The sequence below is a fragment of the Curcuma longa genome, chromosome 20, assembly GCF_044706935.1.
Source record: "Curcuma longa cultivar G26 ecotype Majalengka, Jawa Barat chromosome 20, ITB_CL_G26_1.1, whole genome shotgun sequence".
In the NCBI taxonomy this organism is placed as follows: domain Eukaryota; kingdom Viridiplantae; phylum Streptophyta; class Magnoliopsida; order Zingiberales; family Zingiberaceae; genus Curcuma; species Curcuma longa.
In genome coordinates this window covers 6,170,232-6,312,852 of record NC_133880.1, presented here as the reverse complement: position 1 = coordinate 6,312,852, position 142,621 = coordinate 6,170,232, and the positions used below count along the sequence as shown (strand labels likewise).

Genomic DNA, 142,621 nt, shown 5'->3' with positions numbered 1-142,621 from the left:
GCAATTGTAATTGATAAACTTTGGCAAAATAATTATCTGGGCTTTGTCTGGGATTTGTATGTCATCATCTTCCTTAATTTCATCCTCAAGTCTAAAAAACTCACCATCACATATGTAGTCTGCAAGCTCATGAAAAATAGCATGGAGAATGAACTCGCCATCCTTTCTCGTTAGAGCATGATCAAATACCATTGAATAAAATGAAATTGTTGGTAAACTATAATTTAGCACATAATACATAAGGTTCTAAAATTACCATCACATAATTGTCCTTCCCAGCTTGCTGACTCAACTTAACCTATTATGACTAGATTGACCCAACACATTTGATTGGATAGGCTTGATGGGCCCATGTTCCGTTTGGACCAACTGACTTGATTGATTTGCCTAACCCACTTCGAATTGACTAACATGACCTGCGGATCCAAACTGATCGACCCAATCATTTGGTTGAATTGGATCATCCAATCTGTTGACCCACCAAGCTCGATTGATTAGCTTAGCTCGACTAGCTGATGTGATTTGATTGGCTCACTCATTATGCTTAGCTCACTCAACTTGACTTGCCTAACATGATTGACCCACCAACCTTGCTTGACTAGTTTAGCTCAACTAACTCGTGCGGTCAACTCAACTAACTCGTGTGGTCATATTAATTAGCTGACCTACATGTCTAGCTAGTTTAACTTGACTCCCTTCATGACTGATTTATTTGGATCAATTAGCTCATTCCTGATCAATTAAACTTAAAATCAACCTGGTTAGATCGTGCATCTTGATTTGAAGATTTGTTAGTTCAATAAAAATTTATTATTTAAAAGTAGAATATATAATTAATAATTATTCCAAAGAAATAGATATTTTAAAATATAAATATCACAGGAACCAAACACAATTTTAAATTAGAGCATGATCAAATACCATTGAATAAAATGAAATTGTCGGAAACTATAATTTAGCACACAATACATTTATTGGAATCAAGATAAACACAATGACATGGAAGTACAGTAGAGTTTCTCCACAGAGATGGGGTTTCTGTATTCGGTATCATCACTTCAGCTGCTTCTACTTAATAAAAACTTCTTCAGAAGAAAATCCCTTTCGACTACTTTGTTTTTTCTTTGAGAACTTCGCTGTCATCTTTAGAAAACTTCAGGGGTTTAAGAACAGATGGATCTCTTGATTCCCTAGATGAATGCTCTGGATCAATTGATTTAAATGAGTGACTTGATTCACCAGTTTTAAGCTTTTGAATTGCTCTTCTTAGCTCCTTCAGATTCCGAAGCTGTCTTAAACCAACAAATCGATTATCAGATAACCAAGCAGGAAGCTCTTGAATTGATTCCTTCGTTATTGTGTTTATAGGTAATTCCAAGTATCGAAGATGTCTCAAACCACCAATTGCATCAGGCAATTTCCCAGTTGGAAGCACAGAGATCATCAGCAGCCTCAAGCCTATCAAATTTCGCAACACCTCTTCTAGCAATCCCATAAAGTTTGTCTTGTGTTCTTCTGAGGATAGCTCTCCACAGATGACAAGACTACGCAAGTGCGTCTTCTCTTGCAATACTTGATAAACTTTGACAAAATTATCTGCTGTAACATACACATGTCGGGCTTTGTCTGGGATTTGTACGACATCTTCTTCCTTAATTTCATCTTCAAGTCTAAAAAATTCACCATCACATATGTAGTCTGCAAGCTCATGAAAAATAGCATGGAGTATGAACTCGGCCATCCTTTCTTGCTGAACTCACAAAAAAGGATTCGGCTGTCAAGATCTTGAATATTACTTCTACGTGAATCAAGTCCAATGGCTTTCCATATCCCAAACAACTGATTTTCTTTAAATGGATAATTCTTGGGAAATAAAGCACAAGCAAGATAACATTGCCTCAGATTTCCGGGGAGTTGTTCATACCTGCGTCTCAGCGCTGATATAATGTTACTTTCTGTTGGATCAATTATGCCCAAATTGCTACGAGAGATTGTCCTCCAATGATCTTTATTTGGCTTTGAGTACTTCAGCTGACGCCCTATCATCACAGCAGTTAAGGGATTGCCTCCAAACTTTTCGGCAATTTCTCCACATATATTTTCTAATTCTGGATATTTGTTGCGATGTCTGTCACCAAGTGCACATTCCTTGAACAATTCCACATACTCTTCCTTTTCCAACCCATCCAATTTCACACTCAATAGCACAGTGTGTGGTTCTCCAACGAAAGGCAGATTCAAATTGGGTAGTAACTATTACTCTGCTACCCACTTTTGCCTCATACACATAATTGAGAAAGTGGAACCATCCCGCCAGGGGCTGCCCATAAGCGCCAGGTTGTCCAGAACGATCAGCACCTTCTTGTCTGTTATTTCTGTTTTCATGGTCCCCATAATGCTATCAAACTTGATGATCCACTGATTTTGTGAAGGTTGCTCGGTTGGTCGACGGAGGCAGATTCTGACCTTTGAAGTGTAAGCCACCAGTCGTCACCAGGATCGTTGCCCATGTAAATCCATGCTCTGACATCGAATTCAGCTTCTACTTGTGCACTGTTATAAACGGCCCGGGCAAGATCCGTCTTCCCTATTCCCACCGGGCCTGTGATGCTGATCAATATAGGCGACTCCTTTGATTCTCCTTCTGCTTTGTGAAGTAACGCCTCTAGTATTTTCGCCTTCTCCACAGCTCGTCCTTTCAACTCCCTAACTTTGTAAGGCAACGTGGGGAGTTCCGAACTGGTGACCTGTTGCTTCTCCAATCTGCTGTAGATTTGTTCGAATTCCTCCATCCCCTCCATAAGATCCTTAATTTCACGGAAGAGACCAGTGGCTGCATCGATGACCTCCGGCAACTTTTCCATCGCTTTCATAAAAATTAGCATCTGTTCATCAAATGCTGAAAGATCATCACCTTGTGGTTTGTCGCTGGGCAATACAATAAAATCCAAGTCGTCGAGTACGTCCTCCGTCATGTAGAAGAAATCCTTATAGCGCCATAACCAGTCTTGCAGGAATTTGTTGCTGATCTTCTTGTGGAGCTTGTTGATTCTTAAGATCGTGTCATGTCGAAGAATTCCACGTAGTCGAACCAGTTCAGCAACTGCAATATGAACCTTCGAGTCGTGGTGCTGCCGCAGGCTATAGAGGACATCATTTATTCTCTCGATAAGCATTCCCGCAAGGTCTCTTGCGATTTCGGTTTGTGGAGTCTCAGTGAACAAGGGGGGCATGCCTGTTTTGCTTTTCTGAGCTAAAAATAAAAGTCAGAAGAAGGCAGAGGAAGATGATAAATTTTGCCTACTATAAATTCTACAAGTGTTGATAAGTAGTACGAGAGTGATAGCCACTCAAATTGTAAATTGCAAAAAAAAAATCTTCTGTTTAACAAATTTATTTTGTAATCTTAAATAATTACAATTTAAATAAATCTGATTATACAAGTCAATTCTAATTTGGTAACTAATATAATATTTTAAAACAGACTCCCGTTACTAAAGAAACGGGTTCTCGTATAATTTAAAATAATTACAATTTTAAATAAATTTAATAAGACGACCGGAAAATATAAAAAAGACCGTCTTTTATTATTTATATCGTTAGCTAATAAAATTATTCAAATAATATCTCACTTCATAATCTAATATTTAAAATATTTTTTTAATATTTCATTTTAGAACAATTTCGACCAAAGCCTACGACACTTAAGGCCGTCAAACAGAACCAATTGGCTACAGTAAATCAAAGTTGAAATGATTACTAGTTTGGTTTGATTTTTTTTTATGAGGTCGAGTTTAATTTGTTTAAATATTATCGAATTCTTAATTAAGCTTGTTTGATTATTTTTTTTAAAAAAATTTTAAATTTATTTGGTTAGTTATTGAATTTGATAATCTTTGTTCATTTTAAAAATCTTTTTTTATTTAACACATTGATAAAAATTTTATTGATAAATATAATTTATGAACATTGCTCACTAATATTGTCTATGAATATTAACGAGTTGAATATATATGTATTCAAACTTATTCGTTTAATTTAACAAATTGTTCAAGTTTGTCCATTTAATTAATCTTATACTTATATGTATTGAACGAATATAAATAAGTATTTATCAAATTGAACATTAAATTTGTCCATCAATATTTGATTCATTTACTAGTAATCTAAAATTAATCAAAATGGCTCTAAGATATATAACGTAACTTTGGTTAAATTTGTTCTGGAGTAATAATGTTCACGCCTTAAGTCAAAGCTATTATGGTTTTTTTAACAATATAGTAAAAGACTGTTCCTTTGATTTTTTTATAATTAAATAACATACAATTTTAATTTAATAATTTAGTAGAAGCTAGACATATTCAAACGGCGCATTTTGTTTTGGAATTTACTAAAGTATGCATTTATTTTTTAAAATGCCCTTCCATCCAACCTGTTTCATCTATTTTATTGTTATTGTCTGTTAAACAGTTCACAAACTACTATTCTAATTGGTCATTAAGTTCTTTTGCAAAAGTGTTTGACAAGTCTACGTATTGTAAAATGTTATCTAAATTGATTAATAGCCATATATTAAACAATTTTAGTTAAAAATGTTTTATAATTCTATAAAGGTTAAAATAGCAGTATGGGAAACTAAATGATTCTTAGACGAGCTCAATCAGAAAGTAACAAAAGGATTAACTAGTGTTTTCTACATGCATGATAGAACAGACAACAGGAAAATTATAGTTACATAACATCACAACCAAATAGGAAAGCATAGAACAGACACTAATAGATGCGCGAAGCATAGAGTAAGACAACACCCAACTAAATGAGAAACATATATAGCGAAGTAGCTGACTCAGGTGGTGCGCCATAGAGCAGTACTTATTTACTTCAGCAGCAACAGCAGTACTAGATCAGATGGTTGCATCTACAATGTTGGCAGAGCTGCAGTTCAGTTTGATCAATTCATCAATGTCTTTGGCCACCAACAAATACTTAGAATTCCACCTTTTTAATTTGTATTTGCTCCAAAATGAATCGGATAGCTTGGGCAATGTCGGTTGATTGCTTGGGAACTCAAGGTACCGAAGATATTTTACTTTGCCAACTGTTTTTGGTAAATTCTGTGGAAGCACGGAAAGCACCAAGAATCTCAGGGATTTCAAATTGTTTAGCACTATCTCAAGAGATTTCATATAGGATTTTTCATAACAAGGGGTCTGATAAATCACCATCAATTACAAGACTACGCAATTTTGCATTCCTCCTCAAAGCTTCTGAAGCATTGGCAAAATTATCAACTGAAATATAAACATGGCGAGCTTCTTCTGGGATTTTGATACTCTCACTTTCCATGTTTTGCTCTTCGAGTCTAAAAAATTCTCCATCTGATATGTATTCTGCAAGTTCATGTAGCACAGGATGAAATACGTACTTATCATTTGTTCTTGTTGTATCTATGAAAAATGACCTTTCTGAAAAATCATCAACATAGTTTGCTGTTGTAGATCTAGAATACACAAAGCCCATACCTATCCAAATCAAATTCAATTGGTGTTTCTCAAACTGATAATTCCTTGGAAACAAAGCACAAGAAAGATAACATTGCTTAAGACGCTGAGGTAGTTGTTCGTAACATAATCCAAGAATTGATATAATATCGCCATCCCTTCGATCGGCTATGCAAAATTTATTATGCAAAATTAAGTTCCAACTTTCTTGATCTAAAGAACACTTTAACTGATGACCAACTTCTACTTCAACCAAGGGCAAGCACCCAAACCTTTCAGATATACTATGGCCTACATCATCCAAAACTGAGTGAATGTGTCAATTGACCGAACACTTTAATATTCCTATAAATTATATCCCTTATGGATAAATCATTAATGAAGAAGTTTTATTTCTTTCCGACTTTTCTTCTCTCTAATTCAGTTATCTTTCTTTACATCATCCACTATGTCAATTGCGTTGGCCACCTTCATGACACTATCGTAGGCGTCGCGGCACCATTAAGGCCTATGCCTAGGGCCCCAATTTTATTGGGGCCCATTGTTATTAAAAAAATTTATTTTAATTTTTTTTTTATATCAATCAAATAATGTGTTCATTTCGCGAGATCATGATGTTTCGATTTTCGCAGGGTCACATCACGCCTGTATGACTACGCATGAGAATTTGATGTCATTTCATGCATTTGATGCACTGCTCACGCCTACATACATGAGAAGTTGCTACATGCATAAGAATCAATACAGGACTGAATTGATGCATCATTCTAAAAATAATATCTTAATAAAGTCTTATTTACATTCAATAATATCTTTAAAAAGATTAAATAATCTAATAATTTTATCAATTGAAAAAATTTTATTAACAAAATTTAAATATAAAAATTTAATTAATAATTTTACATCTCAAAAGTAAGAAAATTAAATTTTATATAAAAATATATTTTTAAATTAATAGTTAGAAAATTAAATTTTATATAAAAAATTATTTTTAAATTAATATTTTTATGACTTGAATGGAAAAAGATGAGAAAAAATTTTATATTAAAAAAAATGTATTAAAGGTCTAAAAAAATTTTAGCCTAGGGTCTCACGAAACCTTGAGACAGCCCTGCGACCCCACGGTGCAGCGGCTGCAGGAGGCTGTCAGTTTCTGAGCCGCACCAAGAAAGGCCCCACACTTTGATCCTTACACAAATCAAAAGTACATGGATTGCAATAACACTTACAGGTGCAGCAAATGCCAGGAATATAGTGAGTTATTCCATCTTATCCTCAGTTCTTTCAAAACCAAAATAAGCTGCTGTTTCATGTTCAGATTCTACAGGGTCCACAATTGTCATTGCACTCGAATTATATGAAAAAGTTGTTCAAAAGACGCTTCTCGTAGTGTTCAATGATGACTTTCGTGTCCCCATTGGGCATAACTGGACTGATAACCATGTGGCCCCATGGGTTGGCACGGATAATTTCTACAGGCATGATACTGTCAATCTGTCTAGGATCGTGGTCAAGGATTTATCCCCTTCTAGATAGAAGGAGTCAATGATTTTACGCCAAATATATGTCCCGGATTGGGCCTTTCTTTGCCACTGTGGATAACTGCACGATCACGCTGCGTTAGCCAAGGGCCATATACATATGCATGGAGACCTTCTACCTGATCGAGCCAAAACTTGGCTTCTCATCGCAGCTATGGAGACTGTTCCAAACACCGCTCCTTCACTGATTTTGACCTGGTCAAAATTCTGCAACTGGGTTGGGCTGTCCTTCATTTTTATTTTGACTATGGTCAATCTAATTCAGCCCATATATTAACTGTTAACTGGAGGCCCACCTACTGATCCACAATTAAGCGTCTCTTCCACCATAAATTCCAGCCCAAATTCAGCCGGAATTTCAGCCTGCGTGATCCACAATCGGAGGGTATTTTTTCATGTTGCGCGCGGTGGTAGAAAATTAGGCGAAGTGTGTTTCTGTTTTCTAGATGAGAAACATCTAAAAGTAACACGATCAAAGGTAGTCCCAATTAATCAACTGAATCAGAAAGACATCACATTTGTATCTTTTGAGGAAATTTGGAATTTTTTCTTTCTAAATTTAACTGATTTTCTTTTATGTTTATATGTTCCTCGTTGCTCCTCCATAAATCATAATTTGGTATGATGTTTGGTTTGCTGACTACTATATGGATAACATGTCTATAGTCAAACTCCATTGTGATCCGTTGTCAAATACAATTAGTCTAAGCCCAAGGCCCATGGTTTTTTTATTCATTATTGCTATTAATTTTTTAATCTTATTTAATCATACAAGTCGAGTAATGTACGTGTCTCTTTGAAAGCGGAGGAATTTTTTTATATAAAAAATATATAATTATTAAAATAAAAATTATGTACATTAATAACATTGACTTTCTTTCTAATTGACTTTTATAAATTAATTTTTATTACTTCACAGACTCTTCTTAATTAGATTTTAGTCTACATATATTGTTTATACGATAATTAAGTGCCGTAGGTGTTTTTGCATCCATGCCATTGGCACAAAGTCATCATCTATCATATGGTATATTGTATAAATTCATAGGTGAGCGAAGCCTTGGGCAAGGTGAACTAATTAATGTTGATAAAGTCAATTACTAAATTGATTTGATCGGTTTCTATTAACAAGTCATATATATTGACTAACTCAAAATAACGAAGGATCGATATGCATGAAATTAAAAGAGGAACAATTCTTAATTTTATTATAAATAATTCCAACGCGCAATATCTTAATCGAATATATGAGCATTCAAAGTCACGTCATAAATGTAAGCTTTGAGGCTAGCTGGCGTGATTGTTGATGAGAAAGATGAATAATTCATTTGCTATAAATAATCAAGGCATGCAATATCCTATTCAAATTGAACAAGTGCAATATATATTTTAATGGAACTTGAGATACAAGTCAACAATGTAAGCTATGGATTAGATCTAGTGCAATTATAAAGTGAACTTGATTAAGTCAGATTAGTTATTAAATTGATTTGATCAATCTCCATTTTTTTTAAAAAAAAGTTGCGTATAAAGATGCATGAGAAAGAACAATATTTCATTATTATAAATAATTTCAATGAGCAATATCTTATAGTGGAACATCGTGCATGAGAAAAAAACTTGTTGAATGAGTATATAAATAATGTATAGAAATGATGTATTAACAAATGAATTATTTTTCTTTGTTGGTAAGCAATGGATTGATTCTAGTGGAGTTGTTGAAGCAACTAGCTTAATAAATTGAATTGATTAATCTCCATTTAGAAAAACTATATGTCAGCTCAAAATGATGAACTATATATGAGAAAGAAGAATAATATCATTTTTTTATAAATGTTTTCAACTTATTATTTTAATGAAATATATATGCATTCAAACTTAAAATATAACATATAAATAATGTAAGCGATGATGGACTGAGTTAATTGTTGAATGAGCAATTCTGATATATGTACATAAATAAAGCGTAAAGATTAAGATGTATAGAAAATGATGTATCAACAAATACGTTGTTATTATTATTTTTTATATCTATACATGATCTTCTAAGCAAAGCAATAAACTATGTCTAGTGGAGTTGTTGACGCAACTAGTTCAATAATTAAATTGGTTTGAATAGTCTATATTTTAAAAAACTACATATTAATCCAAAATGATGAAATACGCATGAGAAAGAAAAATAATATTATTATTTGTTATAACTAATTAGAATGCATGTATATCATTTTAAAGAAACATACATGTATTCAAATTTACAATGCCTAAAATATAAATTTAAGCAATGAATTGAGTTAATTGTTGAATAATTGACCCACTGACTTGATTGATTTGCGTAACCCACTTTGAATTGACTAACATGACCTGCTGATCCAAACTGATCGACCCAATCATTTGGTTGAATTGGATCATTCAATCTGTTGACCCATCAAACTCGATTGATTAGCTTAGCTCGACTAGCTAGTGGTGTGATTTGATTGGCTAGCTCACTCATTATGCAGTTAGCTCACTCTACTTGACTTGCCTAACATGATTGACTCACCTAATCTAATTGACCCACCAAGTTTGCTTGACTAGTTTAGCTCAACTAACTCGTGCGGTCATATTAGCTCACCTGTCCTCATGTACGTAGCTAGTTCAACTCAACGTACTGGCTCATTCAACCTACTCCTCATGATTTAGATTTATTTGAATCAATTAGACTTAAAATCAACTTGGTTAGATCATGCATCTTGATTTGAAGATTTTGTTAGTTCAATAAAAATTTATTATTTAAAAGTAGAATATATAATTAATAATTATTCCAAAGAAATAGATATTTTAAAATATAAATATCACAGGAACCAAACACAATTTTAAATTAGAGCATGATCAAATACCATTGAATAAAATGAAATTGTCGGAAACTATAATTTAGCACACAATACATTTATTGGAATCAAGATAAACACAATGACATGAAAGTACAGTAGAGTTTCTCCACAGAGATGGGGTGTATCATCACTTCAGCTGCTTCTACTTAATAAAAACTTCTTCAGAAGAAAATCCCTTTCGACTACTTTGTTTTTTCTTTGAGAACTTCGCTGTCATCTTTAGAAAACTTCAGGGGTTTAAGAACAGATGGATCTCTTGATTCCCTAGATGAATGCTCTGGATCAATTGATTTAAATGAGTGACTTGATTCACCAGTTTTAAGCTTTTGAATTGCTCTTCTTAGCTCCTTCAGATTCTGAAGCTGTCTTAAACCAACAAATGGATTATCAGATAACCAAGCAGGAAGCTCTTGAATTGATTCCTTCGTTATTGTGTTTATAGGTAATTCCAAGTATCGAAGATGTCTCAAACCACCAATTGCATCAGGCAATTTCCCAGTTGGAAGCACAGAGATCATCAGCAGCCTCAAGCCTATCAAATTTCGCAACACCTCTTCTAGCAATCCCATAAAGTTTGTCTTGTGTTCTTCTGAGGATAGATCTCCACAGATGACAAGACTACGCAAGTGCGTCTTCTCTTGCAATACTTGATAAACTTTGACAAAATTATCTGCTGTAACATACACATGTCGGGCTTTCTCTGGGATTTGTATGTCATCTTCTTCCTTAATTTCATCCTCAAGTCTAAAAAATTCACCATCACATATGTAGTCTGCAAGCTCATGAAAAATAGCATGGAGTAATGAACTCGCCATCCTTTCTTGCTGAACTCACAAAAAATGGTTCAATGTTCTTCCAATACCGCGAATATAGATCTACGTGAAGAACATCCAATGGCGTTCCATATCCCAAACAATTGCTTTTTTTTTAAAAGGAAAATTCTTGGGAAACAGAGCACAAGCAAGATAACATTGCTTCAGATTCACAGGTAGTTTCTCGTAACTGTGTCTCAACACTGATATAATGTTACTTTCTGTTGGATCAATCATGCCCAAATTGCTACGAGAGATTATCCTCCAGTGATCTTTATTTGGTTGTGACTTCAGGTGACGCCCTATCATCACAGCAGCTAAGGGATTTCCTCCAAACCTTTTAGCTATTTCTCCGACTATATCTTCCAACTCTGGATATTTGTTGCGATTTCTGTCACCGAGTGCGCATTCCTTGAACAATTCCAAATACTCTTCCTCTTCCAACCCATCCAATTCCACACTCAATAGCACAGCAGTGTCTGTCCGTAAATAGTCATGTTCAAATTGGGAAGTCACTATTATTCTGCTACCCACTTTTGCCACATGCTTAACCATGTCCATGTCAGCATAGAACCACTCCGTCAGGTTGTCCAGGACGATCAGCACCTTCTTGCCTGTCATTTCTGTTTTCATGATATCCAAAATGCTATGAACCAGTGATGATCCACTGATTCTGTGAAGTTTGCTTGGTTGGTCGACGGAGTCAGATTCTGACCTTTGAAGTGTAAGCCACCAGTCGTCACCAGGATCTTGCCCATGTAAATCCATGCTCTGACATCGAATTCAGCTTCTACTTGTGCACTGTTATAAACGGCCCGGGCAAGATCCGTCTTCCCTATTCCCACCGGGCCTGTGATGCTGATCAATATAGGCGACTCCTTTGATTCTCCTTCTTCTTTGTGAAGTAACGCCTCTAGTATTTTCGCCTTCTCCACAGCTCGTCCTTTCAACTCCCTAACTTTGTAAGGCAACGTGGGGAGTTCCGAACTGGTGACCTGTTGCTTCTCCAATCTGCTGTAGATTTGTTCGAATTCCTCCATCCCCTCCATAAGATCCTTAATTTCACGGAAGAGACCAGTGGCTGCATCGATGACCTCCGGCAACTTTTCCATCGCTTTCATAAAAATTAGCATCTGTTCATCAAATGCTGAAAGATCATCACCTTGTGGTTTGTCGCTGGGCAATACAATAAAATCCAAGTCGTCGAGTACGTCCTCCGTCATGTAGAAGAAATCCTTATAGCGCCATAACCAGTCTTGCAGGAATTTGTTGCTGATCTTCTTGTGGAGGTTGTTGATTCTTAAGCTCGTGTCATCTAGAAGAATTCCTCGTAGTTGCTCCAGTCCAGCATTTGCAATATGAACCTTCGAGTCCTGGTGCTGCCGCAGGCTCCGGATGACATGAATTCTTATTCTCCCGATAAGCAATTCGCGCAAGGTATCTTGCGATTTCGGTTTGTGGAGTCTCAGTGAACAAGGGCATGCCTGTTTTGCTTTTCTGAGCTAAAAATAAAAGTCAGAAGAAGGCAGAGGAAGATGATAAATTTTGCCTACTACAAATTCTACAAGTGTTTATAAGTAGTACGCACGTGATAGCCACTCAAATTGTAAATTGCAAAAAAAAAAAAAATCTTCTGTTTAACAAATTTATTTAGTAATCTTAAATAATTACAATTTAAATAAATCTGATTATGCAAGTCAATTCTAATTTGGTAACTAATATAAATATTTTAAAACTAACTCCCGTTACTTACTAAAGAAACGGGTTCTCGTATAATTTAAAATAATTATAATTTTAAATAAATTTAATAAGACGGAGAATCAAAAGATCGTCTTTAATTATTTATATCGTTAGCTAATAATCACACTATTCAAATATCGATATCTCACTCATAATCTAATATTTAAAATATTTTTTTTAGTATATCACTTTAAAACAATTTTGACCAAATGGCGCATTTTGTTTTGGAATTTACTAAACCATGCATTTATTTTTTAAAATGCCCCTCCATCCAACCTCTTTCTCTATTTGTTATTGTCTGATAAACAGTTCACTAAATACTATTCTAAGTGGTCATTAAGTTCTTTTGCAAAAATGTTTGACAAGTCTACGTATCGTTAAATGTTATCTAAATTGATTAATAGCCATATATTAAACAATTTTAGTTAAAAATATTTTATAATTCTATAAAGGTTAAAATGAAAATAAACATAGCAGTATGGAAACTAAATGATTCTTAGACGAACTCTTTCAGAAAGTTACAAAAGGATTAACTAGTGTTTTCTACATGCATGATAGAACAGACTACAGGAAAATTATAGTGACCTGACATGACATCACGACCAAATAGGAAAGCATAAAACAGAAACTAATAGATGCGCGAAGCATAGAGTAAGACAACACCCAACTAAATGAGAAACATAGCGAAGTAGCTGACTCAGGTGGTGCGCCATAGAGCAGTACTTTTTTACTTCAGCAGCAGCAGCAGTACTAGATCAGATGGTTGCATCTACAATGTTGGCAGAGCTGCAGTGCAATTTGATCAATTCATCAATATCTTTGGCCACCAACAAATACTTAGAATCCCACCTTTTTAATTTGTAATTGCTCCTAAATGAATCGGATAGTTTGGGTAATGTCTGTTGATTGCTTGGGAACTCAAAGTATCGAAGATATTTCAATTTGCCAACTGTTTTTGATAAATTCTGTGGAAGCACAGAAAGCACCAAGAATCTCAGGAATTTCAAATTTTTTAGTACTCTCTCAAAAGATTTCATGAAGGATTTTTCATTACAGGAGTTTGATAAATCACCATCAATTACAAGCTGCGCAATTTTTCATTCCTTCTCAAAGCTTCTGAAGCCTTGACAAAATTATCAGCTGAAATATAAACATGGCGAGCTTCTTCTGGGATTTTTATACTCTCACTTTCCATGGTTTGCTCTTCTTGTCTAAAAAATTCTCCATCTGATATGTATTCTGCAAGTTCATGTAACACAGGATGGAACACGTACTTATCATTTGTTCTTGTTGTATCTATGAAAAATGACCTTTTTGAGAAATCATCAACATAGTTTCCTGTTGTAGATCCAGAATGCACAAAGCCCATACCTATCCAAATCAAATTCAATTGGTGTTTCTCAAACTGATAATTCCTTGGAAACAAAGCACAAGAAAGATAGCATTGCTTAAGACGCCTAGGTAGTTGTTCGTAACATAATCCAAGAATTGATATAATATCGCCATCCCTTCGATCGGCTATGCAAAATTTATTATACAAAATTGAGTTCCAACCTTCTTGATCCAAAGAACACTTTAACTGACGACCAACCTCTACTGCAACCAATGGCAAGCACCCAAACCTTTAGATATACTACGGCCTACATCATCCAAGACTGAGTGATCATTGCGTGGTCTCTTGTTCCTAAATGCACACTCTTCCAAGACTGGATGATTCTTGTTAAATGCACATTCTTTAAATAATTCCAAGTACTCATCTGGTTGAAGTACATCAAGATTTATTAGCTCTGAGTCTATCATATTTGCTACTCCTTCAAGCTGGGTGGTTACAATAATTTTGCTTCCATCTTTTCCACAGTTAAACAAGGAGCAATATGTTTCCCATTCAGTGAGGAGGTCATCCCACACATCGTCTAACACCATAAAAAACCTTTTGTTCATCATTTTGCTTACAAATTTGTTATGGAAGTCTTCGAAACTAACTGGATCTGAGTTACTGGATACTGAGGTGGACTCGTTGGCTTTGATATAAATGGTGGGCCTATAAGGGTCGCACAACGAGACCCACGCCATGACCTCAAAGTTTTGTTGCACCTCTTGATTGTTGAAGACAAGTTGAGAAAGGATCGTCTTGCCAATGCCTCCTGTGCCAATGATAGACAGAATAGAGAAGTTTGTAGTGGAGTAAGTAGATGATTGATCAGAGAGTAGCCAGTTTTTCAATATGTCTTTCTGAAATGTTCTTCCTTTGATCTGTCTGGGCATGAGATAAGTGGTCCTCCGCCAGGTTGGGATTTCCTGTTGTATCAACTTTTCAGAGTAAACTACTTTATGACCATTCTTATCGTCTATTGCTTCAAATATCTCATGAATATTATTTATCTGTTATTTAACATCAGAGATTAGTGAAAAAGAATTAGCTATACTTGCAGATTTTGAATAATTGAAATTGTATGTATAACTACTGGCCTGATTCTCGTCGATGGAAAACTCACAACTGTAAATGGCATCCTCAGCATCGTAAATAGCATCCTTGAAACGCCGGAACCAGACCTTCGAATAAAGGAAGTCACCCTGTCCCTGCCAGTGGGAAACTCTGACGATTCTTCCAATTTCGACGAATCGCTTTAGAAAAATCAAATTCCGCTCCGCGGTTTTACTCTGCTTCCGACGACGACGAAAGAAGTCCATGAACTCAGTCACAAATTGAGGCGCCACCCATCCTACTACCGTGAGGGTTATCGAAATAGGATCCATTAATTGACCTTGGATCCTGTCCCTAACTAACTTGAGTATAGAGATTGAATATAATAGAAGCAGCTGCAAAAGAGAAAACAACAGAAAGCGATAATTGATTACTGACAGAAAGAAGATAAAAACCCAAAAGTTCTTGAATTTGTTTGCAGAAGAGGATATCGTATTGTCTGCGTTCTCTCACCTTGTCGCCCACAAGAAGGCGTTGACGGCCTCGTTCAAGAGGGATGCAGCTGCTACGAAGGGACTTCTAACAACTACAACCACTTGATTCAATCCCAGCAGTTGCAGTTCACAAACAAAGAGCTGGGAATATATATGTCCGATTACAGCTTCTTCCTGGTGTTTTGTAAGATAGATATTGAACAAGTTATATATATTTATATTTCAATATTTGTCTGTACTAAAGTATGCCGGCTTTTAATTGAGATTAAGCATAAAAGCTATAATTGATAAAAACGATTATTACACATTGTTGCCTTCTATCCTTTACTATGATGAATAAATACACAATTTTCTGAATTAATATACAAATATTAATTAAAATTAAGGGATGTTTGCATTCCACAGTTTGAAATCCACTGGATAATTAATCCTCCAATTTGGGCTTGGGCTAGAATTTGTGGCTGAAGAGAAGTCTTTATTGTGGATGCTTGAATGGGCCTCCAGTTAACAGCCAATCTGGGCTTAACTAGATTTGACTAGTCAAAATCAAATTGAAGGAGCACCAGACGAAGCCCGACATAACTCGTTAAAAATTAGGCCATGTTGGGCAGACTAAATTGGTCCGCAGATCGGATTAGACAGGGGCAATTAGGCCCGAGATCAAATTGGGCATAATCTGAGAATGGATCGTGCCAGAACAGAACCATCATGGATCCAATTGTAAAATTAGAATCCATTTCAACCTCTAAAATTCTTTTTCAGAAAAAAATCTTACATTTTAAATAAAATCGACTATTTTAAAGCATTTTGGTCGACTTAATAAAATCGACTAAGGTAGTTTTCAGCTGCGTCATTAAAAGTGGATCGAATGGTTAAGTCTTCAATATTTAATTTGTAGAGCTACAATGCAGTTTGATCCGCTTATTTACTCTGTTCTATCTACTGTTGATGCAAGAGGCATTGGCAAGGTGACCCTTTCTCAAATTTGTCTTAACAATTACATGGCAATTTCCTCATAATTCGACCAAGAATTCGATATTCCATAAAAATGGAGAGGATATGAAAGGAGTTTTTCAACCTAATTAAATAATTAGATAATCAAGTATATATATATATATATATATATATATATATATATATAGCATCCGGAATAGGAATAGTAATATTTTTATTTGTTTTATTTACGATTAAGTTATAATTCTAAAAAGTTGAGTTATAGTATTAAATACAAAAGAATTTTCAAAATAGAAAAAATTAAATGCTCATAAGATGTGTCAGAATTATTATACTGCACTTCTTATCCAACATATTACGTCAGCAACTAAATTTTATTTGTTTTGAAAGTTTTTTTATACTTAATATTATAATTCAACTCCTAAAAAGACAAAATCCTAAATGACTTAATCCAAAATAAAAAATAAAAATCTTGTGGCCGCACAATTGTGTGTCGCATAGGATATCATGATTATATATATATATATATATATTTTTTTTTATTCCATTGATAATTAATTAAAGAAAAAATTAAGAAAATAAATTCTACTTCTCTTTTTCCTTCTCTTTCTCTACTTCTGCCATGGTAATCTATAAATATTTATTTTATTTTTATAAAATTATAATTTTTTTAAATATAATATTAATTTTAATATATTTTTATTAAATGATGATAATTGAATGGAATGAAAAAATTATTAATATAAAGGGATACGGAAATGAAAACGATAACTCAGATTCAAATCTAATCTATTGTCATCCCTCTCAATATTGAGAGGTGCAACAACAATTTGAAATATTGCATGGTTCTTCCGTTCAAAAATCATATGGCCACCATTTACATCTTACCCAAGGAGTCCACCCCATTTTCTGACATGCCCTGTACTCCTATACCAACCTTCCAACTCCAACTAGGTAAGGGGTGTTGCATTAATATATCAAATTTTTAAGCACCATGAAGAACAAAAGGTTGTTTTTTTACTGCTGTTAGATGATTCCTCGCATGGCAGGAACTTCACTCCCTGTTTAACTGTGGAAAAGAGGGATGTAAACTCATACTTGCAAATAAAACTTTACTGTTCTATAGCAGGATGAGTATTGGGAATTATTTAAAGAATGTGCATTTGAAAACAATCACCCTGTCTCAGAAGATAAGAGGTACGTAGGCCTAAAGATATCTGAGGTTTGCCCTTGGTTGGAGCAGTGCAGGTACGTAGGCCTAAAGATAACTGATGACCAACTTCTACTGCAACCAAGGGCAAGCAACCAAACCTTTCAGATATACTACGGCCTACATCATCCAAGACTGAGCAATTATTGCATGACCTCTCGTTGCCAGATGCACACTCTTCCAAGACTGAGTGATTCTTGCTAAGTGCACATTCTTTAAATAATTCCAAATACTCTTCTGGTTGAAGAACATCAAGATTTATAATTAGCTCTGAGTCTATCCTATTTGCTACTTCTTCAAGCTGGGTGGTTACAATAACTTTGCTTCCATATTTTCCACAGTTAAACAAGGAGCCATATGCTCTCCATTCATTGCAGAGCTTATCCCACGCATCGTCTAACACCATAAAATACCTTTTGTTCATCATTTTGCTTACAAATTTGTTATGGAACTCTTCGAAACCCACTGGATCTGGATCTGAGTTACTGGATACTGAGGTGGACTCGTTGGCTTTGATATAAATGGTGGGCCTATAAGGGTCGCACAACGAGACCCACGCCATGACCTCAAAGTGTTCTTGCACCGCTGGAATGTTGAAGGCAAGTTGAGAAAGGATCGTCTTGCCAATGCCTCCTGTGCCAATGATAGACCGAATAGAGAAGTTTCTACGGGAGTTATCAGATGATTGATCACTGAGTAGCCATTTTTTCAAGTTGTCTATCTGAATTGTTCTTCCTTTGATTTGTATTTCGGGCATGAAATAAGTACTGGTCCTCCGCCAGGTTGGGATTTCCTTTTGTAGCAACTTTTCATAGTAAACTACTTGATGACCATTCTTATCGTATATTGCTTCAAATATCTCAAGAATATTATTTATCTGTTATTTAACATCAGAGATTAGTGAAGAAGAATTAGCTATACATGCAGATTTTGAATAATTGAAATTGTATGTATTACTACTGGCCTGATTCTCGTCGATGGCAAACTTGCAACTGTAAATGGCATCCTCAGCATCGTAAATAGCATCCTTGAAACGCTGGAACCAGACCTTCGAATAAAGGAAGTCACCCTGTTCGGAAACTCTGACGAATGGAAGGGAAACTCTGATGATTCTTCCAATTTCGACGAATTGCTCCAGAAAAAACAATTTCTGCTTCGCGGATTTACTCTTCTTCCGACGATCAGGCAATAAGTTCATCAACTGAGTCACAATTTGAGGCGCCACGTATCCTGCTACCGTGAGGGTTATCGAAACAGGATCCATTAATTGGCCTTGGATCTTGTTTCTAACTAACTTGAGTTTGGATATTGAATAGAAGCAGCTGCAAAAGAGAAAAACAACAGAAAGCGATAATTGATTACTGACAGAAAAAGATAAAAACCCATAAGTTCTTGAATTTGTTTGCAGAAGAGGATATCGTATAATTGTCTGCGTTCTCTCACCTTGTCTCCCACAAGAAGGCGTTGACGGACTCGTTCAAGAGGGATGCAGCTGCTACGAAGGGACTTCTAACAACTACAACCACTTGATTCAATCCCAGCAGTTGCAGTTCACAAACAAAGAGCTGGGAATATATATGTCCGATTACAGCTTCTTCCTGGTGTTTTGTAAGATAGATATTGAACAAGTTATATATATTTATATTTCAATATTTGTCTGTACTAAAGTATGCCAGCTTTTAATTGAGATTAAGCATAAAAGCTATAATTATATATTTATATTTCAATATTTGTGTGTGTATAATTATATATTTTCTTCTCCCTTCTAATATACCATTTAACCTTTTCCCCCCAAAATCACAAAATAAAGTAAACCATAGCCGACATTAATTTGAGGGTTGATAACTATAAGTTGGTCCACTGAGTTAAAAGAATTGAAGACTCACGACTAAAAGACGACGAAGCAATGATAAAAAAAAAAAAATAAAAAAAAAATGACTCAATCAAATCTTGATATGTAAAAATTATTATTACAAATTGTTGCATTCTATCCTGTAATATGACGAATCAATACACAATTTTCTGAATCAATATACAAATATTAATTAAAATTAAGGGATGCTTGCAGTCCACAGTTTGAAATCCATTGGATTTAATTAATTCTCCAATTTGGGCTTGGGCTAGACTTTGTGGCTAAAGAGAAGTCTTTATTGTGGATGCTTGAATGGGCCTCCAGTTAACAGCCAATCTGGGCTTAACTAGATTTGACTAGTCAAAATCAAATTGAAGGAGCACCAGACGGAGCCCAACCCAATTCCAATTTTGGCCAGGTCAAAATCATTCGGCAATCGGGCCAAGCCGCATTGGGTGTGCCCGACATATCTCGTTAAAAATTAGGTCATGTTGGGCAGACTAACTTGGTCCGCAGATCGGATCAAATTGGGCACAACCTGAGAATGGATCGTTCCAGAACAGAACCATCATGGATCCAATTGTAAAATTAGAGTCCATTTCAACCTCTAAAATTCTTTTTCAGAAAAAATCTTGCATTTTAAATAAAATCGACTATTTTAAAGCATTTTGGTCGACTTAATAAAATCGACTAAGGTAGATTTCAGCTGCATCATTAAAAGTGGATCGAATGGTTAAGTCTTCAATATTTAATTTGTAGAGCTACAATGCAGTTTGATCCGCTTATCTACTCTGTTCTATCTACTGTTGATGCAAGAGGCATTGGCAAGGTGACCCTTTCTCAAATTTGTCTTAACAATTACATGGCAATTTCCTCATAATTCGATAAAGAATTCGATATTCCACAAAAATGGAGAGGATATCAAAGGAGTTTTTCAACCTAATTAAATAATTAGATAATCATATATATATATATATAATATGTCCGGAATAGGAATATTTTTATTTTTTATTTACGATTAAGTCATTTAAGATTTTTGAATTATAGTATTAAAAATAAAAGAATTTTTAAAATGGAAAAAATTAAATGCTCATGGGGTGTGTCAGAATTATATATTGCACTCCTTATCAACATATTGCGTGAGCAACTAAATTTTTTTCGTTTTGAAAATTTTTTGATACTTAATATTAAAAAATAACTCCTAAAAAGGCAAAACCCTAAATGACTTAATCCAAAAAATAAAAAAAATAAAAAATAAAAATCTTGTGGCCGCACAATCGTGTACTGTGTGTCGCATAGGATATCATGATTATATATATATATATATATATTATTTTTATTCCATTGATAATTAATTAAAGAAAAAATTAAGAAAAAAATTTTTACTTCTCCTTTTCCTTCTCTTTTTCTACTTCTCCCATCGTAGTATTTATTCTATTTTTATTAAATTATATTTTTTAATATAATATTAGTTTTAATATATTTTTATTAAATGATGATAATTGAATGAAATGAAAAAACTTATTAGTATAGAGGAATACGGAAATGAAAACGATAACTCAGATGCAAATTCAATCTATTGTCATTCATCTCAATATTGAGAGGTGCAACAAGAATTTGAAATATTGCATGGTTCTTCGGTTCAAAAATCATATGGCCACCACTTACATCTTACCCAAGGAGTCCACCCCATTTTCTGGCATGCCCTGTACTTCTGTACCAACCTTCCAACTCCAACTAGTTAAGGGGTGTTGCATTAATATATCAAATTTTTAAGCACCATGAAGAACAAAAGGTGTTTTTTTTACTGCTGTTAGATGATATGTGGGATCGGATGACCTCTTCCTCGCATGGCAGGAACTTCACTCCCTGTTTAACTGTGGAAAAGAGGGATGTAAACTCATACTTGCAAATAAAACTTTACTGTTCTATAGCAGGATGAGTATTGGGAATTATTTAAAGAATGTGCATTTGAAAACAATCACTCTGTCTCAGAAGAGAAGAGGTAGGCCTAAAGATATCTATGAGGTTTGCCCTTGGCTGGAGCAGTGCAGGTTGGATTTGAGTTGAAATATCATACAACTGAAGAATGCTGGGTTTCAATCTCTCCTAATAAGTTTTGCATTACCGATTGAAGGAATGGTGACATTATATCGACGTACTCTACGATTTTGTTTAATTTCAGCAACTACCTGAGTATCGACCTCAAGCAACGTTATCTTTCTTGTGCTTTGTTTCCCAAGAACTATACCTTTGAGAAACACTATATATTTGAATTTGATTTGGATAGGTTTGGGAATTCTTCATTTAGAAAAAGTTCACCATATAAACTACGTCGACGATCTCTTAGAAAGAGCATTTTTCATGAACCAGTAGATAAAGAATAACAAATTTGCGTTCCTTGTAATTGATGGTGATCTATCATCCTCTTATGTGTCTTCCGAGATTCTCTGAAGATGATACTAAAAGATTTAGAGTCTCTGCGATTCTTGGTGCTTTCTGTTCTTCCAGAGAGTTTACTGAAAGCAGCTGGTCATTTGAAACATCTTCAGTACTTTGAATTTCCAAGCAAAGAGCATGCAGGAGTTTCCCAACCTGCCCAATTCATTTAAGGGCAATTACAAACTAAAACGGCTGAAGATCAAAGATGTTTCAAAGTACTTGATGGTGAGAAAGACATGGACCAGTTGATCGAAAAGCAGTGTAGCCCTACAAATGTTGAAGACGCACCATTTGATCCATGGTTGCTGACTACCCTATGGCACACCACCTCAGTCAGCTAACAACTAAAAATTTGATGGATATTCAATGTCTTAAATTCTTAGGTCTTGATATGATTTAGTCATATTGGAGATTTGTTTGAGAAAATTCTGAAATCCATTCCCAAGAGTATATATATAGCTGATAAATCAAAATAAAACCTGGTGCATCTGATGAAAAATCAAGTAACTTAAGTACTTGATAGAAAACTAGAGGTTGTCATCCCTACAATGGAGGATGGCAATTCACCTCTCCAATTGAGGTGGTTGCTTTTGTTCCTCAGAAAATATAATGAGTTACAAATTGTATTTAGTCTATAATGTTTAAAACATGCATATAGCCTCATCTCGAACTTCCCCATCATGATAAGAAGCGAATATAAGCAGGGAACATAAAAGGATAGACTTATGTTTCACTTCACCCATTGTCATCACTATCAATATCGAAAAGCCACTTGCCAAATGTCTGTTGAAATAGGTTACTTCCGATTGTGTTGGGTTTTTCTAATATGAGGGGATCATGCCAAACTAAAGAGGAGGAGGGAAAATCCTAGTTGAAGATAAGGAAATATTCCATGTTGCAAGTAGGCAGAGTTGAGTTTCTTTTGGTTTTCCAACACTAATGTAAGGTAGCACATGTGTAACCGAGCGATGGCATGACATACACCTAATCTTTGTTTTATTTATATTTTTTTAATAAAAAAATAACAATGTGTATGGATGGTGGGTCTATGGTTCTACAACAATTTCATTCTGGCAAAGTTTGGGTTTCATTTGTTTAATTTTCTGTTTTTTTGTTGAAGATGGATTGATTTAAATTGCATGTTCAGTCACTGCTCTATATATACAACCACAAGCTCGAAACATGCATGACCATAGAACGATCCAAAGAAGAGCGAGGAGGAAGAAGAACAAGAGAGCAATCGAGAAGAAGAAGAAGATTCAGGTTTCTGTTGTTCACAAAATGGAGTGCAGAAAGTGTTACTTGGATCTTGTTCTGATCCCCTTGAGCCTTCTCCTCCACATCTCCTACCACATTTGGCTTTGGTACCAAGTCCGATATCGCCCGCTCAGCATCGCCATCGGAATCCACTCCTCCGCCCGGCGCCTTTGGGTCCTTTCCGTCGTCAAAGTAAGCATCGACCGATTTGAGACACCCGATCGAGCAATCGAGTTCATCAGCAATGGATATTAATTGAACGGGAAGAATTGCATTTTGCTGTTGTTTTTAGGAGAACGAGAAGAAGAACATCCTGGCGGTGCAAACCTTCCGGAACTCGATCATGGGCGCGACGCTGATGGCCAGCACCTGCGTCGTCCTCTGCTCCGGCCTCGCTGCCCTCGTCACCACCGTCGAGCGCTCACCGCTGGCGCCGTCAACGACGCTCCAGTACGTCTCCGTCCTCCTCGCCTTCCTCTTCGCCTTCCTCTGCTTCTCCCTCTCCGTCAAGCTCATCAACCAAGTCTGCTTCCTGATCAACACGCCCACCATGGACTCGGAGTTCACCTGCGACGTGTTGAAGAAGGCGTACATGTTCCAGTTGCTGGGCAGCAGAGTGTTCTACGCGGCGTTGACGCTGCTACTGTGGTGTGGATTTTCGGGCCGGTTTTCGTGTTCTCCGCATCCGTCGCCGTCGTCTGCATGTTGCTGAGCGTGGATGTGGTGGATGAGGGAAGAAGAAGAAGGAAGGATGGCAGCGAGGTGGCAGTGATCAGCTGAAGATGGAAGAGGAGATGGGGCATGATGAAAAGGGTACTGTAGTTTAATTTAAGTAATATAAAGGGGCTAATTGAATTTTGTCAGAGATTAATGAGTATTTTTTAATTAATTTTTGTTGAATTAATATATTTATTTTGCTTTTTGAGATGTTATATTTGTTGCATAATTTTGGTTGCAAGTAATTAGTATAACAAAACAAAGGAAAATTTTCATTTCAACCAATGAAGTTTATAACTTTCTTCAAATTTCCTTATAATTTCACCTTTTCAGGATGACAAAAGGTGAAATAAAATATATAAAAATAGAGGTGAAATTTAAAAAAAAAGAGAGAGGTTATTATTTTAGAATTGCAAAAAGGCATTCATAAAAAATAAACAATTATAAGATCAAGCCGAAAAAAAAATTACATTAAATAAAGAAACAGAAGAAAGAGTCAACGGTGGCTCCAGTCTATGCAAATTCTCATAATATCAGGTTTTTAATTTAATTTTTGGTAAATAATATATTATAATTCCACTGTGCCTTGACTCAAATTTTTTCCGCCAAATGGCCTTCGAATCCTCGCCCCGCCGCCGGCTTCGTTCCTTGAATTTATCGTCGCCGATTGTGACCATCCGTCGACCTCTCCGTCCATCTCAACCATGCCGCCTTCTATTTATATCTTGTCTTCTTCCTTTCGCCACCTCCAATTCCCTTCCCCTCTTCGCTTCCCCTTTCGCCAGCCTCCGATGGCGGTGGAGGTCTCCGCCGTCGCGCTCGCCGACCTCCACGCCTCGCGCTCCGGCCTCGCCTCCCTCCTCCGGTCCACCTCCGACGTCGAAACCGCCCTCTCCGACTTCGACGCTCGCCTCTCCTCCCACCTCTATGTTGGTAGAAGAAAGAAGGGAGAAAAAAAACTTTGTACAAGAAGACAAATGAGATGGGAACTACTTTAATTTTTCATTGTGAAATCACGTAGAAACATTACATATTTATAGGCTTGAAAGGATAAGCACTACTCTCAAATACACTGAATCTAGACAATTCTATCAACTTTCCACCTCATCTATTTTATCTCTATTAATTCTTATCTTATCAACTTTTCATCTCATCCATATCGCTACCACATCATTTCTATCCATAATTAATTAAGTTTATTTTTCAACACCCCCTCTTAAACTTAATTTTGTGACTCCAAGTAGATTTCGCTTCTTGATGAAGTCTTCAAATTTAAGTGGCTTGGTAAATATATATCAACAACTTGATCTTGAGACTTTGTGTATTTTACTTGCACTTCTTTCCTTGTGATGCACTCTCTGATATAGTGATCATATCAATATGCTTATTTCTATCATGGAAGATTGGATTCTTTGCTAGTGCCATTGCAAATTTGTTGTCAACTCGAATCTTGGTTGCTTCTTCTTGTGGTAAATTTAGCTCTTTTAATAAATTTCTGAGCCAAATAGTATGACAAACACATGAAGTCGCAGCTATGTACTCTGCTTCACAAGTAGAAAGTGTGACAATAGACTGTTTCTTTGACATCCAAGTGAACGTTGTATCACCCATATAGAACACAAATCCGATGGTACTTTTTCTATCATCCATATCTCCACCCTAATCACTGTCGCTATATCCTTCAAGCTTAAAATTATTAGATGATGAATAAAACAATCCAAAATCTATCGTACCTTTGATATAGCGTAAAATTCTCTTAGTGATTTTTAAAATGGGTGGTAGTTGGAGCCTTCATGTAACGACTAACAAGTCCAATAGCATAAAGAATATCAGGGCGTGTGCAATTGTCAAGTATCATAAGCTTCCAACCAAGCTCTTGAAAAATATTGGGTCAACACTTTCTCTTTCATCATGCTTTGACAATTTTACTCTACATTCTATTGGGGTGTTTATGGGCTTACTGTTATCCATCTTGAACCTTTTTAATATTTCTGTCGCATAACTTTCTTGAGAGATGAAGATTTCGTCTTCCTTTTGATTTACTTCAATGTCAAGATAAATATGTCATACACTCAATATCTGTCGACGCTAGCCTCTCCTCCCACCTCTATGTTGGTAGAAGAAAGAAGGGAGAAAAAAAACTTTGTGCGAGAAGACAAATGAGATGGGAACTACTCTAATTTTTCATTGTGAAATCACGTAGAAATTAATATTACAAATTTATAGGCTTGAAAGGATAAGCACTACTCTTAAATACATTGAATCTAGACAATTCTATCAACTTTCCATCTCATCTATTTTATCTCTATTAATTCTTATTTTATCAACTTTTCATCTCATCAATATCGCTACCACATCATTTCTATCCATAATTAATTAAGTTTATTTTTCAACACTCTCTTCCCCTCTCTTACGTCTCCGACACCGTGTCTCCTCTCCAGTCCCACGCCGTCGCCACCCGCGCTCTCCGCTCCCGCATCGACCGGGCCGTCTCCCCCGCCCTAGCTCTCCTCCGCGCTTTCTCGCTCGTCCGCTCCCTCCAACGCCGCCTCCTCCGCCTCTCCCCTTCCCCTTCGGACCCCGCCACTCTCATCGAATACGTCGACTGCGTTGACCACCTTACACGACGCTGTCGTAGGCGTCGTGGCCTACTGCGACCCCATCGTGCAGCGGCTGCAGGAGGCTGTCGACTTCCTGAGCCGCACCAAGAAAGGCCCCACACTTTGATCCTTACACAAATCAAAAGTACATGGATTGCAATCACACTCACAGGTGCAGCAATGCCAGGAATATAATGAGTTATTCCATCTTATCCGATTTGTTCTTTCAAAACCAAATAAGATGCTGCATGTTTCATGTTCAGATTCTACAGGGTCCTCACAATTGTCATTGCACTCGAATGATTTGGCTGATAACTCTCAAAGGGATACCAACTAACAACCTGTCTAGTGGATCCCAAACAAGGGACCAATCTCAACTTCAACCTCCACAAGGGGTTCAATTGTTGGATAAGCTTTCGAGTAAAGAACCTTCAGAATTTCATCAGAAAATCACAAGGAAGGTAAATCAAATTATCCAAGGCAATGCTCGGCCTTGTCCTTCTTCAAAGAGACAATGCCCGCCCAGGAGTTTATTGCTTAATTAAAGAGTTTAGCAACCCGCATACGTAGCTGCAATAGTGACACATGTGAGTATGCCCGCTGTAAGCCTAGCAGATCAGATCAGGGCTGCTTCGCCATTTTCATTATTGCCGATCGAGCAGCAGATTGTCCTGTATGAGTGCCTCTGTTTGCATGCGCTATTCAATATATGAAAAAGTTGTTCAAAAGACGCTTCTCGTAGTGTTCAATGATGACTTTCGTGCCCCCAGGGAATAACTGGACTGATAACCATGTGGCCCCATGGGTTGGCACGGATAATTTCTACAGGAATGATACTGTCAATCGGTCTAGGATCGAATTCAAGGATTTATCCCCTTCTAGATAGAAGGAGTCAATGATTTTACGCCAAATATATGTCCCGGATTGGGCCTTTCTTTGCCACTGTGGATAACTGCACGATCACGCTGCGTTAGCCAAGGGCCATATATATATACATATGCATGGAGACCTTCTACCTGATCGAGCCAAAACTTGGCTTCTCATCGCAGCTATGGAGACTGTTCCAAACACCGCTCCTTCACTGATTTTGACCTGGTCAAAATTCTGCAACTGGGTTGGGCTGTCCTTCATTTTTATTTTGACTATGGTCAATCTAATTCAGCCCGTATATTAACTGTTAACTGGAGGCCCACCTACTGATCCACAATTAAGCGTCTCTTCCACCATAAATTCCAGCCCAAATTCAGCCGAATTTCAGCCTGCGTGATCCACAATCGGAGGGTATTTTTTCATGTTGCGCGCGGTGGTAGAAAATTAGGCGAAGTTTGTTTCTGTTTTCTAGATGAGAAACATATAAAAGTAACACGATCAAAGGTAGTCCCAATTAATCAACTGAATCAGAAAGACATCACATTTGTATCTTTTGAGGAAATTTGGAATTTTTTTTCTTTCTAAATTTAACTGATTTTCTTTTATGTTTATATGTTCCTCGTTGCTCCTCCATAAATCATAATATGCTATGATGTTTGGTTTGCTGACTACTATATGGATAACATGTCTATAGTCAAACTCCATTGTGATCCGTTGTCAAATACAATTAGTCTAAGCCCAAGGCCCATGGTTTTTTTCGTTCATTATTGCTATTAATTTTTTTAATCTTATTTTTAATCATACAAGTCGAGTAATGTACGTGTCACTTTGAAAGCGGAGGAGATTTTTTTATATAAAAAATATATAATTATTAAAATAAAAATTATGTACATTAATAGCATTGACTTTCTTTCTAATTGACTTTTATAAATTAATTTTTTAACTTCACAGAATCTTCTTAATTAGATTTTAGTCTACATATATTGTTTATACGATAATTAAGTGCCGTAGGTGTTTTTGCATCCATGCCATTGGCACAAGTCATCATCTATATATCATATGGTATGTTGTATAAATTCATAGGCGAGCGAAGCCTTCGAGCAAGGTGAACTAATTAATGTTGTTAAAGTCAATTACTAAATTGACTTGATAGGTTTCTATTAACAACTACCATCATTCTTTGTAAGCGATAGCAAAGTTGAGGAGATGCACTTTATGAAAGCGATAGCAAAGTTGCCGGAGGTCATCGAGACAGCCGCTGGCCTTCTTGATGAAATTAAGCATTTCAAGAAAGAGCTGCAAAAATCAAAACCAGTTTGCAGCAGCTTGGATCAACAGAGAAACACCAGTTCAGGACTGCGCACGTTGCCTTCCAAGGTTAGGGAGTTGAAAGGACGAGCTGTGGAGAAGGCGAAAATACTAGAGGCGCTACTTCACAAAGCAGAAGGAGAATCAAAGGAGTCGCCTGTAATGATCAGCATCACCGGCCCGGTGGGAATAGGGAAGACAGAACTTGCCCGAGCTGTTTATAACAGTGCGCAAGTAGAAGCTGAATTCGATGTCAAAGCATGGATTTACATGGGCAACCATCCTCTTGACGAGTGGTGGCTTACACTTGAAAGGTCAGTATCTGCCTCCGTCTATAAACAAAGCAAAATTCACAGAACCAGTGGATCGTATAGCATTTTGGAAACCATGAAAACAGAAATAACAGGCAAGAAGGTGTTGATCGTCCTGGACAACCTGACGGGGGGCTTCTTCAACGACTTATTTAAGTATGGGGCAAAAGTGGGTAGCAGAATAATAGTGACTTCCCAATTTAGATATGTAGGCAACTCAGATGATTTGCTATTCGATGTGGAATTGGATGGATTGGAAGAGGAAGAGTATTTGGAATTGTTCAAGGAATGCGCACTCGGTGACAGAAATCGCAACAAATATCCAGAGTTGGAAGATATAGTCGGAGAAATAGCTAAAAGATTTGGAGGAAATCCCTTGGCTGCTGTGACAATAGGGCGTCACCTGAAGTGGCACCAAAGTGAAGAGCGCTGGAGGATGATCTCTCGTAGCAGTTTGGGCATAATTGATCCAACAGAAAGTAACATATTATCAGTACTGTTGAGACGCAGTTATGAGCAACTACCATGACATTTAAAGCAAGGTTATCTTGCTTTTGCATTGTTTCCCAAGAATTATCCCTTTGAACAAGGTCAGTTGTTTCGCATATGGAACGCTACTGGTTCATTATGCAATCTTGATATTTTTTCAGAGACATCATTTTTTGTGAGTTCAACCAAAAAGAATAATGGTAAGCTCGTACTCCATGCGACTCCTACGGCACTTAATTCTTTATCAAGTCATTTTTTGTGAGTACGAGCTTACCATTATTCTTTTTGGTTGAACTCACAAAAAATGATGTCTCTGAAAAAATATCAAGATTGCATAATGAACCAGTAGCGTTCCATATGCAAAACAACTGACCTTGTTCAAAGGGATAATTCTTGGGAAACAATGCAAAAGCAAGATAACCTTGCTTTAAATGCCATGGTAGTTGCTCATAACTGCGTCTCAACAGTACTGATAATATGTTACTTTCTGTTGGATCAATTATGCCCAAACTGCTACGAGAGATCATCCTCCAGCGCTCTTCACTTTGGTGCCACTTCAGGTGACGCCCTATTGTCACAGCAGCCAAGGGATTTCCTCCAAATCTTTTAGCTATTTCTCCGACTATATCTTCCAACTCTGGATATTTGTTGCGATTTCTGTCACCGAGTGCGCATTCCTTGAACAATTCCAAATACTCTTCCTCTTCCAATCCATCCAATTCCACATCGAATAGCAAATCATCTGAGTTGCCTACATATCTAAATTGGGAAGTCACTATTATTCTGCTACCCACTTTTGCCCCATACTTAAATAAGTCGTTGAAGAAGCCCCCCGTCAGGTTGTCCAGGACGATCAACACCTTCTTGCCTGTTATTTCTGTTTTCATGGTTTCCAAAATGCTATACGATCCACTGGTTCTGTGAATTTTGCTTTGTTTATAGACGGAGGCAGATACTGACCTTTCAAGTGTAAGCCACCACTCGTCAAGAGGATGGTTGCCCATGTAAATCCATGCTTTGACATCGAATTCAGCTTCTACTTGCGCACTGTTATAAACAGCTCGGGCAAGTTCTGTCTTCCCTATTCCCACCGGGCCGGTGATGCTGATCATTACAAGCGACTCCTTTGATTCTCCTTCTGCTTTGTGAAGTAGCGCCTCTAGTATTTTCGCCTTCTCCACAGCTCGTCCTTTCAACTCCCTAACCTTGGAAGGCAACGTGCGCAGTCCTGAACTGGTGTTTCTCTGTTGATCCAAGCTGCTGCAAACTGGTTTTGATTTTTGCAGCTCTTTCTTGAAATGCTTAATTTCATCAAGAAGGCCAGCGGCTGTCTCGATGACCTCCGGCAACTTTGCTATCGCTTTCATAAAGTGCATCTCCTCAACCTCAAATGCTGATGATTTATCGTTGCCTGCCCAATGAGGGTTACGAAATCTAATAAAATCCAAGTCGTCGAGCACGTTCTCCGTCTTGTAGAAGAAATCCTTAAAGCGCCATAACCAGTCATCCAGGCAGTCGTTGCTGATCTGCTTGTGTTGGTCGTAGATGTGCAACTCCTGGATAAATTGAAGAATATCTGCTAGCTCAATCACTTCAGCTGTTTTTTTATAAACCTCCGGCTCCTGGAACTTCCAAGATCTCCCGATGGCATCAAATGATCTCTTAAGCGATTGCGCAAGGTGGCTTGCGATTTCGGTTTGTGGACTCTCGATCTCCATGACTACTTTGCTCTTCTGAGCTCCAAGTATAAGACAGAAGAAATTAAGCAGGTGAAAGAAAACGATCCGGGCGAGGATGATAGATTTTGCCGATTACAAATTCTATTCCTATAAAAGAATTTATAACAACATAAAAGGCAAGCAAGATTAACTAATACTAGACTGATAGCCATGCAGATTGCGAGAATTGCAAAAATTCTACTCGGAAATCCGACGCTTACCTCAAAATCAGAAGCCCTGCTCTGATCCAGATCTGTTCCCCCCTTCCTCTCGGCCGAACCTCCAACGACCGATCGGCGAGAGACACGGCGGGCGTCGACGTCGGGCAGAAGCTGTGCTTGGCCCGACAAGCGACGGTATCACGGCCACCGCAAGGGCAAAGGCCCGCAAAGAAGAAGGAATCGGCGCACCTAGGGTTTCATGCGGCGTTGGCAGAGAAGAAGGAAAGCGGGAGACGAAGAGATCGGCTTCGGTTCGCCCTTCCTGGTTTTATCGGATTCCTAACGGGTTAACGGGTTTTAAACCCAACCCCGTTAACCCTATATACCAGATATAACCCCTCGCCTGGATCTGCCCATGAGATGATATAATCAATTAAATTTTAATTGAATGCTGGTGAAAATTAAAATTGTATTCAATTAACCACTAATAAATGGGGGTGTTAATAAACTTTTTCTAATAAAATTAAATAAATTTATCTAAAATCTAAATTAGTACCGTCCTCAATAATTTTAAATAATCGATTGAATCCGAAGAGTCAGAGAATATATGTTTACGGTCGAGTCGATTGGACAATTAATTCAATAGTAAATATATTATCAATCGTTTGATAACTAATATAGAAAGTAAAAAGAAATTATTGTTGCACTATATTAATCGGATCACAAGCACTAGTCGATTATATTGATTAAGACAGACAAAAGCAATATATACACTTACGGTAGGATTTCGAAATGTATAAATTGAGGACAGTGGAAAGACAAAATAGGATTGGTCAATCACAGTTAAAGCCTTGTATTTTCTCTATAATCTACTTCTTTATAATTCTTTTATAATCTTGAGATTGTAAGAGGTTGTTCCATCTTTAATAATCGACTAATTAAGATGGAGAAAATTAATCATTTTCTAGGAGCTATTTATTGATGAATCATGATTATATATTTGAAGCATAGAGGTTGTCAAACCATGTTAAATAAATTTATTAATGCTTCATAAAAAAAAATGATAAATCCCAGTCAGTCTCATGGACTCAATCCCTGTGGCCGGTCCGGTCCCACGGAAGTTTCCCACCGACCACGCATACGGCGGTCAATCCAGATGCCCAGCATCCTTTGATTGCGTTCTCCATTTGGAGGAAAATTCCTGCAAATACGCCGTAGCTGGGGATCGAACCGTAGGTCACAACCCGGACCTTTGCACCATTGCTCCGGGGACATTAATGCTTCATAAGCTTGTACTGTGTTTCGTATCCGTTGTACAAATTTTGTATAACCTTACTAACTCAATAGCAAGAATAGATAAAATCTTAGTTGTAGATTTAAAATTACTATTCACTTCTCTAACTCCTCGATCATTCGATACTTAAAATATGATTGTCAATATTCATAGATATAATTCGACAACCAATATTATTAAGTGACCAACAATATTAAATTAGTGATGATATGCTATCGAAAAGGATGAGTGTGTCGAAAATATAAATGAGATATGACCCATCTTATAATACCTTTGTACTAGTAGTTCGAGCCATTAACATGTCAATGAATTGACTAATTAGACATACGACTTGTAGATCAACATCCACAACTATCCACTAATAACAATTATTTGTTGTCTCTGATTGAGATTGATTGTGGGTTGGTGAGTTAACAAGATAGAATAGTAGAGATAGCGAATGTTAAATATCCTCTAGAGACGGAAGACGTCAAAGATACTTGCGATATTTCCACGAGAGTTAAGACGGACATCGAGGGAGTTCAGTGCGACCACTCCGACGCTCAAATTAGAGTAGAGATTTATGAAGAAAACAACAGAATAATCTAGAGAACGAAGAAGAAAGAAAAATTTAATCACCTCCTTTTATTTTATGTGCTTTCGCCATGGTTTATATATTCGCCTAAAAGAGTATTTTCACATCTGCAATCCTGGAAGACCAAATCCTGTTGGGTTGCAAGGGTGCAAACATAGTCCCACATCTAAAACACATAGAAAAGATCATGAGTTTAAAAGGATGAAAAGTATCTCCATTGGCATGAGACCTTTTGGGGAGAGCCCAAGAACAAATCCATGAGGATTTAGGCCCAAAGTGAACAATATTATATCATTATGGAGATGTAGACATCGTTTTGAACCCAACAATTGGTATCAGAGCGAGACCGCTCTTCACTGGACTAACCGTCGAAAGAGCCATGATTTAGATCTAACCATGTGGTTAAACCTTAAACAAAGGAAGTGGGTGCTCCTGTGTCTGAATCAAGAGGACCAGACACCAGGCAGAAAGTTCTAGTTGTGACTAGGCAGGAAGTCGGGTCTGTGGTCCTTTGTTTGAGGGGGGATTGTTGGGTTGCAAGGGTGCAAACATAGTCCCACATCTAAAACACATGGAAAAGATCATAGGTTTAAAAGGATGAAAAGTATCTCCATTGGGATGAAACCTTTTGGGGAGAGCCCAAGAGTAAAGTCATGAGGGCTTAGGCCCAAAGTGGACAATATTATGTCATTGTGGAGATGCAGACATCCTTTTAGATCCAACAATTGGTATCAGAGCATTGTTGGGTTCAAAAGGATTGTTGGGTTCAAAAGGATACATCTCCACAATGACATGATATTGTCCACTTTGTGTAGGATCGAAAACACGCTAGAGGGGGGGTGAATAGCGTGTTTGCACGCTTTTCGATTTTTCGACTAAACTCGAGTGCGGAAGAGGAAGCGAAAAAGCAAGTAGCGAAAATAGAAACTAAGTGCAGAAAGGAAATGACTCGTATGTTTTACTTGGTTCACAGCGCAACGCTGCTACTCCAAGGCCCACGGTCCTTGACCGTTTACTTTGGGCAATCCACTAATTCACTTGCCCCTTTACGGCAGCAAGTGTGTCGAAAAAACTCGTTACAAAACTTAATTACAAAAGATTGCAGAAATTAAATACAAGTTTTGTTACCGAATCTTTGTGCTCGCGTTCGCTCCCCGGAAGTCGAATTCGTCGCCTCGGTGGGTTGGAGAGATGGCTTGGAGAAGGCACAGCACCGACGTCGAGTTTGGAGCGCTTGGGAGTCACGAGAACGAGCAAAAGAGTCGTTGAAAGTGTTGTGCTCGAAGGCTGGTCGCGGGCTTCTTTTATAGTAGGCCTGAGTCGACTCAGATTGCAATCTGGGTCGACTCCAGCAGATGTGGCAGATAAAACTTGATCTTCCTCTTCGCTTATCCCCTCTGAGTCGACTCAAATCTCATTATGGGTCGACTCCAGTCCCAGTGGCGGCAGCGGCGATTAGTTTTGACCCTGAGTCGACTCAAAAGCCCATCTGAGTCGACTCCAGGCTGATTTGGCAGAAAACTCGACGCGCTGACTCCTGACTTCGGCTGACTCAGCTGGAGTCGACTCCAGAACCCATCTGAGTCGACTCCAGACCCGAAAAATCAGTTTTCGACCGGAGTTGAGCATTCGTCGAAGTTTTCTTCCTGCACAAAAGTTAGCTCAAGATATAACATGCAAAGTATCGAGTCGGTTCACCGAACCAACTCCGAGTCTTAACTTCGGATCTCCGGTGAGATCCTGGGTTAGACCGGCGCCTACTGTTCCTCGTAGGAACGCGTCCTCACCCACTCCTCTCGGGAGAATTTACCTGATGCCAACCGAGTCCTCCTGACTCGTTAGACTTGTGCTCGGCTCTGTCGTTGCCCCCCAGGACTTGGAATGCAACTGATCCTCCTGATCAGTCCACTCTTCTGCTGCAACTTGGTCCTCCTGACCAAGTCCAGCCTTCTGCAACTTGGTCCTCCTGACCCAAGTCCAGATCTCTGCCTGGTGCACGTTGACTCTGCCAAGACTTCTTGCCTAGCTGCACTAGGACTTAACCTGTTTCCTGTAAACTCCATTCAACCTGGTTAGTCAAATCACATACTTAACTTGATCCTAGTTCCATAATCAAAACTTAGGTTTGATCTGCTAGTGCTTCCTGCACTAACAATCTCTCCCTTTTTGATTATGGCAACTTAAGGTTTCAAGTTAAGTTATACAATCACATATAAGGCATATTAAGTACAACATGCAAAGAGAGTAAGTATGACAAATGTAGTGCAAGTGTGTTGCTCCCCCTGAATCCTTCACTCTCCATTTTTCAAGTAACTTATGCTTTCCCAAGCTACCCAATTCATTTAGGGCCAATTACAAACTAAAACGGCTGAAGATCAAAGATGTTTCGAAGTACTTGATGGTGAGAAAGACATGGACCAGTTGATCGAAAAGCACTGTATCCCTACAAATGTTGAAGACGCACCATTTGATCCATGGTTGCTGACTGCCCTATGACACACCACCTCAATCAGCTAACAACTAAAAATTTGATGGATATTCAATGTCTTAAATTCTTAGGTCTTGATATATGATCTAGTCATATTGGAGATTTGTTTGAGAAAATTCTGAAATCCATTCACTCGAAGTTGAGAACGTTAGGTGGGCTACAAGTACTTGATAGAAAACTAGAGGTTGTCATATATCCCTACAATGGAGGATGGCAATTCACCTCTCCAATTGAGGTGGTTGCTTTTGTTCCTCAGAAAATATAATGAGTTACAAATTGTATTTAGTCTATAATGTTTAAAACATGCATATAGCCTCATCTCGAACTTCCCCATCATGATAAGAACTTAAGAAGCGATCGAATATAGCGGGGAACTTAAAAGGATAGACTTACGTTTCACTTCACCCATTGTCATCACTATCAATATCGAAAAGCCACTTGCCAAATGTCTGTTGAAATAGGTTACTTCCGATTGTGTTTGGGTTTTCCTAAGTTGAGGGGATCATGCCAAACTAAAGAGGAGGAGGGAAAAACCTAGTTGAGGATAAGGAAATATTCCATGTTGCAAGTAGGCAGAGTTGAGTTTCTTTTGGTTTTCCAACACTAATATAAGGTACATGTAACCGAGCGATGGCATGACATACACCTAATCTTTGTAACAATGTGTATGGATGGTGGGTCTATGGTTCTACAAGAATTTCATTCTGGCAAAGTTTGGGTTTCATTTGTTTAATTTTCTGTTTTTTGTTGAAGATGGATTGATTTAAATTGCATGTTCAGTCACTGCTCTATATATACAACCACAAACTCCAAATATGCATGATCATAGAACGATCCAAAGAAGAGCGAGGAGGAAGAAGAAAGAGAGCAATCGAGAAGAAGAAGAAGATTCAGGTTTCTGTTAATCACAAAATGGAGTGCAGAAAGTGTTACTTGGATCTTGTTCTGATCCCCTTGAGCCTTCTACTCCACATCTCCTACCACATTTGGCTTTGGTACCAAGTCCGATATCGCCCGCTCAGCGTCGCCATCGGAATCCACTCCTCCGCCCGGCGCCTTTGGGTCCTTTCCGTCGTCAAAGTAAGCATCGACCGATCTGAGACACCCGATCGAGAAATCGAGTTCATCAGCAAGGGATATTAATTGATGCATTTTGCTGTTGTTTATAGGAGAACGAGAAGAAGAGCATCCTGGCGGTGCAAACCTTCCGGAACGCGATCATGGGCGCGACGCTGATGGCCAGCACCTGCGTCGTCCTCTGCTCCGGCCTCGCTGCCCTCGTCACCACCGTCGAGCGCTCACCGCTGGCGCCGTCAACGACGCTCCACTACGTCTCCGTCCTCCTCGCCTTCCTCTTCGCCTTCCTCTGCTTCTCCCTCTCCGTCAAGCTCATCAACCAAGTCTGCTTCCTGATCAACACGCCCACCATGGACTCGGAGTTCACCTGCGACGTGTTGAAGAAGGCGTACATGTTCCAGTTGCTGGGCAGCAGAGTGTTCTACGCGGCGTTGACGCTGCTACTGTGGATTTTCGGGCCGGTTTTCGTGTTATCTGCATCCGTCGCCGTCGTCTGCGTGTTGCTGAGCGTGGATGTGGTGGATGAGGGAAGAAGAAGAAGGAAGCAGATGGCAGTGATCAGCTGAAGATGGAAGAGGAGATGGGACATGATGACAAGGCTAATGTAGTTTAATTTAAGTAATATAAAGGGGCTAATTGAATTTTGTCAGAGATTAATGAGTATTTTTTAATTAATATTATTTATATTTGCTTTTTGAGATGTTATATTTGTTGCATAATTTTGGTTGCAAGTAATTAGTATAACAAAACAAAGGAAAATTTTCATTTCAACCAATGAAGTTTATAACTTTCTTCAAATTTCCTTATAATTTCACCTTTTCACCCTAAGATGACAATAAGGTGAAATAAAATATATAAAAATAGAGCGTGAAATTTTTAAAAGAGAGAGGTTATTATTTTAGAATTGCAAAAAGGCATTCATAAAAAATAAAGAATTATAAGATCAAGCCGAAAAAAAATTACATTAAATAAAGAAATTGAAGAAAGAGTCAATAGGTATACAATTTACATGGAAAACACTATAATAAACACTGGTGCCTCCAGTCTATGCAAATTCTCATAATATCAGGTTTTTTATTTAATTTTTGGTAAATAATATTTTATAATTCCGCTGTGCCTTGACTCAAATTTTTTTTCCGCCAAATGGCCTTCGAATCCTCGCCCCGCCGCCGGCTTCGTTCCTTGAAGTTATCGTCGCCGATTGTGACCATCCGTCGACCTCTCCGTCCATCTCAACCATGCCGCCTTCTATTTATATCTTGTCTTCTTCCTTTCGCCACCTCCAATTCCCTTCCCCTCTTCGCTTCCCCTTTCGCCTGCAGCCTCCGATGGCGGTGGAGGTCTCCGCCGTCGCGCTCGCCGACCTCCACGCCTCGCGCTCCGGCCTCGCCTCCCTCCTCCGGTCCACCTCCGACGTCGAAACCGCCCTCTCCGACTTCGACGCTCGCCTCTCCTCCCACCTCTCCGCCCTCTCTTACGTCTCCGACACCGTGTCTCCTCTCCAGTCCCACGCCGTCGCCACCCGCGCTCTCCGCTCCCGCATCGACCGGGCCGTCTCCCCCGCCCTAGCTCTCCTCCGCGCTTTCTCGCTCGTCCGCTCCCTCCAACGCCGCCTCCTCCGCCTCTCCCCTTCCCCTTCCGACCCCGCCACTCTCATCGACTACGTCGACTGCGTTGACCGCCTCCACGACGCTGTCGCAGGCGTCGCGGCCGACTGCGACCCCGCCGTGCAGCGGCTGCAGGAGGCTGTCGAGTTCCTGAGCCGCACCAAGGCCACGGACCGCCTCCGCCTCCGTCGTCTCCAGGAGACGCTCTCCGCTCTCCAGGCGATCTACGCCGACGAGGTCGATGCCCTCCGATACGAGGGTCTCTTGGACGAAGCCCTAGTCCGGCTCCAGGAAGATTACGAATCCCTCCTGCTCCAGCTGAAACACAATGCCCTAGGCGAATCTGACGGCCTCGATCAATTCTCCCAATCTACCGACGGCTCAGATCTCGCCCCTCTCGCCTCGCCTCTCCAGGTCCAGGCCCTCCGGCGAATCTCCCAAACCCTCGCCACCAACGATTGCCTCGACATCGCTATTGACATCTTCGTCAAGGTAATTGATCTTAACGAACCCTAAAAATTCGATCTTTGTAAATTCTCCGACCGCCGGCGGATTAGATAAGGGGTCGGTGGCGGTTGTAGGTGAGATATCGTCGGGCTGCGAAGGCGTTGATGAGGCTAAGCCCAGAGTACCTGCGGACGTACGCGCCGGAGGAGATAGACGCGATGCAGTGGGCGGAGGTGGAGGCGGCGATCACTCTTTGGATCCGGCACCTCGAACTGGCGGTGCAGATACTGTTCGCCGTCGAGAAGCAGCTCTGCCGCGACGTGCTCGGTCCCTTGATGGACGGCGTCGTCTGGCCCGAATGCTTCGCCAAGATCGCCGACCGCATCATGGCCGTTTTCTTCCGCTTCGGCGAGGGCGTCGCCCGGAGCTCCAAGCAGCCGCACAAGCTCTTCAAGCTCCTCGACATGTTCGACGCCTTGTACCGCATCCGGCCACAGTTAGAGTCTAACTTCGACGGTGAGCCGGGCCGCGATATTCGCGCGCGGTTCCGCGAGCTCCAGAAGCTCGTTGTCCATGCGGCCGCCAAGGCATTGTGTGAGTTCGGTCTCCGGATCGAGGGAATGCAGGACGCCGCCGAGCCGTCGCCCGGGGACGGGTCGGTGCCCAAGGTCGTCCGGCACGCCGTTCATTGCCTCAAATGCCTCGCGACCGCCAGGTACGCTGGGCCGATGGAACGAGTGCTCCGAACAGAGCGCAATTGGAGAGAAGACCTGCCGTCCCGTCATCCGGCGGATGACGCCGGCGACGATGGTCTTCTCCGCGACGTGGCCCGCAACATCCTAGAGGCGCTGCAGAGGAACGTGGAGGCGAAGCGGGCCAGGTGCGGGAAAAAGGACCGCGCGCTCCCTCACGTCATGGCTACCAATGCGTACTGGTACGTGCACACGCGGACGCGTGGGACGGAGCTGGCGAAGCTGGTGGGGGAAGAGACGATGAGAGCGACATTCAAAAACGCGGCGGAGCAGGCAGCGTTCGCGTACCAGGAGTCGGCGTGGGGGATGCTCTTGAGGTTGGTGGAGAGGGACGACGCGGCGGCGAAGGCAGAGCAGGGGAGGGCGAGGGCGAGGGCGAGGGCGAGGGCGGAGGAGTTCATGAGGGGATTCGAGGTCAACATGAGGAAGCACCGAAGCCTCTACGTCTTCCGCGACGCCGACCTGAGAAATCAGATTCGGGAGGCGGTGGAGAATACGGTGGTGCCGGCATACGCTGAGTTCTTGCACGCGAACGCGGCGGCGATCCCCGGAAGGGCGTTCCTGCCGCCCGACTCGATCCGTGCACTGATACGGCAGGCGTTCGACGCCGCCGAAGAAGGGGAAGAAGAGGAAGGTAAGAAGCCGAGCTCCGTTCCGAAGGCTGGAGGCGAGAGGATTCCACAGCGGAGGGAACGGATCCGGCGAGAGCAGGAGCAGCCGCCGGAGTTCGGAGGCTCTGGTTCCTTCGGATATTAGCTGAACGACAAAAGCCACGATTTACGACACGAATAATGAGCTACCATTATTATTTTCTTATAGAAAATGAAGAATGCAAATATTACAGAGGAAATCCATCTGTAGAATTTCATATCGAGAGCTTCTTTATCTGTTCGATTCAATAGTGTTTAATCTTGGCCGTTTACAACTAGTTAAAAGAGAGATCGAGCAATTCCAAAGCATTTTTTAGAGTTGTTTTGGCACTCAATTCCTAATTTGGGACTAATTCAAGGACAAAGAAATTTAGGTTCAAATAGAATTTATTTTATTTTAGAATAATTATTAAATTTATCATGAACATTCATTTTAACAAATATATTATATTTTCAATTTCCTAACAAATCTTTTTTTGTAAGTGTTGTTAACTAATATTTTTGAAGCATTGTGATATCTGATAGTGTTTACAACATTTCATTAGATTCTTACATAAATAATCATGTCATATGTTAATAATATTAGCACAATGATAAAATTATTATAGTTCAAAAAAAATAACTTCTTATAAAATATACAAAAGTAAGGCAAAAATCTATTGCTTAGTTGGATCTTGCTAAGAAAGCTTTTGACATGAATTAGCACACCTCAAAAGATTTATTGGAAGTTATCCCAGCAAGATCATCTGATGCTTACTAGGATACATAGATCTATCTCTGCTCGTATAATATCTTATTTTCAGTTTTGTTAGTTAGCAACGCCAGGATGTTTTTTGCTCCCTTTTTTTCGACGATATGAGAGAGTGAGGAGGGAGGAGTTAATTATAAAGTTGTGTACAAGAGGGGATTAAATATTCAATTAAAATTAAATTGAATCTAACTAAATTAATTTAAATCGAATCAAATTGAATTTTTTTAAACTAATCAAATGATCATTGTTCCTGTTGAGATCTGCACTCGGAAGCTTTGACCACCTTATTCCACACCAAGACTCTAAAGGGGAAGATGGAGGAGGGAGCTTGACGGTACCACCTGCACAAAGAAGGGAAGTGAGAGGGAAGGCCAGGAGGGTCCTGGCGCGACCACTCCGATGCTTAAGTCAGTAGGGGAAGGAAAGAGGTGAAAACTGAGAGAAAGGAAGTAGGGAATGTGTGATTGCATACCTCCCTTCGATGACCCACTAACCTTTTATATAGCTGGGTGTTGGGAAGTCACATCGAGAATATGACTAACGTCCCATCGCCGTTATGAATGTGTCAGAGATCGGGGCATGGCCCATACTAATGTCCCATCATTAGTCAGCATTTAAGGGGATCCACTACGCCACTTATCGAAGATTCACTATGATGATATACCGAAATGTCAGGGGAACATTCATAACCTAACGATAGGGGAGTGGTATTTTCAGAGATTTAGAGTGTATTAATGACCTAGGATGCATGCCCGAGCCAAGCAGGACCAACCGAGTAATGAAGAAGGTCTGTGGACCCTATGGGATCGAGCCACCTGACAGGCACCGATAAGAGCATTATCCAAGCCGAGTGGATGGGCCGTGCTGCGACACTCGTATCTTGATAAGATACCAGTCCTGGGGACCCTTACTGGTGACGGAGTAGGAGGGTTCGGCTCGGTCCTTGGAGAGAGTTCGGCTCGGTCATTGGGTCCATAGAACTTGGTTTGGTCCCTTGGTCCGACATCGAGATATCGCACTGGAACCCTTCCACCTGGTTCGTTTAACCAGATCGGACATATACATCCATAACAATCATATTTTCAAATAAAAATCGAATAAATCGAATCGATAAAATATTAATTAATTAATTCAATTAAAAAATAATTTTTTTAAAGTATTATAAAAAATTTATTAATTAAATAAAATTTTATAAGTTCATTGATGATTTTTTTATTAATTCGATTTAATCGAATAAAAATTTTGAAATCAAAATCAAATCATAAAAAAATTATATGGCGTCGCCCGGACTCGAACCGGAGACCTTCAGTGTGTTAGACTGACGTGATAACCAACTACACCACGACACCATGCTTGAAAATAAATTTTTTTTTTATTAATTCAATTTAATTGAATAAAAAATTTTAAAATCAAAATCGAACCGCATCACCCGGACTCAAACTAGAGACCTTTAATATGTTAGGTTGACATGATAAGTAACTACACCACAACACCATGCTTGAGAATAAAATTTTTCATCTTATTGAAAAATATAATTTCCATGATATTTTTCTAGGAACCTAATTACGTGAATGCAGAAGCATCTCACCATTACATTGTAATTTTGGAGGTTAAAATTTATTTTATTTTTTTATATCAGGTATTCAACTTACACCGATTAATCCAAGAGGTGAAGTAACTTTTGACATGATGTCTCAACATTATTAATTGTTCAAATGCGCTATATACATATATTTTAAACCCTAATTATTTAGGAAAAATATCAAACCTCTTGCTATTACATCGTGCTCCAAAAGTCTTTACTTACTTTGTTCCTTGTTTTGTTTATTTTTGTTTGTTTAGGATCTAAACTAACTCTGAAAAAATTTAAATTTTACTTTGTTCCTTAAGTTACTTGTGTTTTGTCTGCTTAAGATGTAAATTAACTTTAAAAAAAAAAAGTTAAGTGGCGTCATCCGGACTTAAACCGAAAACCACAACACCAAATTTAATATTTAAATAATATTTTCATGAGAAATACAGTTTCCATGATATGTCTTCACTCTTGAGGATGTAATTACTTAATAAGAGAGTGCTTACAACAATATTATGATACAAACTTCCCTCTGAAACAAATCAGGATTAGCAATGCAAGAAGCACAAGTTCATCAGAATTTAACCATTTAGGATCAATTTTAGTAATAATTACATCACATGATAAGCCGATAAGAGTATTGTGTAGAGTACAACGAAGGAATACGATTCATATAGCCAACCTCAAATAGTTGCGACTAATAGAACTCGAAAACACTCCTCATCTTCCTCCAAAGATGCCACTGAACACTTGGCTATTACCACCAAGTGATGCTTCCCACTGTATGGAAGCCATCACAATCTGCAATAGGTTTGCAGTGATCTCTCTCATTTCCGGTCGACTGACAGGATCATCACTCAAGCACCACATAGCAATGTGCACCATCTGAATTAGGTTAGAGCCGTGATTCAGAAATAATTATTTGTCATGATCTGAAGAAAAAACACAAAGAAGAAAGACAGAAATTAAGGATGAACTAATTAACCTTGTGAACTTCTTCAGCAGGGTAAGAGTGATTTAGATTTGGATCTATAATCTCCTCAATGGCACTCTCTGGATCTTCTGAGAGGAAAATTCCTTTCATCTAGTGCAAATCACAAGTAAACAGTAACTGCCATTGTTATGCAAGATTGCATTGCTGAATAACATTTGGCACATTTTTCTTTCAGTTCTTTTCTTTCATTGCCATAAACAGCTAAGTTGAAGATAGTCTTACAATTGTGGCCAGTGATCTCATCTTGCTCGGATCCTTTCGATCTGGAGTTAGAGCCCTTAGGCCTGTGACAAGCTCAGACAGCACAACTCCAAAGGCAAACACATCAGATTTGGTGGTCGTTTGCAGCTCCCTAACGGATCTGACAAAAACAAGCTACTAATGTCAAGTTACTGAATATGATCAGTCTATCTATCTATCTATCTATCTATATACGAACTCTGGTGGAAGGTATCCCGGTGTTCCGACCAAACGTGTAACTAAATAGCCTTGTTCTTCCCTGTGTTCCTCCACCAGCTTTGCTAGCCCAAAATCGGCTACCTGTTTGAAGAAGGATAAACCATAACTCAAGACTTATGGAATCTGTACTTTGTATGGTATTGAGTGAAGCTGAACAAAAAGGCTCACCTTTGCTCTTAGTGTGCTATCCAAAAGGATGTTGCTAGTCTTTATATCGCGATGAACACAAGTCGTCTTGGTGTGTTCGTGTATGTACTCGATTCCACATGCTGTATCCAATGCAATCTGTGTTCTTGCAGTCCATGATAGAGGCTGATGGCCTGCTTTGCAGTTCATTAGACTTGGTTTTGGTTGTTACGATAATATGCAAGTGTTTGGCCCTAACCTTTGAGCAATGGATCATGAAGGTGCTCATTCAGTGAGCCATTCTGAACATACTCATAGACCAAGTAAAGGTAGTCCTCTCCTGCTGCATAACCAATGAGTTCGACCTAGCGAAGAGTCGAATGTAGTCAGACAACAAAGAAATTAACACTTGAATTCAAGGTTCTATTTTGTGACATACCACATTTCTGTGATGCACGTTGCATAAAACATTTAGCTCAGCAAGGAACTCCTTGGACTTGCTTGATTTCATCTTTTTAATGGCAGCTTCCTGCACTGATGTAAGTAAACAACTTGTTTTCGTATCGAAATGAAGATGAACTTGAAGATCTATCACCTCATCGGCTAAGATTCCGAAATACACACTGCCGTACCCTCCCTCGCCGATCTTTCTTGATGCTTCGAAACATGCAGTAGCTTGATCGACCTCTTCCAGACTAAATATCACTGGTCTCTCTGGCCTGAATGTTGCAGTTCCTGGAAAATGAAAGTTTTAGAGGTTAAGAACCATGATTAGAGCTTAATTAGCGACATAATTAACGTTAGTAAATATCTTAATACCTTCGCCATTCTTGCAACTAAGAAGCCGACTCTCCAAGGCTGCAATTGTGTTTCTTGTGCTTGCAGTCTTGCTCAAGTTCGCCTTCGATTTCTCGTCGATGGTGTCAGCCGATCGCCTTCTCCGATAGAAGAGTAGTGAGAAGCCGATGAGGATGATCGACAAAAATGATATGGAAATGGCAAGCGCTATGATTGCAACCTTCTGCTTCCCTGATAAATTCCAACGCCACGGAGTTAATTAAATGTTTTGAACCCACACAATGATGCGTTAGGACTCTTCCAAACATGAACTTTCTCCGATGATTTACCTTTGAAGTAATTAGCATGAGCCGCCGCCTCCGGCGCTGCCGCCGAAGAATGTGCACCCCTGGGCACGAACAGAATTTGGCCGGGGCGGAGGGAGTTCGGGTTCTGAATCTCTGCGTTTATCGCCATGATCGAATCCACGTCGGTGTCCAGCAAGTCACCGATGGTTGTCAGCGTGTCGCCGGCCTGCACCGAGTACGACACCACCACCACCTTCTTCTCCTCCTCCTGCTCCTCCTCTTCCGGCCGTCCAACACCCGCAGGGGAGGAGGACGGTGATACTGTCGTTGAAGTTGACACTGGACGGCACGCGCCACGCCAACCCGCTGAACACAATGGCCGTGATGTTGTCGGCGGTGTCGTGGTACTGCACCGTGTAGACGGCGTAGTGGAACAGGGCGGTAAGGTTGGCGGTCGCCGGCCGCCCGCACGCGCAGGGGACCGCGACCAGGTAGTCTTCCTCAGAGCCTTGGGGGAAGGCCTGGATGAGCGAGGCGTTGGCGGCGTACCGATCGGCAACCACCGAGACGTTGAGCCCGCTAGGGCGGACGTAGAGGAAGGCCTCGCAGAGGGGGGAGGCAGAAGGGGCGGCGCAGGTCATTGGCTCGCCATCGCAACTGAGGAAGAAGGAGAGAAAGAGCAGTGCAGCAGCAGCCGGGAGAAGGAGGCAGTCGCCGGCGGCCATCTACGGTCGTCGGAGAAGAAGATGAGCTACTGCAACTCCGTCTCGAGCAGTCGGAGCAGCAAGATTTGATTATAACGGTGTTGCCGCATTGCGACGGTCCCGTTGGATGTCAACGCGACGTCGGAATCAACAAATCGATCCAACTTGGAACGAATCAGATGGGTTTTGACATTGCATTGGGAAGGCCGCCGGCCGGCCGGCGGATATCTAAGCGTAACGCTGCGTCAAAATTTCCACCGAACTCAACGCCAAATTCTAGCATTTTTTTAAGCGGTAATCTTAGCAATTCCACCAAATGTAAACCCTAGCAATCGGCCAAAACCAGGTCGTATGATCATCAAACAAGATCTACTTAATTAAACGAATTGGATTGCAGGGAAAAGTCAACCCGAACTGTCGCTCCTATATATAGCAATAAAATCTAGCAATGGCACGAGTAAGCAACATGGTTCTTCTTGGAGACATAGCTGGACACGAACTCATCCGACGTGGCAGCGTACGTGGCATCATCCACTTGACGTGGCACAAGAATCTTGGTGAGCCCTGCAGCGATTCTCTTCCCCGCCACACTCTCGTAGAACACACCGGCCACTGCAGGCACAAACACATCGCTCTTCGAGCAGATTTGGAAGTCAATGACTCTCTCCAGCCCACTCCCAGTCCCCAGCACTTCCCCCCTCCTCTCCGCCGGCACTAAGTCGTCCTGCAACACCGGAGCAAACAGCAAGGTCAAGGTTCAGATCGATCGTCGAAGACGAATTGAATGAACTTAATTTCTTAATTACCTTCGTATAAGTCCTTGGGAAGTACTCCTTCAATGGACTGAGAGTTTCATCCCACCAAGTCTGAGTTACGTAGACAGTGCTGTCCTTGCCGAAGCCGAGCATTCGCAAGAAATCCACGACCTCCTGCACGTCGTAGCAAGCCTTCTTGCCCGCTTTGCCTTCCTTGCAGCTTTGCTCAGTCCTAATGTCGATGGCGATGAACTGGCTGTGCAGGTTGCGGCTGAGCATTTGCAGCCTCTGGATCATCGTGTCGGCCACTTTGGACACCGCGGGCTTGATTTCCAGACTGCCGAACATGGCTAAGCAGGCAACTGACTCCAGTTCATCGTTGCGGTCTTCCCGCATTCCTACGCTGGCCGAAGGAAAAGAGCTTGCGAGCTTCAAGTAGTTGTTGGCGAGGAAGGCTGGTCGGATTTGCTCGTTGATGAAGTCCTCCGATACGCCGTTGGGGACTCTAATGACAGTCGGCAGTCGAGCGGCTACGCCGGCGGGAAGCTCGCTTGCCACTTTGACGACACCTTCCAGGCTCCGGATGAATTTATCGACATCATATAATTCTTGGAAATTTCTGTAGTAGCGATCAGTTCTGTTAGTAAAAACTGCAAATCTATGAACGCACGATGCTGTGATACACAATCCTTAAAGCCTTTTGAACAACAAATTCTCAGAAGCATTTCAGCAAGCATTCTCAGTGCAGTTCATGAAGAACCTCATTAGCATCAAAATTGAAGATTAGTTGCTCATAGACAAACAACCTATCGAGTATAACTAACAACTTCGATGCATGCTCGATGTTACGATGTAGATGATGCGAAATGGAATACCTCTTTTCACCTGGCTTGCTTCCTCTTATGTCAGGGAGCACCAAAGTGGCTCCCAGATACCTCGCAATGACCACAGCATCAGCCACCTATTTGATCAAACAAAACTCTGAAACACTTTTAGCACAAGATGATCTTTATTTTCAGAAATGATTCTGATCAACTAAAGAATTTGCATGAGCAAAAACAAGAACAAAAACAAAATTAGTAGACCTGTGAGGGATGGTACTCTGGGCCACTCCTCAATGAGAATGTGATGTAGCCATTTGATTGTTCTGCATCCTCTTCTGAACAAATATGATCCATGAGTTAGAACAAATCAAACTATAGGCTTTTTTAAATCATATTTTCATGGCTAAGAAAGATAAGTTTAGGGTTAGGTTGTTTTGAAAGTTTTGGCACAGACCTGAAACTGGCTTTCCCCAGCATGGTTTAAGCGCTTGGGTTCTTGCTGGTTGACGACTAACCCAGGCTAGTGACCTCTCTTCCACTGTGGTAAGATCCACTCGGTGCCTCGCCTGAAGTGCATGGTGTAAAATAGAGAGCAATTTACAAGAGATCATTCAATCAAGAGCTCAATCGAATCCAAAATATCAACACACTTCGATGAGAAGTGAAGAACAAAAGTTCACCTGTTTCATGTTCAGAGAGGATTTTAAGAATATGTTTAAATTTCTCATCTTTAACGTTGTTAGTCTGAGAAGAACACCTTAAAAAGAGTAGAAATACAATACAAAATTCAAAGTCTACCATTCCAATACCAACAAACAATTAAACAGAGCGTAGAAAAGTTGAAGCTTTTCGAAACAACGTCAGGGGAAAAAACATGAAACAGAGGAATCGACGCAGCAGTGTTTGAGAAACGAAAAACAAAATGAAAAACAGAGGAAGCTTGTTTCTGTTTTTCTTTGTTTTTTTTCTGATTTACTATTGTTTTTTTACCTCAATTGTGTCGAAATGATCTCTCTTGATCATATTTCCGAGCATGAGGAACATGGTGATGGTTAAGACACTGGCCAAGATCTGTCTCGGATCCATCGCCACCGGAGTTCTTCTTCTTTGTTCTGCCTCAAGAACAGAGCAAGAACAGAAGAAGAGGAGGAGAAGGAGAGGCGAAGGTGGTGAGGATCGAATTGTGGGAGGAAAAGAGAAAAGGGAAAGTTAATGAGTCATTAAGGTTGATTGACACGTCAGCATGGAAGTTAAAGTTTTCTGTTTTTTTCTCTCTCTTTCTCTTTTTTTTTTTTTTGCTTTTGCTTTTTCTTGCCTCTTTTTGTTTGCTTCCCTTTTTGGATTATTTTGGAATGGCATTTCCATTTGACTTTCCAAATGTAGAAATTACATTTTAGTTTTGCTCATTTTAGTTTAAAAATTAAGTTTTTCATAATTTATTCATTTCATTACTAAATTATTTCATTCACCTCTGACAAATTTAAAGGTGTAAAACGGATAATAAAAATATTTAATACTATCTATAATTAAATTCATTAGGGCAATTAAAAGGGTATTTTTTAATTATTAAAATAGTAAAAAAATACTCTTTTCTAAAAAAATTATAATACTTCACCATATTTTTTTATTTTAAAAATTATTTAAACTTAATTAAAATTATTTTAATATAGTAAAAAAATATTTAAAATTATTGTAGTAACTATTTTTTTGGATAAAAAAATATGATGGAGTGTTGTTTTAGAAAAGTGGTATGCTTTGAAAAAAAGATGATTAGAGGTGTTTTTTTTAAGTTTGCATAATTTATTGGTTTATTATTAAATATGGTGATATTTCCAAGTTAATTTAGAAGTGGAATAAATAATAATTCTAAAATAGATTATAATGAAATAAAATAACTAAAATGTTAAAACTATCATCTAATTACCATATGCAAAATAATAGGTAATTATGTTATTAAGTAATTGATAAATGAATTGCTCATATGAGACAAATATATTTTCATCATTTTTGGAAAATAATAATGGGTAATGTTTAAACTAACAAATATTTAAACTGTTTACTTATTCTACAAATTAGAGAATGGAAAGGACAAACTATTTAGGAAATATGTGCTAGAATGAAAATAAATATAATTTTTTACAGCATATAATTGAAATAAAATAAATGAATGGCATACGTACAATTAATTTGATTTTAAGCATTTTATTTTATTTTAAAAAGAAGACAAATTTTTCTTTAAAGTTTAATTTTGTCTTTAAAGAAAAATATATTAATTATTTTTATTATTTTATCCTTGAAAAAATAGTATTGGTGATCAACATGAACTAAACACATAATTTTCCTATTTCCATAGAATTTCTCTTACTTCCTTTTAATACTCAAATTCAATCAATTATCTATTTTGAAATTATATTTTTCAAGATAGAAAAAAAATATTCAAACGCTCAAACATCTAAAGATACAACCACAATAGCCATAAAATCTTATCCCACTATATAGGATTGACTATTATTAACTAAATTTTTCTTGTCTTCCTTTTACTTGTTTTATATGCACATTTGTCATAGTTTACATCGTTTCACTAGAATATTTATTGGTTGTCTAAGTATATAGTTGTACCATCTTAAACGTATTTTCTCTCAATACGTATAACTCCAACTTTACCTCTAATATTTTTAATTTTTATCCTATCCATCATATTCTCGCATCCACCTTAATATTCATTTATGCAACTTTCATTTATTCATGTGTTTAAGTAATAGTCCAACGTCAAAGCATGTCTAACCGTCATTTTGTAAAATATTCTTTTAAGTCCTAAAGGCACTTTTGATTACAAAGAATATATGACGTTTTTCTCTATTTCAACCATTTCAGTTGTATTTTATGTAAGACATCTCTCTTAATCTCTCTATTCTTTTACAAAAATAATCCTAAATATTTAAAACTTTCAATCATAAATAATTCGTATCTCTTATCTTAACAATTATTTCGTTATATCTAATATTTTTAAATTTAAATTCATATATTTTATTTTACTCTACTAAGTCTAATATATATATATATATATATATATATATATTCATTTTTAATATTTTCTATCAAGATTCAAGTTTAATATTTACTCCTTCAGTGTCTCATATATCAAAATAAAATCATCTGTAAACAACATGCACCACAGTACTGTATCTTAGATGTGTTCAATAAATTTATCCTTTATTAATAGGGACTTAAATTGATCTTGATATATATAATTATATGTTTATAAGAAACGCTTGGTTAATCCCTCGAACATCTAAAGATACCCACATAAATTGTATATGATATAAAATACATATGATAAATATTAAATAAATTTAAGGTTAATGTAATTTTTTTATTTGAAATACACATCCTACTAAATTTAGTACCTCTTGATTTGTTACTACCATATCAACTAATTACATTTTTTTCTATGTCATCTCCTACTATGTTCAAATATCATCTTAACATTAAAATATAATTAATGATGTTGTGGAGACGGTAGGAGCCACGTGATAGGTCCAGGATTCGATCAACATGGACCCCAATCAATCTGACTCAAGACAAAGCTCAAGTCAAGTCAACCTAGCTTACGACAAGCTCAGGTCAAGTTGAATCAGGTCTTTCAAGTTCAACTCAAGTCAATCTAGCATACAGCCAAGTTCAAGCCTAATCAGCCAATTCGCTCCCAAGCTCGGATGCAATAAATAATGACGTCAATTATCAAAAGGTGTGCTCTTTGGTGAAGAGGAAAAAGATATATCCCTTGAAAATCCTAGTCATCTTTTCACTCTCTAGAAATGGTAACAATATCGAGAGGTAGATTATGACATTAGATGTTATTGTTTTCACTTCTTTGCTATCTTATCTCTCCTTCAGGATTTGACTTGAGCCTTAGAGGGGTATCTCCAAGGTTCGTCTTGATTTCACTTCTAACTCTATCCAATTCTATTTTATCAAGAGTCATCAAAAATCTTCACTAGAGTCCTTACATTGCTCAATCCGACAACTGCTAACCCTGGCAACCGTCCTATCTGATATAAGCTGACCCGATAGAAACTGATCTAACAGAAGGCAATCCAAGAGAAACCGACCTAATGCGCATCTAACCTATTAAAAGAGCTCGGCCACGGATACACCGAGGAGTCAGCCGATCTGATGTCAAATTGAATCATATAATATAAATAATATCTTATAATATAAAATCATGAGTCACGTCGACGTACGAAGAGATTAGATCATTGAAGTTCTGCACATAAAATTCCTCAAGATCAAACTTTACTAGAAAAGCTTATACCTCAGTGGATAAATGAAGGGGAAAGAAAGAAGATGCCAATCTTAAATCAGCCACAAGCTAAGTGTTCCAATTAATCTGCATTTTAGTTTGCTAATTAATTTGTTCGGTAGATGTTGATTCACAATAAGATAAAATTATAAATGTAATGTAAGAGCTGGAATGAGCAATATAATGCTATCATTACGACTTGTCCTTTGGAATTTAGATGACTAATTAACATGGAGTTTGCAACTCGATCGCTATACTGAAACATGGTTACAATTATTTGCACGACTGTAGATCTTCGCTTTCGACAGTTATCATTTATGCATGCCTATTGGACTTGCATAAATATATAGATTTTCATCCTGGATTACAATTTACAGACACTATTTGCATGCCTTGACTAAATAAATATCTTCGAAGAGAAACACATGAAACGGGCTACATTTCAACATGAAATTTAATTCAATGGAATTGTGTTTTATGTGACGAGGAGCAGGTGAGAGATTATAAAATTTTGGACTTCAGCTACAATACATGAGAGATTCAGCGACAAACCTATGTCTGCGTTCAGATCATAAAACCTAAAAGATGATACAAACACACACAATGTAAAAAATATGCACCAACTTGCTAAATCGATGCTGATAAACTGAAACTAATGAACTACTGGTTGTTTTGTTTCAACAATAACTAGGGTACACCGGCCAGCATAAGATCCATTAAACTATATAACAGACCTCATATAGTTGGAACCTATGCTATGCTCTTGTTGTAGGATATAGCTGACTGTCACCTGGACCCTCGCCCACGTCCTCTTCCTCTCCTTACCCTAACTGCTGTTCTTTTCTTTGGGTTTCTACTGCTAGGCTGAGCTTCGACAAGGGCACGTTCAATTGACTTCATTGTTGTGCCATTCTGCGATTTAGTGTTGGTATTGTCCATTCTCTGGACAGCTGGTGGATCGACACTCAGAGGCGCATAAGTTGTTATTTCAGGTGTGACTTCACCATTGATACATTGGGTAGAACTCTTGTTTACCAGGCATATAGGTTGTGGATTGTGATTTGACTCTGAGGAGACACTGAAGAAAACAGATCAAGCAATTAGATTAAGAAAATTATGAAGAAGAGAGAGCACCAGGAATGTATTCTCGTCTGGATTTACCCATTGGTGGATAACTCGTTATTTGCCAATCCTTCTGTTCCACGCAGAGGATGAGGAATCATGTTGAGTGGCTGTAACTCTGTCACACACAGTGCATATTGTTTTAAGAAATATTCAATACAATGTGTAGGTACTAAAGCAATCATGCATAAACAAAACCACAATAAAAATGGGGCATCTAAAGTGCAGGAGTAGCATCTTTGGCACAATTTTTTTTTTTTGCCCGACTTAATTCCTTGACATTTTACTGACAATATTGGATAGATACCAATATCTAACATTAACAGTTGATGTAAGTTGTCATCATCACTGCCAGCTACTGAAATAGAAATCCAAGTAATGAAACAGAATGGTATGTGTCAAGGTATTGCCAGATCACAATGCAACAAAAGAATTGAGTACTGAAATTTTAGCTCTAATTTTCTTTTGTATTACTAAAAAAAAGCAGAGAACTTGAAACCTGAATCTAGGTCCAATTCTGTAGAATTATTGGCCTGGACTATCCAAAAAGCAGTTTCAATTGCGCTAGAAGTGTGAAAAATATTCTCGGGATTGGTAGCATCATCGGCATCACTGACATTAAGAAGAAAAAAGATCATGATAGTTAGTGGTCAGTAAAGCATACATAACTAAGTTGTGCTAACAAATCAAACCATAAACCATACACAATCAAGAACTATTGAGTGATTTTGATTATGGCACCATATCAACAATGTCGATAAAAACTCTTGTTTTGATAGAATCAGAAATTTTCATGAAAAGGAGTGAGCACATTTCATGGAACCATTCAACAAGTGGGGTAGGCTTCTTATCGATGATAAAATGTGCACTACCTATTTCCCAATAGATTTTGATTTCACCTGCATTTTGTCAAGGCCGGTTGCAATTCTTAGCTAGCATTCTGCAGCAGCAGAAACAAACGAATTGTCTATTCAATCATCATATAGGTTCTCATTCTACAGATGGCTTGCAAGATTATACCATTGCTCAGTCCCTTTAACTTAACCACCCAAATGAAGAAATCATTACATAACCAGGGTGTCTGCAGAGCAGGTGGTTTCCACCACAATACAATAGAAAATTGTGCTAGTTTATTAGATTTGATTTATCTTTCACATCAGGCTGCAACAATGTAGCTCAACTTGTAAATTTCACTTCCAAGAGATCCTTCAAAGGTTCAGATTTCGAGCCTCGGTACTACTTTTCACACAAAAGAATTCTTAAAGTTTCATATTACCAAATTTGAATCCTATGTCCATCATAACCACTTGAAGAGCTTAAGAGAGCTTACATAGACTAATATGGCCTTAGTCCGTGATAGGAATATACTGAGGTACCTATCACCTTAAAATAGAACACAAAAACTTTATAATGAAACTAGTAAAACTTGAGATGCATGATATAACCACGCATAAACTTACCCATCTGGCATCTCAATAACTTTTTCAATATGAGGCAGGGGGTCTCTGGAATCTCCTGAATTTAAACAAAATTATATATTTATAAATTAAAAGCTGCGACTCGCTGTCCTCGTGGAAAAATAAATGTTTCTTCAACTAAGAAATTACCACCAGGCACCATTGATGTTGAAGCAGAAATAAAAGATTCACGGGGAACATCATTCTCAACAATGCCTTCTTGCCCAGTTAATAAAGGATTGCTGACCTGACAACAGAAGATTTTTATAGTGTCGAATACCACTATTATGTTAAAATATGTAACTATAACACAAGATATGAAACAAGAACAGAGAATACTGAAAACAGGAAAATCAAGTATCATGCTTAGTAAAAACAAAAATAACCTTGTTACCTTATTTGAATCCAAACAAATAGGCAAATTAAGATCAGTAGGTCCATCTGATACAGTGGATTCTATTTTGTTTGGTGGTACCACTGACGTCCTAAGTGTTTTCTTCTGCTCTGAAGTAAAGGTTGTGGGAGTGGATTTATCTGCTAGTGGTTGTGTCATCTGATCGGCATTGAAAGTTCTATCAAAGGAGTAATTAACATCCTTGGAACAATGACCTTCAACATGCTCGGTTAAGGATTTAGCAGGAGCATTGAAATTTTCTGCAGATGGTAAAGAAGATGAAACTTGCATTGTTCTTAAAAAATCATGATTCCCAACTGCTTCTGATGAGATCTTTGAAATTTTTCTTTGAATTAATTCCCGGGAATCAATTTGTTTGAAGGAATAGTTCTCCAACTGACCATCTACCAAACGGGGTTTCTTATTATCAGTATTATCTGGGCTTTTCCGTGACCTCACTGAGAGATACTTTCTCTTAAATTCCTGCACAGGGGCATCATATAGTTGGACAGAAACAAACAAACATCAGTTTGGTATAAGAAACAACAACAATATGTCTTGAATCCAAACTATCTGGGAACATTCTTAAACTGCATAGGTAGAGAAATCTGTGGCATGTAATTGCAACAAAATTTGACTCTAAATAAAATCACATCATCATGTAGTTGTGTTATTCAAAAGGGTCTGTGCCATCAACATAAGCAGTAAATGTGATTATACAGTTGTACATTATCTACTTTCAGTTGTGTAATCACCTATATTCTAATATTTTACCTTGAACGATGGCAAAGAATTGCTATTTGTTGCATGGTTGCTTCTCTCAGGGAAAAGATTCACCCTTCTGTCCATAGTAGATGTTAGAGTACTATTATCAAAGCTTGGAGACTGCCAAGGAGGAAGGTTTTGCATATATGATTTAGCCAAATCCACTGGTGAGACATCACCAGGAAGATCCTGTAGAATGCATGAGCAGAAAGAAACTTCATGATAAGACTCTCATGCCATGAACTGTGAAGATTTATTCAAAGTGAATAGCAACACCTAATTTTTTGGAGGATAAAACAGATTACTCAGACACCTCTATGGAAATGGAGGTTCTTTATTTGTAATAAACATGTCATAAGCATAATGAACTTCCAGACACAAAATTCACAGATATCAAAGGTAAAAATGTGCCCTATACCACACTTATAATTTCTCACACCAGGAGGGATAGAGACATATGTTCTTATGAAAAAAGATTAGTGAATCCAAACCCAAAAAAAGTAAGTGGCAAGATCCATCATGTGATAACCTAGTAAAAGACACTAAAACATAAATACTTGAATAAGGAAACACACTAAACAGTATGAGACATGATTTTTTAAAAATTAAATAAAATAAACAAAAATTTTGACAAGTGGCTGACAACAAAACATTGGCAACACAGGTTGACTAGGCTGGATTGACCCAGGAACAGATGGTTAATCCTGGTCACAACCCAGGGGTGGAGTTTAAAAACATTGGCTTTTAGAGCTGCACCAAGAATGGGAAACAATCAGTGTTTAACTATGTTGGTTTTGAATAGATATGGTAGCAGTGATGAAGAGATAGTAATTCTCATAATTATTTCATGTAAATGAAGAATTAAAAGCAAAGCCAATTGAGAGAGAAGACTGTAAAAGAGAAATGATGCTGCAAAATAGTTTTCAGAAGCTAGTAATTTAAAAGAAAGCCTTACATGATGAAGCATATCAGTATTCAAAGTGCAAGGTCCAAGAGCAGGATCAACTTTGGAGTTCGATGTCAGCTTCTTCTCCTCCAACCATTTCTTGGCTTCCATAACAGCTGGGTTGTGAACATCAGGTGTACTAAAGGCAGGAGTCTTAGGAGAAGGATCACCAGGAGAGAACGGAAATGGTCCAGGTAGATCAGGACTCTGCTTCAAATATAGCCAGGGTCCAGAAGAATCAACACTGTTGCCAAGATCCCTGTTTGCTAATGGTGAATCAACCACTCGAGATTGTAATAACTTAGTCAGTCTTTCGCATTCATCCCTGGAAGCAGAAGTAGAATATCAGGGTTCAGCTAAGCATTACAAGCTCCCAAATAAAGCACAAGTTTGATTATAGTATAGTGCAATCTGTTAAATGCATTTTTTAAAAAGAAGAGCATCAAAAATTCCTTGGATAACACAGACAGGAGAAGGTGATGTTTTTGTTGAAATTGTTCAAAGAAAGTGATTCTATCGTCGAGGCGACTTCAATAATTATGTAACAGTATGCTGGAAGCATAAAAGAGTACACATGACTAAGAATGAAATAACTTGTTGCTATTACAATAGTGGTATAAATAAATCCTAGCATAAAAATGTAAAGACAATTTTGTTGACATAGATAATGATAAAGGATACTCCAATATTGATGCCAACCATTTTAACATAAACTGAAAATGCTACTCGAAGTCCAGTATATTTTTGCATCTATTTCCTTATTTTACTTTAGTTTTTTATTTAGATAATCACTTTTAGGGATATAAGGGGAACTTTCTAAATTATGAAGCCTTTTGATGATTCAAGATATTCATGATAACAAGGACAAGTTTGGAAGCTGTTTTCCTTTCTAACTTTCCATCAAATGTTTTTCAGGTGTGGGGTGGTCTACAAATAATTAAGCAAAAGTACTTTCCTTTTGAGAAAAAGAATCAAAGAGTATGCCAAATGGTGCTTCATGCAAGAGATATTTAACAAATGCTTAAATAATGAATTACACGGATATAATTTAGAAAGCACATTTATCATCATCATCATTGTGCATCATGTTATCGTAACTATTTAGGTCGCACACATTGATCTTATCCCTTTACTTAGCTCTTTGCAAGAACAACTTCACAAGTTCAAGTAAATTAAATTACTTTTTAATATTTTAACTAGAGTTTTCTTTGGTCCTATTCCCTCCTACCTTTCACTTTACTCAATCCAGCTCGTGTAGCCATACGATATGTTGATTGCCTTCTTCAACTATGTTTATATTATCATAATTAGAGCTACACCTAATTATTCTCAATAATAGTACTTTTTATTATTTTTTAAACCAACACATCCATCTTAACATTTTTATCTCAAATATATTAATTTTCTAAGATGTTGTTTCTTAACAGCCTAAAATCAGATCCATAAAGCATGGTGGGTGGTACCACACACTCAAAAAAATTTCCTTAAGCCAAAGAGAGACGGCAATCACATTAGACTCCAAAAGTTCCTCTCTTTTAATCACCCATTTGTTTTCCTATTAATTATATTGTCATCAATGTATACTGCCTGTTGAGAAATAAAATATATCTAAAAGTCCTACTTGCAGAAATTTCATGTCCAGCCATCTAACTATTTCATCAATTTTTACTCATTATTGAAACTATATTTCGTATATTCAACTTAGTTCTACTAAAGTTTTTCTCCTCAAATAAGTTTATGAGATACCCAATTATAATAGCATACTCTATGGTTTATGTAAGATATAACGAGTGAGTTTGTTTAATAATAAAATAGAAAAAAAGAAATAAAAGCTAAACTTTGTTGTAAACCTGCAATTACAAGGAAGTCATTCATCACACTCGCAATCACACTTATCATGAATAACTACATTACTATACATGAGTTTTATCAAATCATTATAAATTCTTGATATTTCTTCCTTCTCTAAAAGTCACTGGAATAATTATCTAGGGGCAATGCATAAGATATTTCTAAAGTAATAACAATCATGCCCAAATCCTTCTCTTACCTTATATTTCTCATTAATTGTCAAATCAAATAAATAACATCAAGACCAGTAAATAAATAAATAACATCTGTAGTTCATCTTCTAGACATGAATTCAAATTATGTGTGTGTGTGTGTGTGTATTCTCCCTCTTAGATTTGCATGTTACATATACAGTATGTTAACAGTTCTAATTACAAATAAAAATTAACTATTATTAGCATCTTTTTATCATATGTTAAAAGCCAGATCATTTCCTAGTCTGTGACTCCATAGAAAATTTTACATCCACACAAAATGAATTAGATGCGAGTGAAAAGAAAAAAATATATGCAAATGTGCTATGTGCATAAGAAGGAAGTCTTCCAAGGATATCACAATACCAACAAACCTACAGCGGAAAAAAAAGAAGATATTTTCAGCTACCTTGAGAAAGTCTCCTGCGAGAGCAACTTCTCAATGGCAAGTTTGGTTTCACTTATTGGAACAATTGCAAGTGATCCCTCCACGCGGTCAGCAACCACATCTGGATTATCCAATCCCTGACATATAGAAACAACTACTTCCTCTTTTACTAAGAAAAATTTAAACTAGAACTTTGTAGAAAAATGGAGAACTAATGGATTCTGAAGGCATAAGAATCAGAACAATATTGTGAAAAATCAAGTGAATTCAACATCTGTAAAAATTCTCATGATTTTCAGTCCACATAAGCTGATAAACTGATAACATTTATATTCAAATGCAAATGGGACTCTAATGCAATTACTTGATTGGGTCCAGTTAGCATTTTAGGTGCACCAACATTCTCGTCTTCATCTGCAAAGACAAAAAAATCAGATAACTTTTTGCACAAATCAAAACCACGTTACAGGCACAAGGAGATTCATGCAAGACTATCTGACTGACATATCCTTTACAAGCAAAACATGCAGGAAAGTCAAGAAAATACAAATAATAGACAGATATTTTGTTCTTTTAGTAATAAGATAATTAAGTTTACTGAGGCCAGCATGTCCTCTTAATGTTCCTACTAAGCAAGACCCTTTAGTTTTCCCTTGTTTCCTTGCCCTCTAGTACCACTACCTCAATAAAAGAGCGGTCCAATGCACAAAACTCCTGCCAATGTGGAGTCCTAAAGAAGAGTTGAGCCACATTATATCTATTATACACAGCCTTACCACTACCTTAATAAAGGAACAAATTTGGAACAGTAACAGAGTTGCTCGTTCAACCAAAAGATTTCAGATTTTACTTGTAGTATTGTCTATGTATTGAGGCAATCATGAGATATGTACTAGTTGCTATTACATTAGATAACAATGATAAGAAAATGTAAGACAGTTGATTTACAAACAGTTGAACATTCTCAGTGGCCAATCAAGGTCAAGGGAATCTAGTGTCAAATTCAGTTGACTAGAGTCAACATGCACGAGTCAACCAGAGTCAAATTCAAATCAATGATCAAAGACTATTCGAGTTTACAATTTGGCTGTAACTAAATCAAACTTAAGATCAATCAATAGATACATTTCCTTGGATAATTATTAAATCAAAGCAAATTGACTAGCACTTGGAATCAAGCTAAACCAATTCAACATTTATTTTGGATTCACCAATTTGATGTGAGATGAAACAAACATCGACTATCATATCCAGTTATTACTACTAAGACTGCCTCTGAAATTTAGTGCCCTTAGGCAAAAAGATATAGAATCGTTGTATGGTTATTCATACTTCAGAATCAAACTAATCTAATTCAACATTTATTTTGGATTCACCAATTTGACAACTACTATTTTAGTTATCACTACTAACAGCTTCTAAAGATTGGTACCCCTTAGGCTAAAGAGAAGTTCTATAAAATTGTTGTGATGTTAATCATATTTTAAAGATCAGAATGTGCCAAGTTAATTGAAAAATAATACTTATAAAAAAAAATTAATGTAGCTGAGATGTTATTGCTAAGATGATTTGTGAAATTACCAGAAAATAATTTCAAAAACACAACTATCCCAAGAATTATGCATAGCACTAATAGATGATAAACTGAGAGAAAATGAATTTAGATATTATGGGCATGATCAAAGGCGATCACAAATTAATTGATTCCAGTTAAAGGTGTAACTCATAAAGGTAGTGAAAGACCATATTCAACTTTAGTTAAGGTAATTAAAGTAGATTAAGAGTTTTAAATATCACTAGTCATATAGTTTTGCATAGAATTCCATTTAGGACCTACGATTAAGCATGCAAAAGAACAACATTTTAAATATAGGAAAATGCTACATGTAGAGTGAACTTGAATATCCCTACTTACTGCAAATGAGCCTGTAGACACAAAGTACTAATAAATAACATTTCAATGATGTCGCAAAAGCCTATGGCTCTTGATAATTTCCGATCAAGATTTCTCAAAAAGCATATGTAGGCAGTACACACTCAACCCACTTTATATCACATATATGATACGCAGGGGCATCTATGAAGGCTTATACAGTCAGTATTAAAACATTAAAAATATTTATATTGATATCTAAAGTATTTAAAACATGTGAAACATTGTTTAAGTTTAAGATTTACATATTACAAGCTACTAAATAGATAGCTTAGGGTTTTAAGTAAATTTCCATTAGTTTATACTAGTTTAAATGAACCAAATAAAGTTTTTAATTGCATTATGTAGACTGCATACACCCCATGTAATAATGTGGTCCCTATCGAAATCTGCCTAAGCAGCTGCTTATGGCGACAGCTTTTTACAATTCTGATAATATATTTGAGTAATAAAAATGTTGAATAGAAAAAAAAAAAGGAATAGACTTGTACAACATTAAGGACACTCCACTAAGACATAAGCATAGGAGAAAAATATCAGGGATGATCTTTAGTTATCAAAAGGTAACGTTGCATAAAGTGACCCTTCCAAGCACATCAATGTGTAGTGAGCACAGCTGTTTTCATGGAAAGACATGCAAATAAACCTAGGTGGGGCTACGATTTAAGAAAGTAGGAAGCAAATAAAATGTACTCACAATGTTTTGAGTGGATATTCTCTAAGAGTACAATAAGTTGCAGATTTAACATAAAAATGTTCCTACTACATCTAGTGTAACTACAATTCCTATTATAATCATTGCTATGATAATAAAATAGTTGTTCTTAATATAGAAGCACAGATAAAAGTGATTAAAGTTTGGGTCACTTAATCTAACTCAAAAATGGCATCAGAAGTGGTTTCTGGTCTAAATTCTGCACGTTAAATACCCTCAGCTAATCTACGTGTTGATCTTGGGCCATGAAGAAGAGTGTTATAAATGCAAAATTGCATATAGGGCACGTTCTAAATTGGTTAAATTTTTGTGGTTAGGTTAGTCATGTAACCAAATTTAGTGGTTCACATTACTCCAATCCATTTAAACCATGTTCAAATGGGGACAAGAAGAATTTAAGGAAATGCATGATTGCACTAGAAAGAGCGTCAAAATCATGGAACAGTATCTCCTTCCTAAAACTGTGTCGAGTACTAGATACCTAATAGTAGAAATCAAAGACAGCTACATCAGTCGCATATGCAGAAAAGAGAAAGACAAACTGCGGGATGCAACATTAGCAATCTCCTCATAAGGAGGGAAAAGTCAGAAACAACTCACCGGATCGAGGGCTGCGGTCTTGGTCCGAGGAGTAATCCGAAGAGGAGGAGGAGGAATAGGAAGCGGAAGACTCGGTGGAGCTGCTGTCAGAGCGGAAAACGGAAGAGATGAGCTTCCCGGCGCCGGAGACGAGACCAAGGAGCCAACTAGGGCTCCCAGCGGGAGGTGGCGGCGCCGGGAGAGCGAGCGGGGGAGGTCTCGCGTACGGGGAGGCCAGGATCGCCCGGCCTCCTCTCCGGTCGCGGAGGGTCTTCCCGCCCGATCCGCCCTCCTCCGGCGCCGCGCGGCGAGCCCTAAACTGGGATGCCATGACGGAGGGAAACGGAGAGACGGCAGAGCAACGATCGGAGAGCGAAGTGCAGAGCGGTGCTCGATTGATTTGGAGGAATTGGAGCAAAGAAGAAAAAGAATGAAAGTGGTTAAATCGCCATGGAAATCTACCGCAGAGAGAGAGAGAGAGAGAGAGAGAGAGAAATGAAATGAAAGGAATTAAGAACAGCCAGCGGAATCTTTAGTTCTTTACCCCTTCTAATTTTAGCTATTTATCGAAGGGCCGAAACAAAAATCAAAAAATGGATTTTCCATTTTTCTTCTGCTTTGTTTAAAGAGTATAACAGCGACCGATAACGGAACATAGTGGCTGAACGATACAATCACGCGACGGCGATACGGCTCATCCGTTATATGGAAGATGAGATCACGTGAATGCGTAAGGATGTTTTTGAAACCATATGAAATATTATTTAGTACATTTTTTGCAAATAAAAATTTGTTAATGCAGGATTTATGTGATCGGTGTAATTTGTGAAAATTAAGGTTATATCAGAAGGAAATACGGAAACTATGTACCAGCAAATAAGATAGGTGTATGTATGTAGAACCAAAGATTTATCTCAATAGTCAATGTTATACAAAAGAATTAGAAAAGACCATGCAAATAAGCAATCAATTTAAAAGCCATCTCCACACACGTCGCTTCACAACTTCAATGAATGATATTTCAGCACAGTATTCGGAAAGTATGGGAAGAAACCTTACACAGTATTCAGAACTCAGCTTCAAGAACTACAAAGCAACAGAGGGCTCGGTGACAGAAAACCAGCTTCGAAACATTACTAATGTGATGGGCTGCATCACAACAATATAGGTATTCGATTTTATCAGATGCAGAGTGTTAGTACGTGCTAATTATAAACTCGGTAACTTCACAGCTGGTACAAAAACTAGCAAACAGATGATGCAGATCATGTCAACTTCAGAAAACTTAGATAGCATCATAATAAATTCAGAGTAGAAAACCGAATTCAACAGGTCAGTACCTAGCAAATAATTGAAGGTAAAAGTCTTTGCCACTACTTCATGCTTTAAGAATAAGCTTCTGTTTTTTTTCTTCTTTGTATAGGAGCAGCCATAAAGCCGTAATCTTGTGTAGTTAATACATCTCCTAGGTACCCTTTATCATGAACATACAATCTCACTGTCCGAAAGCTTCAAGACCTTTGTTTACCTAATAAAACCTCTACTAAAAATAAACCCACCATGGACAACTTAAATGCTCTAAGCATACTTTCTTAGTCAATAGTTTGATAACCAAGTCTCTTACAAAATAGCAGAGTTCTCTCCCAGAAGGGCAGACCTTAGATATATGCCCGACATTTCCACACAAGAAGCAATCAAATTCACCCTTTGAGGTATGAGATGCCTGACTCTGAGCCTGCTACGAAGGTCACGATGATCAGTAAACTATCATCTGATCCACTCTAGATTTCTTACTCTGACGAGGAGACTCCCTTAAAGTTCTCTGGCTTTCTGACTGACCTTTATCAGGCTAATATTGCAAGCTTCAAGATCATTGTCTGATCCTAAAAACTCATCAAATGTATCTGGGTAATACTTCTTGTGGAAGAAGTCTCAAAAAGTTGGCAATGGAATAGCTAGTTGTTCATCTCTCAGAATGCGGTCCATTGTACCCTACCAGGATCAACCAAAGTTTTTCATTCAAAAGTTTCATCCAAAGATGCTTACCTATAAATGTGTATCATGTAATTTCTAGATTTGCACTTCAATAGTTATTTGTATCTGCATAGAAAAAAATAAAATACATGATTAGAAACACTGCTCGCCATGTCAATTAACCAAAACAGATAAGCTACATGAGAAAAAAAACAAAGATGATATGAAAAACTAACCTTTATTAAGATGTCCAGGGAACATGATATCAAAACTTTTCCCTAAAATATCAAATGACATGGCTGCCTGAATTTTGTGACTAAGCTTTCGTGTGCACTCTAAATTAATAAATTCTAACACCTAAAGAAATAGAAAAAAATGAAGTTACATATAAAAATAATAATGTTTTGGCGAAACAACATTCTTTTACAGTAAAAAAAAAGAAAGAAAAGCAGAACAAATAGGAAAACCAAAATTTATCTAATTCAAATACGTCAACAAACAAAACCAAAAATGAAGAGAGTATAAACACCTCAATCTATGTTGCCATCACAATATACACATGCATTTCCATGTGAAACACAAGAATCAAACATACAAGAAAACAAGAAAAAAAGAGCAAAAGGAAAGTGCAAGAGGAAGGCAGAATTCCATGCATTATCTACTAAACACCCAACCTTGGAGACATCATGCTTCACCTAAAAACAAGATAATTCGTTTTTGCAATTAGTGTCCACTAAAACAACAAATGGACTAATTCGGTGATGATAGATGGCATAGATTCTGCTGCAACTGTATAATTATTGTACAGTTACACGTCCCAACATTAAATTTGTAATTATTATCTAGGAATATGGTGAACATTATATTTAGGAATCATGATACAAATGGCCACTAATTAGTGTGTATAAGGAATGATGAAGAATTTCATCAAGTTAAGCCATCGAACTTTTGCAACGCATCTTTCTTAGAATTCAAATATGGCATTGATTTTTATAATAAAAAAACTTACAAGCAAGTAAGTTTGCATAGGCTAGGATGAAATATGCCACAACCTAGTAAAAAACTAAAACCAGGACATATTAAACTTATAGTAGTGATGATAGGAAGATGAGACACTAATACAAACATCTGCAAAAACAGCCTTTGTCCATGATATTGAAGTCGAACCTCCACTTTTCAAGTTGAGAGCTGCCAAGAGCAATAGTATCAAGTCGCTAACATAATAACTGGGTGTCAATCAACTTGAATAAACATAAAAGAGGATGGCTATTGATTATACTAGTAGCTTAACATAATACTTAACAACTGATCAAAAGCTTCACAATTCAATCTCGTAGTGAAGAGTCCTAAAACAATTCCTGATAAGTTTCTTGTTTCCATCCTGCTTCTCATGTTTGATATATTGAAGCATTGAAAAAATCACTCAGGATCCAAAAAAATAGGACTCAGAAACTAGGGCTAAGCGACAATGGTAAAGTCCATGAGAATATTTTACAACATAAGAAATGGACAAGGAGTCACCTATAAAAATTGACAAAAAAGAGGACAGGAATTCCCTGCTGAAGTTCCTAGTCAAGCCTATGAAAAATCACCAAAAAGGAGTCAGTCACCTTTGGGTTCTTCAATTGAGGAAGGATATAGGCAAGGGCATGTTTAAGCCAATGGAGTCCTTCCAGTAAATGAGATGGAGATCGTTCTTGGAAGGTCAACAGCCACAGAGTTTTGTTGTGGTACATAAATCTTAATTTGAAAGGACAATGCATCCAATCAGGTTACTAGAGGAGTAAAAATGTCACGAATTTTGATTGTCATCCATCTTTCCTTCGATTTGCATGGTTTAGACCAACTGAAATGAAGGATGAATGATGAATTGACATCTTGATTCATAAAATAATCCCTCCTAATTGATCCATCCATACATGTAAGCATTCATAACTATTCATTGTCAGCTCTATCTATCTACCATGTTAGTCATCCTTTGACTTATCAAATTGATGACAAGAGATCCACACAAGCATCTAGGGTAAGGCATGCAAATTTTATTGGATTCTCTCTAACCCAGTTTGAGCGCATCTATTTAAAACGATGTTATGGGGGAAGAAAATGGTTGCAATTCATTTTGTAATAATTTCAAACAAGAACCCATGTGTCTAAGTTGCCCTTCTCAGAATGCAGAGCGTGACATCAGAAAAAGGTTTCACACAACTGAAAATTTAGATATTAAAAAAGCACCACTACAAAGTTAAAAACAAAAACTTCAACTGACATATATTAAAAGATTTATTCTACTTGCCCAATAATTTTCCAATGCCTCCCATGACAACTTTCCCACTAAAGAAACAGAATGGTTTTTCTTCTTCCAGCAGTTCCATGGATTAGCCAAATCAAGCTCGACTTCTCTTCAAATCTTCTAGCAAGCTGGGACATATTACTCCAAAACAAGCTCTCCGCCTTTCGAAATCCTTCCTCTCTATGCATAGATTTTCAAGTCCGACCAGCTGTGTCTCAGTTTAAAACCCTAAACCCATGAGCTGAGGAGGAAGATAGAAAGAGAATCAGTACCACCGTTTCTCGTGGATCGTCTCCGTAGGGAATCACGCGACTCGGATCAACCGAGACGCCGCTCTTCGTGTTGATTCGCTGCAACCTTCTCCGATCGCCGAGATCAAGAGTTCGCCGATCTCTTTGCGCCAAGAACAGGAGCAGCGGAAAATCGTGGAGGAATAAATAGGCGAGGACTGAGGACAGTAGGGGATGAAACGGGTTATCGGGTCGGGTTGAAGATGTGGGTTAATGGAACGGATTCAGTAACCGATAAAATCAGGTTCGGGCCTGAATCCGATAAAGCGGATTCGAATTCAGTTAGACCAAGCCATGTAGCTCTAAGTCAATGGAGACCAAAAATATTGACTAAAACAAATACTAAATAATTAAAAATTAAAAGAGTGACATCAAAGTAAGTTAAATGAATTAAAGATTTTCGAAAAAAAAAGTACATGTATTAATAATTGTTATAATGTTTGTTTATTATTAATTTATATGACATAAATGTGCTAATTCTAATTATAGTTGGATTTAGAATATCAATAATTTATGAAATTACTATTTGTTATTTTTTTATTAATTCCAAAAAATATTTATTCTTAATCAATTTTATTGTCCATTTTATTTTAATTCTCTTGACACAATATATCAATCACATAATTAAAAAAAGATAGACTAATGGTGAGTTAGATGAGTCAATATAAATAAGTATAGAAACAGAGCCATGTTTGTCTTCTTCATCGTGGTCAATTACAATTTTTTTATTTACCTTTTCATAGATGATCATAGAAATCGACTATGTAGGACCACTGGAATGATAGATTTCATCTTTTGGAAATCTTTTATTAGGAGCTACGTCCGTCTTGGGCTATAGCTCAATCCACATTTCATGAGGTTGTTGAGATTTTATGTTTACTTAATATATAGAATATAATTACATTTGATTCGAATTAATCTAATACAATGTTGCATATTTTTATAATAATAATTCAATATGAAGCTCTAAATTAGATTTGACTCATTTGATTTTATCTTCGGCTAAATATCAATAATTAATAAAAATAATAAATCGTCGTAGTAATTAAGCTTATCTAATAAAGTAATTGAGCCGATGAACTATTATTTATTTGATTATTATTTTTTAATTTATTTATAAATATAATTTGAATTATTTTCAAATGGACATCAAACCTTCCAAACTTTAATTCGGATTCGTCTTTGATAAATATTTAATTAAATGGATCGACTAATTGCAACTTCTCTATCCTCTATCGTTCCATTTAAGTAAATTCAGCCTAATTTCAATATAACATATAGCAACTATAGCTAGTATAATAAACAAACATTGATATTACATTGCATACGAAAAGACTATTATTTAGTCTTGATTATTATTAATAACTTTAATTATCTATCCAAAATTATATTATTTAACCTTGTTTAATTTAAGTAATAACAATTTCGGAGTAATGCAGCATATCCGCCATATCAATAAATATCAATAAAAGATATTATAAATCCAAAATGCGATTACCTCGACAAATGCACTAAATGAGGGCAACAGCGGCAAACACACGAGATAGCAACAACAATGACAGGATGATCGAAGATGGCAACGGGCACGCGACGACCGATCAAAATCACGTGCATGAGGAACGACTTTGATTTTTTAAACTTAAATTTTTTATTAAAATTTTAATCAATTGAATCAATCAACAAATTGATAAACTAAATAGGTATAGTCTAAAGTCTAATAAAATTATCTTTAAAAATTATAAAATAATAAAATATTAGCTGAATTTATTTATTTATATATCATCATTAATAATAATTATTATTATATATTTTATTTTTTAAATCCTAAATTTCTTAAATTAAGTTATACATTAAAACCCCAAACAAATAAATTATTATTGCATTATTTAAGATCGAATCAAATAATATTAAATTATATTTTATTTCTCATAATCTCAACTATATGATTATATGATAATCATATTATCAAAGTTATGCATAATAATTTAAATCAAACATATACTTTCCTAATTCAAACAACGACTAGTTAAGGAATAGAAACAAGTTAGCCCAATTAAGTCATTCATTTCCATTAATAATGCTCTAAAAACAGAAAATAAGTATAGCAATTTCTTAAGTATCAACTTCAAAATATGTAAATGAGGATAAATCAAAGAAAGGTTTGACTCTTATAAATTAATGTCAAACTTTCGAAGTCAACCTATAAAATTATAAATATGAGAACAAATTGTTTATCCACACACCTCTAATATAGTAATAAAAAATTCCTCTAAATTTATTCTGTTTATCACTAGTCTCAGCATTAAGAGCTTTTGAGGTTTTGAAGATTAAATCCTTGTGCAAAATAAAACATGCAAAAGGACTTGAAACAAATGGAGAAAATACACTGAGAAGCTTGAATCTCACTCACAAGCTGCTTGCTATCGTTGCTATGGCCGAGTAAGTCCCCAGGGCAGCAGTGATGATGCCCACTGCAATGATTGTGATCCCCAACACAACCTGAAATAATTTGGAAAAGAAAAAAAAACCACATGAACAAAGAAGATCATAATATTTTCAGGATATTATATCACATAAATTATTTATGTAAATAATTATATATATAATGATATGTTATGCGTCTTATGATAAACACTTTCGTAAATATCTAATATAAAATATTTTTTTTTAAATTTAGAGTTTAAGCTTTAAAATTAAAAGAAGTAAAAATTATATTAGATGCTCACGAAATATACAATAGAATATGTATAATATATCGTTTCACTATATATATAAAGGGATAATCTACCGTGTGGGGATTTAGAAGAAAATATTTCCAAACCCATTGCAAATGGATCTACCAGTTCATCAAGATCCACTGAATCTATGTTACATGCAATAGTATCTAAAATCAGTATTGGAAATATATATGAAAGATCGACAAGGATTTATATTTGAAATTCTCAGACAAACAAAAACGCGAGATGTCGACAGAACTGTTCAACTTTGCAAATTTGAGGTGAAAAACTTCCTAATTCTACCTATGAACAGACACAGTTGGGAAAGTAGACATTCCTATGCAATTTCCAAGGAATTAAGATGGTTTTTTACTTAAACTGGTAAAAGTGAATAGTTTCATTCAAACTCTTCACTTTTTAAGAAATCAAGAAAACGATGAGTACAATGGGTATATTAATATCAAAGTAATGTCTGATAATGATAAAATAAAGGATGGCCTTCTGATTGTTTGCTCTATACATATAATGTAATTTTTTAAAAAAATGCTAAGAGTTTTATTCCTAGTAAATGCAAGAACAAAAATACAAGGAAATGAGATGTCCATGTTAATATACGGTAAATTATCAAAATCAAAATATTCTCTAGCTAAGGCTTTATTAATGTCAAAATGCTGTTGATGTACCTCGCAATCCCAGCCTTAACAAATACAGTAGGCTTACCCGTGTGAATATTTGTCAGACGGCCCAAGATGTGACCTCAAGTCTTCACGGCTTCGAAAAGGTGGTGGTTTAGAAACAACCCCTTTGGGTATATCCCTAGAAATGTCAAATCTTTGTGGACTCGAAAATTCATGAACTCAGAAGTTGGGACTCGGAAGTTCATGACCTTGAAAGTGTGCAGACTTAGAAGTTTAGGACTCAGAAGTTGATGAACTTGAAAGTGTATGAACTCGAACGTTCAAAGACTCGGAAGTTCATGGACTCAAAAGTGTGTAAACTCAGAAGTTCAAGAATTGGGAACATCTCCTAAGCGATCTAGCGATCGGATACCTCCTCGAGTAAGCCCCCTCTAAGCAGGGGCGGAGCCACGAGGGGGGCAGGTAGGGGCCACCGCCTCCCCCCAGCCTTTTGATTTTCATTAAGTTTGTCTTTATAAAAAAAAATTTTAATTGGCCCCCCCGTCTCATGGCCCCCCCCCCCCCCCCTCTCGTGGAAACCTGCTTCTGCCTCTGCCTCTAAGTCCTCTCCTTTGAGGACTAACTGACAACGCAGGAGCATCCCTACCAAGGAACATCCTCAACCTGTCATCATCCAGGTTGCAAGAACACCCCTCCACGGGAATATCTTCCTTGCACTCCGCCCCCCCCCCCCCCCCCCCCCCCCCCCCCCCCCCCCCCCCCCCCCCCCCTCTTGTGGAAATCTGCCTCCGCCCCTGCCTCTAAGTCCTCTCCTTTGAGGACTAACTGACAATGCAGGAGCATCCCTGCCAAGGAACACCTCAGCCTGTCATCATCCAGGTTGCAAGAACATCCCTCCACGGGAATATCTTCCTTGCACTCCGCCCCCCCCCCCCCCCCCCCCCCCCCCTTCAGTTATTTTACTTTATCATTTCTATTAACATCTCTCTGACTAGCAGTTTAGCAAGGGACGCAATCATCCATTCCACAAGTACCTCCTCCGTGGGAAAATCTCCCCTTGATTTCCCCTCTCTGGTTATCCTACTTCATCATTCCTACTAGTGTCTCCCTAACTAGAAGTCTACCAGGCAACGTCGTCATCCTACGAGAACATCCTCCATGGGAATATCTCTCATGGATCCTAACAATAAGCAATAATGATGAGGTGACGGGTATCAGACGATTGGACAGGTCATCCACACAATACAACCAAATATTTCATCCAAATATTTGTGGTCCCCACATCCACATCATCAATCAAATATCTCCCTCCTCAAATATCCTAACTTTCACAATCAAATATACCACAAACCAAATATTTATGGGTTCCACCATTATCCCTATCTCACTTCCAAATATCATAATTAAATATTTCATTAATTAAATATTTATAAATCACACTACCATTTTATTAATCACACCCTACCTACCCTTTCAATTTTTTATTTAATTTTAATTATTACATTAATTTTTTATAATGAATTAATTGGAAATCATCGGGCAAAACTTTGTGCTCGGTGATGTCAAATGTTCTCTCAAATATCCCCTCCAATAGGGGATATTTGAGATATGGAGATATTTCTCCAAATATCCCCTCAAATACCCCTATATTGGAGATGCCCTAAGCAATCTCCTTTGCAGATTCTCTCTCTGATAAGGCGACAGAAGATCTCCTATGCATATCCCCTCTCTGATATGGCGATTGGTAATCATTCCTCTGGTAGAACATAGGACATGTTGGTATGTGCTCTTACCTTTGCTCACTCGATCAACACACGTGGCAGCAAATGACAACCAGTATGAGGGCTTGCCTCTCATCTATATAAGGGGCAGAGTGTGCAGCAAGAAGGCTTTGACTCTCTCCCTCTTGGGCTCTCTCTCTCTTGGTCATTTTTAGCAAAACCACTCACAGTGAGTAACGAGGGATCAAGGCAGTGGGTTGACCTAGTCAATCGTTGTTCTTCTTCTTCCGACTCAAATCCTTCCTCCAGCGGAAGGCAATCTGACTCACAGCCTAACAAAACCCTTCCCTTGCAGAAGAACTCACTTTTTCAGTTCAAGCCCTTCTCTTTAAGGAGGTGACCTTCTTTGCCATTATGTTGACTTAAGCATCGAAGGGAAGGTCAATGGTGTTAAACTTGCAAATCGGATAAGCAGCTTGGGTGCAGCAAGTCATGAGAGGATTACCCAGAGATAGCAGATCACAGCCTTCTTCCCTTAAAGAGGCAGGAGATCAACTCGGGTGCACAGAATTGAAAGCTTTGTCGGACTCTTGAAAGTAGGAGACCAACGGGAGAACTGTGGATTCGGACCTTGTTAGATCTAACTTAAGTGCGGCGGCCTGCTATCGGAGTGTGGCAAACTACTATCAGAAGCCTGTTCACTTGCAGCAGACTGCTACTAGAGACTAGCTTGGCTAACTGAGATTGAAGGCTCCATCAGTGTGGACCCGAATTATTTGGTACGGTCGGATAAGATATCAGGGGACCAAGAAGGGAGATTCTAACCGCATCAGCTCCCAACATTTCCAAATGCTTTCTGTCTAAATTTGAAATACCTATTTTATCATTCTAAAATGTCATCCAAATTGCTCATCTATTAATGGAGAGGGAATATTTTCAAAATAAAATAGAAATGTTAGGGGGCATTTTGGCTTTAATAAAAGCTTGGGAACGAGCATATTGAAAAAAAGGGTTAAACCATAAGCCATTTTGAAAATTACCACTAGAAGAAAAAAAAAAAGGGATTTGGACGTGCTAAATGGCATATGATGATCTATGAACCATTGCCTCAAAGCTACCAAACCTTATGATGCCGTTATACCCCATTGAAATTATAGAGCCCATGAAATGAGAGGACTATATAAAGCACACTGTGAACTTAATGTCATTAATTTGAGAACAGACTACCTGGCATCTAGTAGCTTTCTTCCTTGCTATCTTCAGGAAACACAGGGTCGGCATTATGATCGCCTGAAAAAACATACCAAATAATAGCTCAACTTGTTCACAAATGAATACAACAAGAATCAGTTTAAAATCCATCAGTTCTACAGGTTTTTCTTCCGTAAGGAGAATATAATGGTTATTTGATGTATTTTAATCATTATCAAATCATTTCTGTCCCAACTATTCAGGTCCATTTATAGATCTTATCCCTTGACTGAGTCCGCATACCAACAAAATGAAGTAATTTCTTTTACTTTCTTCGCAGACAACCATTCACATTATTGTCATTTGAAAGTTCTATTTTGGAAAGACTTTCAGATGAAAAACTAGAAAGACGATGTGTGCCTGCAATTATTTAACATTTTTGCAATCCAGAAACAGAAGAAATGATGCAAAACAATGCTCGGTAAGAATCGCCAAAGGAATAAAAAAGGCCGTAATATACCACTAGTATGCTGAGCAGTGAACCAATCAATGCCATCACAAGTCCTGTAACCATGTCATAGTAGCTTCGTGTTAAGAAACTTCAATCAGGTGATTGATAACTAGATCATGCAATTTTGAGATAAAAATACAAGCAATGGTAGATGCAAGGAGATAACTAATTTATCAGCAATCAACAAATTAATATAAAACTATAGTGTGGGTGTTTTCCGTACTAACTTAAGATGATATCGAACTAGATGGTCTTGTATTTGAATCAGTAACTGAAGTGTATAATTCAAGTCTAATTAACTAATTAAGATAATTGATGGTTATCAAATGTGTGAAATGGCAGTCAGCAACTCAGCTGAGGTTCATCAATAGTGCCAAGGTCAGATCCATCCATATTTGGTTATGTATACATATTGGGGTTTTAGGGATGATAATGAAGCTATATGAGGTTTCAAAGATGTTCATAGTTTTTAGAATTGTGATAATAATTTCAACAATTTTTATACAAGGAAAATGAGGTTTCCATCGGAAGTGGGAAGTAGGAACAATTGATTGTATATTGTTTGGGTCATCGATATGAATAACATGGAGGGAATTTCTGCTGCAAAAACACAAATAATTTTATGGTTTACCTATATCTATCTTACTAATGCATGATAAGATATCTGGCATTTCTTGATCGTTTATTCATTTCAACCTTAGATGCAAGTTCATCAGTTGCAAAATTCTACTAGTACAATATTATACAACAAACAGTGAAACTTTTAGTAATAACTGTCAGAGAAACATACCGAAGAATGGTAGAAGAAAAGCAATGAGCACGGTAGAAACAACAAGAGCAGTTCTTAACAGCAGAGAGCACCAAATCTTATTAGCAAGCTCCTGAGGAAGCAACTCCTCTAAGCTCCTGGCTAGAGGATTTATAATGAGAGCATATGTTGTTTTCAGTTAAGGTAGAACAATGACTGTAAACGTCAACAGTAAGGAAAACCAAAGAGCTAAATTAAAGATACGTCGATGGTAAAAGGATATTTGGTGAACGGATTGATCACCTGATGACAAACATAGGAACACATCGTTAAGAACATTCACTAATCCATGGGTTGCGTGATAAATTTAAAATACAAGTAATTTATATCTTTCACTCCTCTATTTTATGATAAGCATGTTTTCCTCATTAGATTTTAAAAAACCAATGATTTTGATCTTTCTTAAGAAAATCCTGGTCGCTAAGAAAAATCTTCTTGAGTGCACCATCCAATTAATTAGACACAAACAATGATAGAAACACACAAGATGTCAAGGGAACATCAAACAGCAAAGAGGTGCCGATCTAAAATAAAATAGTTGATTGCTCTGTATGAGTATAGTGGCACAGTGAAGAAATAAGGATGAAACTAAAACAATTTAGAGAGAAAAAGATAAATGAGAAATAAGATGAAAAGATAGGTGAAATAAAGAAACTTACTAGAGGAACACTTTTTTTCTCAGTGATGAAAGTTGTACGTCAAATAAAGTTATAACACTAAATAACAAAGATGTAGAGGATTTGTAACTCATAGATTTAAAGTAATAAAATCATTAAAGTGAAGAAACATGTATACAGAAATGTATAGATGGCTTCTACGAATCTATTTGTATAAGGTGATAGACTAGATATCATTCTTGAAATTGAGGTAGCATATATGACACAATTTAATCATAGAGCATAGTAAAATTAGACGATATGAATTGAAGGCTTAATGAATTGAAAAAACTAATTAAATGTAGATGTTTAGATGACTTATAGCTTCATCTCTCCTTATTTATTGGTTTTAACTGGTCTAAACACTTTTCCAATTGAATTAAGCACGCATGGAAAATGGCACATACATGGCTATCTTTATTCATATTCACAATTTTAAAACAAAGTGCATGGTTGGCACTAAATTATAAGGACAGCTGAGGAACATTGTTTTCTTATATAGATTATAAATGGCATAAAATTTTTTTAAAAGGAAAAAACCAACATAATCATTGTTAACAATTACCGTTGTCCATATTGCAACTTTTGAGGCAAAAGTATTGTTTGGCAAGTTCAATGTCAGTTGGGAAAGTGTGCCGTCACCAAACATGAGATATCCTATGGCAGCAAAAGAACCATATATTGCTGCAGACAGAGAGAAACTGTTTCCAATAGGGTTATGAAGATATTTCTCAGGAAACATATGAAGAATCATTCAAAATACTTTTTAAAAAAAATTTGTGATTTTGCGCACCATATTAACAATGCTTTATTAAATTGTGATGGATCTGACATTGATTGGTAGATGTTTGGAAACACTGCATGCCCAGCAAAGCAAAAACCAAAAACACCAATAGCAAATGGAAAGCCTCCCCAATTCACAGCTCTGCCAGTGTGATGGAACCCAACTCCTTCCACGGTGCCAACAAAAACAATGGAGACAAAAATCAATAGAGTTGCAATCACACCGCCGGCTGCAAAGGAGTTCTGTGGTAAATTAATTACAAATATAAAGTGCTTGCTAGCTAAGAGAAAATAATCAATCTTACCTGAAAGATAGGAGATGAATCTGAGGTCACGCAGCCAAACAGTTGGTAAGACAATTAAAGCAGTTAATACTCCAAAAAAGTGAATAGAATTGATATGAATTCCAGCCCAGTGAAAAGCAGTCCCAGGGAAGATCTTATTAAGATTATCACCTTCTAATATAATGAATTCTACACAAAAAGCCTGCATCATGAAATAAACAAAGAGCTGTGATCAATTTTTTAAAAGCTACATATTATCATGCCATTCTCAAAAAGATCAAACAGGCAATGAACTCTCCAGATCAGAATGAGTCATACTTACATATAATTCTGTGTACAGTAGAACCTGCATCATGAATGACAGCATCAGATATTATACACTCACTAAGTAATCATAGTGCAGTAACATGAATAAGATCATCAGATCATCTTCACATACAACAAAACTGCTTTGACAAACTATCAAAAAGCAACATGATAGAAAAATAAAAAGACCAAACTAGACCAAATGTATAAATGACAACATTAGTCGCTATATACGTGCAGGAATACCACCAAAAGTTCATGAATAATGGGTCAGATGTTAAAAAAATTTAAACCATATTTTTTGCTTAATAAAAGATTTTAAGCATCCTTGATGAAACTCACAGATATCAACAGACGTCCAAATCTTCCAAATGCAGCTTCTCCAATATCAGGGTAGCTAGACAGGCCATCTTTACTCTCAAGACAATGCTTCATAAGAATGCCAGTGTAACAACAAACAAATGCAAAAAGAGCTAGCAGTGCCAAACTAGCCCATCCAGCTTCTTTCACTACAGATGGTGTCGAAATAAGACCGATCCCCACCATCACATTAATCCCTGGCCAATAACAAAATAAGAAATGCTTCCTAAGTACAATAAGATCAATCATTGCAGAAATGATAATAACTGCAGTTGTTTGTAGGCCTACCATTAGACACAGTCTGAGCTACATTACATCCATGACGAGCATGTCCACCAGAATATTGCAACTGAGAGGATAATGGCTTAGCTGAGGTAGAGGTGGAAGAAAGAGGTTTGCTAAGGTTTCTGTCTGATTCTTGACTCTGAGGAATTTTACTGGACAGCAATGGCAAACTCACGTCTGAAATTTGACCACTAGTTTGATTGTCAAAAAGAAAACTGGAATTAAGTCCAAGGAAACCGAAGGCCTGCGATGCAGATATTGTGTAGGAATCGGTTGTTTCCCTGTCAAAAGGATAACAGCAATGTAGGAAATTATCAGCTTTAAAGATCTTATGTGTGAATAGATTTGAGACAAAAGTGTGGATTGAAATCCACAGAAATTGAATAGACCAAGTAGAAAGTTTTTGGCATAAGGAGTAAAAATCACTTAGGAATCTAGGGATCAATTATTCAAACGTCACAGAACAATTATAATCATACAACATTTGGTAGTCTCAATTTTTAACAAATCAACAAGCATGATAGAGGTCTTATAATTTCAGATGACGTGTGTGTTAAAAACACCCAAATAGTGCGAGTGAATAACACATTCTTGACAAATTGAAGACAACAATCGAACATGCAGATGTCAAACCTAAAAGGGATAGGATGAGAAGTACTTGATTCAAGCTATACACACTGACAAAGATCCATGCTTTCTCTTTTAAACCTACCATCACTAATAAATCAACAATATGTTGAACAGCTGAGCGTAGATCATTGAGGGGATGGGAGAAAACAGAGACTTGCACCATCAACGTAGGTCATGCATCTCACTTCAAGAACGCACAAGTAATATATACCTGTAACTTCGGGGCCAATGTTGCGAGCGAAAAGCAGACGATTTCTTCTCCGCATCCGCGACCTCGTCTTCTTCATCTTCATCCTCACCCTTGTTTTGTGCCGACTCCTGATCGTAGTAGATCTGGCCATCAACGCTGTCCTCGAAGAAAAGCTCCAGGTCGTTGTCGTCGCCCCGGAGAGTAGAAGTAGCCATTTGCAGAGCAGGCAATATCTCTAAGCAACCCTAATCGCAATAGAGTGTGCGTGTGTGCGAGAGAGAGAGAGAGCGATCGCTGCGAGTGGAGCCGCAAAGGGAAGTGCTAGGACGAGGACGCCGGAATGAGTAACGAAAGACGAGGTTGGAACGCCAGCTGCGCCCTCCTCCGCTTACTCCTATATATAGCCCGCAAATCAAAATTTTATTTTTACCCCTATAAGTTATTTCCTTTTCTCTAAAATATTTCTCTTGCTTTTAAAATTATCATTTAACCCCTCAAATATTAAAAACCCTAAATTCTCTCTCGCTTTTAAAATTATCGTTTCCTCCCATAAAATTCAAGTCATTCGTAATGCACATGATCGAAATAATTTATTGTCCTGAAAAAATTCGATGTCTCTAACAATATTTACAATTTCTAACTGTAAATTTATTTTCGTTAAATTAAGTTACGTAATTCATCTTGACCTGATTTGTAAAAGACATTTTTTTTACTGAATTAATTTTCTTGCCAAAAATAGTTTGTCCTCTAATGGCGTTGACAAAGTTATATTGGTTAAAAACTCTAAGTTTTAAATTATAAATTGAATTTTTAAATCAGCTCACATTAAACTTATATAAAATTGGCACAAAATAACCATAAATTGATTTGAAAAAAGATTTTTTATCTGACTCTCCAATCGATGAAAAATTTATGTAAAACCGAATCAATTATTTTTATCTCTTATCTCTAAAATTAATCAGTTCCAAATAGATGGCACATCGTTTTGATTTCAATCTGGCGCCACCGAAATCTCCATTGTGTTATTTACAAATAAAATTATGACGAATCTTTTATCAAGTTCAACGTCTTGGATTTAAAAATCTCAATATATGTTTGAAGTGGTCAAAATCTTTTTTGTTAATGCTAGTTATATTCTGTCGTGTGCATTCCAGGTTTAGACAAGCCAAAATAAATCTAAATGACTAAGAGTAAAATAAGCCAAAATAAACTTTTACTTATGCAGGCACCACTTAGAGACAACTATTGAATTCTGAATTATCTGGGAAATCCTTTCTATATTGTAGGAGAATGAAACTCCTCAAAGAAATCCCATATACTGTAGCAGTGAATTGAAGTTTAATCATTCAGTTAAATTCTTTTTATGTAACCTTGACAACAATGGTTAGCAGGACTGAAGTTGATGGCGGCTTTTGTGAAAGATGGTATCTTTTAATGTTATATTGTTAATTAAAATCTACCACTGTTCTTCACTTCTCATGAAATCTCTCCTTAAAGATATTCTTTATGCTGTTGTGAACTGATTGATAAAACTGATTTTTCTTAATTTCTTCTTTTTCATAATAGGCAAAATACTCCATTGTTTGTATCCATGGCAATGTTTACTCTCATGCATGGTTCCTGTCAAATCAGGACTCTTTAGTGTCTAATTTTTATTCTATGTTATTGTATCATTCTTGTTGTTGTTACGTGATCGTCTCTTATTTTTGTTTCTAATTATATTGTATTGAGGTGTTAGTTCATAGCTGAAATGGTTAATTCTAATAATGAAATTATTTTCTTGAAAATTTGTTTGCCAAATCCATTTTTATCTCCATGCTGATGCTTGTTTTTGGTGTTACTAGGGAATTGAGCGTATTCATCAGAATTTCTTTTCACTATGATTTGGGCTTTATCTATTGGAAGGTTTGTTTTGTTCATCCTAGCTGGTGAGAAATGACTTCTTTATTTTTGTTGCCTTTGTAATTCATGATGTTGTGGTGCTCATTTATTTCTTAAGGTAATTTATTAAATTCATCCATTTGTCTGTTTGAGCAGGGTGGAAGCCGAGTCAGCGAGCATGATTTCGTAAGGTGGAAACTTCAATTCTTCTCTATCTTTGTGTTGGCCAGACTGTCATAGAGAACTACTGCGAGCACGGGATCTGGTCGGAGTTGTGTCATCCATTGTTATTTTCTGTTTGATCTTTCATTGCAAAAATTATTCCTGTACGAACAAGTTTATCTTTTAATAAAAAAATAATTTTTTTATCATATAAATAAATTTGTGATATGGATTTTAAATGTGGATTGTAAATATAGATTGTATGATTAAAAATTTTAATAATGATTGTATGTTAATCACGGAATCTTGATAAATTTTTTTAAATATTAATGACGAAATTAGCGATCGAAAATAAATTTGATCGCTAAAATTAGCGACTGACTTTGTATTCTATCACTAATTAGCGATCGAATACGAATTCGATCGCTAATTTTAACAATAAATATGATTTATAAATTTAGCGATCGAATTCGATTTCAGTCGCTAATATTAGCGATCGAAATAGGATTCGATCGCTATATTAGCGACCGAAATTCGAATTCGATGGCTAAAATTAGCGACCAAATCCTGTTTCGGTCGCTAATATTAGCGACTGAAATCGAATTCAATCGCTAATATTAGCGACCGAATTCGATTTCGATCGCTAATTTTAGCGACCGAATTTGAATTTCGATCGCTAATTAGCGACCAAATTCGATTCGATCGTTAAATCCAATTACGATGAAATGTTTTATGATTTTTTGAATCGATCGCTAATCGGAAATAGCGACCGACGATTAGCGACCGAAAATTCGATCGCTAATCGATGATTTTTTTGTAGTGAATAGACATAAGTTACTTAGTATTATATATATTTACGTAGTCTAACTAAGTTTCTTAAAGCTTGATTGTTGTTATCTTTCTGGTACCAAATGTTTAAGATAATACCCAACTCAACTTTGTGAACCTCAATTTAACTGTGTGAATCCAAGAACAACTCTAGTTATTGTTAGATTTTGTTTTCTAAATTTGCTCATTTTCAATCAAACTTTGTTAATATGTCTTTCAATGAACATCTAAAAAATGTTCCATAAGAAATAATTTTTTTAAAAATAGATGATTTGGATAGGCAATATCTTTTTTTCCCATGCCTTATACAAGAATGATGCATTTTCTGTAATATATTTGTTTGGTAGTTGTTTGGAGCATTGAAATTGTGATCGTTCTGAACTTGAATTTATAAGGAAGATCTAACCAAAAATTTTGTTTGATTTGATTTCATAATTTTTAATGTATTAGGTGGTATTTTAAATGTATTTGTATATGTTATATATTGCATGACATGTTATAGCAATAAATATAATTATAATTTGATTCAGAGTTAAGTTTTATGGTTTGTGAATTTATGCACGTATGTATAAAATTTCCTTTATTGTGTACCTTTGCTCCCAATAAAAGAGTCTTCTTCCTTCCTGTAGGCACTTGAACTTCACTATGTTGTGGCGCCGCCTGGCCCTCTTCGGGTCCATTGTCCCGGCCACTCGGCGCACCGGTGCTGGTAGCCGCTCTTATAGCTTCGCCCCTTATGAAATCTTCTCCCTCCTCCTCCTCAAGGAGCGGATTGTGTTCCTAAACGGCCCTATCTTCGACGATACGACTTCTGTCATCGTCGCCCAACTTCTTTTTCTCAAGTCTGAAGACCACAAGCTGCCCATCCATCTCTACATCAACTCGCTGGGTGGCGCCGTCACTGTCGGCCTAGCGATCTACGACATGATGCAGTACATCCGCGCACCGATCTCCACCATCTGCCTCGGCCAAGCCGCCGCCATGAGCTCGCTGCTCCTTGCGGCTGGCGCCCCTGGCAAGCGCCGCGCCTACCCTCATTCCAGTATCATGATCCACCAGCCATCTGGTGTGGTCGGAGGCCAGGCCACTGACATGGCCATCCAAGCTAAGGAACTTCGTAGCGTTCATGCGCGGCTCAACAAGATCTACAGCGGCCACATTGGGCAGCCGATTAAACGAATCGATGAGTGCATTGAACGAGAAATGTTCATGACTCCAGAAGAGGCCAAGGCATTTGGCCTAATTGACGAGGTAGTCCAGGCGCCCAGTGGATTTTGTCAGGAGCAGCAAATGCACCAATCTGATCAATGAGTCCTGAATCTTCAAAGGCCACGAAATCTACTGCGTCTCTGGATGTTTGTGAGACAAAGGCAACAAACACTACAAAAAAACCATAAATAACGACCGAATTAGCGACCGATTAAAATTCGATCGCTAATTTAGCGACCGATTAAAATTCGATCGCTAATTTAGTGATCGATTTTTAATTTTGGTCGCTATTTAACGACCGAATTAATATCGATCTCTAAATTAGCGACGGACAATAATTCAGTCGCTATATTAGCGACGGATATTTAATCGATCGCTAATTTACGATCGAAATTTAATTTCGGTCGCTATTTAGCGATGGAAATGAAATGTTGGTCACTAAAATAGCGATCAAATTTTAATTGAATTGCTAATTTTAAAATTGGGCGATACGAAAAGAAATTTAGCGACGGAATTTTGATTCGGTCGTTAAAAAATAACGACCGAACCAAAGTTCGATCACAAAAATAGTGATCGAACTCAAATTCGATCGCTAAATAGCGACCGAATTAGAATTCGATCGCTAAAGTAGCGATCGAATCCGAATTCGGTCGCTAAAATAGCGACTGAACTCGGATTCGATCGCTAATTAAGTGAGAACTAGGGTTTGGAAATTAATTAGCGACTGAACTAATTTGGTCGCTAATTAGCGACCGAATCTTGAGTTCGGTCGCTAATTAATTCTTTATTTTTTCCCACCCTCCTAAACGGCCCTATCTTCGACGATACGGCTTCTGTCATCGTCGCCCAACTTCTTTTTCTGAAGTCTGAAGACCACAAGCTGCCCATCCATCTCTACATCAACTCGCTGGGTGGCGCCGTAACTGTCGGCCTAGCGATCTACGACATGATGCAGTACATCCGCGCACCGATCTCCACCATCTGCCTCGGCCAAGCCGCCACCATGAGCTCGCTGCTCCTTGCGGCTGGCGCCCCTGGCAAGCGCCGCGCCTACCCTACCCTCATTCCAGTATCATGATCCACCAGCCATCTGGTGTGGTCGGAGGCCAGGCCACTGACATGGCCATCCAAGCTAAGGAACTTCGTAGCGTTCATGCGCGGCTCAACAAGATCTACAGCGGCCACATTGGGTAGTCGATTAAACGAATCGATGAGTGCATTGAACGAGAAATGTTCATGACTCCAGAAGAGGCCAAGGCATTTGGCCTAATTGACGAGGTAGTCCAGGCGCCCAGTGGATTTTGTCAGGAGCAGCAAATGCACCAATCTGATCAATGAGTCCTGAATCTTCAAAGGCCACGAAATCTACTGCGTCTCTGGATGTTTGTGAGACAAAGGCAACAAACACTACAAAAAACCATAAATAACGACCGAATTAGCGACCGATTAAAATTCGATCGCTAAAATTCGATCGCTAATTTAGTGATCGATTTTTAATTTCGATCGCTATTTAACGACCGAATTAATATCGGTCTCTAAATTAGCGACGGACAATAATTCAGTCGCTATATTAGCGACGGATATTTAATCGGTCGCTAATTTACGATCGAAATTTAATTTCGATCGCTATTTAGCGATGGAAATGAAATGTCGGTCACTAAAATAGCGATCAAATTTTAATTGAATTGCTAATTTTAAAATTGGGCGATACGAAAAGAAATTTAGCGACGGAATTTCGATTCGGTCGTTAAAAAATAACGATCAAACCAAAGTTCGATCGCAAAAATAGTGATCGAACTCAAATTCGATCGCTAAATAGCGACCGAATTAGAATTCGATCACTAAAGTAGCGACCGAATCCGAATTCGGTCGCTAAAATAGCGACTGAACTCGGATTCGATCGCTAATTAAGTGAGAACTAGGGTTTGGAAATTAATTAGCGACTGAACTAATTTGGTCGCTAATTAGCGACCGAATCTTGAGTTCGGTCGCTAATTAATTCTTTATTTTTTCCCACCCTCCTAAACGGCCCTATCTTCGACGATACGGCTTCTGTCATCGTCGCCCAACTTCTTTTTCTGAAGTCTGAAGACCACAAGCTGCCTATCCATCTCTACATCAACTCGCTGGGTGGCGCCGTCACTGTCGGCCTAGCGATCTACGACATGATGCAGTACATCCGCGCACCGATCTCCACCATCTGCCTCGGCCAAGCCGCCGCCATGAGCTCGCTGCTCCTTGCGGCTGGCGCCCCTGGCAAGCGTCGCGCCTACCCTCATTCCAGTATCATGATCCACCAGCCATCTGGTGTGGTCGGAGGCCAGGCCACTGACATGGCCATCCAAGCTAAGGAACTTCGTAGCGTTCATGCGCGGCTCAACAAGATCTACAGCGGCCACATTGGGCAGCCGATTAAATGAATCGATAAGTGCATTGAACGAGAAATGTTCATGACTCCAGAAGAGGCCAAGGCATTTGGCCTAATCGACGAGGTAGTCCAGGCGCCCAGTGGATTTTGTCAGGAGCAGCAAATGCACCAATCTGATCAATGAGTCCTGAATCTTCAAAGGCCACGAAATCTACTGCGTCTCTGGATGTTTGTGAGACAAAGGCAACAAACACTACAAAAAGACCATAAATAACGACCGAATTAGCGACCGATTAAAATTTGATCGCTAATTTAGCGACCGATTAAAATTCGATCGCTAATTTAGTGATCGATTTTTAATTTCGGTCGCTATTTAACGACCGAATTAATATCGATCTCTAAATTAGCGACGGACAATAATTCAGTCGCTATATTAGCGACGGATATTTAATCGGTCGCTAATTTACGATCAAAATTTAATTTCGGTCGCTATTTAGCGATGGAAATGAAATGTCGGTCACTAAAATAGCGATCAAATTTTAATTGAATTGCTAATTTTAAAATTGGGCGATACGAAAAGAAATTTAGCAACGGAATTTCGATTCTGTCGTTAAAAAATAACGACCGAACCAAAGTTCGATCGCAAAAATAGTGATCGAACTCAAATTCGATCGCTAAATAGCGACCGAATTAGAATTCGATCGCTAAAGTAGCGACCGAATCCGAATTCGATCGCTAAAATAGCGACTGAACTCGGATTCGATCACTAATTAAGTGAGAACTAGGGTTTGGAAATTAATTAGCGACTGAACTAATTTGGTCGCTAATTAGCGACCGAATCTTGAGTTTGGTCGCTAATCAAATTTCGATCGCTAAATGGAATTACGACGAATTATTTTGTGATTTTTTTTCGATCGTTAATCGATCGTTAATCAGATTTAGCGATCGATTAGCAACCGAAAATTCAGTCGCTAATCGATATTATTTTTGTAGTGAAAGGCCTTTAATTTTTCTTCTGATACAAAGATTGCGATGCCTGAGAGATTGCAGAGTATTCATGCTTCTGACTATTGTGTACATGCAACTAATCAATCAACTTTGCCATTGCAGAATATAATCAATTCTCCATTAGCTTCCAAAGTAGAGTCTTGTGAGATTTGCCTTGAAATTGTCAACGACCCACACACTGACTGCACTGAAATTGTGGGGGACCTTGATAAATGCAATGGTACTATGTCCAAATCCACAGTTGTTACTACTGAAAAGAAAAGTCCACAGGCCTTGATAAATGACAAGCTTGAAGGAATATACATAATTATTTGTCTAACATTAACAAATAATCTCATAAAATTATTGGTTCCTTAACTAGGATGGTAAAGAAATTAAATAATTATTAATAAATTTAATATTTAACTCAATAAGAATTTATTTATATTTAGTTAGAATGCAATTTAAATAAATAACTTTAAACGTCTATAACAAACACACATATATATATACTCAACTTATGAATATTAAATCTAAGTATTCAATTTTTAGGATCAGTCTAATTTTGTTGGTAGACGAGTTAATCATACAAAAAATTTTCATCGACCATCAGATAAATTCAAGAAGCGCAAATGTCCACAACCTAATGGTCCAGCATTATTAGTAATTTGAGCATCGTACGTAGATGTTCGAAAATACTTAACGTGGGAATTAAATCCTCACTATTTAGATTACAATCGCACTGTATCCCAAAGGATATATAAATAATATTTATAAACAATATCTACAAACAATATCTACATATTCAATAATAAAATTATTATTAAACTTATAAACAAATAAAAATTTTTGTCAAAATGAATAAAAAAATTTTAATTTCAAACTCATTAACTAATTAAACAATTAAACATTTAAAAATATAAAAATTTTAACAATCAAACAAATTTAAATTAAAAATTAGGTTCAACAATATCTAAACAAAACAAATTTAAATCAAACTTAGAGCATGCAAGGGTGTTATAATGCCTTTCACTTCATTATAAAGCATAGGATCCACTGCCACATATCATTATAACACCATACCTCTTTCACCCACATTCCTATTAACATTAACACTCATTATTTATGGGTCCCATCATCCACTCAATCATCTTAAAATTATATATATTAAATAAATATATTTTAAAAATATTTTAAAATATTAAAATTATTATATTGTTTTTAATAATAATCTTACTTTTAAAATAATAATTTTACTATTTTTAAAAAATAATATTAAAAAGTGGGTGTATTTTATGATAATTAATAAACGGTTAAAATTACAAAGTTGGGAAAACAAAATTTATTTAAAATTGGCATGTAATTATAAAATTGAAATACAATAATAACTTAGAATAAACCACACTATGATGAAATTAAAAATAACATATAAAATACTAATTCACAGAATATTATTATACCGCCCCCAAATATGCTCAACTAAGTCGGCGTGAAGTTGGTGATGAACTTGAGTGTCACGTAGCTCAGAATTTATCCGAAGATAATCTTAAAATCCTCGATTTGAGCCATGGATAGGTTGTGCGAGTTCGTCACCTTCATCATTGTACCAATTTGTCATGTGAGCTCCCTCATTCTCAACAATCATGTTATGCAAAATAATACATGCTAACATGATTTGTTTTAACTTTTTCCTATACCAATAATGAGCTGAACCTCTGACAATCGCCCATCGAGATTGGAGCACCCTAAATGCCCATTCGACATCTTTTCTTGCAGACTCTTGTCTTTCCTTAAACAACTTTCTCTTGGGATCCTCCGGGTAAGGAAAAGCCTTAACGAAAGTAGCCTACTTTGGATATATTCCATCTGTTAAATAATAACCCTTCGTATATGCAGAGCCGGCCCTGGGCCAGGGCAACCAGGGCGACGGCCCAAGGCCCAAACATTAGGAGGGGCCTAATTTTTTTACTTTTAATTTTTTAGGTTTAGCCGTTTAGGGTTACGCTGACATCGATTGAGCGACTTCACCATCCTCCTTTCGTCGCAAGTTCGTCTGCACGACTGAATCACTGCATCGCCGTCAGCGAGGAGACAGCAAAAGCGGCGGCGATGCGGCTCCACTCCAGTGAAAATCGTGTGAAAACCCTAGAGAAGGCGATCCTCTCACAGTCTCACTTTTGCCCCATCCCCCGTCTGGCCGTCTTCCCTTGTCGAGTACTCCTGCCGTGGGCGCCGGGCGACGTTGCCTTGGTTGCGAGTTGTGACTCCTCATCCTTTCTCCGGAAGGAAGACCCAACAAGCGACAGGGACAGGTATGTATCTTTGTACAGTAGGAATAGTCAAATAGATTGATACACTTGGTGGACAACTAATTTAATTTCTAATGGATGGAGAAAAAAAAAGAAAAGAACCAAAAGGTTCTTCACAATCTTACACTTATAGTAGCACATTGTCCATTTTCAATTTTTTTTTCATTTTTAAGTATCCATCTTTGATCTTTCACCAAGCTTCTTCGGGCTTTTGAAGGCATGTGATTTCAGGTTTATTCATGGACTTGAATTAATCAGGGGTGTGCATCCTGTGCCAAGCTGTGTTAGACTATAAAATTCCATGCAAATCCTATCTCAATGTCTCATGATTGAGAAAACAGAAAAGTATTAAACATATTTTCCACATTCATAGCCTTGAATTCTTATCTCATGAGAACCTTCATTCTGCTTTGTTTCTTTACTTTCTCTATAAACGCCTCAATCATTTCCTGCCACTCATCTCTCATTCTCTCTATTGGTCCTCCTCCACTTTACTTAATCATGAGACAACTTTGGTTCTCACAGCTTAGCACGGGATTAAACAGCTTGGACTAGGAAATATGGTTCTCATGAGACAAGATTTGCATTATATTGTGGTTGAAAGGAAATTCCAAAGTAGATGTTCAACCAACCTACCCTATAAGATACATGTTCTTTATCTGAATTTCTTAATCATTTTAATCTAATCCAAAAGCACTTTTCAGAAAATAATTATTTAATACTTGTTCCAGTAAAAGGAGTAAAATTTGATCTATATGAAAAAAAGAATATAATTGCTTTATAAGTTCTTTATCATAACCAAGGCTGTTCTTAACTCTTCAATTCTTCTACAGTTCCACGGGTTGTGAATCTCTGCCGCGAACTGCCCCACAGGCCACAACTACTTCTACAGTTCCACACGCCACAAAAGTGTCCCTCCATATTAGGTTTTATTGTTCTTTATTTATTGCTTATTGCTTATTACTTATTGTTCATAAATATCTATCATCATGAAACAACTATCTGGATATCAAAAAAGATAAAAAAGAAAAAAGAGGAAGAGATAACCCAAAGCTTAAGAGGATCATTGAATAAATATTTTAGTAAAGAATCACATGACACAACGAAAAACCTAGTTCAGATTTTAACTAATGAATCAAATGCAAATGAAGATTTTGTTGAAAACAAGAATGACAAAAATGAAGAATTTGTGAGAAACGAAAGTGATGAAAATGAGAAATTTGTAGAAAATGAGAACGAAGAGAACAAAGATTTTAATGATTTAGATGAAATTAAAATTGACAAAACTAAAGATATTGATAATTATTGTGATGATGAGCATACAAACGAATATCAATGTTCGACACCAAGATATAATTTGAGCATATTTGATCCAAGAGTTTGGGATAATCTTGATACAAAAATGAGAGATTTACTTGTGGAAAAAGATCCTAAAAGAGAATATATTCTTAAATTTCCTTAATTAGAGGAAGAATCTCGACACTTTTCTCCTACTTACTATGTTCAAATGTTACCAAATGGTGAAACTCGTGATCGAAAATGGTTAGTGTACTCGAAGGAGTTAGACAAAATATTTTGTATTTGTTGTAAATTGTTTAAAGTAATACACACTAAAAGTAATTTAGCAAGAGAATGAGTTAATGATTGGAAACATTTATGTGACAAGCTTAAACAACATAAAAATAATGTTGAACACCTCACTAATCTGAGAGCTTTTGTTGAACTACAAATGAGATTAAAGAAAACATCAACAATTGACAAAGAAATGCAAGAACAAATTAAAAAAGACATAAAACATTGGAAACACGTTATGTTAAGAATAGTTGTTGTTGTCAAATGTCTTACTATACATTATTTGGCATTTCATGGTACACATGACAAAATTTATAAAGATGATAATGGTAATTTTTTGAGTCTACTTGAAATGATTATAGATTTTCATCCAATAATGCAAGAGCATTTTCAACTTATTCAAGATAAAAAGATTCATTATAATTATCTTAGTCATAAAATTCAAAATGAGTTAATATCTATGCTAGCCTTCAAAGTCAAGAATGCAATAATTAAAAAAGTAAAAGAGGCAAAATATTTTTCAGTAATTCTTGATTGTACACCGGATGCAAGTCACAAAGAACAAATGACTCTTATATTAAGATGTGTAGATATTTCAGACACTCCAATTAAAATAGAAGAGTACTTCTTAGAATTTTTAAATGTAGGAGATATAACTGGTTTAGGTCTTTTCAACGAATTACAAGAAATTACAAGTTGTTTTACAATCTTTAGAACTTGATATTGATAACGTGAGAGGGAAAGGTTATGATAATGGATCTAATATGAAAGGCAAAAATCAAGGTGTGCAAAAGAGATTGTTTGATATTAATCCTAGAGCATTTTACATGTCATGTGATTTTCATTCTCTTAACTTAGTTATTTGTGACATGACAAAATTCTTGTGCTAAAGCAAAATCATTTTTTGGAGCATGTCAATGTATGTACATCGTGTTCTCTAATTCAACAAAAAGATGGAATATTTTGCTTGAATATATTGATGGATTAACTTTAAAATCGTTGTCAACTACAAGATGGAAAAGTCATATTGAAACAGTTAAAACAATACTATCTCAAGCTTCCCAAATTAGAGAAGCTTTGTTTAAATTAGCAGAAATAAGTGAAGACAACAAATTAAGTAGAGATACTGAAACTTTAGCATCCAGTGAACTTTCAAGTTTTGAATTTATATTAAGCCTTGTTATTTGGCATGATATTTTGCATAAAATTAACTTAGTTAGCAAAAAATTACAATCAAAAGATATGCATCTTGATGTTGCTGTAAAATAATTGTTTGGTCTTATTTCATTTTTTGGAAAATATAGAGAAAATAATTTTGCTTTTGCTATGGTTGATGCAAAAAAAATAACATCTGATATGGAAATTGAACCTGTATTTTCTACAAAACGTAAAATTTATAGAAAGAGGCATTTTGATGAGATTGTAAACACTGAAAGGGAAAATCAATCACCGAAAGAATTTTTTCGAGTAGATTATTTTATTTTAGTGATCGATATTGCTCTTGGGCAATTGAAAAGTAGGTTTGAACAGTTGCAATATTTTGAATCTATATTTGGGTTCTTGTATGATGTTGCAAAATTAGTTTCATTGGATTATGATGAATTGATGAATTCTTGTGTGAACCTTAAAAATACTTTAAGAAATGGTGACACTTCAGATATTGATGTAAAATATATGTTTTCAGAACTACAAGTTTTACAAGTAATGTTACCAAGTGAATCTTATGAAACAAATAAAAAATAATCTTCCATTCAAATATTAGAGTTTTTTAAAAAAATAGATATGTTTCCAAATGTGATGATTGCTTATAGAATATTAATGACAATACATATAACAGTGGCATCTGCCGAAAGAAGTTTTTCAAAATTAATATTAATAAAATCTTATTTACGGACTACAATGACTCAAGATAGGCTAAATGGATTAGCAATTTTATGTATTGAAAAGAATATTTTAGAAAATATTGAATATGATGCTATCATTGATGAATTTGCCTCTAAAAATGCATTACGAAAATATTTTAAATGAGTTACCTCTGTGCTTTTTTATTGGAATTTCATGCAAGATGATAGTATACTTGTATGATTAGTTACTGATCTCTATGTTCTATTGTTGAACTGTAGATCTTCCTATTGCTAGAAAGGTTTCGCTCCAAAGATTCCTTGAGAAAAGAAAGGATCGGTAAGTAATCCTTGTCTGCAAATGCACAAGAAGTGGTTGATTGTTTCAGCTAGTTTAATTGGTCTAACTCAAAATTTTCAGGATCTATGCAAGAGAACCATACCAAATGACTTCATCTCCTCAAGTGGCCACTTCCATAAACCAAGAGGACATCAAATCATGGCTCGGGTTGGATCCTGCTAAATGCAAAAAAATCACAGAAAATTTTGCCTGAATCGAATATTCTGTGAATTCTTAATCGTAAATTCATAATTAATGCTTTGTTAGTTTATGCATGCTTCTTTGGAAGAAGATTGTGCACTGCTATATTCCTTTGTTCAGTAGTCAATTGGTATAGATTATCTTAATATAAACAACTTCAACATATCGCTTCTTATGAGCATGTTAACATTTCATAGTAAAATTGAAGAGGAGTATCTTTATTAGTCTATATCTTATCCTTTTGTTCAAAAACAGAATATGATTACTGGAGCTGCTCAAATGGATGGCGGTATCCTCGTTATGTCAGCACCTAATGGACCAATGCCTCAAACAAAGGAGCATATTCTTCTTGCTCGCCAAGTAAGATTTCCTTGTCATTGCAATTGATTTTATTTTTAAGCACTATTTGGAATATTTATCTATATTAATTCAATTTTGGCCTTGTCACTTAAGTGGGTGTACCATCACTTGTATGTTTCTTAAACAAGGTTGATGTTGTAGATGATCCTGAATTATTGGAGCTTGTAGAAATGGAGCTTTGAGATTTGTTGTTGGTTGATGGCTTTCCTTGAAATTTGATACTTTCCGTTGTGCTTGACATTCTCTTAATTTAATGTAGAGCTCCTTAGCTTTTATAAGTTCCCTAGGGATGATATTTCTATCATTCTCACCCTAAATATTCTTTGAATAGAAAATAAGACTCCCTTGTTCATGTTGTAATTCAGTATCAAGTTACATGATGTCCCAACTTATGGAGGCTCTTAGTGTTATAATATCATTACACAATTCGTTTTAGTTGTATTTAGAAACAAGTTTGGAATTTTTTTAAAGATGAAATTAATTGTATTATGAAATTTAGGAAGGTTAAAATCTGTCCTTTATAAAATTGTATAAGAATTAAATTTGATCATGGTTTCTTTGGTTCGCTTCATTCAGGGTCCAAAAATTATAATTTCACTCAGGGCCCTTGGACAACCAGGACCGACTCTAGTTCAACGTCTTGGATTTAAAAATCTCAATATATGTTTGAAGTGGTCAAAATCTTTTTTGTTAATGCTAGTTATATCCTGTCGTGTGCATTCCAGGTTTAGACAATTTGATCTTTAAAATACACGAGACATTGCAAATATATATAGAGAGAGAGAGGGAAAACAATTTTTTAGAAAAAATAAAGAGAAATCTTTATAATTTAAAATTAAAGAAACTAATTTAACATTTGAACATCTCCTTTTGTACTTTAGATTTTTTAAATGATAATAATAATAATTTTCAATCCTCCACAAACATATTAATATTTAACTGATTCAATTTTTATCAATGATAATTTTTATTGACAGATAAATTTAAACGCCTAGTGAATCAAATCATAACAATTTATTCTAATATTTACACTATATTTGTAATATTTCTACTAAAGAATCAATGAAATCATCTATAACAACTATATTTATTCAGGTAATATCATAAGAAAAATTGCTAAATACTTTTAATCAAATTGTTTGCATAAAAAATAGAGTTTGAAATTTTTCATCAATTTAAAAGGCACAAAAGTTCATTGAATGGGAGATAATTGCTGATTAACCATCTAGTGAAGCAAACAGGATTCTCGTGATATGTTATCACAAAGCACATATGCAATATCTCTAAACAGGATTTTGCCTTCTTTGTTGTAATGAATTTATATTTCTATTTATTTAACATTAGTTTCAATATATACATCATTGATTTTTTTTTCAAAACAGAAACTTATTTTTTTTAATTGCTTTAAATTTGTCTAGAATTTTGGAGAAACGTAAGAAAAACGGTTAAAATATAATGGAAGTATATATAGAGAAAGTTAAAATCATGAACAATTTCACCTAAAAAATGAAAAAGAATATATCATTGAGTCTAGTCTACGTCAATAATCAGCATTTTAGTATTAGATTAATCATAATTTCTAATCCAAATTTAATTCACACTATTAGATACAACCCAACCGGAACTGAAATTCATCTAGAAAGGTACCTTAATAATTTAATCCTTGACTTACAGTAAATTAGAAGTACAAAACCTAGTAAAGTTTATTAAACAGATAAAAATATTAAATTAAAAAAACACCAAACAACAATCCCAACATCGCGGAACAGTCTCCGATTTGACAAAAAAAAAAACATCAACCAATTGGTGCAACAGATGTACCTCGCATAGATAAAGATGCAAAAATTGCACAGCTAATTTTCTGCGCCAGTGTTTAGTTCTGCCAGCAGAGTAGTAAGCTCCCCTTTCTGATGAAGTTTCACAGTATCTGTAGCAGAAATAATGGTCCAATGAAACATAGCAATGGTTATTACTTTTTGACTTCACTAAAAATGATTTTAAGAAAACAGTACATAGATCGTCTTGGCGGTTTAATTGTATTATATGTTGGTGAAGAGCAATTAAGGATAAAAATAAGTTGACATATAATGAAAATGTTCAAGGGTAATAGTTTCTATTTGTTAGAATAATTGAATTGATTAGAGTGGAAAATGTTAATGTTTTTAAAAAGGCCAAAGGAATCATTAGGTAACATAATAAATATCAATATTGTTATCTAGAATATTGATAGAGATGTGAATTCCAGAGTTTAAAGACTAAAAACATACTTTCATCTAATGTTTTTGACAAGTGGAAAGTTACCAACCCAAAATAAGTCATTTGATTAAAAAAAAAATCTCATCTTCATGAGAATTTCAATTATCGGAATCTCAAGTTGGAAAGGTCTTCAACTTTGTCAACATTTTAAACCCATTTTAATTCAAAAACATTTTACGTTGTCAATCTCACTCTCATGAATCCAATGATATGAATGATTAACATAATAAATATCAATATTGGTAGCTTGAATATTAATAGAGATGCGAGTTCCAGAGTCTAAAAACAAAGTAGAGTGCGTGATTTAAAAAAAAAAAACTCAACGCATATGCCCTCTTTGAGAAATCACTTCAAAGATAAATGTGTGACATGCCCACATACTTGAAAGAAAACTGGAAAGTTGGAGAATCATTATCCACAAATGAAGCTAAAGCATAAAGGTAACAGAAAAGTACCTGTACAGCCACCAATATGTTTGCCTCCTGCATCATAGAAAAAATTTAGTCAATCAACGCAAAAATTGTTTGCCTACTTTCCCAAATTTATGTGATTAAGTAAACGGACCATTTCCTATGATTAATTATTCAAGGGCAATATCGCAGGCTCAACTAAGAAGAGATTAGACCACCTTTGCAAAGATGAAATGTGCCACCCCCAGTTTAATCCCACTTGTACGGACTAACAAACTGTTTTATAAACTTCATAAAAGCTACTATTAACCTAGGTTTGAGCATTTTAGCCTTGAGGTACTGAAAAGGAGTAACTGCTGATAGTATAGCCCCCATTGAGTATTAATGTTACTAATTAGAAATATTCTAAGCTGAGTAAAACTGTAGGTCTTCAAGGGATGACAAGCCTTAACTGAGGTGATTGTGATATTTTAATTTAGTCTTGCATGTTAGGTTTTATAAGTTTGGATGAGTGAGCTATTATTAGCTTTAGCTTAAGCATTTTAAGTAGGTGTTTGAGCTTAGCAAGTCAATGAGTCAGTTTTCATCTAAGTAGGCCATGCCATAATGACATATGAGATGCAAATAACATGAGAGATGCAAAAGAAAGAGACAATGAAAACAAAGGTCTAGAAGTAAGAAGGAAATCACAAACACAATTTTGATTTTATGGACAAAATTGTTATAAATGAGACCTCTATAGATTCCAAACTGTATGCCAATCAAACTGCACTTCGTTGTTTGTTTTCCTTCTAAGAAAATGACTCAAACACCTTGAATGTGAATGGACTTCAGTTCCACCAATCTTAATCTAGGAATCAACACGACTAAAAACCTCATACTTCAAACTTCAACAGCAACTTTAGTGGAAAACAGAACTATGAAGTTACGGTGGATTTGGGCGAATAAATCAATCATATGATGCTGGCCTTTGCAAATGATTAAGATTGTTTCTTTTTTAACTTGATCCTCAGAAACAAGTACTACGATTCTAACAATCAGCATCAAATGTTTTGGAATTAATAGCAACAGCAGTTCAGCATTTTGTGTGATCTTTATATGTATTAACATAACAGTGCTTTTTGTGAGTATTGAGTGAAGGAGGTAGATACCATGATCATGTTTCCCATTCACATGATTGAGAATTGCATAAAAACATGAAGAACTTAAAATAGAAAAGATCCAATGGGTGAAGCTTGTGTCTTTAAATCTTGCTGTCATACCAATGAATACATTAGGAACAGTAAATTGCCCTGTCACTCTCTCCAATGCTTTCTGTATTTGTGGCCCTTGAGGACCTGAAATGCAATGGGAGCAAAGGTTACAGAAGTATTTTAACAGATTGGCAAATACTTTAGCACATTGTAGTGTCAAAAACAAAACATACAAAAAAGTCTATCAACCCAAATGAAGTTTTGTTACAATTTACAATTGTATGATCCAAGCTATGAACCCTTTCCCGTTCCTAGGTAGAAACTTTGTAAATTTTATCTCTCTATCTCATCTATGATTGTTTCTGCCACAATTTCCCCTATTCTTAAACATTCTTTTTGCATCATTCTATCGAGGGTTCCCTCTTTCATCCATGTCAATATTGCTTCTTCGTCTTGTTAGCACTTATGTGAAGCATCCCCTGATACAAAATCTAGTGAAGGGGATCTTCTTCATCTAACACATGTCATGCCTAAATCTCAAAGCACTAAATCGTAGCACATACCTTCTAGGAAGGGAAACAAAATGATGACATCTATCATAACTAAGTGGTAGCACATGGCATAACCTAGTATAACTAAGACTAGTAGCACGTACCATAATGAACAATGGTGGTGCCTAAGATAACTAACATGTAGCAACTTATCTACTAGGAACAAAAAATGGTACCAATTATGATAAATTGAAGGGACGCCTACGGGTAGCACCTACTATAATTAAATCGTTGCACCTTTTATGCTAAAGGGTAACACCTATCCGCTGGGAATAAATATTGATAGAACCTATCATAACAATAATAGTTACCGTCAGTAGAAGAAGCCCCCTTCACTAGATCTTATGTGAAGGAGGCCTTCACACAAGTTCTAACCCTATTTCTCCCTCCCCTTTAAGCACAGTTCCGTGCTATGTGTATTGTTTCATCTCGCAGAAAAAACAATAAGCAAATTTGATATGGCAATAGCATGACACTAAACCAAGTAAAACCCTGTGATAATTACGATCAAAAACCATAGAAGAATTCAACTTTACCAAGTTGATCGAGTTCGATAACCAATGGCTCCGCACCAATCCGCTTGAATAACGCCTTCACTTCCATCGAATACCTCCAATCCCCAAACACATCAGAAATTAATCAAGTCCCAGAGCATCGACAAAGTGATTGAAACATAATAGAGAACGGTACGAGAACTCACGAACACCAGGTCTTGGAGTAGACGACGACAGGGTGTTCGGCTATGGTCTTCTTGATCGATTCCTCCAGCCGCGATCCGAAGGACGAGGAAGACGAGGCGGGAGAGGACATGGATCGGACGGTAAAGGACCTGCGTCGCGTCGATGGCCCTCCCGCCTGGGAGATCGCGACCGCGGCCGAGGCGGTCGGGAGCGGCGGTGGAAGAGGGGCGCATTGTGGAGGGATGGCGGGATGCGGAACACTGCGTCGGCCGCAGCTGTTCTCGCTAGGGCAAAGTGGCTCTCGGCTGCCATGGCCTCTTAGCTCCGCCGACGGGTGATCGAGAGAAGGGAGACGATAGACGACGTGGCGAAACTTCTGGAAGTCGGGATTAAATAGACCGTCATTTTAGTTCAGAAAATTCGGATTTATCAAAATATTCAATCGGATTTTGATAATATTTTAACAAATAAGCCCTTTAACATTGGACGATTTACCAAATCATCCTCTTCGGTTGCAAGCCGATCATTTAATACTGAAAATATTTATATTTTTAAAAATAAGCTTAAGAAAGTAAAAAATAAATAACTGTAAAGTAGTTTATTCTCATTAAAGTAAAGTAATTAACAACCTCGTTCTCCCTCCCTCCATTTCGCACTTATAAATGCGACAAGAACATCGAGCTACAGGAGAGCTTTTGGAGTGCTCCAGTCGACGCGATGAATTTGATTCTTCCCGACGCGGCTCTTCTTGTCGTTGCTCAGAATCCTTAAGCTTTGCTTCAAGATGTCGATCTCTCGGTCTCGTTTCGAAGCCTCCCGCTCCATCGCCTCGACGCGCGACTGCAGCATCTCCGTCGCGTCTTTCTTCGCCTTCAGCTCCCTCTGGAGTTGCTCGATCGTGCCTTGTTTTCGAATGGTTGAAAGCTTTGAGAGGCGATTGACAGAAGAGAGAGAGAGAGAGAAAAATAATAATTCGTCACCTTGTCGTCGAGTCCTTTGGATGAGCTCGTCGAGCTCGGTCTTGATGGCGAGGTAGAGCTGCCTCCACTTCCCGACCACCTCCTCCCGCCGCGCCTCCTCCTCCTCCGCTGCCGCTTCGCCGGCGCCTCCCCTGGCCGCCGCCGCCGCCGCCTCTTTCAGCCGCTTCCGCAGCAATCCTGTCTCCTCCCCCCTCTCCCGCCGCTCCGCCTCCCACGCCTCGGCCCTCGCCGCCGCGGCGCTGCGCGCCTCCCTCAGCTCCTCCTCCAGCGCCGCTACCTTCGCCCGCAGTTGCTCCCTTTCCTCCGCCAGCCGCCGGCCATCCCTCCTCCCGCCGCTGAGTGCACTTCCCATGGGACTCAAACTACCATTCTGCTTCTTCTAGCTCGCTGAGAAGGAATGGAAGAGGGAGATAGAGACTCGAACTCCTTCTTGTTGTCATATAGCGCTCAGAAATCATTAACGATCTACCTTTGAAAATGAACTCGAAATCTTGCAGTATGATTTAATTCCTCTGGTAAACTCGATAACAATAAATAAAGTTTCTGGCCCGATCTTTGAGGGACGACAAGACGCCGATGAAACGATAGTCAAACTCTTTCCTGCACCATTTTCGTCGGTTTCTGACACCGAAATGAATCCTATTTATTACTCTCCGCCGATCGCACGCCTTCCCCTGTTTTCTTTCCCTGTTTGTGATGAGATTGCAAGCAACGCATCAGCTCTTGCCAATTTCATCCCTGTCGAATATAAATTTCCTAAAATATTTTAAATTATTTGATCGACCTAACTTCTTTATTTCTCAATCAAGATCAATCAAATTTATTTTAATAATGTTAAAATATTAAATCACAGCCGATTTTATTTATGTCTTTATTATCAAAATTAATATTTTAATATTTGAATACTTATTTAATTTAGATATTCATCTTAAGGGATCAAAATTAATATAATTATTGATATCATTGTAATAACTGACTAGTTTATAGTGGATCATATCTATTAATTTTACATCTAATGACTCTTATGAGTCCTCTTAATTTTTTATAATTTAAAAATATAGTATTATTTAGATATTCATCCTTAAATGATAAAAAAATCACATGACCAATAGGTTGGTGAAACATCTACGAGTTAATTGTTATAATGTATAATAGTTACCTATTAACTACTACAATGTATAATAATTACTCATTAGCTGCTACACAATAGAACATGTTTAGGACATGAATCCTAAAATCCAATTTAGAAATAAAAAATTAGAACAATCAAACAACTTAATGATATTTTAGATAATTCATGTTCGATAGGCTATCTTTTGATAATTTAAAGGATGCTCATTTGACGGTAGGGTGTGCATTTTGAAGTATTGTTGGACCATTTTTAGCCTTCACCAGAGTTGATCAAAATAAGTTTAATTAAAATATTTAAAGTTGTAATGATTTTAATTAAAATTATCTAATTGAATAATATTGAACTAAATTAGATTAATGCTCTTTTAATTTTATAATAAACCGTCCATTTTAAAAAATATATATTATATCTTTTATAAATACTATGCTTAAGCACTCGACTAAATTTAAATCGTACCCAATTTAGCATATCCTGTTATTCCTAACATTTAAAATAATAATAAATTGAATCTCTAGTAATAATTAATTCAATCTTCAATCTTTTATATATAAAAAACATGTCTAAACTTATTTAAGTATCAAAACAATATGCGTAATTAAAAACATATTATCTACCAAATTTAAATTAAACTTATATATATATGCACATACTTGCCTTAATGTTGTAATCGGTTATCTTTAAATAGATAGTGAGAGGATGATCATGATTCCCAAAAGCATACCTCTTTAGTTACTTACCGAGAGATACATCTCTTGATGATCGGTGTCAACCGTGTCCTTTGGTAATCAGCATTTTCCAAATTCCAACTCGGATAAGATTGACAATTGAGGTTTTCTATTGGATGCTAATTTGACCCAAATTCAATTTGATCGAACTTGAACTCAGCTTAACTTGATCCAAGCTCAATTTGACTTTGATTATCAGCTTAATATTTGACTTGACTATGCCATATGGGATTAGCTTTCCTCGGTGTATCAACGTCCATTTATAAAGTAATATACCTAAACTTGTCAATAATTTTTGAAATATTTCCCCCCTAAAATATCAATAATATATAGATATGTAGATCTGATTGACAATTATTATCGTGACAACATCGATGGCCTATTTCGTAGACCAATAATTCATGATCTAATTCAATGATTTTTTTTGTGTAAAATGAATTATTTGCATCTTCAAATAGTACGATGATAATGGATAGACATGACTATTTATAAATAAAGATAATTAATAATTATATTTTCTATAAAAAAATAGAGAGAAAGATTTTCTATTAGTATGCCCTTTTCTTTTCCACTTTACAGTTATAAATAGTACATACTTAAATATTCTGTGTTATGTTTTAATATATTTTATTATATTACATTATTCAGTGAAGTAATTTCATATTATTTTTGAATTTTTAAAATTTATTTATAAGTTGATAAGAAATTTATTAATTAATATAGTTATGTTCACAAACAAACTTTTTTTTTCATTAACATTAAAAATCTAAAAATTATTCAAATTTATTTTTTAAAATTTAATGAATTGTTAAAATTTATTTAATCGACCTTAATAAGCTATCGTCGCTGGAATGTGGAAGCAGGTTCAGTAAACTCGGGCGGCGTCGGCGATGGGGATGCTCTCTGCTCTCCGACAGCGTCCGCTGGTGCCTTCCACATCAACGGTGTCGCCGGCGACCTCGGCGGCCTCCTCGCGGAGCCCTAACTCCGCCGCCTCATCGTTCCTGTGCCGGGCGCCTGGGGGTTAGCCTTCGGAGGAGCTTCCTCCGGCCGGTGAAGGCTTGGTGGGCTCCCTGTTAGAGGCCGGGTAGGACGTGGCTGCCACCGCTGCCATCTGCTGGCCACCGAGCGCTTAATTCGTGCCGCTGCGGATTCCGGAGGAGCAGCTCCTGGTCAGAGACGGCGCTGCACACGGGGAGGAGGCCTAAGCGCTGGATGCGACGGGGAGAGGTACGACGCGGCGATGCTGCACCGCCTCATGATGCTTCCGCCGGCGGCCGCTCCGTTGAACCCCATGACAGGAGCCAACGACCCAGATTACTCCCTCATTATTTTTGCATGTAATAATCAAACTGTAAATTTCTATAACCATGCCTTCTTTTTGAGTAATTTTCTAAATGCCCTAAATTTCTATTATTTTTTTTAAAATAACTCTAAAATTTGATAACAAAACTAATAGGAAATTGATTTTAGGGATAATTTAGAAAAGAAAATAAATATTTTAATTTTCAATATAGATATTCTGATAGTAAAATAGAAATGTTAAAAGATATTATAGCATTAATGAAACTTTGAGGATGAATTGATAATTATTAAGTTACGAGGGGCATATTACAAATTACCTTTCTCCAACCCCCGTTCGATGACAGGATTTATATACCATCGAACCCTCACCGCCATCCACCACCGCGCCGCCGCTATGGAAACCGACAAGGTGCCGTCTTCCGCCGCCAACGCAGCTCCTCTCGTTCTTTACGCCCTCCCTAACCAAAACCCTAACCTTACCGCTGATGGCTCCGACGATTCCTCCTCCGCGCCGAAGCGGATCTCCGCTGCGGCTCCGAAGCGCTTCGTGAAATCGCACATCCCCGAGTCGATCCTTTCCGATCCCGCCATCAACGCCGCCGCCGCCCTCCTTCCGTCCAACTATGACTTCGAGGTCCATAAGACCGTACACCGCATCGCTTCTTCCGGCGCGCGCCGCCCCGCGCTCCAGCTCCCCGACGGCCTCCTCATGTACGCCCTTCCCATCGCAGACATCCTCCAATCGGCCGCCGACACCCGCCTCGACGAAGTCCTCATCCTCGCCGACCCCACCTACGGCGCCTGCTGCCTCGACGACTTCGCGGCCTCCGCACTCTCCGCCGACCTCCTCGTCCACTATGGCCACTCCTGCCTCGTCCCCGTACCTACCTCGCGCCTCCCTGTCCTCTATGTTTTCGTGGACATTCGCGTCGACACCGATCGCCTCGTCCAGGCTGTCCGTTCCGCCTTCCCTTCTTCGTCCAAGCTCGCCCTCGCCGGAACCATCCAGTTTGTCTCGGCCGTGCATGCTGCAAGGTCACTCCTTTCGGCCGATGGCTACGAGATCACTGTCCCCCAGGCGAAGCCGCTCTCCCCTGGCGAAGTTCTTGGATGTACCGCCCCGACGATCCCCCGGTCTAAGGGTATCGATGCAGTCGTCTTTGTGGCGGATGGCCGGTTCCACCTCGAGGCATTCATGATCGCCAATCCTGAAATCCCTGCATTCCGCTATGATCCATTCCTCGGCGTGTTGGTTCTCGAGCAATATGACCATCAGGGGATGAAGAAGGCAAGGAAAGATGCCATTTTGGCAGCCAGGGAAGCCAAAAGGTGGGGAATCATACTCGGAACACTCGGGAGGCAGGGTAATACAAGGGTATTGGACAGAGTGTTGGAGCATATGGAGGAGAAGGGTCTTGAGTCGACCACGGTGCTCATGTCGGAGATATCACCTACTAGAATTGCGCTGTTTGGGGACTCCATAGATGCTTGGGTACAAATTGCTTGCCCAAGACTTTCAATTGATTGGGGGGAGGGCTTCACCAAGCCTTTGCTGACAACATTTGAGTTGGACATTGCGCTGGGATATGTTCCCGGTTGGTGGGAAAAGGAACAGGCGAGAGTGTCCGTAAACACTGAGCCAAACACCTGTAAAGAAGAGAGTTGCTCCTGTTCTAAGTTATCGGATTGCAACTGTAAAAGTGATACACATGCAGGTTACCCAATGGATTACTATGCACAAGATGGAGGGGATTGGAATAGCTCATATGTAAAGAAGAAGCCTCATAGTAGCGGAATGAGACTGCAGAGAAGGATAGGTAACAAAACAATTCATTAGCGAATTTCTTTTCTTTAATTTACTCTACTTGAATTTCATGATTACTCTCTCTTTTACATGTTTATGAATAGTGTGTTAAAATGTCTCTAACATCAACCTCGTTTAGAATTACAATCCATATGCTTATATAGAGAGTGAAATCTAGAGAATCTTTAGTATAATCCTTCAGATAGTTGTGACTGATGTTTGTGAGATGTAAATTTAGTGTTTCTTTCTAAAAATCATCCAAATTGATTTAACATTCTTTTTTACATTTTTTTATTTGCTAGATATTACATTCCTAGAATTCACCTTTTACTCTCATGCATGTTTCAAGTCTCATGCTGATTTTTGAATATTCTTAGATTTGAACTTCTATTCCTAAAAACAAAATGAATACTTGGATATTTATGTTTTTACTTTCAAGATGTCATCTAAATAGCGCCCTTTAAAAAGCTGATCATCTTAGAAATCACTTTGAAGTGCTATTGTAACTTAATAAAATAGCGTTTTATTCTCTCGTTGTTTCGTATATAAGCACCAAATGAGCACTGCCATCTAATGGAGAGAAAAACTATTTCTTCTTTCTAGCCATTTGTATTGCATTTTTCTTGTTAAACTTCCAGGATGCATATTACATTGTTAACTTTGGCATCAAAATGGCAACTTATCACTACTCTTCAATCGATTCCTTTGGTCACCAAAACCATAGACTGACACTAAACTAAACAGTTGCTGCTCAATTGCATTTAACAATGAAGTTCTTCTTTGCATTGGAATTCTCCTGATAAAATTGCCTTTTGTCTCATAAACATCTTGTCTAACCTTCACACATACTTAAGCTTGTCTTCCTAAAGACATCTATATTATTCTGTGAACATCTATGTAGATAATGCCTAGCTTTTGCGATATTCTTGTTTTTCACTTCCCTTTTATATTCTACTTAAAATTGCTAAATTGATATTCTTCTTTTTCATTTCCATTTTGTATTCTACTTATAACTGCTACATTTTTGCAGGAAGACAGTCTGAAGTCAAGACATGAGATGCTTCAACTATTAGACACTGTTTGCTAGTTCTTAGACATGACACGCGGCAAACTACTTGCGACAATTTATAGTCACCAACTTGAATTAGGAATCAAAGTGATTAGAGAAGCTTTGAAGATACTGATGGTGATATATCTTGTGGTAAAGATTACTTGAAGCATTATTAAGGCATGCAATTATCTATTATTTTTTTTTTTTACTTATTAAATGCTGAAATTTATGTGAGGTTGAACTGTATTCATGCTGATATTTATTTTATTTTCCAACTACTAGCAATCAAGTGGATTTTGTTAGTTTCTGGAAGTGTTCATAATGTTCGAGAGGTCAAGAAATAGAGATTTCAGAGCTTTGTTACATGACTTTTGAGGTTTAGCAAGAACACTAGCTGTAGCTTGAGTATATTGTTGTGGGATCTAATTCTGAAAACAATAAACTCAACTTGATATTATTACAATAATATTACATGTCTCAACAAAAATGGATTGTTAAGGCAAGGTCGTGGAGTATTGATGCTCATCATTGATTCAACTACTTAAGAACTTGCTCCATAAGTATGTGCCAAAATTATTTAGAAACTTTACCTATTTTCGACTACTTTATGTTGATAGGCATAGAGAAATTTAAGTCCTAGTCGCAAAAGTTTATTATAATCTGTAATCTTTTTTGTCTGGTTGAATAGACAATAAGGTTGAATAACATATACACAATAAACTTTGAATAACAAGGAATCAAGGATGAAAAATACATAAATTATTTTTCTTGGTTTGATTTTACTTTATTAAAAAAAATGCATCTTATTGCAGAAGCAGATTGACTGAAAGTGTCAAAGCTCTAACTACATGACTTCAATTAAGTACCTGATTCAATACTTCAATTACATGATGCATGATAAAATTGCATGAAAAATAAATCTTCAAGTTGTGTTTCCTCTTATTAGGGTGCTCAACATCATGCCCAACCTTCTCTTCATGACAGTGGAACCTTGCTTCAGAATATATATGACCAATTCTTGTTTGTTTGTTTGTTTGTTCTTAGGATTTCTTTCCTAGAGCTAAGCTGACTCGTAATGCCCGACCTTCTAATTCCTGCACAATTTGAAACGAATCATCGTCATCAAGTTGAATCTTATGAAGGTGTTTGCAGTCATTGAACAACTCTATGCAAGGCCATATCATTAGGTTTAGCATAAGGATTGCCAAATTCATTGGTATCTCCTTTGATGTTAAAAGCTTGTTACTCAGAATCATGAAGTAGTTAACTAGGATTACCATTCCGTTGAGAACTTCCATGGCATGTTCCATCTCTTCCTTAGTCGAATAGCAGACAAAGCCATAGCCCCGAGACCGACTTGTATCTCCGTCGTAAAGAACCCGTGCCCCGACCACATTTCCATGCTCCTGAAACACTTCAGTCAGGACCTCCGAAGTGACTGACCAAGAAAGGTTGCCGACGAAGAGCTTGTGCTCGCTTTCAGGGTACAATGGCTCTTTAGGCTTTGGCTTGTCGGCGAAGTTCACCCTCATTGACCTGCCACCGAATTGCTGTAGTAGAACAACATAAGCACACAGTTACCTTGATTTCGAACTGTTTAAGATCGATCAGTGTGATTTTGCTACAAATGTTAGGGCCTTACAGTTCCATCGAGATTGTTTATGACTTGTTCACAATCCTCCACAGAGCTCATGGTGACAAAAGCAAACCCTCTGCTTCTTCCAGTGTCCCTATCATAAAGCACCTGAAAGCAGGGTCCAAATGGTAAACCCCCCTGGTTAAGCAAAAGAGCAGAATTGTTTGCTATAAGATTTCAAATTTGTGGTTTCGATTGTGTTTCTGAAACCGAAACTGGACTGTCGAACCTATTGATCCAACAGAAGAACACCACTTTTGAATCATATAGAGCAGGTTTTTTTTCTTAGGAGAAAGAAAGGGAAGAAATCATTGATGAAAACTAAGAACCGAAGAAGGGAAAAGGAGGCCGACCTCGACCAGCTCGGGGCTGGCGCACTCCTGGATGATGCCGGCCAGCTGCGCGCTGTCGCAGTTGTAAGGCAGATTCCCAAAGTAGAGTTTTGTCTTCTGAGCCGCAGCGGCAGTATCGGTGGATTCCTCCAGCGGCTGTGCCTCTGCTTCCCCTGTTTCTTCCGGTGCCTCCTCCTCCTCCTCCTCCTCCTCTTGGACGGCCGCGGCGGTGGCCTCGTCCTGCGCCACCGCTGCCAAGGTCCTCGGAAACCTGAAGCTCTGAGGATTGCAGAGGTGAGCTACGGAGAGGAGGTGCTGTGGGCGGCAGGCGCGAAGGGGGAGGGGAAGGCGGAGGAGGACAGCGTCGGAGGAGGGGAGCTTGGAGGGGAGAGCACGTGGGGTGATGGTGGTGGAGAAGCACGAGCCGACTGAAGCAGAAGCCATCGGTGAGTGGGCTTCAGCTGCTGGTTGATGGTGGTGGTAACGGAGTTAATGGCGATCGAGGGCTGAGGAGGAGGAGGAGGAGGAGGAGGAGAAGGTGGAGCTGGAGGTGAAGAGGGTTATCGAGAGCGAGTGAGGTAGAGTTGGGATGACGTGGAGGGGTTGGGATCCAATAGAGAAGGATGTGGGTGGATTTTGGATTTTGTGATAAGGTTATTAATTTTATAACTTAAATATTGCATTTAATTGCCCTTTATTTCCTTTTTCATATGTTGTGTTTTATTTGGACGAAGGAAGAAAAGAAAGAAAAAAAAGAGAGACATTAGTCTTTTTTATTAGGAAGAAAGTCGAGTAAAGAAAGAATTTGATGATTGAATGAATATATATATATATATATATATAATTTAGGTATTCAATTGTTTCAATCGATTAATTTCAGAGATGAATGATTTTAAAAGATAATTGATATGATTTTATAAAAAAATTTGATTTGATACTTACAATGAGATTTTTTGAGAATCAATGGGGTAAATATTCTTGTTAGAAATTAATATTAAACATTTTTATTTATGTCCAAGGGCGAAATGAAATTTTATATGAATATAAAGAAGTTGAATATCTCTGTTCAATTAGATTCTTGCATCTTTGTATTTAGGAAAAGAAGACGAAAGGAAAACAGAACAAAAAAGAGAAATAAACTGAATTGAACCGAATTAATTGAAAACTAAATAAATCAATTTTTTTCAAACCAATCAAACTGATCGAATTTTTCAATAAAAATCGAATAAATCGAATTGATATTTTATCGATTAATTTGGTTTTCAACCGAATTAATCGATTTTTTAAATATTATGAATATTTTATTAATAAATTAAAGATTTATAAATTTATTTACTTAAAATGTATAAATTTTTTTTCTAATTCGGTTTAACCGAATAAGAAATTTTAAAATCGAAATCGAACTGAATTAATCGATTTTTTTAGAAAAAATAATTAAAATTCTGAAATAACCAAACCGAATTAAAAATTCGGTTCGGTTTGATCGGTTTATTCAGTTTAACTGATTTGTTTGTTCACCTCTATCCACCACCACATCATCTTCCTTCTTTTTTTTAAATTAATATCGTAATTTTTTCATTTAACTAATTTAGTTATTGTACTTTAATTATTCACTAATTTATTTTTTAAATGTCCATTTGATTTTCATAAAATTATTTTTAGAATTATAAAAATCTCCCCGCCTTTCCTTTCCTCCCTCCCCACACTACACGACTCCTCGCATGCCTCGTATGCATCGTCGTAAACGACGTACCCTCCGTCGCAATGCCGCCGCTGCGGACGCTGCCCAGGCGGCTGCGGACGCAGCCCAGGCCATTGCGGACACGGCCCAGGCCACTGCGGACGTAGCCCAGGCCGTTGCGGACGCGGCCCAGGCCGTTGCGGACGCGGTCATTGCTGCCATAGGAGCACCAGCATCGCTTGCAGCACCAGCACCGCCTGCAGCACCACTGGGGCAAGCCCACCTCTACTTCGTCGACGATGATTAGATTGCAGTGCGACTGATCTTGGTTTCTTTTGATAATTTTAGTTTCTTGTGATAAAATTTTTGTGTGTGGTAAGAGATCTTTGTTAATACTTGATAACATCTCTCTTTCTTAATTTTTTTGTCGTGAACTAACCGAGCCTGAATCCTATTCCACTCGCCGCGATTCCGCTTCCCTTCCCCCTCTTCTCGCGATTATAGGTGAGCAAAAAATCGGTTAAACCGAATAAACCGATCAAACCAAACCGAATTTTTAATTCGATTCGGTTATTTCAGAATTTCAATTATTTTTTCTAAAAAAATCAGTTAATTCGGTTCGGTTTCGATTTTAAAATTTCTTATTCGGTTAAATTGAATAAACCAAATTAGAAAAATAATTTATACATTTTAAATAAATAAATTTATAAATCCTTAATTCATTAGTAAAATATTCATAATATTTAAAAAAATCGATTAATTCGGTTGAAAATCAAATTAACCGATAAAATATCAATTTGCTTTATTCGATTTTTATTGAAAAATTCGATCGATTCGAAAAAAAACAATTTATTCAGTTTTTGATTAATTCGGTTCAGTTCGATCGATTCAGTTTTAACCGAATACTCACCTCTGATTGTTGTCATAGTTCAATTTAATTGAATTAAATAAGATTGAGGAAATAAAGAAAAATAATAATATAATACTTAAGGAGAAGGAAAGAAATTTTATTTAGTTGAGAATTAAGGAGAGGTGGAAGTGTGGAGAAGAATTGGAATTACAGGTGCAAATGAATGGAGCTTGTTCACAATTTTGTTCTAACCGATTCAAATGATATTTGATTCATATTCAAAAATATAGAATTTATATTGAATTCAAACATATTTAATAATTTTTTAAATCAAAATTAAATTTATAATATTTTATTTAATTATTCATAAAAATTTCATGAGTCGAACTCCAATCAATTTTTTAATATAAATGTGCTTAAATTAAAATTTAAATAATTTAAATCAAATTCAAATTTAAATCATTTTAAATTATAATTCAATTGCACTTAAATGAGGAACTCAAGCTGAACTCGAATACAAATTTCATTTCAACATAAATTCGAGCCATAAATCATTAATGTTTTCTAATCTCAAATCAAATTTAAATATCATATATATTTTTCAAACTTGAATTAAAATATTAATATTTATATATTATTCTTTTATAAAAAGATGGGATCACCATCCCAACGATCCCACACAGTCAAGTAAATCGAACTATTAATAAGATATTATATACTCTTATTTTCTTCTGTAAATCTCTAACAAACTCAATTATGCTCCAGTAGCTTGCAGAATTATCATAATTTGACTCTATATAAGTTTGCACCCCTATTTAGAATCACGAAGAATTATCATAATTTTTGCTGAGTCAACTAACGTCGGTAGCAGCAATTATGTTGTTAACTTAATGGCTTTGCCTTGATAACCTCCGCTACATAGGGATTAAAGACATTGTACTACATCTACCCTTTATCTGAACTAGGCCAAACGCCTACTGTAAGTCAATGGAGATATACAATCAAGGCAATGAGTTGATGGCACAAAAAAGATTATATATTTCAATCATTATAGTAAAAGATGGAATCTACTATTCCAGTGGCTCTATACGGTCGACTCTACGATCATATATGAAAAGGTAATTAAAAAATTACAATTAACCACTACGAGGATAAATATTAATGTTATTAGCAATGATTTTGTTGTCCTTGATGACCTACCTACCTCGATGTAACCTTCATCATCTCTCTACTCCAACTAAATGCTTCCATGTAACCTCATTCTCCATCGCACCACCTTCAATAAACTTCTATATGCCTTCCTCCTCCTGGACACCAACCTCCTTCACAATGCCACGTTATGAAGCTTTTTTGAGAAACATATTTTTTTCTTGATTTATCTTGACAACTCATCTTTCTTAAAGATAAAACACAACCCTAGTTGGAACCATAAGAAGAAAGGCGAATTAAAATGACAGCCATGGAAGATCAAATAAGAGAATATACCATGGATGAAGTCCGCTCAAGGTGAGGCAGAATAGCTTCATTCATGGGCAAATGCCTTTAAGAAACAAATACTCTCTTGTTCTTTGAAAAACCTCAATTAGTGCAGCCTCATCTGAAAAAGTAATGATAGAGTATTAGTTTTGGAGCAATAACTGAATAAAACTTGATAAGAAAAGATGCCATTAGTTAGTTAGAATAACTGTAAATAAAAAGTTAATATCGTCTGACAATAAAATGACAAGGAAACTATAGATGAAATTCCAATAAAAGAAAGTAATATCCACAGAATCATGTTGGAATGTGAATGCAAGTCAATAAGCTGGAAATTTGCCTCCCTTGGTAAAATCACACACACACACACACACACAAAAGAAAACCAAAACAATTTCACATAATTCAGTGTAAGCCTACTGTATGAGAGAAAAATACAACAAACATCAACAAATCGATATCCACACTTGATGTAATATCCCATTAATACACTCTAAACTCCTCTCACAACACCAATGAGAAAAAAGAACAATCTCACTTCCTCAAATACTTCCTGGACATCAAAAATACTCTTCTTGAGGCGAAAACTCCCTTCTTTACAAGCAATATAATTTTGTTAACCTCCAAACATAACCAAAGATGTCCTAGGCTCCAAAATGCTCAACCAGTAAAAATCACAGCAGTCCCACCAAAAAATCAATCCTAGACACTCTAAAATAAAACTTATTTCGCAGCCTAAGCCATCTGGACCAGATGGCGCAGGTGACTACTACAAGTGCTAGAACTTTCCTGGCACAGCATTAGGCTAAAATTCATCTAGCCAAAACAAAATCAATGCAACACAAATCCATGGCCTGCTTCATTCTCTTATGAAGCATGGAAATTTATCAGAGACAGGTAGCACGATGCCATTATGGAACACCATGTTGCGTAATACTGACAATTGAATATATGCTTCTGTCTAGAGAATGACCCAAAAGAAACACAGGCCACTCTTCCAGAATGAAAGCAGCTGATAGGAAGAGTAGTCAGAAACAGGAAACTATATACGGGTATTTACTAGGTTAGCCCCAATATATTTGGTACAATGCCAATTCCATTGCCCTCTAAAGAGGCAATGATTGTAAGACTGCCATACTGTTCCTTCAATTAAAGTTAAAATGACTAATTCTTATAACAAACACTTCAAATAAATAAAATAGAATTGCTAAAATAAAACTACATTGCAGTCAATATAGTGCAGTAATAACCACAGAAAATAGATGAACAAATGCCCTCAAGACAAACCAAGATAAATTTCTTCAAATTTGGCTTACCTTTTCCTTGACTTGATCGTGGCCACTACCATATCACCAATGCAAGCAGGACCAAATGGGTTCATGCGTTCATAATCCCCTTGACATATATAATTTAACCGTGAACTTCTAGACTGCTGACTGTGGCAGCCAACTAGAACACAATTGGCAGAAGAAATTTTTTGCTTGCTGTTTCTGTTCCTCCTCTTCCTATCAAAATAGCAGAACCAAATCAGCATTTGCATGACAATTAAAAATCTCACATTTATTTCAACAGTAACTTTAGGATTAACCATGTTAGAAACTTTACTTAATATTCATTGTGCCAAAAAAAAAAAAAGAAAACGTTCGTCAACTGAATTCAACTTCGGCAGTTTTCATCTCACTTTGAGGGCCAGGAATGAAATAGAAGAAAACCCTTCTTTAACACAAATTTTGAGTCATATAAAAAAGTTGTATGACAACACTACGATTATGTCATTTCTATTTGAAATTTAAGAAGAAAATCATCTTTCTGATTTTGCGTGATCCAAAACACTTCCTATAGAGCAAAATACTACTCGCAAAGATAATTCATAAGCAATCATAACTATGAGCATGATCATATACCTCAAGATCATCTTTCTGGTTTTGCGTGATCCAAAACTATTCCTATAGAGCAAAATACTACTCACAAAGAGAATTCATAAGCAATCATAACTATGAGCATGATCATATACCTCAAGAGTTCGACAATCTAGCATCCAACTTTTCCGCCACAAGTGTTATCCATGCCTGATCAATATTATTGAAGCCTCTGATGGTATCACCACCAATGATAATAATTCCCCTATCTCCAAGCGGTTGTAAGATGACTGACTGGGTATTACTTGGAAAGAAGGGCAGCTCAGACCTTCCTGGATAAAGAGAAAGGTTTGCCAAGTAGCTCTGCTTTCCAGATGACATCACATTCTTGCAAAGCGATCCTTTAAGCAGATCATGGACATCAACGGCCATCGCAGCGGTATTATCATTTTCGGATACGGCTGCGGCCCCAATTTGGAGAAGACAATCGCCTCCATAAATCACCACCAAGGATCTACAACAAGTGCTGGATGAAATGGAGTCCCACACCCATTGCAACTCACGAACGGCAAGATGCCCAATACCGGTATTCATACGCCTACACTCCACGCCACAAGGAATGACCATAGCAACAGATTTCGGTCGAATCGACAACCACACAAAACCAGAAAGGAGGTTGATCACCGCCAACGAAAGGGCCAAAATGTCTGCTCTGGACTGTGAACTGGATGCGTCGGTCACAAAGGCGATGCCTGAAAAAACGCGGTTGAGGAGAACTGCAATCAAAGACAGACCCCCGACGTAAATCGGCAAGCTGCGCACGATTCCGTCGTTGCTGGCGACCCAATCGCCCACAAAATCTCGTCTGGGTTTCAAATTGATGCGACAAAATCGGGAAGAAGAGAAAGAGGATCTAGAGAGAGGAAGCGATGATGGAGATCGAAGGGGGCGGAGAGGAAACGGAGACAGAGTAATCGCCGGAGATCTCAGCGTTGAAGACGAGAGCATCTTGAACGGGATGAGATAGAAGAGACAGAAATGCGACGATAATTCATGGGGGAGAGAGGGATCCAAGTATTTATAGGGGAGGAGCGTAAGGGTTTAACTGGGCCTTTTAACGGGCCAAAATTGGGCCATGGTAAGACTATAGTATTCCATGTTTATTTTGGGTCACTTGGGCCCATGCGACGGTTTATAGTGGACTCAAGTTAATTCGCGGGTTCTCAAGTTAATTCGCGAGTTAAGAATTTTTTTTTAAATTTAAAATTAAAATAAAAAAGATAATGAGTTTGCAAGCTTAATCTGTCTAATTTATAATTTAAATTTAAAATTTTTAATTTTTTTTTTTTTACTTTTTAGCCTATCAATCCATAATTCAAACATAAAATTTTTAACAAAAACTCTTTTTTGAGTTGAGTTATGTGACACATACATGTTTGAGATTGTCCGATAAGTAAGAATTTATAATTCACACGAAAAAATTTATATATTTTATTATCTAAATCATAATAAAAATTAATAATGTAAAATTTTTTGAGAATAGTAAAGTTAGTGGAAGTGACAAACAATGAAATATGGATAAAAAGAAAGTAAATATAAATGTTTATTTTCTTTCTTTCAATATTGTTTAAAAATTGCTCCAGTTATTGAAGAATGTCGTAATAATACTAAATCATATATATGATGAAACATCCCTTGAAAAACTAACTCACAAGACACGATGGAAATAAGTTAAAAGAAATAATATTGAGAATTATGAAACTTATTTATAATAATTAAAATTTGAAATTTATAAAGATTCTATTTTATTTTCAAATCATAGAAAGTACGAAATCAAAGAATAATTAATGCAATGAAAGAGAGTTGCAATTCAAATATGAAATGATATTTATCGTTAAATTATTAAAAGGTACTAAATGAGTTGGATGTAAATACACTTTTATGATTAAACGTGATTTAAATGGTAATATAAAATGATATTTATTACTAAAGGATATGCTCAATAAAATAATATTGATTATAAAAAATATTTTTATCCATCTTAAAAAAATATTTATTATGTATTATTATGATATTAGTGACTCATTATGAATTAAAGTTACATTAAACAAATATGAAAATAAATTTAAATTTTATAAATGAAAATTTTTAAGAAGAAATATATATAGACCCGTTTCAATTAAAATAAATTAAAATAAATTAAAAAAATCAATATACGAGTTTCAAAAAACTTCTAGATAATTATAAATTTAATGATATCATCAAAAATATTATTCATCATTATATATATCGATAATTTAGTAGGGAGAAAAATATATTTTAAATTTAAGATGGCACTTTGTTAAAGTATAGTGGAGTTGATTATATTTATTGAAGTGGACACAAGAGTTAAATTTTGACGAAGTCGAGATAATACCTTCCTAGTCATGATCAACTGTAGCTTCTCGATTTACTTTCACATAAATAATTATGGGATTGATCATGTGGTGCTGCTGAAAATAAATTTTATTGAAGAAAAAGGGGAGCACTATGAATTTTTTAAAAAATTAAAATAATTGATCTGGCTCCGTGGGGGCCACAAAAAACCTCTGTATCCATCGTAGATGTTCTTATGTCGCGGTAAGAACTATTATATTTTTTATATTAAAAATATTTCTATTTCAATATTCTTATAGTAATTATAAAAATAGCTACTGTGTATTAGAATAAATTATTTTTTATTTTTAACTTAATCAAAAAATACTATATATAAAATTTTAATATAATTAATTTAATTATTATTTACAATTTATTAAACCAATTATTTAAAATAATCAAACGTATTGTAAATCCTAAAACCGTATAATAGTTTATAGTTATTTTGATAAATCCATCTCTCTCTCAGGGATAAATAAAATAATATTTATTGAGAAATAAAATTCCTTTATATGAAAAGCCGAAATGAAAGTTTCATCTTTAATAAATTTTATTTTATTTTATTATTATTAATTACATTTTTTAGTTATCCTCCTTTATTAACATATTATCATATCTTAACAACTTTATCCCTACATCTTAAAATATGAACAATATGTTACTGAATAATTCTTTTTTATTTATTTTGTTTTTCTGATTAAAAACAGAGTAAAATGAAGTTTGTACAAATATGAAAAGAAAAAAGATTTAAAAGTTCCATTAAACTACTGATCAGATTAATTAATGGCTTAAACGAAGAAATTAAAGAAGCGAGGAGGTTGAGACGTGGCTGCCGCCGCCGGCTGAGAGCTTGCCGCTTCCTCTTCCGTGGCCCAATCCGCTTCCGGCGGCGGCGTTTGGTTGAGGTCAAATCCCAGGCCCTTCGCGGTCGAGCACTCCGTCAGTGAAGACGACGGCGCTGCTGCCACCGGTCTGCTCTCGGCTGTGGCTTGTCGTTTATTGCCCTCGTAGTGGGCTCTCATGTGCCCGCCTAGCGCTTGCCCCGTCCTGAACGACTTGGGGCACAAAGTGCAAGGGTGAGGCTTGCTCTGATCTGTTGCTTCGGCGACGACTGACGCGGCGGATGCGGCGGCGCTGTTTTCGGCAGGGCGCTTCCGGTGTTTGGTTTTGTGGCCTCCCAAGGCCTGGTACGAAGAGAACGCTTGGCCACACTCAGGACATATATAGCGCAACTGGTTCTGCGGTGTCGGCGCCGGAGATTCAAAAAGAGTCGGCCGTTGGATCGGCGGTTGCGGCGGAAGCAGAGGAGGTCGATAACATCGTATCGGCATCGGACACAAAATCAGAGACGGCGCTTGCTCTGGCGGAGGAGGTAGCGGAAGCGGTTGGTTATGTTGCGGCGGAAGAGGAGATAAGTCTCTCTCCTCCGGAGGAGGTAGCAGAAGCGGTTGGTCCTGCTGCGACAGCGACGGAGGTTGGTTATGTTGCGGCGGAAGAGGAGATAAGTCTCTCTTCTCCGGAGGAAGTAGCAGAAGCGGCTGGTCCTGCTGCGACAACGACGGAGGTTGGTTATGTTGAGGCGGAAGAGGAGATAAGTCTCTCTCCTCCGGAGGAGGTAGCAGAAGCGGCTGGTCCTGCTGCGACAGCGACGGAGGTGAAATCGGAGTCACCTCTTGCTGTTGTTTCGGTGGAGACGACGATGGCAACGGAAGCGACTGGCTCTGTTCCTCCTCCTTCGGCCGCAAAAGCGAGGACCTCTCTTCCTCCGCCGGACTGATCATCTCCTCATCGTAAATGACCGGAGCCCTTGATAAGGCCAGAAGCGCAAGGATACACTCATTCTCGTCTTCGGTGAACTCACGACCCCACGGAGGCGAGGAGCGGCGACTCTCCGTTCGCCTGCGCTTAGGCACCCTGAAGGCCAGCGATGGATGAACATGGTAATCGCCAGTCGCCATTGCTCTGCTTTTGCTGCTGCTTTTCCTCGAACCCTCTCTAATTCTTGCCGTGGAACAGGAGCAGAGGCAGTAGATTAGAAGGGCGAGTGTTGATTAAGGACACTTTAGCTGTATTATATACAGCGAGCAGTAGAGAATTAGTAGGAAAGTTAAACAGATACAATCCGCAGTTGCCAGCGAATTAACCGACTGAGTCTTGTTGCAAAATATTTTGCTAAAATATTTACAAATCAATCAATTTATTAAAACAATTTTCCTTAAAAAGCGCTCAATTTACTATACTGTTTTTTTTCTTATCAATAACTCCAAATTTAATTTATGAAATATGTATAAAATGTCGGTTAAAGTTTTATCTTGTCGACTTTAAGAAACAATAAATTATTTATTGTACTGTATATTTATTTTTAGAGATGTAGATCGGGTTAAACTACTCGTGATTGGGCCGGGCTCGGTCTAATTTGACTCGACCGATTAGTAAAATAGCACCGACGTGGCACGTCCCATCGCCGTCAGACGAGGTGGCGTTTGAAGGCGGGAACGAACGGTGTGGAATGATTGCTGTTCCGCGTAACCATTACACGTGATGCGCACGTGAACCGTCTTAGTTTACACTTTATTCATTATTTTAATTGATTATGCTAGTTAAAGCTGAAAGGTTTTTTTATTTAATTGATTAAAAAAAGGACATCTGGTTTAGAATTTTTTTATTTTTTATTTTTTTAATCTAATTTATAGAAAATAAAATATATATTTGGTATGATAGAAAAAAAATTATAAAATGTATTTAGTTTGTTAATATGAAAAATTATAAATAAAATAGTTTTTTTAATAAAAAGATCATATTATTCGTGAAAAAAAATCATACAAGATGGAAAATAAATTAAAATTAATTGATTCGAAGAATTGGATATCTAAATTATAAAAAAATAAAAATAAAATTTATCAAATAAATAATTATAGTATAATAAAAAAATCAAAAGAAGATCAACATAATTTGATAAAAAATTCAGAAAGGAAAAAATGTTCAAGGGACAAAATACCAAGCAAATCAGATTAAATCGTCTATTTTTGAGATGCAACCATAAAGACTTCTATTTTATCAACACATTGCTTGCGTCCACGGATCAATTCTTGCATTTTGATCCTCTTCCTTGGATGCTTCCTTCCCTATTCCTTCCAAGTTCATGGAGGGTGAGGCAGAGATGCCTAAGTTGTTAGGGGTCGAAATTGCAACTCTTATGTCGGGTGAGAAAAAGAGTTGTGCGATGAGGTTGCGACGTCTGTGAGAAATTTAGAGGCGTGCGGTGTTACTGTAGCCGTGTTTTCTATTTCTTAGCCGTAGTTTCCATTCTCTATAGAAAATAATATTTTGTCATTTTTTGTTTTCTTAGAAAATGACTTCTCATTCTCCAGAGAATGAGATTGAAAAATATAAAGTAAACAACAATTTCTAAAAAAATAAGAAAATAAAAATAGAAATGACCAAACCAAACAATGCCTCTTAATTTTTTTTAAAAAATAAGTATTTGATAAACCTAAATTAAAATACATATTGTTTAGACTTAGTTTATTACAAAAAATATTTCATCGTCTCAGGATAGACGACGAACAACCAATTCTTTTTCAATGTAACTAAAATTAAAATTTATTCTTTTAATTTTATCTTTATCCGCCCCCCGTCAACGATTGATCTTGAATCCGCCCCGTCAACGATTGTTGAGCCAAGGTTGAGTCAAGCTCCTACCGCACAACCCCACGCTACGTCCCTTGATTGCCGCCGCCAAAGGCTCTTGGTCGCCTCTGCCATCGTCACCGGCACTTCCCTCTCTCTCCCCACTCGCTTACTCGCCTCTTGGACTCCGGCGCCATCTTCCCTCTCCGTTCTCCATCAGGATGTTCAGTGGAGGCCCCCCCCCCCCCCCCCCCCCCTCGGCCGCCTCGCATAGCTTCTTTGGGGGCTTATTCACTCTCTCCCTAGCTTCTTCTGTGCTATGTGTGTAAAGAAAACCAGAATCGGCGAAACTCCTGTCACTCCAAGAAGATCGACGTGACTAATTATGAAGAAAACTGTTGATATGAAGAAAATTGAAGAGATTATAGAAAAAAAATCTAAAAGATGAAATGATAAAAACTCTCTTACATTATAACAAGAAAAAAAGATTACATCAAAATTCTTCAACCTATCAATAAATAATAGATCCTATAAAATAGGATCACGTACAACACTAGATCCTATAAATTACGATCACACGAGACACGCTCTAAACACTTAAAGATTCAGATAAAACTATCAATGATTAAACTTTCAAATTATAAAATAAAATATTTAAATCTTGACTAAAAAAATATGAACCCAAAAAATATTTCTTGAAAACATGCAGTAGACTAGATTAGCAAAGTCTTCTAGAACGCATTCTTCTAGGAATATTACTTTATAATTCAACACTCTCTCCTAAAAGTGATGTTCCCAGAACTAATCCGAGCTTTGATCGCAAATCTTCGAATGCACTCTTCGGAAGTAATTATGTAAAAATATTGGCAATGTTGTCTTCACTCTTAACTACGACCATATCAATAATCCCGTCGAGCACTTTCTCACGAATGAAATAATGCTCAAGTTCAATATGTTTTGTCCTCGCATGGAAGACATGATTAGACGTAAGCTTGATTGCACTCAGATTATCTCCATGAATAGGAATGGGTTGATCAATGGGTACGTGCAGATCTTCAAAGAGTTTACGAAGCCACATATACTCTTGAGCGCCTTGAGCAGATGCTTTGTACTCTGCTTTAGTCGTGGATAGAGATACCGAAACTTATTTTTTGCTACACTATGATGTACTTGCAGCTCCACACAGAAATACAAAACTAGAAGTTGATCTCCGATCATCCAAGTCTCCGCCAAAATCAGCATCTGCAAATCCTTGCAATGAAAACTCTACAGCCTTCTCATAAAATAGACCCAAGTTAAGAGTAGAATTAATATACTTTAAGATCTTCTTTGCCTCTTCAAAGTGTGGCTTCCTTGGCTCTTGCATATATCGATTGACCATACCAACGGAGAAGGCAATATCTTGGCATGAAAGGGACAAGGGTCCGACAAATATGTTCCTTCGTCATGACGAAGTCTTGTGCTCACATCAAGTGGTGTAGACCGCTTCTTCCCATCAATCAAATCAAATTTCTCAATGAGTTGTTTAGCATAGTTGAACTAATACAATAAATTTCCTTATTTAGATTTTAAATTTGCAGCCCAAGAAAATTACTGAGCTCCCCAAGTTTCTTCATATCAAATCGCAACGAAAGTTCCTCCTGAAGATGAGTGACCTCTGCCTAATTGTTGCTCGTTAGAATTATGTCATCCACATACAACAGAACGACGACCATGAATCCTTGACGTTTCTTGATAAATAGACTTGAATCTGCTTCAGAAGCTGCGTAACTACAGAATCTTAAATATTCTGTAATTTTTCCGTACCATGCACATGGAGCTTGCTTTAATCCGTAGAACACCTTCTTCATCTTATACACAAAATTCAGATGATACTCAGACACAAATCCAAGCAGTTGATCCATATAAATATGTCTATCAAGCTCTCCATAGAAATCATTTTTAACGTCTAACTGTCACAATTTCCAACTTAGGCTAGCCGCTAATACTAGAACAGTACGTACCGAAATCATTTTTACCACGGGGCTAAATATTTCTTAATAATCTTCCTCATACTTTTGACAGAAACCTTGAGCTACTAGCCTTGCTTTGAATCGATCTATGCTCCCATCAACCTTTCTCTTTATTCGAAAAACTCATTTGCACGAAACTGGTTACTGTTCAAGAGGTTTAGAAACCAAGTCCCACGTCTGATTTTTCTGCAGGGCATCCATTTCTTCTTTCATAGCAGCTTCCCATTCTTTTACTCCTTTAGCTTCATCATAAGAAGAAGGTTCATCATCATCAATAGGATTAGCAAAGAATCAGGAAAATTTTGTGACAAAATTATCATCTCTATAACGAGATGGTCGGACAATATTTCATCTCGAGCGTTGGCTGATTGTCTTCTCCTGAGAACTATCATTTTGGATAGAACACAAGCTCTCCCTTTCTCTTTGATACATCTTCTGAGAAATGGGATAATAGCAAAGTTATTGTATCATTTTCTTGCTTATAGACATATGTAGAATCATGAGAAGAAATCTCATCAAAGATAACATTGCGAGAAATAACACATTTATTTAGTCATAGTATCCATACACCGTAAGCCCTTTCTTTGTTCATCATAATTGACGAAAATGCATTTAATTGCTTTAACATCCAACTTACTCCTTTGAGAATTAGACACATGAACGTAGCATATTGAACCAAAGACTCGAAGATACTTCACGTTTAGTTTAACACCGAAGAGCAATTCATAAGGTGCCTTATTATTGGTTGGATTGAGTGACACCTGGTTAATAACATAAGCTGCACATTTCATACCTTCTGCCCATAACATCTTGGATACATTCTTCACATGCAACCAACATTTGTAGGTCTCTACAAGATGTCTAATTTTTCGCTTAACCACACCATTTTGTTGCGGCATCTCCAGACAAGATATTTCTCTATTAATGCCATTATTTTGGCAAAATGAGAAAAAATCATTTGAACAGAATTCTCCTCTATTATTTGTCCGCAAAATCTTAAATTTTTTACACAATTCTCCTTCTATAGTTTTCTTGAATTCTAGAAATCTTGAAATACCTCAAATTTGTGTTTCACAAAATAAACACATGTGAACCGCGTATAATCATCCATAAATAGCAACATATAGTGAGATCCAGAATAAGAAACAGTTTGAGTAGGACCTATCAAATCACTATAGATTTGTTCCAAAGGAGTGTGCCTTTTCAAACTGACAGCCTTTACAAATTTTTTCATCATCAACCTTTAATAGATCGGGCAAACCATCAACTAATTTCCTTTGAATCATAACCTTCAGCTTAGTCATGTTTAGATGACCAACTCTTGCATGCCACAAGGTGGAATTATCATTGCTACTCATCTTTTTAATGTATGAATTTGATGCAGATAGAACAAATAAATCATTCACACACGTACCAGTAACAATGTCAGCTTTAATTTCTTTGACGTTCTAAAGAAACTTCACATCTCACGGTCCGAAGAGCACGAAGTTTCTAACATCCACTACATTTGTAACAGAGAAAAGATTCTTTTGTATCCCTGACACGTGATATACACTTTTTAGTGTTATTGATTTTCCACACGATTGTTATCAATAACAACAATGCATTCTTTCTGAATTTTATGAATTGTATTATCAACGGTAATAATACCCTTGCCGCTATCATGTAACTGAGAGCATGAAAAAGTCGATTCATCTCCCGTAAGATGATGACCATAATCAGAATCCACAATCCATTCATTGTTGGTTAAATGCTTTATGTGAAAAGTTTCTTTCTGCTATTAAACATGCTTCCCGTTGAGTATCAACAATATCAATAAGAAAGCAATTCTTTCAATCATCTTCTTTTTCAAAAATTTTTTTCACATTGACCAAATTTACACAATTTTCTGATTTCAATTTAACTTGATAATTTTTAAAAGATAACAAAAGAAATTAAATAATTGATCTTAAAAGATAACGAAAGAAATTAAAATTAAAGTAATTTCATGCAATGCAATTGAAGTTATTAATCAAATGTAACTCATCTAAATAATAATAACAACTATAATTGATGCAGATGAATATATCTTTTATAAATAGAAAGTATAATAATATTCTATCGTGATTAAATTGAGTGATTTCGTAAATAAAGAAAAAAATAAAAGAAATCAATATTTAAAAAATAAAAAATCAATCATATATATATAAAATAATTATTTTATGATTTTTAAAATTAAATTTAAGTACATAAAATATATATAGATGTACTTGAACTCCATCGGCCGAAGCCAAGGTCAATCCCACCATCAATGACTTCGAGCTCATACCCTTCACGTTGTCGGTCGTTGGATCTGCGTAGGCATGCGCATGGGGGTGGTGCTAGTGCAGTACATGCTGGGGTCGCTCATCCAAGCTTGACGCTTGATGTGTACGAAGACATACATACTCCTATTTATTTAGGAGTTTTTTTTTTAAAGGAGGAAGAAATAAAAATTAAGAGTGGAAATTAAAAGTTTCCATGTGAATGGGACAACAAATGCTCCTTGAATTGGGGAGCACTCTTTAAACTTCTTAGGCATAATTAAATTGATTATAATGAAATAAATTTATTAAAATGGATAAGGATCAAATTTGAATGAAATTGAGATAATATTTTTTTTCATTATGACCAACTGCTATACCCATGGGTTGAAGATGTTCTATGTCACGGCAAGAACTATTATATTTTTTATATTAAAAATATTTCTATTAAATATTCTTATAGCTAGTAATTATAAAAGTAGCTTCTGTGTATTAGAATAAATTATTTTTTATTTTAACTTAATCAAAAAAATACTATATATAAAAATTTAATATATATATATTAATTAATTTAATAAAAAACTATTTAAAATTTATCAAACGTATTGTAAATCCTAAAACCGTATAATAGTTTATAGTTATTTTGATCCATCTCATCTCTCAGGGATAAATAAAATAATATTTCTTAAGAAATAAAATTCCTTCCACATATGAATGACAGTTTCATCTTTAATAAATTTTATTTTATTATATTATTATTAATTATTATTATTTTAGTTATTCTCCTTTATTAACATATATATTATCATATCTTAACAACTTTATCCCTATATCTTAAAATATGAGCAATATGTTACTGAATAATTCTTTTTTATTTATTTTGTTTTTCTGATTAAAAACAGAGTACAATGAAGTTTGTACAAATACGAAAAGAAAGAAAGATTTAAAAGTTCCATTAAACTACTGATCAGATTAATTAATGGCTTAAACGAAGAAATTAAAGAAGCGAGGAGGTTGAGACGTGGCTGCCGCCGCCGGCTGAGAGCTTGCCGCTTCCTCTTCCGTGGCCCAATCCGCTTCCGGCGGCGGCGTTTGGTTGAGGTCAAATCCCAGGCCCTTCGCGGTCGAGCACTCCGTCAGTGAAGACGACGGCGCTGCTGCCACCGGTCTGCTCTCGGCTGTGGCTTGTCGTTTATTGCCCTCGTAGTGGGCTCTCATGTGCCCGCCTAGCGCTTGCCCCGTCCTGAACGACTTGGGGCACAAAGTGCAAGGGTGAGGCTTGCTCTGATCTGTTGCTTCGGCGACGACTGACGCGGCGGATGCGGCGGCGCTGTTTTCGGCAGGGCGCTTCCGGTGTTTGGTTTTGTGGCCTCCCAAGGCCTGGTACGAAGAGAACGCTTGGCCACACTCAGGACATATATAGCGCAACTGGTTCTGCGGTGTCGGCGCCGGAGATTCAAAAAGAGTCGGCCGTTGGATCGGCGGTTGCGGCGGAAGCAGAGGAGGTCGATAACATCGTATCGGCATCGGACACAAAATCAGAGACGGCGCTTGCTCTGGCGGAGTAGGTAGCGGAAGCGGTTGGTTATGTTGCGGCGGAAGAGGAGATAAGTCTCTCTCCTCCGGAGGAGGTAGCAGAAGCGGTTGGTCCTGCTGCGACAGCGACGGAGGTTGGTTATGTTGCGGCGGAAGAGGAGATAAGTCTCTCTTCTCCGGAGGAAGTAGCAGAAGCGGCTGGTCCTGCTGCGACAACGACGGAGGTTGGTTATGTTGAGGCGGAAGAGGAGATAAGTCTCTCTCCTCCGGAGGAGGTAGCAGAAGCGGCTGGTCCTGCTGCGACAGCGACGGAGGTGAAATCGGAGTCACCTCTTGCTGTTGTTTCGGTGGAGACGACGATGGCGACTGGCTCTGTTCCTCCTCCTTCGGCCGCAAAAGCGAGGACCTCTCTTCCTCCGCCGGACTCATCTCCTCATCGTGAACCGGACCCCTTGATAAGGCCAGAAGCGCAAGGATACACTCATTCTCGTCTTCGGTGAACTCACGACCCCACGGAGGCGAGGAGCGGCGACTCTCCGTTCGCCTGCGCTTAGGCACCCTGAAGGCCAGCGATGGATGAACATGGTAATCGCCAGTCGCCATTGCTCTGCTTTTGCTGCTGCTTTTCCTCGAACCCTCTCTAATTCTTGCCGTGGAACAGGAGAAGAGGCAGTAGATTAGAAGAGCGAGTATTGATTAAGGACACTTTAACTGTATTTTTATAGCGAGAAGTAGAGAATTAGTAGGAAAGCGAAACAGATACAATCGGCAGTTGCCAGCGAATTAGTCGACTGAGTCTCGTTGTTAAAGAGCCAAAATATTTACGAATCAATCAAATCAATCAGTTAATTTATTAAAACAAATTTCCTTAAAAAGCGCTCAATTTACTATATATTTTTTATTATCAATAACTCACGTCAGCCGACGTCACACTTGGGACTTAAAAAAAGGAAAAAAATATTTAGCTAAAAAAAAGGAAAAATGCTAGTTAAAGCTGAAAGGTGTTTGTTATTTGATTGATTTAAAAAGCATAAATTTTCTTAAAATAAGTATTTGATAAATCTAAATTAAAATACATATTGTTTAGACTTAGTCTATTACAAAAAATATTTTCTTGTTTTTTTAATGTAACTAAAATTAAGAATTTATTCTTTTAATTTTATCTTTATCCGCCCCGTTAAATATCGATCTTGAATCCGCCCCGTTAAGGTTGAGCCAAACTCCTACTGCACAGTCCCACGCTACGTCCCTCGATCGCCGCCGCCAACGGCTCTTGGTCGCGTCCGCCATCGTCGCCGGCACTTCCCTCTCTCTCTCCCCACTCGCTTCCTCTCCTCCCGGACTCCGGCGCCATCTTCCCTCTCCGTTCTCCATCAGGATGTTCAGTGGAGCCCCCCTCGGCCGCTGCGGATTATCGCGACCGCCTCTGGGTACTTCTTTGGGCGCTTATTCACCCTCTCCCTTGCTTCTTGCTTCTTCTGTGGCTATGCGATCCTTGCAGTCCTTCATGGAAGCTAAGAGAGCGAGTTCAACAAGACCGATCTCGTCATTTTTCCCTTTTAGGTTTACGTCGACGCCTTCAAGTTTTTGTCCCCTTCAATTACTTGCAGCCCTGTGCAGCTTGCAAAGGAAAAGGCTTCTACAGATGCAAACTATGCGAGGGGAAACCCACCATTGAGTGGTCTCCCCTGTACGATCCTATAGTTATCAACCCTTGTCTCTGCCCAATTTGTGAGGGAAACAAGTCGGTATTCTTTTGTTGTTGTTTTTTTTTTATATTTCTAGAATCCAGAGGTGCTTGAACTGTCTTGGGAAAGGTTATGTACGATAAATCATATGGTATGTTTTCCTTCTGATATTTTTTTTTTATCTTAATAGTTGTTAGACACCTGTCTGAGTTCACTAAGGATGAAGAATCATGAACTTTAGCAAAGTAATTCTTGTCTGTAATCTGTAAGAGATGCATCGTTCATTACAAGTTGTAGCAATGATAAGTATAAAATGTTCTTCAAAATGGAGGTACGCTCAGAGGCGTATTTGGATTTGCATGAGCCTTGGCAGTTGTGCATTTTCATTGTTACTGGTGGAATAATGAGAATTAGAACTTGTCTAGGCTGCTAACTGAACACATGTTTGGTAAGATTGCTTTAACATGTAACTCAGTGTAGGTGTAGAAGTTGCATAGCGTAGCTTATTTCCTTATCTTCAGTTGAAACTTTATTGGCAAAATACATGGTCAGTCAAGTAGAACCATTATGATGGAGCTAAAAATTATTTGGCAAGGAAGGAAGCTATGTGCCCTATGGCCTTCGAAGGATCATTGCTCAGAGTACTATGTTATTATTCAATCCTGATTAGAAAATGAGGCCCAACTTTATCCAAGCATATAATCATCTCATGGTTTGAGAATTTAGTAGCTTGGCCTGAATAAGAAAACTAGATTTTTAACCGTTCTGTACTGAAACCAAGAAGATTTTGAATATTTTGATCGACCAACCAAAATTGAACCTTTTAGCTATGTGACAAGTTGATCGAGTTCATTGCTCATTTCACTAACTCAAACCTTAAGGTCCCTCCTGCAGATGAAAACGCTGAAGATGAGAAGAAACAGAGAGCCAGTCTAGACTCATGATTAGGCCCTTTAACTTTCTTGATGAACAGAGGAGATTTTCAGAGTCATGCAAACCAAAGTTTGAGAAATGGGGAAATAATTCGAGACCAATAATTTGCAGAATCGTGCAGGAGAAATAGGGGGTCGATACTAGGTTTTGTAATTTGAAACATTAGCAATGACTTTTTTTTTTTTTCTATTCCACTCTGACCAGCAACTATCGGTACGACTTTGGCACGGTACCTTGTGTGCTGCATCACTTGGTGCATGGTTGTTCTGAATACTTAGTTTGCAAAAAATAGCTGAAAACACAACTAGGATGTGTATGAACTTTGATAGCTTTCACTTCCTCTATAAAAATGTTTATTCATCATGTTGTTGGTGAAGGATGTACTATCACAACTAGGATGTCTCGTCGATACCTTGTATCACATTTGTAAAACTCCGACGAGCTCATTGCCATGCACCCATATTACCTGAAGTAGCTTTTGCTTGTATACTTACTTTCAAAAAGTTGCACACCGCTCCGAATCGATAAACATTGCTGCTTGTGTAGCAATACATTAGCATCTACTTAGAGATCATGTTCTTTGTTTTTCTTGATAGCAGATGGAGCACAATTATGATTTTGATCAGGTTCTCATTGTACTGGAGATTGGGAGCAAGGTGCAAGGCCTGAGTTTTCTTGCTGCTACAACTGGAGCCAATAGCCCAAGTTTTTCTCTGCAACCGGTCGATTTATCTGCCCCTGGTTTATCATGCAAGATCTAAGTTTTAGAAGTTGATTTCATCAACAGGTGATGCATTTACCAACTTCGTATTTGGTCAAATGATAAAATGCCATTTCTTGCATCTACTGTGTTTCATTTTTAAAAAATAAAATGACATTTCTTGTATTTGGTCGAATGATAAAATGCCTAAAAATATCAATGATATTTTTATTTTTTATTCAAAGATAATTGTTTCATTTTACCTCATAAAGTTTGTTGTTTGAAAATGTATGTCTTCCTTCGATGCAAAGTTTTCTTTTTACAGGTGAAAGGAAAAAAAATGGATGCTTTAATTCTGAAGACAAACTCTGAGATGACACAAACTCAAGAGATGCTTTACTTTTTACGTCTTTGCAAAAGCTTCTCCCTTTCATCTGTTTTTTCCCCCACGTAATTAGGTATCCTCATCAGTGTTCGGAAACCTAGACCGGAGTCGAACGACTATATGTTGCTTGGATTGAATGGTTCTCTGACCTAGGATTATATTTGATTCAACCAAATCATCCTAACGGGGAATCAAGTAAATTTAAAAGGTATGTTGATCAATATATTTCGTTTATTAAGTAAATTTACAAAGTATGGTGATTTTTGATGTAGTGATATAGCATCATCAATAAATAAATAGGCAATATCTTCTTCTGTCATGGTCAACTGTAACTTCTTGATTTATCTTCTTACAGATGGTTATGAAATCGATTGTGTGAGATCGTTAAGATGACAGATTTCACCTGCTATTAAAATTTTAAGTGGGAATTGAATTAGTGAGAATATACCCTCTCTTACTACCACATCAAATCATTATAGCAATGGTGGACTCTTACATAGATTTAACAAGAGATGTCTTGTGGTGTAGTACTAAATCATTAGAGGAAAAATAAAAAGATTAAGATTTTAATTTTAAATTAAATGAATATTTTATTAATTATATTTTAAATGTATGCGATAAGCAAACTAAGAGAAAAGGCATCTATCTTCATATAAGTAGAAGGTCGTTTAGATTTCTTTTAAAAAAACCTCATTCACTCATGAAGCCCCATTAAGAAAATTGTCTTTTGCCAAAGTTTCATTTTAGCGGCTCCACACGATCGACTTCACAATTATATGTGAGGAGGTAAATTGAGAATACAGTTGGTCACGATAAAAAGACATATTGTTCGACTTCGTCGAAATTCGAATCCTTGTTTTCTTTTGTAAGTCTTTGTAAAAAACTAGTTCACTCATGATTTAAGAAAATTATCTATCATTATTTGTATATATGTTTGCCCTAAAATTGTGTTTGTTAATGTGCAACCATAAAAGTCAACTCTAAACGACATCCAATCACTCAGAAACCATCATGTGTGTTCTTATTCAAGCTAGCTCATTGCCTGTTAACCTTAAACCCTAAACTCAAACCTCCAAATCTTAAACCCTAAACATCCAACTGAAACACACACACACACACACAGAGCACGTTATGTCAAACCTTCCTTTAGACACAGGAAGACTCCATCCAGCACTGACACAACCAATTGGGGCACATGGTCTCATTTAATGGGGACTTTAAGAACCCACCTGATTCTAAAGTGACTGAAAGCGGTAAGCGAGTGGTAGTAAGTCCTCTTCAAAGCTCAAGTCTTTTCCCCTCCCTTCTTCCTTCCCTTAACTCTGTTCATGGGTCTTCCTCCTCTCTTCTTCTTCTTCCAGGTCCTCAAGAAGCTGCTGCTGCTGCCTGCTCCATCCCCATCAATCCCTGCATGGAAAAACAGCACTGCTGCTTGCTCCTCCTCTGCCTCTTCCTGCTGCCCGCGCTGCTTCGGCCTGCAGACTCCACTCTGAAGTGCCCTCCTCGGCCTCAAAGGCATCTTCTGGCTTCTTCTGCAGAAGCTGCTGCAACTTCCGTGGCTGATCAGTCCATGGAGGTGCATGCCAAGAACAAGTCGAGAAGCAGCGCCAAGGTTGAGGAGAGCAAGCATGAAGTGCCCAGTGGTCCGAACCCTGTCTCAAACAGGTAGAGGCAGCGCATGCATGCGCATGTTTACGCACTGTTCTTGTTCGATCAATTATCAAACACTTCAGTTGTTGTTGTTGTCGTTGTGAATGCGTTTGTGTGCACAGTTCTCGGTGTAGTATAAAAGAAGTGAATCTGGTGGTATGGTTGCTTCTTTGGGTGGGAAGGCATTGGAGTGGTGATAAAAGTTGGGGCATGGTTTTGCTGGATTGAGCTGAAATATGAAAAACCAGATAAATTTTGCAGCTTTTTGAATGAGTCCTTTACCTTGTAATGAAACCTGAAAAAGGAGCATCTGGTGTGGGGTAAAAGGTTAAAGTGGAGTAACTAGTTCACTTTGGAGGATTTCAGTCAAACTTAAACAAATTAATAGTGCATAATAATATTGTTGGAAAGGATTTGCACGTGATAAAGGGGAGTAATGAAGAGTTCTTCTTACCTCCAAGAGCAACTATCTTCCTTTCTTCCTCCTCTTCCCCTCTTAATTTCTTCCTATGTAAGTGATGGCATACTTCCTTTTCTTCCTACTTTCCTCCTCTTTTCAATCTCTTTACTCTTCAAATACATGCAATAAGATTTCAAACCTTGTTTACAATTCCAAGGAAGAAGGCAAGAAACAATCAAAATTGTGCCAAAACAATTGCTTCCTAAACAACCATAATCACTCTAGCAATGTTAAGCTCATTCAAATTGGCCACCTAATCCATTTGCTCTTTCCCTTCCTCATCTCTTCTTTCGATCATGCCCGACAATGGATGAGAATAATTGTACAAGAACAACAATACAATCTTTAGCCCAACTCAGCTATGGATGAAAGATGATCACAATAGGTGCCAAAAAAAGCTCCAATGCTTGACATCCAAGCCATAACTAATACAAGGGAGAACAAATAGGAATCGAGATTCATGAGCTCTATCTAGATCATATATCATAATGAAGAACTCATTACATTCTTACTATTCCAAACCACAAACTTTGGAGCTTAATCATGCTTCCGTTCTCCCCCACCAACTGTTCGCTCATTTGCCGCTTGAGCTAATTCCTGGCGCACCTCCTGCTTTGTGTGAGTGTGCTCCAGCTTACTTTACTCCTCCAACTGGCTGAAAGGGAAGTGAAAGCCTCAGAAGATCCTGCGACTCTCTGTGAAGCTTGTTGTTGTTGTTACTGAATCAGGCTTGATTTGGAGCTTTGACAGCCAAAGATTGTTGTTACTGAATCAGGCTTGATTTGGAGCTTTGACAGCCTTTGCTTTGGCTTGCTTCTCGTGCATGGTTATGTTTAGCAGCCATGTGTCCTTTGCATGCCGGCTCACAATCCCCTTTACTACTTTTTTACTTTTACAGATTAATTGAATCCATGCTCATCGTTGATGGATCGACGCAGTTGCCAGAGAGCCAGAGCCTGAAAGAGGAAATCGATATGTGCCAAATAAAGTTTAGGCCAAAATAAAGTTGATACTGTTTTATAAAATTATTCAAAATAAGAAAATAAAAACACTTCTCAAAAGAATTATCTTATGGAACCTAAAGATAGTTGCCTCCGATCTCAAATCTCAACCGTTAAGATTTTGATGATCTCAAATTTTCACTTTGCTCCATGGTTTATCTAACAATTCAATTCACTTTTTACAATCAAAGCAAATATCAATTTATGACTTGGGTGGTTTTTAAAATACCTCTAACATTTGCATGCTTTTAAAAATGTCCTCTAAGGCTTAATTAATTATCAAAATACTTCTAAATTTTTTATTTTTTAAAAAAAATTCTTCCTCTTCATTTCCAAATAAATTAGATGGTAATTTAAAACAATAGGTTTGATCTTAGAGAGGAGCATTTTGATACTAAATAAATTTTTAGAGCATTTTCTCATTAAAAAAACTTGAAATGAATTTAAAAAATAATAAACACGGGGGTATTTTAAAAATCACCCCATTCCTGTCACACTAGAAGCACAAAATATTATTTATTTATTTTATATATATGTGTCTCATTTATATCAATTAATATTAAGATCACAAAATTATTAATATATATATATACACACAAATTATTCATTTTATCAAATAATTTAAATAAATTAGATTAATATTTTATCAATCCATCATTTGACATATCTAAATTATAGTTATCAATTTAGGTTGGATCCATTGAGTTGACCCACCCTGTCAAACAATTTAGACGGATTGTGTTAAAATTTTATCAATCCATTTTAAAATGGATTCAGATGAATTGACCCGTTAGGCCCACAATCCATGTGGGTTGGTCTGCGACAGAACTTAAGTTGGCTTGCAGATTAAAAAAGTTTATTTATTTATTTTAAAATTTAAAATTAAAGTAAAAAAATTTAATAGATTTGTGGACTTGATCTGTCAATTCAAATTTAAAAATTTCAACTTAACTAATTAAAATTGTAATCCAAACTTTAATTTTTAATATTTTTTTATTTTTTAATAGATCGATGGATTGATCTGTACCTAACTCATAATCTGTCTTTAGATTGAATTGAGTTGAAGATTTTTTTAATCCGTTAAATTGGTGGATCGGCTCGCTCTGCCCTGCCATATAATAGATTTTTAGTGGGTTGATCTGCTTTGTTATGGATTGATCCGATTAACCGGTCTAATTTGGGCAGTAGGACTGGATTTGGAAACAAGGATGCATTTGATAATTTGAAACATATGCAAGGTGAAATGTAATTTATAATATATTTTGGTCCAAAGTGAAAATATTATCACTAGAAAGCACTTGTGCCGTTCGGTTTTCCCCAAATCCGCCGCGTTGAGTTGGGTCGATCCGTCCTCGTGGTAGATCGAGAAGGGAAGGGGATCAGAGGAGTTCGTCGATCGGGCAGGAGAACGATGACGGAGGCACAGGTGAGGAAGAAGCCGGGGATGACTAGCGTGAAGGAGATGCCGCTGCTCCAGGACGGGCCGCCTCCAGGCGGGTTCGCCCCGGTCCGCTACGCCCGCCGCATCCCCAACAAGGGCCCCAGCGCCGCCGCCATCGTCCTCACCGCCTTCGGCGTCATCAGCTGGGGATTTTACCAGGTCGGGCAGGGGAATAAGATCCGCCGGTTCGTTTTCTTCTTCTCCGACCAAGTTTTCCTAATTCAGAACTCCTATATTCTGCATTATCTGCATATTTGTTTTCAAATTTTCTCGATTGCTATGTATCTAGATGGGCGTGGTCGATCTTTGTTTTTACCAAAATATGACTTTTCCTGTTATTGGATATCCACGGGCCTTGTAGATTTCACTCCAACAACATTATCTATGAGTTGTTGGCATGGCACGTTGTATGGCACTTTGTATGTTTATCAAAACCTCTTTTTTTTTGGGACAAAGCATCAATCTTTTGGCAAAATCTTTATGTGGTCTTTACTTGATGTTGCAATTTTTACATGGCTGATTACTGAATTTAGCCTAAACATAAAATCATGAACGTTACCCAAACTTCGATTACAAATAGAATTTGCATTTCATTTGGGTCATGTTAATTTCTCCATTGTCCATGTGACAGCTAAGCCTAGCACATTTTCTCAATGATTTACCAGAATTGAGTATTTAATCAAACTAAGAGTTAGCTTGGATATGCATTAGTTTTTCTCATCAAGTCGTTTAGGTTATCATAATTTATCAAGTTACTCAATTATATTAACATTGAGATGATATGGCCGGTTTGATCCCTTAAATCAACTGTATAGACAAGAAGATGAAAAATGCAATAGTATCAGAACACAATGCTAAAATCTTTATGTGTTCTTTACTTGATGCTGCAATTTTTACATGGCTGATTACTGAATTTAGTCTAAACATAAAAAGCATGAACGTTACCCAAACTTTGATTACAAATAGAATTTGCATTTCATATGGGTCATATTAATTTCTCCATTGTCCATGTGACAGCTAAGCCTAGCACATTTTCTCGATGATTTACCAGAATTTAGTATTTAATCAAACTAAGAGTTAGATTGGATATGCATTAGTTTTTCTCATCAAGTCGTTTAGGTTGTCATAATTTATCTAGTTACTCAATTATATTAACATTGAGATGATATGGCAGGTTTGATCCCTTAAATCAACTGTATAGACAAGAAGATGAAAAATGTAATAGTATCAGAACACAATGCTACATTTGTTACACATAAAAGTGTGGACTAGATGAGAGGTGATATAACATTTGTACTAGATCAGTTAACTGTCAAAGTTTGTATTAGGTTTATGTGTAACTCCATATTTGTATGCCCCTTCAATATTAATTCTTGTAAAGTAAGGAGGATGAGATCTCACATAAGTGATCCCCAAAAGAAAGATGATTCTTGTAGTGGTCTGGGCGATGCTGGTAATGACGATTTAGAGTTACTGCTTCTCAATTGTATCTATATGTCTCAAACAGTTTCCTTGACACATTATATTAAGCACACACAATTCATGACTTTAAATATGCCTAGAGAATTGGTGCAATATCATTAATTTCCAATATATTTTTTCAACCCTTCGTAGGTAAAATGACTGGGAACACCACCCTCCTAACCATCAAACCATCACCGCCCAGAGAAAGGGGTTCATAACTAAATGGAAGAAATGATTAAGAGAAATTCGAAGAAGTATTTTTTTTAAACTAAGAAACTATTAATTTAAGGGACATGATGACTGATAGTAAAGTTTGGTTATTTGCCAAAACAAAATTGTTGACTGAATGAAAGAGTCTGAAGGAAGTTAATTGTGTTAATAAAGTATGGTTAATACAACTATGGTTTCTTTCCTTAAAATACAGCTGTGGTTCTAGTTTGCTACTAATTACTTAATTTAGTGCTAGAAAAGAAATAACTGGTTATGTTTTTAGCAGATGAATGACTTGTTGTATGTGGTGGTTTTAATATGCAATGCGGTTCTACCTTCTGAGTTCTGCAATGCTAGTGGACATTGCTATTCATGTTTTAGTTCTTGTAGTTATTTTCTACAAAATTAGTGCACTTTCAATTTTGAATTGTATTTCATTAAGTAATTTTCTGTGTGAATCCAAAGATGAACCTTTCCTCTTTTTTTTTTAATAAAGATGCTCATACATTTGGCATTATTTTCTCTATATAAGCTCTTGTTCATCATGATTGATTAATCTTTTGTCGTATTTGTAATGCTTGTCACTGGGGCATCTTCTGCTTATAAATTCTAATGCAAATTTGCCTGTGATTGCTTCCATCTATTTATTTCCTTATTGCAGTTACCTAATACCTTGTTTTATTTGCACAATTTAATGAAAACGTTTCTCTTACAAACTTGTATATAGTCACCATATTTATGTTTCAAGAAGAGCTTATCAATTCCATGATGGCTTTTAAAATAGCATCCGAGATCCCAATCCCAAAGTTTTAATTTTTATGATAATGATTAGGCTACAGCTACAATGTAGTCACTCAATCTAAAATTTCTAATTTTGTTGAGTTCTTTTAGTTAGTAGCATGCATCATTTTACTGGCACTTGAATTGGCTGAAAATGGAAGCTGAAAGGTCTGGTTGTAAGTATTCTGTTTTGCATGAATTGAAGTGAAAATACCTATCAGACATCCAATTCATTCTAATAAGAGTGAAATCCATGGGGATGATAGGATTTCTAATCTTTTTGTTGATTGGAGCTTTTCTCAACTACTAATACAAGATGAGTCTTCCTCAAGTGGAGCAATGTCTGGTCATTGCTTGAACTTGCGTACGACTCACTTTTTCATAACATCACCTTTGCATGTTTTACTTCTTACTAAATAAAATTTGTCTCATAGTGCATTTATTGTGCTATTTTTACATTTCCCCCCATTCTTTCTTGTTTACGTCTATTCTCTATTTTCTTCATTCTCAATCTCAATCAAAGCTTTTCCCCATTAATTCGGAGAATGTTTTGTGGTTTGTGCTCAAAGAACTTTTTTCTAAATATGCTATGCTCTTGCGATTGGAACCAGTGCATTGAAGGAAGAGAAATACGCTGCTCGTAGAGCCATAGTGCCAGTGCTTCAAGCTGAAGAAGATGAAAGGTAAATAAAATATCCTTGCTACTAACCTTATTTATGGAAGATAATATTCATATGGGTCATGCATGATTTGATAAAGACGGCGATGATGATGTATCCACTACCTTCCCTTTACTGTTTTTCTCAAGCATTGTACACTTTATTGTAGATTCGTCAAGGAATGGAAGAAATATTTGGAAGAGGAAGCCAGAATCATGAAAGATGTTCCTGGATGGAAGGTAGGAGAGAGTGTCTACAACTCCGGAAGGTGGATGCCTCCAGCAACCGGTGAGCTGCGACCAGATGTATGGTGATATAGTCGAGTCCTCCAAGTTTAGGGCATTCAACACTATGAACTTTGATCTTCACCTTCTGGTATTCGAATCCTGTAGTGATGGAAACTTGCCTGATTCTGTGTTTTGGCTATAACATTTGCTGGTCATATTCCTACAATCCTTTTGGATTTCAACATCTTGGTTTACAAACCAAGTGAATAAGATTTCAGGGTTCATAAACTTAACCAAGTGAACCTTTGCTTGTTAAAGTGTTAGCTGATGATGAATCATGAGATGATGCAAATCATAATTTCAGGGTTTTTTTTTTCTTCTCTTTAGAAAATAGATTGATAAGATGTTGATCTTGTAGCTTGATCACAATGATACAACAATTATATATTTGTTGATTATTATATAACCTTACACTATAGATAAACTAAAAATTTTGATTTCCTTCTCACCTACTATAGTTATTTTGTGTTAATTAGTAGTTGTCTCCGGGGCATAGTTTAGTTAAATGACGGAACAGACTTGCAGAAGAAGGCAAGGGTTTGAATCTCGGCGAAGCCGCAGTAATATCCGGCCAATCAACTGTAATTTCTCGATTTACCTCTTCTTCATTGCGTTATGAGGCCGATGTGTGTCCTTCTCACCTACTTTTATTTTATTTTGTGTTAATTAGTTGTTAACATTGACATATTCATTAATCAAATAGTGAAAAAAAAAATGATCTCATCGTCACCTATTTAAGTCGAGGTTTATCTCTTCTTATCTTGTATAAATTAAAAATCCTACTCTAAAGGCAAACTATTCCCTCGTGCTAATTTTTTTCTTCAACTTTTCTTTTTGGATGAGGACTTGTTTGTTCATAATACCTTTATAGGGTTTATATTCTTTCAGTCAGGTGTCAATTTTTTAGCAGCCCTAAACAATTGATTAACCATAAACTATTTATATTATGATGGTTAAGAGAGCCTCTAATCCACTCATCTCATAAAACTACAATATTTTTGGATCCTCTAAATCTTTGCTTTAGAGAGAGGAACCTTTTGAGATTCTTTACCTAAATTCATCTATACTTTCAAACGTTGATATATGATTAATAAGTGCAATCTAATAGCTTTTCTATGTGTGAAATGCATATAGTATGACATAAATCAAGTGTAAGACGAAAATGCAAGATCGCGAGTTTATGAGTCTAAGGGCTATGATTCGGAAAAGGAACTAATATTTTTTGCAACAAAATCATGCATCAAAGTGGAAGTGAAACATGGAATCTAATGAGTGGATTAGAGTGCATAAGTTTGAGATTTAGGATACTTAATTAGGTATTGTCCATTAATTTTTGTGGATATAGGCTTGAAATGTGATTGATTGAGCTTATTGACACATGAACTTCATGTTTGAAAAAAAAAAGTCTAGTTTTTTTTCTTTTAGTAATTAATGAGTAATGATATGCTGCATGAAAAGTCAATATGAAAATGCAGCATGACAGACACATAGAACTGGGTCCCACCTACATGTAGGTGGGTCCCACTTCCATGTCTGTGTCTGTCATGCATTTTCATAATTAGCATATCATTACTCATAATTAATTTAGTAAATATTGTGGTTGTTTTAGTATGATATATTTGCTTGTATGTTTAGGGTTCATGTGCCACATATCATGATTTCTTAAGATAATGTGTGTCGTAGCTAAGATTCATTGTGTGGATGTGTGTTTATTTGAAACATATGATCTTTGGTTTGCGATGAAACCATGTGTTAATACCATAATTTTGATGAATTATCGTTCATTTTGACCACCATAAGAAGAAACTGATAAAAATAGATGAAGAAAAATTTCCCTCTAGTTAATAAGTATCTTGCTACAAGCTCAAAAAAGTGCTTTAAACACAACATTTAGTGTTTTGACTACAATTGGTATAAACTTGTATAGTTACATACAAAATGTTAGCTCGTATGATCTTGTGCAATCTTCCTTTCTCACTCACACCGTGTCTTATGATAATCGATCTCTAACCTTACAATCGCAAAAGATCTGACTGAATTACGGGTTAATGTTTTTCAAATTTTGGGCAATTCCTCAAAGCCCCCTGTCTCCATGAACACCTGCATCCAAAAATCCATTCCATCTTCTTTGCCACTGAATGAACAAAATGATGCCAAGGAATCATCCCAAGAGGTGCCATAGTCAGCGAAGGATGCATCTGACCATATGTTATCATCGATATCAGAAAGCTTCACACGGAGAAACGATAGCTTCTTCTTTGATATCTTCATTGCTAGTTTCACACATCTTGTTAGAGGAATTGGTGCAAGGGGTCAAGGTCTCACCCAAGGACTGACTCGGGGACAGAGGGCCGTGGCTCGGGCAATCCAACTTTGGCTTCCTCGTTGCTTTGCGGTGGTTGATGGCCTTAGCCTTTGAGCCAAACTTGGGTGTGCCAATTTGGCACTTCCGCGGAGAATCCTGCACTGTTTGGGTCGATTTGATTCGCTTCTTCAAGTGAGTGTGCCATATGTTCTTGATCTCGTTGTCTGTTCGACCGGGTAGCTTTGATGCTATTGCTGACCACCTGACAACAAAACAACAGAATTTGATACTCATAGTACCTGATCAATCCAAGAAAGAAGAACAACTTCAAACTTTTTGATCAAAACTTCATTACAAAACACCAATATATCACATTCACTTTCTCAAACTTCTTTTGTTTGAAATTTGAATCTAAATTCATCATCAAGCAATATTTGTCAAGACTAAGTGAGGTCGGCTATATGAATCTTATCCTCTCTAGGACATCCACTACAACTCGAACCCCATATTTATCGAAAACATTGAACTAAAGCTCACCTATTGCCAAGAGTCTCATGTAAGTTTATTATGGTCTCTTCTTCCTCCATGGTATAGTTGCCTCTCTTAATGCCCGGTCGGAGATAATTCGTCCACCGAAGCCGGCAACTCTTCCCACACCTCAACAGCCCTGAAGTTATCAGAATCAATCATATCAGAAACTATACAAGTTGAAAGAAATCCTGTATTCATCTTCAAAATTCAGAAACATTTTCACTTCACCAAACCAAGTAACCAACTGAAACTGAAATGCTTTCATGCCAGAAACTTCAATTTAATTGAAAACTTGCATTGACTTCAGATTCAGAAACAACTTGAGTTTAGTAAACAAACTGAAACTAAAATGTTTTCTATTTTTAATCTCAGAGACATAAGAACAAGCAAACAGAAGGCATATAAAGAACAAGTACCAGCTTGTTTAGGCAGAGCTCTCCAGTTCTCATGGCCATGCTTCTCTACGTAAGAAATCAGCAGCCGGTCTTCCTCCGGCGTCCATGGCCCCTTCTTCAAGCCCATGTTTGCGCAGCAAGGAGCTCTCACCATGTTGCAGGAAACAACAAACAAACCGATCCTTACTGCAAATTTCACTAACAGAGAAAGGACATGCAGTGCTGTATATATACACACACACTCAAAACCTGGGAATCAAACGGCAGAAGCAGGTTCGAGGAAGGACAGATTGTTGGTATTCTGATCTCAGTCATTTTTTATTTAAAAAAAAAGGCTTCTTTTTTTGAGAGGGAAGAAGTCTTTGGATTGATCGCGCGTGTGCATGGCTCGAGTGGAGAACTGGAGATTGGTCAAGACGGCATTGGAGCCTTTGGTTGGTAGTAGTGGGGAATGACTAGCGTGGGAAGGAGGAGAGGAGGTTGATGTGTGATTCAGAGGAAATTTAACAAGGAGATTTCTTTGAAGGTGGGTTCGAGTTGGTGGAATATTTACTCTCGGAAGCATAATTGAGTTGGTTACGACGGAATAGAATTATTAAAGTGGATAAGAGTTGAATTTCAGTGAAATCAAGTCAATGTCCTCCTCCGTCATGATTAACTGTAGCTTTTCGATTTATCTCTACATAAATGATCGTGAAACCAACTATGTGGCCGCTGGGTGATTTCATCTTTAGAAATATTGTACATACTTAGTCTTTATTGTTAAAGTAAAATCATCTCTTTTTGAAAGATTAAGATCCGTGCTTAATTAGCCCTTGCAAGGTAAAAAAAAAAAAGTTAATTAATTAACCCTTTTGAATTGTCCCTTTTTGAAAAGAGAGAGAGAACATGATTATCCCTTTTTGAAAATTTGATGGTTGATTAATCTTTCTTGGACCAACAAATCTACTTTTGGACCAAACCGATTACTAATTAATTCTTTACAATACTGTAATTAGAATTTATTTAAAATTAAAATATCACTAAGACTTATAATTAGGAAGTTCGCTTGTGGATTGTCGTTGAATATCAACAATATGAGATCGAGAGACGTATATTGTTTCACTTCCGTTATGATCTTATCGAATTCATAAGTGTTTTTATAGTTAAGAGGACCGGAGATAGATTTGAAAGCCTTCATAAAAAGTAGAAATGATAATTTTCTTCGAATCCGATGGAGGATCCGATATCCGACTCAAATGGAAAAGAGTATGAAAGAATTTTTGTGATCCTGATTAAATAATTGAGTAATCGATATGTGAATTTCACTAAAAAACTAGTTGATTAGCGACAAATTTTAGTGATAAATTTGTAATTAATTTGACGATGAAATATTAATTTGTGTCAAGATGAATCTGTATTATTTCATCATAAAAAATTGATAACCATCTATTATCTATTATCCACGAAGAAAATTTCAACATAAAATATTTTTATAATTAATTGTTTTTTAAAATTCATCATAAAAGTCGTCATAAATTATATCCACGATCAATTAAAGAAAGAAAAAATAAATAAATTTAATATTCTCTTTTTATTTCTCAGCTTCTTTTATAGCCTATAGATATTCTTTTTATTTTTATTGAATTATTTTTTTGGATAGAATGTTAATTCTAATATTTTTTGTTGAATGGAATGAAAATTTATTAGTATAAAAGATATATGGATATAGAAATGAGGATGGATATTTGATTCTTAGATAGAGATGAAGATGTGGATAAAAATTAAATATCCAATAAGAATGAAGATGAAAATGAATATAATAAATGAGGATGAAAATATAAAATATAAAATCCTATCCAAATCCAATCTATTATATCCCTAATAAAAAAATCTCATTGAGTTCTCTTCTTCGCCATGCACGATCACTTTCTGTTGAGAGTCGAGCAAGATCAACTCAAAGTAATTTGGACTAAAAGGGTTCAAAAACTAAATGCTATCTGATTGGGCCTTTACTGGGCCGTCCGGTTCGCGACAGAGCTGGGCCAAGCTTCGGCCCATCTTGCTATTTTAGTAATTTGCACTACACGAGACCAATTAATTCATTTATTTTAATGCATTTCCTATTTTTTTAAGAAAAAAATTGTTTCACATGGTATTTACGTTGTACTTAATAATTATTTTTTAAAAAAAACTATTATTATTCCAGTGACAGCTAGACTCCAGGCATTAATCTACCAACCATCCAGAAATTAATATTCATATTTTCTAGAATAGAATATATGTGCTTTAAAAATAGAGCCGACAGCTGGATAGTGTAATATAATACAAAGGCCACCTCTTATCTTATTTTGTTTAGATCAAAATTATTTTAATTATAATATTTTTTGGTCAAAATTATTATACATTGTATTAATTTTAGCAAAAGATATTTAATTTTATTTTAAAAAATAAAATATTTAATATGGAGGACTTTTTATGATAACAATATTATTAAAAAATAATATTGTCATTTTCACTTTAAATTATAGAATTTTAAATTAATAAATTATTAAAATAATATCTCAGAAGGTGTTCTATACAATATTATCTCGTTTAAAATTAAATCGTATGATATAATTATAATAAAGAAAATATTTGTGGTTGAAATATTGTTAGATCTAGTGTCTAAATCTTTCTCTATCTAATTACGAAGCATTAGGTCACCAAATCGAATTAACTAAATTATTGACTAGATCATATTTTACTTTCACTTTGTTAAAATAAAATTTTATAAATGTAACGAAAATACATCAAATTATTTATTACATTTTCCCTATATATATTAATTATTTTGATTTTATTTTCTCCTAAATTCTCCATTTTTTAAGGGGAAATGAGAAAAATGAATTAAAGGCGGATTAATTATGAAGAAAATTAATGTGGAATCCCAGTCGGAAACCGGCAGTTGCCGGTCAACGTCGCTGTTTCGCTTCTGGAATTATTTCGTACCTTTATTTATTCCATTGCTTTTCTCTTCGTCTCGCTTCGTTCCTTTCTCTCCGACCATCTCGTTCCCGAAAGCAGAAGCGGAGAAAGCGAAACCCTAAATTTCTCGTCGAATCGTAGTTAACCAACAGATCTGCCTCTTTTACTTGCCGCGATCTCCTTCCGCAGCACGTGGATCCGTTGCCTCGCTTCTCGGACGGATCTGGGCAGCCTAGACCATCGCATACTCAGGTTCGCTAGATGCGCTACCCTTTTCCCTTCGTTTACTTGATTTTGCTTGTAATTTTTATTTGGCTCAATGTGTTTGTTGGTTTATATCCCTGATTACGTGTTAAGGGAGTTAAATGTTGAGGCAAAAGGTTTCATTTTTGTGTAGAAAATAATAGCTAATGCATCTGCAGTTGATTTTTCATTCCAGTTCTCTTTTTTAAAAAAAATTCATTTTGTCATTTTCTTTATACAATTGGATTTTGCCTTTAACTGGATCCGGTGCGATCTATAATGAATTTGAGCTCGAACGTATCGAATTGGATAACTGTAAGTAAAATCTAAGGCGCACTGATTTTGTCGGCTTTCTTATTCGCTGTTATTCTTATGGACGAGTTGGATCTGAGGAAAGATAATTTCTCCAAATTTGTCTTAATCAACCGTTTTCTTGCTTTGCATATGCTGTTTTAACGTGCGAATCTATCAGCTTTTTAATGCATTTATTTTGAGGCTATTTCTATTGGCTACTACTGGATTTGGTTGATTGCTTATTTCTTTGCTTTGGAATTCATTCCCCGGTTTATTGTTTATTTGATTACATGCGGCCTTTCCCTTGATTGGTATGAAATTTGATGCAGTTTGACGTTTGCAATATCTCATGCATGTAATGGAAAAACTTTCCTGTTTCTGAAAACATCTATCTTCATTACTGTTAGCTAAAACCTACTTATTTAGTGCATAAACTATCACGGTAAGGTCTAGGTGTAACTTTTATGCCAAAACTGTCTTTTCAAACTTTGAGTTAGTTCAGTTTTCTGTTGGCATATTTGGCTTTCTTCTTGAACTTAGGCAAATTGATCTAATTTAGGCTTGTTATTAAATTAATTTCCATCTGTGGTTGTATCTTTTTTCTCTCCCTGACATAATCTACCAATGCCATTTCAGTTCTTTGTGTAGTTTTTTCTTTGCAACAACATATTTTGTGTATATT

General features: G+C 36.9%; 15 protein-coding genes, 1 non-coding gene and 9 pseudogenes across 16 annotated transcripts in view; 11 read left to right on the top strand and 14 right to left on the bottom strand.

Annotated features, from left to right (window-relative positions):
* Nucleotides 1–1,048: 1,048 nt before the first annotated feature.
* LOC141812957 (putative disease resistance protein At3g14460) lies at nt 1,049–3,233 on the bottom strand (annotated as a pseudogene).
* Nucleotides 3,234–9,920: 6,687 nt separating this feature from the next.
* LOC141812956 (putative disease resistance protein At3g14460) lies at nt 9,921–12,206 on the bottom strand (annotated as a pseudogene).
* An 811-nt stretch (nt 12,207–13,017) lies between these two features.
* LOC141813608 (putative disease resistance protein At3g14460) lies at nt 13,018–15,328 on the bottom strand (annotated as a pseudogene).
* Nucleotides 15,329–23,122: 7,794 nt separating this feature from the next.
* Nucleotides 23,123–23,810, top strand: LOC141812955 (uncharacterized). Its single transcript, XM_074700893.1, has 2 exons — nt 23,123–23,290; nt 23,391–23,810. The coding sequence occupies exons 1-2, from the start codon at nt 23,123–23,125 to the stop codon at nt 23,808–23,810; spliced, it is 588 nt and encodes a 195-aa protein (XP_074556994.1).
* Nucleotides 23,811–24,398: 588 nt separating this feature from the next.
* On the top strand, nt 24,399–26,642 carry LOC141812953 (uncharacterized). The gene is made up of 3 exons (XM_074700892.1): nt 24,399–24,778; nt 25,871–25,926; nt 26,197–26,642. The coding sequence occupies exons 1-3, from the start codon at nt 24,520–24,522 to the stop codon at nt 26,608–26,610; spliced, it is 729 nt and encodes a 242-aa protein (XP_074556993.1). The 5' UTR covers nt 24,399–24,519; the 3' UTR covers nt 26,611–26,642.
* Nucleotides 26,643–27,008: 366 nt separating this feature from the next.
* On the top strand, nt 27,009–29,655 carry LOC141812952 (disease resistance protein RGA2-like; annotated as a pseudogene).
* A 116-nt stretch (nt 29,656–29,771) lies between these two features.
* On the bottom strand, nt 29,772–31,583 carry LOC141812951 (putative disease resistance protein RGA4). Its single transcript, XM_074700891.1, has 3 exons — nt 31,333–31,583; nt 29,878–31,126; nt 29,772–29,785 (listed from the first exon to the last, which is right to left on the bottom strand). Exons 2-3 carry the CDS (start codon nt 31,109–31,111, stop codon nt 29,772–29,774), a joined length of 1,248 nt encoding a protein of 415 aa, XP_074556992.1. The 5' UTR covers nt 31,112–31,126; nt 31,333–31,583.
* Nucleotides 31,584–38,030: 6,447 nt separating this feature from the next.
* Nucleotides 38,031–40,420, top strand: LOC141812861 (exocyst complex component EXO70I-like). The gene is made up of 2 exons (XM_074700811.1): nt 38,031–38,804; nt 38,894–40,420. Exons 1-2 carry the CDS (start codon nt 38,034–38,036, stop codon nt 40,265–40,267), a joined length of 2,145 nt encoding a protein of 714 aa, XP_074556912.1. The 5' UTR covers nt 38,031–38,033; the 3' UTR covers nt 40,268–40,420.
* Nucleotides 40,421–42,187: 1,767 nt separating this feature from the next.
* On the bottom strand, nt 42,188–42,261 carry TRNAV-AAC (transfer RNA valine (anticodon AAC)). Its single transcript has one exon. It is a non-coding gene; the product is annotated as a tRNA-Val (tRNA).
* Nucleotides 42,262–43,205: 944 nt separating this feature from the next.
* On the bottom strand, nt 43,206–45,874 carry LOC141812917 (lysM domain receptor-like kinase 3; annotated as a pseudogene).
* Nucleotides 45,875–46,295: 421 nt separating this feature from the next.
* LOC141812857 (protein MANNAN SYNTHESIS-RELATED 1-like) lies at nt 46,296–48,518 on the bottom strand. Its single transcript, XM_074700806.1, has 6 exons — nt 48,423–48,518; nt 47,887–47,998; nt 47,694–47,767; nt 47,484–47,569; nt 46,660–47,227; nt 46,296–46,577 (listed from the first exon to the last, which is right to left on the bottom strand). The coding sequence occupies exons 1-6, from the start codon at nt 48,516–48,518 to the stop codon at nt 46,296–46,298; spliced, it is 1,218 nt and encodes a 405-aa protein (XP_074556907.1).
* Nucleotides 48,519–52,177: 3,659 nt separating this feature from the next.
* On the bottom strand, nt 52,178–62,479 carry LOC141813447 (uncharacterized). Its single transcript, XM_074701413.1, has 11 exons — nt 62,101–62,479; nt 59,217–59,266; nt 58,874–58,989; nt 56,429–56,744; nt 55,483–55,662; nt 54,709–55,191; nt 54,465–54,561; nt 54,318–54,372; nt 53,357–53,469; nt 52,897–52,975; nt 52,178–52,813 (listed from the first exon to the last, which is right to left on the bottom strand). Exons 1-11 carry the CDS (start codon nt 62,408–62,410, stop codon nt 52,522–52,524), a joined length of 2,091 nt encoding a protein of 696 aa, XP_074557514.1. The 5' UTR covers nt 62,411–62,479; the 3' UTR covers nt 52,178–52,521.
* Nucleotides 62,480–69,039: 6,560 nt separating this feature from the next.
* On the bottom strand, nt 69,040–77,928 carry LOC141812950 (amino acid transporter AVT1A-like). Its single transcript, XM_074700890.1, has 12 exons — nt 77,735–77,928; nt 76,897–77,174; nt 76,591–76,805; nt 76,265–76,288; nt 75,964–76,144; nt 75,669–75,888; nt 75,441–75,576; nt 74,443–74,462; nt 74,202–74,347; nt 73,421–73,464; nt 72,937–72,999; nt 69,040–69,132 (listed from the first exon to the last, which is right to left on the bottom strand). The coding sequence occupies exons 1-12, from the start codon at nt 77,926–77,928 to the stop codon at nt 69,040–69,042; spliced, it is 1,614 nt and encodes a 537-aa protein (XP_074556991.1).
* A 3,301-nt stretch (nt 77,929–81,229) lies between these two features.
* On the top strand, nt 81,230–81,895 carry LOC141812949 (uncharacterized). Its single transcript, XM_074700889.1, has one exon. It carries the CDS (start codon nt 81,230–81,232, stop codon nt 81,893–81,895), a length of 666 nt encoding a protein of 221 aa, XP_074556990.1.
* Nucleotides 81,892–83,131, top strand: LOC141812948 (ATP-dependent Clp protease proteolytic subunit 2, mitochondrial-like; annotated as a pseudogene).
* LOC141812947 (ATP-dependent Clp protease proteolytic subunit 2, mitochondrial-like) lies at nt 83,128–84,345 on the top strand (annotated as a pseudogene).
* A 4,101-nt stretch (nt 84,346–88,446) lies between these two features.
* Nucleotides 88,447–91,953, top strand: LOC141812945 (uncharacterized; annotated as a pseudogene).
* A 1,452-nt stretch (nt 91,954–93,405) lies between these two features.
* Nucleotides 93,406–97,207, bottom strand: LOC141813462 (monothiol glutaredoxin-S10-like). The gene is given in 6 exon segments (XM_074701430.1): nt 93,406–93,698; nt 94,483–94,509; nt 95,700–95,774; nt 96,718–96,791; nt 96,882–97,086; nt 97,089–97,207. Coding segments are annotated over 6 exon segments (540 nt in total). The 5' UTR covers nt 97,174–97,207; the 3' UTR covers nt 93,406–93,624.
* A 298-nt stretch (nt 97,208–97,505) lies between these two features.
* On the bottom strand, nt 97,506–98,193 carry LOC141813461 (uncharacterized). The gene is made up of 2 exons (XM_074701429.1): nt 97,842–98,193; nt 97,506–97,763 (listed from the first exon to the last, which is right to left on the bottom strand). Exons 1-2 carry the CDS (start codon nt 98,191–98,193, stop codon nt 97,543–97,545), a joined length of 573 nt encoding a protein of 190 aa, XP_074557530.1. The 3' UTR covers nt 97,506–97,542.
* Nucleotides 98,194–101,397: 3,204 nt separating this feature from the next.
* LOC141813807 (uncharacterized) lies at nt 101,398–104,163 on the top strand. Its single transcript, XM_074701791.1, has 2 exons — nt 101,398–102,820; nt 103,838–104,163. Exons 1-2 carry the CDS (start codon nt 101,398–101,400, stop codon nt 103,861–103,863), a joined length of 1,449 nt encoding a protein of 482 aa, XP_074557892.1. The 3' UTR covers nt 103,864–104,163.
* Nucleotides 104,164–104,699: 536 nt separating this feature from the next.
* Nucleotides 104,700–106,339, bottom strand: LOC141813702 (28 kDa ribonucleoprotein, chloroplastic). Its single transcript, XM_074701677.1, has 4 exons — nt 105,848–106,339; nt 105,501–105,602; nt 105,136–105,408; nt 104,700–104,952 (listed from the first exon to the last, which is right to left on the bottom strand). The coding sequence occupies exons 1-4, from the start codon at nt 106,268–106,270 to the stop codon at nt 104,899–104,901; spliced, it is 852 nt and encodes a 283-aa protein (XP_074557778.1). The 5' UTR covers nt 106,271–106,339; the 3' UTR covers nt 104,700–104,898.
* A 4,811-nt stretch (nt 106,340–111,150) lies between these two features.
* On the bottom strand, nt 111,151–112,716 carry LOC141813958 (protein COFACTOR ASSEMBLY OF COMPLEX C SUBUNIT B CCB4, chloroplastic). Its single transcript, XM_074701961.1, has 2 exons — nt 111,848–112,716; nt 111,151–111,338 (listed from the first exon to the last, which is right to left on the bottom strand). Exon 1 carries the CDS (start codon nt 112,698–112,700, stop codon nt 111,849–111,851), a length of 852 nt encoding a protein of 283 aa, XP_074558062.1. The 5' UTR covers nt 112,701–112,716; the 3' UTR covers nt 111,151–111,338; nt 111,848.
* Nucleotides 112,717–131,712: 18,996 nt separating this feature from the next.
* LOC141812827 (NADH dehydrogenase [ubiquinone] 1 alpha subcomplex subunit 13-B) lies at nt 131,713–135,482 on the top strand. Its single transcript, XM_074700786.1, has 3 exons — nt 131,713–132,010; nt 134,891–134,962; nt 135,108–135,482. Exons 1-3 carry the CDS (start codon nt 131,796–131,798, stop codon nt 135,250–135,252), a joined length of 432 nt encoding a protein of 143 aa, XP_074556887.1. The 5' UTR covers nt 131,713–131,795; the 3' UTR covers nt 135,253–135,482.
* A 1,792-nt stretch (nt 135,483–137,274) lies between these two features.
* Nucleotides 137,275–138,610, bottom strand: LOC141813990 (transcription factor MYB30-like; annotated as a pseudogene).
* A 2,863-nt stretch (nt 138,611–141,473) lies between these two features.
* LOC141813671 (clathrin interactor EPSIN 2) overlaps nt 141,474–142,621 on the top strand; it is a 6,978-nt gene continuing 5,830 nt past the window's right edge. The window contains exon 1 of the mRNA XM_074701639.1: nt 141,474–141,654. The gene's annotated coding sequence lies outside the window, so the exon portion shown is untranslated. The remainder of the gene's footprint in view (nt 141,655–142,621) is intronic.

What these genes read in the sequence shown, in the direction of transcription:
- LOC141812827 (XM_074700786.1), top strand. Translation starts at nt 131,796, where the DNA reads ATGACGGAGGCACAGGTGAGGAAGAAGCCGGGGATGACTAGCGTGAAG. An exon ending in CAGGGGAATAAGATCCGCCG is followed by an intron (nt 132,011 to 134,890) that starts GTTCGTTTTCTT and finishes GATTGGAACCAG; the next exon opens with TGCATTGAAGGAAGAGAAAT. An exon ending in CAAGCTGAAGAAGATGAAAG is followed by an intron (nt 134,963 to 135,107) that starts GTAAATAAAATA and finishes ACTTTATTGTAG; the next exon opens with ATTCGTCAAGGAATGGAAGA.
- LOC141812950 (XM_074700890.1), bottom strand. Translation starts at nt 77,928, where the DNA reads ATGGCTACTTCTACTCTCCGGGGCGACGACAACGACCTGGAGCTTTTC. An exon ending in AATAAAGCATTGTTAATATG is followed by an intron (nt 75,577 to 75,668) that starts GTGCGCAAAATC and finishes TATTGGAAACAG; the next exon opens with TTTCTCTCTGTCTGCAGCAA. An exon ending in AGAAAGCTACTAGATGCCAG is followed by an intron (nt 69,133 to 72,936) that starts GTAGTCTGTTCT and finishes AAATTATTTCAG; the next exon opens with GTTGTGTTGGGGATCACAAT.
- LOC141813447 (XM_074701413.1), bottom strand. Translation starts at nt 62,410, where the DNA reads ATGGCATCCCAGTTTAGGGCTCGCCGCGCGGCGCCGGAGGAGGGCGGA. An exon ending in AGACCGCAGCCCTCGATCCG is followed by an intron (nt 59,267 to 62,100) that starts GTGAGTTGTTTC and finishes TTGTCTTTGCAG; the next exon opens with ATGAAGACGAGAATGTTGGT. An exon ending in TCGCAGGAGACTTTCTCAAG is followed by an intron (nt 56,745 to 58,873) that starts GTAGCTGAAAAT and finishes TTCTGCTTCCAG; the next exon opens with GGATGAATGCGAAAGACTGA.
- LOC141812951 (XM_074700891.1), bottom strand. Translation starts at nt 31,111, where the DNA reads ATGGAGATCGAGAGTCCACAAACCGAAATCGCAAGCCACCTTGCGCAA.
- LOC141812953 (XM_074700892.1), top strand. Translation starts at nt 24,520, where the DNA reads ATGCCGCCTTCTATTTATATCTTGTCTTCTTCCTTTCGCCACCTCCAA. An exon ending in GAAGGGAGAAAAAAAACTTT is followed by an intron (nt 24,779 to 25,870) that starts GTACAAGAAGAC and finishes TTCAATGTCAAG; the next exon opens with ATAAATATGTCATACACTCA. An exon ending in GCCTCTCCTCCCACCTCTAT is followed by an intron (nt 25,927 to 26,196) that starts GTTGGTAGAAGA and finishes TAATTAATTAAG; the next exon opens with TTTATTTTTCAACACTCTCT.
- LOC141812857 (XM_074700806.1), bottom strand. Translation starts at nt 48,518, where the DNA reads ATGGATCCGAGACAGATCTTGGCCAGTGTCTTAACCATCACCATGTTC. An exon ending in ATCATTTCGACACAATTGAG is followed by an intron (nt 47,999 to 48,422) that starts GTAAAAAAACAA and finishes CATGCACTTCAG; the next exon opens with GCGAGGCACCGAGTGGATCT. An exon ending in AGCAAGCCAGGTGAAAAGAG is followed by an intron (nt 47,228 to 47,483) that starts GTATTCCATTTC and finishes TCGCTACTACAG; the next exon opens with AAATTTCCAAGAATTATATG.
- LOC141812861 (XM_074700811.1), top strand. Translation starts at nt 38,034, where the DNA reads ATGGCGGTGGAGGTCTCCGCCGTCGCGCTCGCCGACCTCCACGCCTCG. An exon ending in CTATTGACATCTTCGTCAAG is followed by an intron (nt 38,805 to 38,893) that starts GTAATTGATCTT and finishes TGGCGGTTGTAG; the next exon opens with GTGAGATATCGTCGGGCTGC.
- LOC141813461 (XM_074701429.1), bottom strand. Translation starts at nt 98,193, where the DNA reads ATGGGAAGTGCACTCAGCGGCGGGAGGAGGGATGGCCGGCGGCTGGCG. An exon ending in CCAAAGGACTCGACGACAAG is followed by an intron (nt 97,764 to 97,841) that starts GTGACGAATTAT and finishes TTCGAAAACAAG; the next exon opens with GCACGATCGAGCAACTCCAG.
- LOC141813958 (XM_074701961.1), bottom strand. Translation starts at nt 112,700, where the DNA reads ATGCTCTCGTCTTCAACGCTGAGATCTCCGGCGATTACTCTGTCTCCG.
- LOC141812955 (XM_074700893.1), top strand. Translation starts at nt 23,123, where the DNA reads ATGGAGTGCAGAAAGTGTTACTTGGATCTTGTTCTGATCCCCTTGAGC. An exon ending in GGGTCCTTTCCGTCGTCAAA is followed by an intron (nt 23,291 to 23,390) that starts GTAAGCATCGAC and finishes TGTTGTTTTTAG; the next exon opens with GAGAACGAGAAGAAGAACAT.
- LOC141812949 (XM_074700889.1), top strand. Translation starts at nt 81,230, where the DNA reads ATGTTGTGGCGCCGCCTGGCCCTCTTCGGGTCCATTGTCCCGGCCACT.
- LOC141813807 (XM_074701791.1), top strand. Translation starts at nt 101,398, where the DNA reads ATGGAAACCGACAAGGTGCCGTCTTCCGCCGCCAACGCAGCTCCTCTC. An exon ending in GAGACTGCAGAGAAGGATAG is followed by an intron (nt 102,821 to 103,837) that starts GTAACAAAACAA and finishes ACATTTTTGCAG; the next exon opens with GAAGACAGTCTGAAGTCAAG.
- LOC141813702 (XM_074701677.1), bottom strand. Translation starts at nt 106,270, where the DNA reads ATGGCTTCTGCTTCAGTCGGCTCGTGCTTCTCCACCACCATCACCCCA. An exon ending in TAAACAATCTCGATGGAACT is followed by an intron (nt 105,409 to 105,500) that starts GTAAGGCCCTAA and finishes GTTCTACTACAG; the next exon opens with CAATTCGGTGGCAGGTCAAT. An exon ending in TGGAAGTTCTCAACGGAATG is followed by an intron (nt 104,953 to 105,135) that starts GTAATCCTAGTT and finishes CAAATTGTGCAG; the next exon opens with GAATTAGAAGGTCGGGCATT.